Source organism: Toxorhynchites rutilus, chromosome 2, assembly GCF_029784135.1.
Source record: "Toxorhynchites rutilus septentrionalis strain SRP chromosome 2, ASM2978413v1, whole genome shotgun sequence".
Taxonomy (NCBI): domain Eukaryota; kingdom Metazoa; phylum Arthropoda; class Insecta; order Diptera; family Culicidae; genus Toxorhynchites; species Toxorhynchites rutilus.
This window is the reverse complement of record NC_073745.1, coordinates 2,350,561-2,472,981: the sequence shown is the minus strand read 5'-3', so window position 1 is coordinate 2,472,981 and position 122,421 is coordinate 2,350,561. Positions and strand designations below refer to the sequence as shown.

Sequence of the window (122,421 nt, the reverse complement as noted above, 5' to 3'; positions counted from 1 at the left end):
TTGATTGCCTGGTTGCAAACGTGATGCACCAGATAATCGTATGCCTAATTAGAAGATCGTCTCCTATGTTTCAAACTAATCGGACAATCGGTGGAACACAGGTTCGCTTGCGAGAGGCCTTGATGCCGCCTTGGTTCCTTGTCCTCGTTAGATGGAAATTTCGACTCCATTACAGTGATCTCAGAATTAATTTCGTAGCTAAGAAATAATTTCATAATCAAAATTGCACTTCAGGGCCGTAATACGTATGTACCAAAATTGGCAGCTCTCTTTGAAGTAAACGGGCTGCGTCATCCATATGAATGGTCAAACTTCTTATTACGTTATGCGTTACGTTTAACTGCATTCTTTCACTTTTCATTATTTCAAAAGGATTTTATTCAACGCCACTACTTCTCAAACTGCACTACCCACGAAAAATACTTTTTGAATGGAGATGAACGTACGAGACAAATATGATCTTTATATAACACTGATCAGAAATAAATACACAAATACTTCCTAATAATACAATTTGCGCATTCGGGTAGATGTTACATTCGGATAATTGTTAAATTCGAGTAATCGTCGCATTCGGGTAAATGTTACATTCGGTAACTGTCACATTCGGGCAACTGATGCATTCGGGTAAATGTCGCATTCGGGTAAGTGTTAGTTCTGGTAGATGTTACATTCGGGTAGCTGTCGCATTCGGGTATTTGTTACATTCGGGTGAGTGGCTTTTGGGTACACTGGAGAAATAGTTTAGTAAAAGCAGCTACCAAATCTTTAGTAGCAAAAACATTGGTAAAATATACACATTTTTTGTAAATATTACTAAAATTGCGTAAAAAAGATGTCAGACGCAATGAATGTTTCTACCAGGAATTCGTATATTTTACTTCATACCATTAGTAAGTTTGTTTTTATTGTCATACCTAACAACTGTGATGTGCGCACTTCGCAATCGCCATTTGTCTTTTGGAGACGAAGCGATTTGGAGGTAAGCACTTTGTTTTTATTGAATTCAATTATGTATTCATCCCCCCGAGAATTTGTTTTCATATTTTCGGCGGGGAAAATATCACAAGAAATTTTGATTCATATTAACATAATTGACCTAATACCATATTTTGTTTTTTTAGTTGGCCTTAAAATTATATGCAGTACAATCATTCATCATAAACAAATCGGAGATAAGTATTCGTTTTTTTACATCATTACATCAGTCACCTCGATCGGGAAACTGTTTTTATATTCCCGCCAAGGATAAACATCAGTTATATTCTATACATTACAACACTATTAACCTTTTTCCTTGTCTTTACAGCTGGCATGATCCCAGACTCGTAATACTTGTTTACCAAAAACCATCCAAGCTATGGGACTGAAGGTAACGGCGAGTTGGAATCTTTCTTCAACACATCATCGACGGTAAAAAAATTAAGGTGAACATACATAATTTATTGCATATTTAATATCATTAACATATGTATTTCTTTTCTTCATAGGGACACGAGAGAACAAAATACGGATGAAACGTGCTAATTCTACCGCCACTCTGCTAATCAGCTGCTAATCAGCTAATGCAAATCAGAGCGATGCAGCAGGAAGAGGAACGGGAACTTGCTCGGGAACTTGCTTTGGAAATGCTCATGAAATTGAGGTGGTTGAGGCTGCGATTAAAATTTGCCTCTTGTACGCAGTTTATAGAATGATTTCAACGAGAATTATTGGTGTTGTTTATAGAATAAGTTATTAGTATAATGTATTCTAAGTATGTAGAATTAAACGCAATCAAATACAATTTTTTAAATTAAAAATAATTATTAAAAAATATTGTCATTATCCCTGATGATTACCTCTCACAAATATGAAGCAAAATTTTCACTGTTATTGCACCAATGTTGGACCAACAATTTGTAGTTTGTTTGACATATGTGCCTACCATTCTTTTTTTGTAACATGTACCAATGATTAGTAGGGTAGAAAATGACTAGAGAATTGGTAACATGTACCAAAAAATTCGTCATATTTACTAAATTTTCCTCTCAGTGTAGATGTGACACAATCATAGCCCACACGTCATTCAAGTACCACATCTATCGAGATGAAAAATAGAAGGTGGGAAGATTCACGGGTTTTGCTTGTAATAAACTTTGATTGTAGTAGTAGCCAGGAAGATAAGAAGTTCACATATCAGGCATAACAGTCAGTTACTCAAATGGTACAAAATTGAATGTGTCAACGAATAACGTTGAAAGAGGATATACAGAAAATAATTACATATTTCCAAAAAATATTTTTCGCGTTACATTCATCATTTGAAAAATAAACAGAACATGTCACGAACCAAAATGTTTCATTTTTGTTATTTCTTCTTATATCAGAATTAGTATTCTAATTTTTACTATGTTTGGATTTTAGAGCATCTTCATGGCAGTTTATCTCTTGTTAGCAATTGTAATTCCTTTTCCCACAATTAGGGTGCTGAACACTTAATTCGTCTAAAACTAGGACGGAAGCAGAAAACTTTTCGTCTCAATTTAGGTCATATGGAGTCTATTCAATTTATTTTTCAAGTGCATTTTACGCGGAAAAAACTTGCTACTTTTTTCTCATGCGCTGTAAAATGTTTTCCGCCAAAGGAAAAAACGATTTTGTAACTCTGACTTTGTTCATTTACGTTTTTGGTCGATGTAACGAGAAGTAAAATAAGATTGAAATAAAGTTTAGAACACCTCAACAGTTTCAGTTTCTGCTAAAATTTCAGTTGGGCCCCTATGATTTTGAACGCTAGTGATTTAAGAAAAAATACTAATTTGTTCATTTCATCTGCTTATTTTTACTTTTAATAACAACACTTTTCCTATGTAGTGGACTATTATAAGAAAAGTAACATACATAAACAAAATCTGTGACGTGACAGATTTAAAAATCTTCCCACCTTTCATTTTCCATCTCGCACATCTATCACGGTGGCGGCAAGGCAGCGGAACAAGGCGTCGGTTTCGTAGTGCTAAGAAAGCAGAAGAATGAAGTTATCCAGTCTCATTTGTACTTCTACAAAAAAAGGCCATCAACTGTAGCCAACTGTAGCAAGTATCAAAAGAACACGTTGCTCAATTCTGCATACAAAGTGGAATACAACCTGCAGACTTATCATCTGTTTGTGGTGTCGTACGACAAAGTACTAGAGATGTGCCATCCGCTCATGAGCTGTTCCGAAGAATCGACTCTTTGAAGTGAGTTGACGCGGAACAGCTCGCAAAAAAAATCAAACAGCTCTTCAGCTCACTTTGATGATGATGAAGGAGAGAAAAGAGCTGTAGAATTGAAGAGAGTGTGTGAGCTGTAAGATTCAAATGAACTGACCGTCTCTCGCTCTTCGTGTTAAGACATCAGTTTAGTTTCATTTGTCCCTCGTCTTTTCAACTGTTATATTCGCGTTGACGGCATTGAGCTTTGTTTACCAGTTTAGGGGGCGCCAAAAATAATAATTGGCTCTCAGGCAGAATGAACACGTTTTTAAAATTCAAATTATTAATGAAAATTAACTGCTGTGTATCAAATGAGTATTCTATTTCAATGAAAAACACTTTGTTTGCAGGCGGTGCAAAAATCTCATAAGATTTTTTTTGACGTAGGACTACGTCTAACCGGAAGATATAGGGGGTGAAATGGAAATCTAGGCACTGAACAAGTAGGAAAAAAATGCAAGATTTGGAACGCTTATAACTCGAGCATTTCTCAATAGATCGCAAAGGTTTTTGCATCAATTGATAGGAAATATATCTACGCATCCATCATAACGAATAACATTAAATTTTTCTTGAGATAAATAATTGAATAATTGTGAAATATCAAGCATTGTCAAAATGCACTATGTGCCCATTTTTGATTGGTCCATTTTGTGCTCCACAAATCGTACCGACCAAAACGGGCAACCAGAGCAGCAGCGAAATAGAATGAAGCACGATTGGGAAGGAAAAAGAAAAAAAATGAACGAAACATTGGTCGCAGTCTCACACATGCGTAACTCTCGAGTCAGCCAGTCAGCTTAAAAATCCCCGCTCCGCTGCCGTAACGATCATTCTTTGTGTGGACACCGACTGGACAACATCGTTGCTGGACGAGCTGGACGGCGAGGGATCGAGTGCCTTTCTCAAGGCAAGAGGGCGGAGGTGGTAGCGCTGTAGTAGAGTAATAGAGTAGAGTAGAGTTTTCAAAGGGCCTTTCTCAAGGCTAGAGACGAATGAACTGCAAAAGTTTAAAGTCTCTATAATACAATACCTTCCTTCCTTCCGTAACGATCATTCTCATTCAAACCGTACACCACATCAGTTCGCATCACAACACATCAACAAACCAACCCAAGCAGCCATGTCTGGACATGGATAAGGAGGAAAAGTGAAGGGAAAGGCAAAATCCCGCTCGAACCGTGTTGGTCTGGAGTTTCCCGCAAGGGTAGCTAGGCCGAGCGCGTTAGTACCAGTGCACCAGTCCACCTAGCCGGCGTTATATAGTTTCGGCCGCCGAAGTGATCGAGTTAGCTGGCAAAGCTGCTCGCGACGATAAGAAAACCCGCATTCGGAACAGAACACATTCGGTTCGGTGGACATCAAGACAACAACAGGCAGTTGCAGCGAGTGGCGAGTGGCAAACGCAATCGCAAAACGGCATCAGGTAGCAGAAGAAAAAAGTTTGTTCTTTATACAAACTGCTTTGGTGGCAAATCCAGAACAAGGCGGCATCGAGGGCGTTCGAAATGGTTTTTTTTCAAAACCACGAGTACTAAGTTTTCTAAATTGGAACCATTCCATAAAACAAGGCGCTTTTCAGGGCCATTAAACCTTCCAAAAAAGTGTTTAGGAAATACAGTTCAATGCTTTCTAAAACAATATCCAAAATAATAATAAAACTCAAATTGATTTTTTCATAATTTGAATTTGCCAGTTGTTATGAGCTTTTTGATTTTCACCAATTCTTAAATTGCTTCTAGATTGAAAGTACAGTAATTTACACTTATCTCGACATTTAGCTAATTGGACGGACATGTAATGCGACATATTTAGTTGGAAATTTTTGTAAACATAGAGTTCGGGGTCCAAATTATGACCCCACATTGAAAGTCGACACTGTACCACTGTCATCGCAAATGTTCAATTACAGGTTAAAATTACCTCCAATCCGATACTGAGTGGTGGTAATGCTACGTGCCATTGAATGTAATTTACTGTAAAATATGTCACAAGCTGGATGGGAAGAAATTTTCCAACTGTGAAAGCTGTGGCGAGTGGCAAATGCAATCGCTAAACATAAAGGTTTTTACCGAACAAGATGGGGATATCGAGTGATAACAAAACAATAAACTCTTTAGATTGAAGATAATTTTGTGATCCTGAAAAGGACCCTTTTTAGCCTGCATGTGAATCCAACGAGCGAACAAATCGTAATGAATGTATTTTTTTGCCATCGCACACTTTTAACGCTCATTCGTTCGTCTCGTTGGACTCGCCCCTCTGGCTGAGTCTGCCGATTTTTCTCTATCCTGTGAGTGTGTACCGCTAAAGTATAAAACACGCGGACCCCAAAAAAATATCTTATTTTCTTTCAAACCGTAAACCCGTGTGGTGGTACGGCATCGGTATCGTGGACGTAAAAAGGAGGACAAGTTAAGGGAAAGGCAAAGTCTCACTCGAACCGTGCAGGTCTCCAGTTCCCTGTTGGTCGCATTCACTGATTGCTCCGCAAGGGTAACTAGACCGAACGGATTGGTGCCGGAGCACCAGTATACCTAACAGCGATTATAGAGTTTCGGCCGTCGGAGTGCTCGAGTTGGCTTGCAAAGCTGCTCACGACAATCAGAAAACCCGCATCAAGAACAAAGCAGCTTCGGTTCGGCGCTCATCAAGGCAACAATTAGTTTCAGTGAGTGGCAAAGTGTTTCTCCGGCACATCGCATTAAATGTAATTTACTGAACAACATGTCACAAGCTGGATGGGAAGAAATTTTCCAACTGTGAAAGCTGTGGCGAGTGGCAAACGCAATAGCTAAACAGGAAGGTTTAACCGAAAAAGATGGAAATATCGAGTGATAACAAAAACACAACACCAAAGGTTCTTTTCAGAACCATCAACATATTCATAAAGAGTAAACAGTAAACTAATCCATTTTTCAGGTAGATAGGTAGGTATTCACGTAGGAGAAGAAAATAAAACAATATATTTAAAATATATATTTAACAAAAGCTGTCCCCTTTGTATAGTCCTACGTCACTCCGGTTATGTCCCCGACATTACCCACCCGTCTTTTTTTTGAAGAAAACTTTCTATTGTAATGTAAAGCCTCAGTAAAAATGTCGGAAATGTTGTACTCGCCGAGTCTGTTGTAAATAATAGTCTGGAATACGTGTTTCAAGTAATTAATAATATGGTGTGAAAAATTTCATTTGAATTTTAACATTTTCAAACTGGCTTCGTGGCTATCGAGTTTGGGACCCAAATTGAAAGTCGGCACTGACAACTGAGCTGAAGAGCTGTTCATAAAGAACAGCTCATTTAGATGAGCTGATATGATCAGAGCTGTTCATCATGATGAGCTGATTTACACACCTCTACAAAGTACGTAGAATAGAAGGTAAGGGATATTTCCTGTGTATACACACGGAGAGCGCATGTGTTACAAACACAACGAAGTTAGTAATAACAAATCCTCAATTAGTTCGCAGTTCTGAAGTTTTTTTTAAATATTTCTCGATTTTAAAAGTTCCAAAAATTCTGAAAAGAGACAAAATCGCAAGTCGTGCCGAAGGTAAACACGATAATGTACCGCTTTTTCAGTGCAAGTAAGTTTTTATGTGGTTTTTTATCGATTTCATACTGAACAGGTTTTGTTTACTACAGCGAAATGTTGAAGTACCACGTCCCGCGATGCCGGAACAGAATAATTTCGAATGAGATAAACTAATCGGAGATGTTTTCCGCTATCCAATGCATTCGCTCCTTGGATCGGGAACGGGAACGACACTGCTTCGATATAACCTCTCAACACATTTGTTTATCGGATTGCATTATTAATTTTAGTTTTAAATTTTAAAATAATTAAGTAAACTGCTATTTCATCATTTCGAAACATTTTTGGACACAGTTCTTGTATTTGAAAAATTAAAAACTGTTTAAATTTATATGGATTCGATCGATGGTTTATTACTATTTCTTGCTTTTTCCTTTGCCTACCACACTTGAACAAAGCAAGGGAGTAGATTACCTTCTTATTCCACGTACTTTGGTCGTACGATTCAGCCAAGCGCAACGAGCTGTGGCAAATAATGCTAAAACACAGTTTTCCGACGAAACTAATAGCGAATTCGTTTTTGTTCAGTTTCAACCCCAGTGCCGCACTAACTGCTGTCAAAACGTTTTTTTATTCACTCAGTTTCGCACTCAGTGTCGCACTAGTTCGCCCCGAAAGCTGTTAGTTTCGCACTGAGATGTTTCACGGGTTGGCACTCGGGTTCACCAATACAACTATACTGAACTGTCAAGTTCCGAATATTGTTTTGGAAAATGTAAAAATAAAGACTATGAAAATGGAAAACCTGCTGCTTTTGCTTTTGTATTATTGGAATCGTAATCCAATTCGGATTCTGATTTTGAAGAGTAGAGTAGACGGCATTAAGCTACGTGTGCTTTCATTGGGAGGTGAAAATAATGATGGATATTCAGGTGGAATAAATTTCAAAATCAAAATTATGAATGAAAATTTACTTTAACGTATCGAATATTTATTTTATGTGATTAAATAAAAGTTTTTTTCCGATATCGCAGAATATTGAACGAAAACTGTGTCTAATGATGGTTTTATATTATAATAGTAATTATTTGTGGAACAAACAGGAAATGCATCGACAAATGGTTAAGTGAGTGTCAGAACTACATGTGTTAGGTAATCAAACAATATTAAGTAAAAATTTTCATTCAAACTTTTATATGTTTACACTGCACTTGGCCCTTCTGATCTGATGGAGAACAATTTACCTCCCAAGCACTAATATCACCACCAGACGTCGACACTGTACATTTGCCGTCGTAAATATAAACAAATCAGACTATATAACGCACACCAACAAACCACCGCATTCGTGAAACTGAAAACGTTTTTTTATTACAGAGTCAGTATGGCACTGACTCAGTTTTAAAAACGAATTCGCTATAATAAAGCTGATCCGAATGGTGCTGGAGGGATTTAAATAATGCGTATGAATAGCGGGTGAGAGCTCATTTGATTTCGTAACGTTAGATGAACTGAAGCAAGGTGATGCGCTCTCAAAATTATTTTTCAACATTGCATAGTAAGGTGCACTACGAAGAACAGACGTGCATGGAAATGTTACAATCTCCATAAAATCTCACATGCTTCTTGGTTTTGCGGATGACATCGATATCACCGGGATCGATCGTAGGGTTGGAGAAAAGCCTTTAGACCTTTTAAATAGAGAGGGTGGGAGTACCAGTAGTATTGGAGTTGAGATGGAGTAGGATAGGGAACAATTCGAAGTAGTTGAGGAATGGCACACTCGTTACATGTGAGCCTTGATGTCAAAAGACGAATTGCAGCTGTTAGCATATCTCTCCATTGATTACGTAGCCCGCTGGAGTCCCGTAGTCTGCAAATTCGCATGACACTAGCGCTATATAGAACGCTGATCCTCTCGGCTGCCCTTCACGGACATGAAGCATGGAAGCTGAAGGAAGCCGGTCGATGAGCGCTAGGTGTTTTAAATGTAAAGTGCTGCGTTCAATACTAGGCGGTAAACTGAAAGATGGAATGTGGTGTAGACACATGAGTCATGAGCTCTATCAAGTCTATAAATATGCTGATACAGTGTAGGCAATACAACGTAGCAGGTTACAGGGGGCTGGACATGCGGCCATAATGTTGGATGAAAGAGTGGCCGGAACTATTTTCAGCAGAGAGCTAGGACTCCGCACCCAATGGTTATGTACTATAGAGGAATATACAAGGGCCGTCGGTGTTCGAGGTGACAGATTTTGTCCGTTGGATGTGGTCGGCCAAAGCTCAAGGAAAAGAATATGAGTCAATGTGGATGTTTTTGAAGAATATGAGGTAGGTCTATGTAATTATTGCTAGGGCAATGGACATAAATTATGTACAACTTTTTAGTTATAAGCAGCACAATGATAGCTATCTCGATCGTAGTCAAAATCAAAGCATGTTCAGTGGGCATTTTCTTTACTTACAAGAAGATTAATTAGACATGAATTCGTTACCGAAATTATTCGGAACCAATCGATAGTACATTTTTCGTGAACTTGAATGATGCTTAGTTTCAGTGCCGTTGCTTTCGTTGATTGCGCTTGGAATAAAATAGTCGACGTCATGAACAGAGGAAAAAAAGATGAAACATATGTAGGTACATAATTGATATCACACGAAGATTTTTGAAACGATTAAAATATAGTTTGTTCGAATTTTTATTAAAACGTCACACTGTACAAAAAAAAATGTAAATATGAAACTGAATTCGAGTTGTTAGATTGCATTATAATCTCGGTTGCTCAGGAATGCCAAAGTACGGGCAAATTTACCTTTATGTCGAAAACAGAGCATTTTAGTGCAAATTACAAATACCAATAGGCAAACTCCGTACACTACATTTCGGAAGAGCATTTTTCTGGTAAGCCAGGCTTTATAGTCATCGTAATACTGGAATCTATTACGATAGTTGTGGGTCAGCTCGAACTGGCTGCTTACCGGGAACAGGGACAAATAGAAATCTTCCAACAGGGCTGAGATCAATAGGTTTTCTTCGGGATTATTCTCCACAAGGTTATCGTTGATGCAATTGAATTTCTTAGGATTCTTTCGCAACTCATCCAGAGCATCTACTACGTGGGTGATGTTTGAGGTGAGCATTTTGAAGTTACTGTACATTCCCGTTTTCTGATTGATGTGAAATTTATACAGAGGCACCTGGCCAAAGTTTGTTCGCATCATGTCGGTCAATTCGTGACACTCATTAACCAACTTTTTAGTCACCGTGGGCTTAAAGTATTAATATTAAGTATTAACATTAGTATGATAGTATAACAATATGTGCTTTTACTTACGATTGTTGAATCTTCGTATCGTTCATATACCAAGGTAGGATAAATCATTTTCTGTTCCGGCTGATGCTCCAGGGGCAGGAAATTGTTTTGTTGTAGAGAGCAGTTTGTAACAACTTCCTCAAAATATCGTACAGCTGACCAATCAAGAGGAAGATTGTAGATTTTCGCCAGAAGCGTCCGAATTTCTCGATCCGACCAAGTACTTGAAGAGATCCAAAATTTATAAGCAATCTATTTCAACACATCAATTACATACCCGGATTTGTCTGTATCAAAATCGTCAAAAATTTCGGAAATGGTTTTGTTTCTGCTCTCACCCATCAAAAAATGATAATAAGTGAAAGCATACTGCATGTCATTTTTCTCTCTAAAACGGTGCCTTTTAGTAAGTGCAAATTCCTGACGAAATTTACTTAACATGGACTCTATGATATCGATGTTCAGTAGAAATCCAACATGTGCTAGAACTTTTCTATTTTTGAATCCATATGCGCTGTTGAAAATCCTATTAGTATGGATGAGCGAGCGGGCAAAAATATCCTGTGAGTTACTCATAGTCTTTTCACCTTCAGAGTAACGTTCTTTGTTACTTCCAAAAGTATTTTTCTGTTTAGTGCTTTTTAATTTATCTTGATTGAATTTATCCACAATTTGTTTGGTAGAACGGTTCGATCGATGGAATATTTCATAGATGCTTCGAACGTTTTCGGTTTTCATCGCCCCTTTGGTGACAGTCCTTGGCACCTCAATGAAAGTATCCTCACCTTCTGTCGACATGCTGTAATCCACAAGCTCATGTGAATGATCCCTGTAATCGGGATGGTCACAATCGCCTCCGTCGAACTGACACTCTTCTACGTAACAATGACTATCACAGGATCCATCTCCAACAAACATCCACGGGCAATCTTTGGCACAATCAGGTACCAACCACGCAGTGAAAACTTTTACTCCCTCGGACAGGGTTATCAAATCATCAGGATACAACGGTGCACCCAGGAAGATGTCATCATTGAGATAGAGGAAATTTTTCGAAAGTCCTGGTATTCGATGAATAAACGTTTCGATTGCTGTACTGGAAAAGGTCGGAAGTATTGCTTCCTCGTCTGCGATATCTGAATGTTGAATCAATTGTATTTTTGGGCAATCCAGATTAAGCCAGAAGGGGATTTGTCCGTTGGTTACGATATACACTTTCCTTACCCACGGGGCGTATTTTTCCAGGGATCTTAGCGAGTATTTGAGTTCATTCTTATCGTCATAACGTGCTTTATCTCTTGAATCGGAGTACAGTTTCAGCCTTTCCAGAAAGAGCTGATCGCTACCATTCACCCACGTATAGACAACATCCAAGGTATCGTAACACTTCACGCACTGTTCCGTTGCTGTGTTCTGTAAGGAAAAATTGATGAGTGTTATTGAATACATGAATAACGTACCATTACTACCAGATTCGTCAAAAGATACAAGAACGTAACCACAGCGAGTACTATGAAGAAACAACATCGGATTCGAAAAGTTCTCCAAAGCCCGGATATGAAGCAGGATTTCATTGCTATAGAACTGATTGGAAGCATTTTTCAGCCGCAATCAAATTTGGCTCATATGCTGTCGCAGGAGTATTGCATTTCGCCAACATTATCACCTAAACTAGTGCTGCAATTTATTATTGATGGAAAGGGTCAGAAGTTCTATAAACAACTCTAAACAAGACTGTATTTTAGGAATAAATGCATTTCATTTGTCGGACGATGTTTATCACAGTTTATATCAGTTTATTCAGCTATCAGTATCTGATACATCAATACAACAGCAACTAAATAAATGAAATGTAAACAAAAGTCCCGGTACGTTGCTATCACCATTGAATGGGTCTTTTCCACACTGAGAAAATATTCATACTAATGCTAAATGTATACATTACCCTTAGAAAAATCCTCGGTCGAAAACTACTAAATACATTTGGTACTGAAAAATTAGTAGAATGTACAAATTTTTTGTACATATTGTCAACAAACCCGCATCCCTACCAGATATTAGTATATTTTACTCGATAACATTAGTAAGCTTGGATATTGTCATATCTGAAAATTGGTGAGAAAAGCGCGTATTAACCATTTTCATTGTTCCTATAAGGCAATACGGAGGTATAATAAGGATATAATTCTGATACGTGCATTTTCGGCGAGAAAATGTAGCCGATATTGGGCTTCCGAATCATTGTTCTGCTTGACATATGTGTTTATTAGTACGGTCGAAAATGACTATAGATTGGTAGTATTTACCAAAAAATTCGTTATATTTACTAATTATTTCTCTCAGTGTAGGGTGCCAATGAATGTATCGACCCCAAGGCGTTATACTATAGGTGGACCGCAATGTCAAAATTGCTGTTCGGCCATTGCTCGTGAAAAAACAAATTTGTTTACAAAGCAAATCATATCTTTTGGTGACAAATGCATTCGTTGGCAAAATAGCTGCTCGCGCTTCACTGTAGGCAGGTAATTTTCTGGATTTTTTTGTATAACAATTTCTCATAATTGCTTCTACTTTTTCAGATATCTACAATCAGCGGTCGAATTAAAAACAGTGCAGAAGGATGTTTTGAGTATATTTTACCTTCTAGCCGCGCAATCAAGGAAAGGCTTCTTTCCAAGCAAGCAGCGTTTTTCGTATGTGGTTTTATTGAGCATTTAAAAGAGAGTGTTATTTTTTTTTTGTTTTATCACCAGGGCAAAAGCATGAAATAGAATCGTACGTGGTACGAATTTATCGGCACAATCTGATCAAGGACGGAGGCATCATCAAACGGAAACTACGCGAAAAACTTTTCGAAGAGATAAAACTGCGCCGCAACACTCGTGTGAAAATGGACGTGTTGGGCTGGGTGCTGATGAACCACAATTTGATAACACGTAATGAGCCAATCCAACAGCATGCCAATGGCAATCGACCAAATCATTTTAAATTGAACATGGAGCGGTTGTGAAACCTACTGGAGCAGCAAGAACAGAACAATCACGCTGGTAGGTCGGTTTGATATATTTATTACGCTAAAGAATGATTATATTTGTTGATTTTTCAGAGTTGACTTCCAAAAAGCAAAACAAATTCCTGCGTATGCTGGATGCGATTTTACAAAACGACATAGTTTTGAAGGAAATTAAAGAGATGGTAGCGGCGAATCGACTTCTATCGGAAATTCGTTATGTGACTACGGTGGAACGTATGCTGAAACACAATTTGGACCCCTCTTTGCGCTGCTGCTTTGTATGCCGAGAGTATTTCCGCACTGCCGATGAGTATACCAGTCATTTCGAAAAATTGCACGGTGAGAAATTTCTTATTGTTGCGGCGGTGGATCGATTTCAGACTAGTCAAAAGTTCAACGTTCTACATCACTACAATGCCCTTAATCCGGTGACAATATTCACGATTTGCAACGTATACCACACAGCCCTAATAAAAAAAAACAAGAAAAGACGGGTCTAATATTTTACAATAACGTCTACAATCTACCACTTTCCACGAAAATCGGAGAACCACTATATCGGTTAGACATGGAATGGCTGATACATATAAGGCAGAAAAAATGTTTAACTTTGGAATTCAACATCCTATATTTCCTCGTACCATTAAGTTCATGGCGCATTTGATGTCGGTCATCGTAACTGCTTCTATGGAAATGACGTGAGCATATGATTTGATTTTTGATTTTTATCTCCATCTCGGAGAAAAGTGTGGTAAACAATGTCCGGGTTATTTTTCGTTATGAGAACCTTGTTTCCACATCCTTTTACTGCACAATAATACGGCATCTGAAGTAAATAAAATATTCACAATATAATTTTGGCATGATAGAGAACCGCGAGATGAACGATTATCTGTGGAGGAGTTGGACAACAGATTTCTTAGACTTATAGCACTTTTATCACACTTACAAGCTAATCAAATCCTCACTGTCCCCCAAAAATATTGAATAATATATAATTTTTTTACCAAAATATATATTTTATTAAGGCACGTAGCTTGACGGGGCCGTGAGTCCAATATTTTAACAATTTTTGTCTTACAACTATGTTAGTAATATGTAACCGATTACTCGCGGTTGGCTCGAGGTTAGTATTACAAAGATCTCATAATTGGGATGTTGCAGTCTCCAGTACTATGTATGTGTGGCCAACACGGGATACTTCCTATTGGAGTATAACTGACCATTGATCAGCGACGCCCCCCTAGTCTGTACCTCATATCAATCGTGGTGCGTCTCTCTTGACTCGAGGAATCCAGGGTAGAATGGTCACTGGACGGTACAATCTTCAGCTCGTGTAGAGTTGCCATGAGCGGTACAACCTTTGGCTCTTGTTGAATGATCAGTGGCCTCCGACCTGTGTATCTGTAAAGAGTATGTGTATGTTTAATTACATTACATGGAGCGGTTATAATATATAATATAAATACCTTATTGCAGCTATAGTACACTATTTTTCACGAATATATATTTGTTTATTTCTTCCTTCAGTTGTTTTCCTCAGCGAGTTGATATGAAACCATAACCACACAACCAAACAAAAAGTAAATAATTCAGAAAGCTACGTCTCGCTACTCGTCTCAGGTATTGTCATGAAAGTGTCAAGAACGAAACACCTATAGTTGAGCATCTTGATCGACCCTAAAAAAACAGAGCGATTCCCCGTGCTCATCATAATCACACACTCTCCCAAAAAGTTAGTATATATGACGAGTTTTTTGGTAAATATTACCAATGATTAATAATTTTTGAATCTACTTGAATCTATTTTTCTAGTGCATTTTGGTTGAAAAAAAATTCTTACAGCTTTTTTTCCCCATGCTGTCAAACGTTTCTCATATAGTAAGAGCGAACGTTTTCATCCATTCGTCTTCGTGAAGTCGAGGCCGCCGGGTGTATTTTCTCCCGTCTGGTGATACCGTTATCTTGTGATACTGTTGTGATACCGTTACTTTCGCTGCTGGTGAAATAATTGTTTCACCCAAACGGGATTTTTGGACTGCAATAGTGTGAAGCAAACAAAGCGGAAGGAAGAAGACCTGCATCGCGGGCGCTGTGTGCTGGCGTGTTTATCGCCATATCATCGTCATCGAAATCATCATTGCAGCTGTGCTGTACGATCGACACGCGGTTCGCTGGGAACCGTTCTAATTCAACCACACGGGTGTGCGATATAAGTATATTTTTTATTAGATTAAGGTTTTTAATTTAAGAAATAATCAGAAAAAAAGATTGAGAAATCACTGAAAAACTGTACATCTGCCACTTTATATGGCAGAATGCGGAGAACCCGTTGACATGGAGATTGAATCCACTGTCTATCCCTCCACATCTACGGGAGGTGGGAAGTCGCTGAAACGCGTTCCCCCTTCAGAAGAAGTCTTTTCGGGGGAGGAATTAACCCACCTAAACAAACCCCCCTCAAGAAAATTTGCAAACCTCTCCTCTTCACCCCTTCAATCTCCTGCTCCCGTTCCTCCTCTCGCTCCCGTTCTCGCTCCCCCTCACGCTCCCGCTCCCGCTGAACTCCCGATCACGCCACCCAACCCTGCTGTTTCCGCTTCCGCTCAACAATCGACCCCGCTTTCCTCTCCTGTTGTGTCCCCACCCCGTGTCAAGGTTTATCCAGAAAATGCAACTGGAACTGGCCCATGGGTTGTTTTCTTCCGACCTAAACCTAAAGGAAAATCTCTGAATGTCATTCAGATCATGAAAGATTTGACAAAAAATTATTCCTCCGTGGTCGAAATTTCCAAGGTTCGCCCGAACAAACTGCGTGTTGTCGTGGCTGATCGGAAGCAAGCTAACGCTATTGTTGTCGACAAGCGGTTCATTTTAGAATATCGCGCATACGTGCCCTGCCATAACGTAGAAATTGCGGGAGTGATTACAGAAACGGGTCTGACGTGTGAATTTATTAAAAAAGGAAATGGAAAGTTCAAGAAGCTCCCCTCGATGGAAGTCGAGATCTTGGACTGTCGCCAATTAGGCAAAGTCTCCCAGGAAGGGGGAGAAACTAAATTCACGCCGTCCGACTCGTTTCGAGTAACTTTTGCTGGTTCCGCTCTCCCTGACTACGTTATGGTGGACAAATTGAGACTGCCGGTGCGACTCTTTGTGCCAAAACCCATGACTTGCAACAAATGCAAGTCAGTTGGTCACACTTCATATTATTGTGCCAACAAGGAGCGCTGTGCAACTTGCGGAGAGCAACATGTGGGGGAATCCTGCAGTGCGACTGAGCATAAATGTCCATATTGCGGGGGAACTCCACACGCGCTCTCAGCTTGTGAAACTTACAAGAGTCGCTGGGAGAAACAGAAGCGCTCTTTAAAGGAACGCTCGAAGCGCACATTTGCGGAAATTTTAAAGGGCGCTTCTCCACTGACCCAACAACAACAACAACCAATCTCAACACACAATACTTTTTCCTCGTTGCCAGTTGATGAAATGGAAGCGGACACAGCTAGCGGGGACACACCGTTTATTTCCAAAGGGAATCCCCGGCGCAAGAATGTGACCACTCCCAAAGTTCAAGAACAAGTTCCCCCGGTGATACCCCCTGTTAGCTTGCCTAAAAAATCGAGTGCCGCGGACAAGCAAAATCAGGTTCCTCCTGGCTTCCGTGGGAATAGTTCACCTTCGAACGACCCAGCACTCGAGGGGACATCAAAAACCCCAACTGTCCCTATTTTTTCGTCCAGTTCAACTTCCCAATCGGGATTTATAAAGTTGTCTGACCTTCTGGATCAAATCTTCAAGTGTTTTAATGTTTCCGACTCCATCAGAACCATTGTCATCTCAATGCTTCCAGTATTAAAGACAATTTTGCAACAATTGATGCAAACATGGCCCCTCCTTGCAATGATTATCTCTCTTGATGTCTAATTTAAATTGAGAGGTCGGAGATATCACTGTTTTACAGTGGAATTGTCGTAGTCTCATCCCTTAATTGGATACATTCAAATTTTTAATTCATAAATTCAATTGTGATGTTTTTGCTCTGTCCGAAACTTGGCTTTCTTCGCGAGATGATCTCTCTTTCCATGATTTCAATATTATACGCTTGGACCGTGATGACAGATACGGAGGGGTGTTATTGGGCATCAATAAGTGCCACTCATTTTTTCGAATTGACCTTCCACCTATTGGAGGGATTGAAGCTGTTGCTTGTCATGCAAACATCAGAGGAAAAGACCTCTGTATTGTCAGCTTGTATTGGCCTCCGAGAGCTGCGGTTAGCCGCAAGCAACTTGTTGACATGTGCTCACTTCTTCCTGAGCCACGATTGATCTTGGGAGACTTCAACTCTCACGGAACTGCCTGGGGGGAACAGTACGACGACTATCGTTCATCGTTGATATATGACCTTTGTAACAGCTTCAATATGACCGTTTTGAATACTGGGGAAACAACACGTGTTCCTAAACCTCCTGCTAACCCAAGTGCTCTTGACCTCTCGCTTTGCTCGAATTCACTATCGCTAGATTGCAAGTGGAATGTAATCCAGGACCCCAACGGTAGTGATCACTTGCCAATCAAAATTTCCATCACCATTGGGTCGAATTCTTCTGAATCTATAAACATGGCATATGACCTCACAAGACACATTGACTGGAAAAAGTATGCGGACGCGATTGCTCTAGCCATCAATTCCAGAGATGGTTTACCTCCATTGGAGGAGTATAACTTCCTTTCTCGTTTGATCTATGACAGCGCAGTTCGCGCTCAAACGAAACCCATTCCAGGTTCCACCATTTCCCGAAGGCCTCCCAATCTATGGTGGGATAGCCAATGTTCCAAGCTCGAAAAAAATCGAATGCATTTAAAGCTTTTCGGAAACGTGGAACTCCTGAAAATTTTCAAACGTATTTAGCCCTTGAGAATCAGTTCAAAAATTTGATCAAAGGGAAAAAACGTGCTTATTGGCGAAATTTCGTGGGAGGTTTGTCACGAGAAACGTCAATGAAAAAATTATGGAAAGTGGCTCGAAACATGAGAAATCGCTCTTCAACGAATGAAAGCGAAGAATATTCACATCGATGGATTTTTAATTTTGCACGAAAGGTTTGTCCCGATTCCGCTCCCGTGCAAAAAATTGTTCGAAATATACCACAAGATAGGTGCGATCTTGATTATGAGTTTTCGATGGTAGAATTCTCTCTTGCTCTCCTTTCATGTAACAATTCTGCTCCGGGATCGGATCGAATTATGTTCAACTTGTTGAAAAACCTCCCTGATGTGGCGAAACATCGCTTGTTGAATTTATTCAATCGGTTTCTGGAACATAATATTGTTCCAGATGATTGGAGACAAGTACGAGTTTTAGCTATTCAAAAACCCGGAAAACCCGCGTCCGACTTCAATTCGTACCGCCCAATAGCAATGCTGTCTTGTATACGGAAATTGTTGGAGAAAATGATCTTGTTTCGCCTTGATCGATGGGTTGAAACGAATGGCCTACTCTCAGATACACAATATGGGTTCCGCAGGGGCAAGGGGACAAATGATTGTCTTGCGTTGCTTTCTTCAGAAATTCAAATGGCTTACGCCGAAAAAAAAACAAATGGCTTCAGTATTCTTGGACATAAAGGGGGCCTTTGATTCAGTTTCAATAGAGGTCCTGTCAGACAAATTACACTCTCGGGGTCTGCCGCCTCTATTGAATAATATGTTATATAACTTGCTTTGTGAGAAACATTTGAATTTTTCTCACGGGGATTCGACAGTAAGTCGGGTCTCCTACATGGGACTCCCCCAGGGCTCATGTTTAAGCCCCCTTTTGTACAACTTCTATGTAAGCGACATCGACAATTGCCTTACACAAAATTGCAGCCTAAGACAACTTGCAGATGATGGAGTGGTGTCTGTCGTAGGATCAAACGAATCCGACCTGCAAGGACCCTTACAAGATACTTTGAACAATTTTTCAACCTGGGCCATTGGCCTAGGGATCGAATTCTCCACGGAGAAAACAGAGATGGTGGTTTTTTCTAGGAAGCATAGACCAGCAAAACCAAAGCTTCAACTTTTTGGTAAACCGATCACTCATGCTATGTCATTCAAGTATCTTGGGGTCTGGTTCGACTCCAAATGTACTTGGGGGGCCCATATTAGGTATCTGAGTAAAAAATGCCAACAAAGAATAAACTTTCTCCGTACAATTACCGGCACCTGGTGGGGAGCCCACCCAGAAGATCTTATAATGTTGTATCGAACAACTATTCTCTCAGTGATGGAGTATGGCAGTTTCTGTTTTCAATCTGCTGCCAAAACACATCTCATTAAACTCGAGCGAATTCAGTATCTTTGTCTCCGTATCGCGTTGGGATGTATGCCCTCAACGCATACCATGAGTCTCGAGGTTTTGGCAGACGTACTCCCACTAAAAGATCGCTTCAATTTATTATCTCTTCGGTTCCTCATCCGGTGTAAGGTTATGAACCCATTGGTGATCGGAAATTTTGAGCAGCTGATCGAGCTAAATTTTCATTCTGGATTCATGAGCTCATATCATGAATTCGTCTCCATGCAGGTTGATCCTTCTTCGTATATTCCCAACCGTGTTTGTTTTCCTGACTACATCAATTCCTCTGTGCATTTTGATCTGTCCATGAAGCAGGATATCCATGGAATTCCAGATTATCATCGATCGGGGATCGTTCCTACGATTTTCGAAGCAAAGTATGGGCGTGTCAATTGTGATAATATGTACTTTACTGATGGGTCCTCTATGAATGAGTCCACAGGATTTGGAGTGTATAACAATTTTTTTAGCACCTCACACAGTCTTCAGTATCCTTGCTCAGTGTATATTGCTGAATTGGCAGCAATACACTGGGCGCTGGACAGCGTCGCCTCACGACCTGTTGAACACTATTACATTGTAACGGATAGTCTTAGCTCTGTCGAAGCTATCCGTTCAGTGAGGCCGGAAAAGCACTCGCCGTACTTCCTTGAGAGAATACGAGAAATTTTGAGTGCTTTATCCAGACGCTGTTATGTCACCTTTGTCTGGGTCCCTTCACATTGCTCAATTCCGGGTAATGAGATGGCTGACTCATTACCAAAGGTAGGTGCAATTGAAGGCGAAATTTATCAGCGTCAAATCGTCTTCAATGAATTTTATTCTTTAGTTCGTAAAAATACCATCGTTAACTGGCAACGCAAATGGAACGAAGATGAATTGGGCCGGTGGCTCTACTCAATTATCCCTAAGGTTAGCCTCAATCCGTGGTTCAAAAGTCTGGACTTGAGTCGGGACTTTATTCGCACCTTCTCCCGACTCATGTCCAATCACTGTTCGTTAGACGCGCTGCTTTTTCGTTTTAATCTTGCCGACAGCAATCTCTGCGGTTGTGGCCATGGTTACCACGACATCGAACACGTTGTTTGGTCGTGCGAGTTGTATCTTGTCGCCAGATCGAATTTAGAGAACTCCCTTCGGGCTGGAGGAAAGCAGTCCAATGTGCCGGTGAGAGATGTGTTGGCTCGGTTAGACCTTGATTACATGTCCCAAATATATGTTTTCCTTAAAGCTATCGATCTTCGAGTGTGATTGTTCATACATCCTTTTCCCCTCCTTTTCGTCCTTCGCGAGCTATCGGTTCTCTTCCTACTAACATTAGAAATAGTTAAATTGTAAACACATATTAAATGTAAGGATAGTTTTAAGAATTGAGTGTGAAGTGTCAGTGTGAATGAGAATGTGAATGTGAATGTGAATGCGAGTGTAAACACACATCTCCTTACATCCCATCCTTTTCCTAATGAAAATGTGTCACCCTTCTAAACTCGAGTCGACCGCGAGTAATCGGTTTCCTATTTCATTAACCATAGAATTAAGGAAACAACATGTTGATATATGCTAGTTGAAATATAGTTAAGAGTTTGGCTCCATTAAACTTATGTAACTGAGCCTGTAAAAATAATCGGATTAATAAAAAAAAACGTTTTCATCACTCGGGCTTTGTTTATTAACCTTTTGTGACCGAAATAGAATTGAAATAAAGGTTGTAACTTGGGTAATTCGTATTTTTAGAAAGGAAAAAGTTCAAAAAATACAACTCTAGTGTTCGAAATAATTAAAACCTAACATTTGGCGAGAAGTAAAATTTAATTACAATTAAGTTTAGAGGAGTTTTGAAGTCAATAAGACTGAAATTTCTGAATATACCAAAACTAATTTCTGCAAATCTACCGAATTTCCAGTTGTGCTTTCATGATTTCAAACGCTAGCATTAATTGATGAAAAAATGTAGTTCTTTCATTTAATTTAATTAGATTATTATTGTCTTTCATAACGATACTTTCTCTATGTGGTTTTTTTTTAAAAAAAGAATATTTTCCTTCCTGATTATTGACATTTCAATTGGTTTCTTTTTGACTACTAATTTGATTCTATTCGCATGACCCAGATTCGTACATATCACGCGATAAGAATGGTAAACAAATGTTAAATCGGCCAGTATAACCCAGTAGAATCAGTCGGTCCAACGTTGATTTAACATACACCCTAAACATGTTATGTTAACCCAACCTTGATGCATATATTGTATTTATTTTTGGATCTTTTGTATGCATATTTGTTCATTTATTGAACTAACTAACTTTTTTAAATTATTCATTGAACTATCTAAACTATAGACATCTGATCCTGCATCGATTGGGTCTGATCCACGGCTACAAATTAGGAAAAAATACACAATCATTACTACAAATAGCAACGCCAGACTACTCAATTCTCACCATTATCCTTTCCCAGGACCAGCGTGTAATTACTTCTCAGCCAAACACAATCGGGAAATATCACGAAGCTGACGAAACCCTGGCGGCATTAGGTGAGGCCTGCTCTACGCCCCGTTGCAATATTGACTTGACGCGCCGCGTCAGTGGATACGGAACCTCTGTCGTGACGAATCCGGAAAACATCCAATTGATCGAACCACGGATCACAATCTGCAAAGCGTTTATGAAGTTGTCCTTGACCAAATCCAATAGCATAAAGATGAATCTAGGACTCGACAGGGTTCGTTTTTGTGTTTCGAAGTACCCAGATTCCTTATTATTGAAGTAATGTCTTCAAATTCTCCCGCAGCAGACGAGGACGAATTAATTAAAGAACATAAATTGAATTGATTTTCAAGAATATTACTTACCTGTCCCGAATTCGGGTTAATTCGACCTTCTTCTGTGAAGAAATCAATATCGGAAAGTAGTGCCGTTCAACTCAATTATCAACTCGGTAATTAGACTAATAATGTTACATTTACATTTTCTTCGCGGTTGCCAGTAATGACAATTGTAAATGTTACTAACACCGCGAAGTAAAATGAATCAATCGTTGGTAGGGATGTGTATTGCATCTGACATTCATTTTACAAACGATTGGTAATATTTACAGAAGATATGTACATTCTACTAATGTTTGAATTACAAAAGATTTGGAAGCTTTTTTTAAATCCATTTTCTGGGTGTATCGACACAACTCGAGGATAAACAAAACAAAATACAACTGACGTTTCTCTTAGAAACGACATTGGAAATGAACACACGGTCATTTTGGTATCCACTCCACTTAATACACGAAGTTCATTTTTACACTTCACGAAACGGAAATAAGTACAACAAAGTGAAGTGAGATGTAAGCGTAGTGGGAACGTAAGTGTTCGTGGATACGGGAATAAGGCCCAAACTCTCCGCGTCTCCGGTTAGATCTTATCTGTAACTTTGTTACTTTATTGGAAATCACAAGGGTTTATAAATTCTCGTCGTTTACATTGTCGGTTGCTTATCCTATGTTATTAAAGAAAATAAACATAAACATAACGTTTGGTTTGTTTGGCGCGCGCTGTTGTGTTTATTTCGAGTATACGCGCACGGTCGTAATTGTTATTGGCACCCAAAACTATGCATTTGGCATCAAATTTTTTTTTCGAAAACCCCGATTTTCTTTACACCCCCTTTGGGTGATTTTTCGATTTTCGAAAAACTCAAACTTTGATCGCTTTGCGCCACACTCCCTTAAGCCTAATTGAGCTGATATTTAGCATAGGGTGCCTTTTCGAGATGGTGAATATTTTTCATGGGGTAACTTTTTGAAATTCGAGATGGCCATATTCATTGGCACCCTAGAATACATTGATGGATTACGTCGTAAGACAGTACCAGCCCTTTATTGTTTGCAGAGACAAAATATTTAAAAACGTTTAAAATTGAAGAATTTTTGGTTGTTGAAAAGTATTAAATATCTAAAAAAAGCAAATGACTCTTGAATTACAAACGAATGGCGTTGAAAACGAGTGTTCAAGCAAAAATCAAATAACTAAATTATTGAATCATAGCTGTGGCTGAGGAATATACCAAATAACTTCTATGTGGGTTGTGAAAACTCAGTTTGTGTTGTTCATCCAAAAACTTGATAATAATTGCAGTTTTGTAGGTCTGTCGTAATCGAACTTTTAATTTTTAAATGAACTTTTTACACTACATCGAATTGAAATATTTGATCTGCGGAAACTTACTGGTACTTCCTAGTCTATAGACCTGATCAATAAACAAGTCTGCGATATAACTTAAACAGCATTTTGTTCATACCGACATGTTTAATTCTATTGCAATAATCCAAAATGTCAAAACACAATTCTCGCGTAACTTTTGAAAAGGTACAATGTAACATTTACGTCAACTCGAGAACAACGAAGCTGTATACCGGAACATAGTTCCGCGAATTGTTCAAAAAGGAATCGATTAATAGTTATGAAAACCCAATGGTAACTGTTGTTCCGCTATCGGAGGAGCGAGAAATGTTACATTGGACATTTGATTAACCGCCTTTGTGATTGGACAAAATACGTGGCACGATAAGAATTTTAAAATAAGAATTGAACAACAATACAACTACCAGCAACACATTTGAATTAACGGACCAACATTTCCAGGGGAGTTTTTCGTCTAAACGTAGTATGATTTATGTAATTTTTATTAGTACATAGTTTAGATTTCTATGCCAAATAGGTTAGAATGGGGATCGAGCTCAAAGCTTCTGGCATGATATATGTGACACTCCACGCCTCCACGGGAACCACGAGCATAAAGACCGAATCTATCAAAGCAACAGTAAAATGATTCACATTGAAGAAGTGACGAACATTGAATCGAATTGTAATTGCTTTGAAATGTCTAGAATACTCAGATATTTTCCAATGTGGGCAGAAGCTAAGGGAAAAAGAAATTTCAGTGATACCTCAGGTTCATCTGGAATTTATTGAGCCACATACTTTGTAAGACTTTGTAAGAGCTGTTGATCTGAAGGAGATTGCGGAGTTTCCGATGTGTTGCTGTTGTGTTTGTCTAGGGATTCGATAACCGAGTCCCCACCGTGGACATCAAACATCTTAATAGGGTAAATTCTAGTTGACCCTTTGAATTTCTGTTTCAAATAAAATTTTAACCTTTCTTTCAAAATTAAGAACTTTGTCCAGAGGCCTATTCATTCCTTTAGACTAATCTGTATTCTTCTTTGCGTGATTTTTTACGCGACTTTTGCGCGCAAGCATCAATCACATTGAAAAAGAAATTCAGTGTATTATAATTATCGATTTGTGATTGTTGTAAAATGCTTCGCGAACGATATTTGTTTTCTTTAATTTGAATTTCTACTAAGCCACTTTTTAAGACCATATTCTATTTCGATTTTGTTAAAAAAATAGCGATGGAACACATGACAAATTCAAGTATTTTAGGAGATGATTCTTCTATCCGTACTAATTAAATGAGTTTTATCTAAAACGAGACATAAAACGGTACTTACGTATTAACGCTACTGGATCCCAAATGCAATAGATAATAATTTTATTGTTCGCTCTGGCACTCATTTGACCATTTTTAGTGCTACTAAAATGCGTATTTGGGACTTGCGGTATTTATGTATGAACGCCACCGAAGCGAAATTTCCATTATGAATTTATTTTTTCCTAATAAAATTTATTTTTTCCTAATAAAATTTATTCTGAGGTCAATGTAATGGAGACGGAAACCCCATCTAAAGGTTGGTTTAGAGTTCCCATGAACGTGAACTTGAACAGGTGGTGGAATAGGACAATCATTTCACGGTGAACTACATTGCGAACAAACAACTCAAAAAATAGTTGTGAATAGAATGATTTTGTTCACGTTCACGTTCATATTAAAAGTTCGACAGTGAACGTGAAGTAAATAAACATCGATCTTCGATAAAGTGATTCGGATAAAATATACAGTTGTTCACGAATCAACCCAAACCAACGAAGTTTTTTAACCCGCGCAGAGATCCGATTGATTGAAATTGCATCCATATCAAAATTTTCATCGAAAACTTGAGAATTGCTAAACATATCCTTTTACAGTTCAAGGTAGGTTTAGAGTTCCCGTGAACGTGAACGCGGACAAACCCTTTTTTGTTAATAATTATTCAGTCTATATATAAAACGCGAGGAAAACATCTTGAAACGATAGGAAGAAACATTTTCTAGTTGAAAAACATGTTTAAACACAATTCATATTGATAAAAATGAGATAATTCAATATTTCACAACAATTCTGAATTTCCACCGTGGAATCGAGATGTTGGTGAACTCACCATAGTTCACCGACTTCGGTGAACGTGAACGTGAAAATAGTGGTGAATACAGACGTCAAAATATTTCCACGTTCATGTTCACGTTCGAATGTCCCAAGGCATTCTGAAAATTATTTCACCGTGAACTTAAAAGGATATGTTTAGCAACATATCCTTTTAAGTTCACGTAGTGGTGGGAAGATTTTTTAAATCTGTGACATCACAGATTTTGTTTATGTATGTTACTTTTCTTATAATAGTCCACTACTTAGGAAAAGTGTTGTTATTGAAAGTAAAAATAAGCAAATAATTTTTTTTTCCTAAATCAATGCTAGCGTTCAAAATCATAAGGGCCCGACATTTTAACAGAAACTGAAATTTCAGGATTGTTGAAGTGTTCTAAACTTAATTTCAATTCAATTTTATTTCTCGTTACGTCGATCAAAAACGTATACGAACAAAGTCAGAGTCACGCAATCTATTGTTCCTTTGACGGATAAACATTTGACAGTGCATGGGATAAAAAGGTTGCAAGTTTTTTCATGTAAAATGAACTTGAAAAATAAATTTAATTGACTCCGTATGACTTAGATTGAGATGAAAAGTTTTCCGCTTGCGTCTTAGTTCTAGACGACTGAAGTTTTCAGCACCCTAATTGTGACAAAAGTAAATAAAGTTGCTGACAAAAGTCAAACTTCCATGAAGTTGCTCTAGAATCCAAACATAGTAGACATTAGAATACTATTTCTGAAATCAAAGAAAAAATTAAACATTTTAGTTCGTGATATGTTCTGTTTTTTTTTCATTATGCGAAAAATATACATAATTTGGAAATCTGTAATTAGCTTCCGTATATCCTCTTTCAACGTTATTCGTTGACGCATTCAATTTTGTACCATTCAAGTAACTGACTGGTACAGTCGAATTTCACTCGTTGCACTAAGCTCTTAGCCCAATTTGTGAAAGACTTTCACTCGTTGGGCTGAACTGTCAAAGTCGAAAAATCGATCGAGGGTCACACCGATTGTTTGTTGTTATGGGAAACGCAGAAAAGTTTTCACACCACTGACGTTTATTTCATTCGTGGTTGAGTTTCGTTCTAGGTTGGATTAATTGGTAAGTTCTTAATGAAGTTTGATATTAAAATTAGCGTAGATTTAATATACGTTCATTTCGATCGCCAGGCTCAAAATGGATGGTTTGCAAGGATCCAGTACGAACGTTAACCGGAAACGGAGGAGCAATTTCCTGACGCTGGTGGAGAAGGTTCGTATAATTGAAGATTTTGAAGCAGGAGGTGGTACGCATGACTTTCTTGGGAAGAAGTACGGCGTAGGATCTTCTACGGTCACGAGAATAATCCAAAAGAAAGAAGCAATTCGTGAGGCGGTGGACAAGTTCAAGGAATATGGTGTAAATAATCGAAAAACATTGAAAGAGCAGACGTTCCCTTTGCTGGAAGAAGCTCTTTACATCTGGATTTTACAGCAGCGGCAGTCCAACATTTTGTTGACAGTGGATATTCTTAAAGCAAAGGCGGAGCTGCTGTTTAAGATGTTCCAGGACCGGGGGCTCTATGCGGTGCACGGTTTTTCTGCTTCGGATGGCTGGATGCATCGTTTTAAGCAGCGGTTTGGATTGCGCGTGAAAGCCGTAACAGGAGAAAAGGCATCGGTAAACGTTGAAGCGTACCTAAATTTCAAGAAGGTTCTACAGAAGAAGATTCAGGAAATGCAGCTATCACTATCCCAAGTCTTTAATGCAGATGAATCTGCCTTGTTCATCAAGCTCCTAGCCACACGCTCTGTCGTTACCTGTGATGAGACCGTGGCAAGCGGACGGAAGCAAAACAAGACAAGGTATACCTTTATGCCTTGCTCCAACATAGATGGTTCCCTAAAGCTTCCGTTGTATTTCATTTGCACTGCTGCAAAACCACGAGGAATCAACATCGAAGAACTTCCCGTTTCATATAATCATTCCAAAAAGGCTTGGATGACCAGACTGTTGTTCCGTCAATGGTTCCACGAAGAGTTTGTCCCCGCTGTTCGAAAATTTTCGGCCGAGAGAGGATTGGAGCCAAAGGCATTGCTGGTTCTTGATAATTGCACCAGTCATTATGACGTTGACGAATCTCTACAGAGTGACGATGGACTGATTCAAGTGATCTACTTCCCACCAAATGTAACTGCTGAATGCCAGCCGATGGACCAAGCGGTCATCAATGCAATCAAGCGAAAGTATAAAAGAAAACTGATGCTCGCATTAATTCTGGAAAACGAACACTTAAGGTAAATTTCCAAATATTAAACATTAATTTTTTGTAATTAATTCCAAATATAAACACAAAACTATGCGCACGATAGTTTTTCGTCTGTGCTTTTTCAAAATTTAAATTCAAATTCTATTTGAGGTTTTATTTATGTACTTTCCTCTTTAGTTTCGAAGAACGATTGAAGAAGATTAATCTTCAACAGTGTATTTCGTGGTTGGCAACCTCTTGGGAGGAGATATCTGACAAAACTATACGTAATTCGTGGAAGAAATTGATCGATGGTTTGCCGGAGGATGCTGTTAATGTAGAGTCGAAAGTGGCCGATGATGACTTCAAAGCGCTTGTGTCCAGGATTGACAGTTTGGCAGGAACAAAAACATCTGAGCAAGATATTGATCTGTGGATCAAAGATCAGGTGTATGATGCTGATCATAATCCAGATTGGGTAACCAGTGAAGCGTTCTCTGATGACGAGATTTTGTCATCAGTTCTCAAGAAAGATCAACCTGAAATGCAAGAAGAATGGTTGGTAGACACAGAAGATGGAAGTAATTCGTTTGATACTTCCATTACTAGTACCGGAGATCCTGATTTTGGCGATGCAATCAAGTCAATTGATTGCCTAGTTCGCTATATGAAGCATGATGTTGCAGAAGTATGCCGTTTGAACGCGCTACGTTCGAAAATCACTGAAGTTGAATGGCTAAAACGAGCATGTTGAAGAACTCTACCATTTTGTTGAAAATGAATTTACGTGGTTTGTTTAATTTTGTTTGAAACGTTTAAAATAAATATTGTTTTTGTTGAATAATATTCGATTTTATTTATTTAAATGATTCATTTAAAATTTATTTTAAACCTAAAAACACCATCCACGAGCCCCTCGAAAAAAATTTTACGTTGTCAGAATTGACGTTTGTCTTCGATTTAGTTGGGCTATAGCCCAACGAACGGGAGCCCAACTAAATCGAAGCCCAACTAAAGATAGCCCAACGAGTGAAATTCAACTGTATGCCTGGTATGTGAACTTCCTATCTTCCTGGCTACTAACATAATCAAAGTTCAACGCAACCGAAACCCGTGAATCTTCCCACCTTCTATTCATCTCGGTTAATACCTTATTACTAACTGAAACTTCTAACATAGATGGATTTTAAAATCACTACTACAATAAGAAGTTCACAGAAAAAAACGCACTTATTGATACTCCGCTCAATGATATATTTTTCAGTGAAATCGACTTTAACAATGACGATATTTAGCGCTTTAAATGATCATGTTCTATTTACAGTGTTTTTATTTACAATCAGGTATTACGAACCAGTACCAACTGTACGAAACCACAGTTACCAATCACCTCTCCAAGAGATGCCTTGGTCACGAGCAAGGAGAGAGTCGACAACCATCATGTCATGAATGGTGGATGTAAAAGTGTTTCGGGCTTGTTTGTCTCCGGCTTGCAAGTGAGTTTTGCACTTCAAAGTATCCAAAATGTGTTCCTAAATATCGGCAATCGGGACTCGCTTGCTTAAATCGTTCGGTTGAGTATTTTCAGCCTCCTCTGCGCTGGATATTGGTGAGTTGAAGCAGACAAAGTGACAACCAAATTGTGTCGTTCGAATGAAAATTTTCCCCTTACTGAGTTATGTGCTAGGCAGAGTAAACTCTTCAGAAGATGGTATGGTGGTAGTGGTGCAGTTGAGGCGTTTTACTTTTCGTTTGTGTTAGCTCTCGCATATTTCGTTAATGCTCTCGGTTCCCTCTCACCTCATTTGCCACACAGTCGCCTCTTCCGATCATAAGTGTCATTCCCATGCCTCGTTCAGGCCGTTGCTTCGCCTCGTTGAAGATTGAAGGGATTTTCGAATTTTCTCAAATGAAAGCCTAGTATTACAATATTTTAAAATATTGCAGTTATCTGTTCATTGCGCAGGTGAGCCTGACAGAGGCAGGAAAAACATGTCATCGATGGCAGCTGGCAATTTGGGTTCTACCCTGCCGTCGATGATAATGACTAATGGGAAGCAGCCTAAATTGGAATCCAAAGCTGGCATTTTGGCAAACACCAAAGGAATGGGTACCACAGGTGATTCAGGAACCAGTACGAGTGCTGCAGCCTCTGGTACCGCAGACAAGCACGAATTCTGGCAGATGGAACTGCTAATGGAACGACTGCGAGGCAAAGCGAAATCATCACAGTACAAATCGTTTCAGGATATGTCGAAATCTGTTAGAATGTCTTTATTGGTAAATATATTTGTGGTTGTATAATCAGTTCGCTTCACTATGATGTTTTTGCTTTAGGAAAAACGGTATGCCTTAGATGCTGTGGAGAAATCAAATTTGCAGAAAACATTAGATAATATGCAGTACTGCATAAAAGTAACGTCCCGACAAGGACTGGTGGAACGTCTAGATTGTCTCACTCGGCAGCTGGGGTAAGTTTAATTGAACTAATTCACGTTTCAATTTCACTTTGATGCAATTGAAAATTTTAGGTTGAAACTGAGTGAAGACACTTCAGGTCTGTTTATTTCGTCGGATATGTTTTATTTGGAGATAATCCTTGACGCGAATGGAACGGTCCAGGATGTCAAAGTGCACCATGAGTGCAAAATGAAACAGCAGAGTTGTAGTGAACTTGTGTCCTGTTTGCAGAGGGGAGATTTTGCCGATTTTACCACCCAACTGGAGGGACTTGCCTCAATATATCAACTCAATGCAGAGAAAAAGATAAAAGTGAATGCATTTGTAGCACTGCAAGCTCTCGAAACTGATTTGTATAACCTGTACAGCCTCTCGACGCAACATTTTGATGATATATGCTCGATCCTGTCAACGAATCCACTTGGTATTGTGCAGAAACGACGTGGTGGACACGCTATGAGACTGACTTATTTTGTATCGCCATATGATTTGCTAGATTTGAAAGCAAGAAAAATGAGACCTTTGAGTACGGAGCTCATTTCGGTGGAAAAGGTCGGTTGCAGTGTAGGGGTGCATTTGGAAGCATCCACGGCGAATAAGCTGCAGATTCAGTCTCTGTTAGTGCAACAAGGAGATTCCCCTGTATACAGCCCAATCGAAAAGCACAACTCAACTTCACTCCCGGCCACATTCGTGTTGAGATTTAATAAGCCGATGGTGCTTAATGTGGTCATGTTGAAGCAAATAAAAATAATCACAGGGGATAATACCGTTGGCACGGTCGATACGGCGGAATCTTCTGGCTTAATCAGTTCGATTGTTCGACATGCTTCTAATGGGGCTGTCAAAAACATATCCAAGGGACTATTTGTGACTTTGCCCGATCAATATCATTGTTATTACATGACTGAGAATACGAATTTGAAGGTGATTTCAAATTATGGTATGTTTGTAATTAATCACATTTAATATTTCACTTTTCAGGGCGTCGTCGTCAATAGCATTCCATTCACCGAACCCCAGCATGTGCCCAAGATTCTGGTTTTTCTGCGGCAACAAGCTCTGTTCAATCAGCTGCTGTCTAGTTGTATACGAAATAATGGTTCCAGTAATACGCGAATTACCGATCACGAGCATCTGTTAGTGTTTGAAATATCTGCCTTTTCCTGCCAGTATATCAATGTTTCGATGGAACATCCGTACGATGAGTCAGTCGCAATGGTGCAATTCGATTTGCGATTGGTCAACAATGTACAGGCTCGTGTCTTTTGCAATACACACCCGTGTGAGGACTGGATATCGAACAGGATCTCATTGATTATTCAGAATACTCTGTCGATTCCGGTGACTTTGAGGGAACTGAATAAAATCTGGGAAGAAGAGTATGAAGCCAAGTTCAAGAGAAAATTGGGGACGGGCGGAAACAATGGGGGTATTGATGAGGGAAATTTTAGCTTGCCTATGGGACCAGACGACGGTGGTGGGAGTTGTTCTGGTGGTGCCACCGAAAATGGCAACGGAGGCGGAAGTGTAGGGCCTGGGATGAATGGTCAGCACAATGGAAACTCGAATGGAGCCGGTATAGTGCACCAGGAGTTTTGTGATAATAAAACCGTCAAACTGGAACCGGTTGAATCTGGAAAAAGACGTCGCGTAGGGGAGGATTTTTGTAGCAGCCCAAAGAGTAGCAAGATAGAGAATGAGTGTGAAAATTCAGAAGAGGTAGACGAGGAAGATGATGATGAATTTGACGAATCAAACTTGAGCAGTGGCGATTCGAACAACTCTTTGGGTGAAATTGTAAACGTAGCAAATCAAATGTCATCATCCTCGTCAACGGGAATATCCGGTTCTGCCACAACCATGGGACCAACAGGGGCAACTACAGGAATGGTAGACGAAAGCTCTACGCTGGGTTGTTTGGATTTTTCCAATCTCAATTCCGGCTTGATGCGTTCATCTGGCAGCACGACAATCGACAACGCTGCTTCTGGAATGGCCGAGTCTGATATGGGGTCTTTGAATCATCTACCTAAATCGGTAGAAGAAAAACCTTCATTTACATCATCGGTAAGCATAACTCCGGTCGCTGTGGGAAAACAAAATGCAATGTCCAACAACATGTTTAACAACATCAGCCTGGATAAAAGATCAGGAATTGAAATCATTCCTTTAGCTAACGCTTCGTCCAATGTGACCTCATCTATTACCATTACGCCAATTCCAGTGGGATCATCGAGCTCCACAAAATCAACTAGCAGTAGCAGTAGCGAGAAAAAGCTGAGTGGAAGTAGCAGTAGTAGTGGTCTGAAGAAAAGTAGTAGTGGTAGCAGCGAAAACGATCGCCATAAGCTGGAAAAGAGAAAGAAGCGGAAACACGACGAACAACTGTCTCAATTACAGATGGGACCACCTCATAAAATACCATCGAAAAGTTCATCCGATGGTCCATCTTCTCCTTCGGGAAGTAGCAGAAAATTCTCAGCTTCTCCAGTTCCATCCAAAAGTTCTAGCTCGGCAAATTCGTTGATTCTGTCGAGCGGAAGTCCCGTTGCGGCAAAATCAAGTCCAAAGCATTCACCTGTCCATCATAGTAGTCCGAAGCATCAGAGTAACTACGGAACGTCTTCACCGAAGCATCTTTCCGGAGGAAGTTCTGGTGGGGGAAAACCAAGTATGTCGGCACTCAAATCTGCTGCAAGCAGCAGTTCGCCTAATTCAAAATCGTCTTCCAGCAGCGTTAGTGGAAAAGAGGAATCCAGTAGTTCGCTATCGGGCGGTGGAAGCAAATGTAGTGGGAGCAGTGGATCATCTTCCTCTAAGGACCGGGAACGCGATCGCGATCGGGAGCGGGATCGTGAGCGCGACCGAGAAAAAAAATCAGGATATTCTTCGTCGTCTAGTTCATCTAGCCCAAAGTTGAAGACACCTGCTATCAAACTGAAACAATTGGACTTGGCTAATTGTGGTGCTTCGTTTAATGCGGGTGTCCATTTGGAACTGATGAATAGCAATAGCAGTGGAGGAAGCAGCGCCGGAAGTGGAAGTATTGATCTTACCGATAGCAGTATATTCGGGGCTGGTGCGGCTGATTTGTCCAAAAATTCGTCAGCATCGGCCGCTTCCGCCGCGGGAATGCTCCTGCTTCAGCATGCAATGAAAAACAGAAAAGGTTCTCTCAGTGCTGTGATCGATAAACTTAAATCTGCTCAAAGTGGCGACGAAGGTTCACTTGTGATGCTTCCAGAGCTCGTTCAGCAAGCTGGTTTTGCTTCCGGTAAAGCTGCTTCCTCTTCTATGACGCCATCCTCAGCGACATCGGTTTCAAGTGAGTTTTAAACCAAATTAAAGTCATTTAATACAAAAAAAAGTTCACTTATCTTCTGCCCATATCACCCACAAGCAGTAGACAATGATTGCAATATATTTAAGGTCTACTAACACCAACGTAAATGTAATATCCCTCTTATGTGCTTCCACAGACTTTTCTGGAACGTCTTTATCGGGTTCGACGATGACATTACCCACAGCAACTGTTTCGACGCAAGGAAAAAGCTCTGAATATATGGTCAAACCAAGTTCCGACGGTATCAAACTCACAATTCAGAACAGAAAGGGCTCAAAAAGCGGCAGCAACAGCAATCCTCCTTCCTCATCAAGCTCGAAAAGTAGTTCCAAATCCGGACTCAAACCAGGTGTTTCCAGTGGGCCTGTCTCGAGAAAACTGCAAAGCTCACAAAGCTTCAGCGGGAGTTTCCCTTCTAGCAATAGTGGTAATGGAAAGTCACCCAACAGTACACAATCTTCCAAAGCACCGATACAAAAATCAAGCTCATCCGGTTCATTGCTCAGCGGTAGTTCGGGTAGTTCAATAAAATCCTCTAAATCTAGTTCAAGTTCAAGTTCATCTAAGGAAAAGTCACGCAGTAGCTCAAAATCGTCATCATCGTCGTCTTCACTGATGGCAACAAACACTGCGCTTGCAGTTGCTGCTGCCCAAGCTGCTGCCAACGCAAACGCCCTTAATGTTATGAAAATGCTTGGTTTCACTTCGTCTATTCAGAACATGGAAGGATTCGTAAAAACATTGGACACAAAATTTCAAATTCCCAAACTATCTGCGAGATCTAGTGGTATTGACGCTGATAAATGGAAAGATTGTCGACCAACGTCGTCATCTGCACCGAATACGCCGCTGTCAAACGTCACTCAATCGCCAACAGGAAACAATGATTTCTCGCTTCCTTACAATAAATTGCCTGGCGAACTGTCGCCTCTTCATTCCGCCATGCTGCCAAATGTGATGCAAAAAATGTTCTCAAACCATGACAGTTCGATGCTTCTGAGAAGATCTCCGAATCTAGACCACCAGGCCTCGAGCAATAGTCGAGACGGTTTTGCTTCGATTTATGGAAAAGGATCAACGACACCGACCACACCAACAGGTACCATCCCGCCTCCTTTCCCGTCCCCGGTTGGCTTTCAGAGTCATGCGATGGATTTTTCCAACAGTAGCGATTCCGTTGATGCCTCCAGTCTGATGCGACCACCTTCAAGACCAAGCAGTACAATGTCCAATCACAGCACGAGCGATAAACTGATCGATGCCACGGCTAACAGTAACTCGATGGACGGATTATCAAACTCATCTTCAGCACAAGCACTGGCTGCGGCGGCTGCACAACTTATGAACAAGTTCGACAATACTCAACAATTGGTGGCGGCATTCAAAAACCACCACCATCACCTTAACGCTTTGAGTAGCGCAGCTGCGGTGGCTGCTGCCGCAGCAGCAGCTTCCGGTTCTGGTGGGGTTGGACCGGTCACCTCACCGGCTTCTGTTTCGGTGCACATAGTGAAGTCACCCGCACCAAGCCCGTTACCACTGCACGGAGGTCCTGGTGGACCTGTCGATGATGAATTGATGGAAGAAGCTTTGGTTGGAATTGGCGGAAAATGACAATACCGCCTCTAGAAGGTGTTTCCTGGTTCTACGCTCTCAGTGTCTACGTGTCCGTGTGTTTGTAAATAGTGGATTTTTTTTTTGCTTGTAGGGTACACTAACCAAACTAAGAATAAAAGGGAACGAAAGGGAGATCGCATGTCGATCGTTCTGTGTATCACGACTAAATTATTACTATTCAATTGGGCGAATTGGGTTCTATTCGTTCAGAAATAAAAAATAATCCTCATTAATTAAGACAAAAGACAATTCGATTTTTTACTTTTCAAGTTTCCTTTTTATTTTTATCGGGTGGTTTCGGTCGCTGCTAACCGCTCCCAAATCAAATAGAAGCGAGCAATATCAATATTGTAAAGAGAACGATAATAGATAAAATGAGATTAGCGAAGAAAAATAATAACAAGAGAAATCGACCAGATTTTAGGCAAAGTAATTAAAAGATAATTTTATATTCACGCGGCGGAAACGAGGGAAATAATGATTAGTTTTATGAAAGTAGATAAAATGATCGATCAAGAGTTTTCAATAGCTTTAGGTAAAACGTGAAATGAGCAAAGTTATTATTTAGTGCGTATACATTAACGATAAAAACAGAAAAAGGTTACTGTAATATATATCGAAAATCGTTTTCCTAATGTTTGCTATCACAATCCGAACGCAACTTCCGCCATAATTTACTGGGAGCATTTGTGAACAGATGAGAATCTTATGTCTGAGTCTTTTATGCATATGAGATGATTAATTTTTCAATTGGATAACAGCTACCGAATATCTTAGAAGTTAAATTGCTCCGACTTTTCGGAGTCATAATGAACGCCTTCCAAAATCCAGATGGATTTATTTTATCCCTTTTGTTTATTTCGGCCTTATTCTGCGTGGCGTGTGAGGTGAGATGACAATTGTCACTTATGTCACGCGATTCCACCAGGCGTATGCCGTGAGAAATCTCACTTGAATGAACTCTCACTTTATTCCCGCTCTCAAATATACGTGACGATTGTCACATGAACTGGGATTTCTAGGTGACAATCGTCGACATGTCTTGAGGTGTCGACAGTGCATGAAAACAAATGAAAAAAGGAAGAGGAATAATAAGTGTTTTTTTGGGTCGTATAGAATCGATAGTAATGGTATTATATGTATCAATAAATTCAATTTATCTTCAATTTTCACAGTACGAACGACAAATTGCAAGTAGTTTTTTTTTTTGTGAAAGCGGTAGTGAGTCTGTTATTCCTCAATTGGACGAATAAGCACACCGAAATTATTTTCATTTCATGAAATCTATTTATTTTCTCTAAAATATATCTATCACATGGATCTTGTGTTTCATCTATCTATCCGCGAGTCATCGTCACCGAACTGCATATCCATTTCAGAAGCCGTGGTATATGCCCGAGCCGGAGCCAGAGCAACAATTTAACACTGAGAGTGCAGAGAGCAGCAGCAACTACGACCAAAACAAACAAAAATGCTAAACTTTACAGGATGCAATCAACTGTTTCACCAAATCTAAATCAAATACCTGCAAATTCGGCAGAATGTCCTGATACACTAACAACAGGCCAGGTTAAATCAGATCTATAGATACGGTACTGACTGCAGCAAAACAAATATCTGACCTCTCTGAGCGAAACAAATAAAATTCTGGGATGCAAGATGTTTTTTCTCAAATATATGCGATAAAAATCTGAAATATTTGTAAATATGTGCTAATGTCTGACATACTGACCAGCTTCGTTTATCATATGGAATCAATAATGTTTTGTCACTATTTTAAATAGCCTGCAGCAGGAATAAAAGGTTGTGATAAAAGTTAAATGTCTGCAAATTCGTGAACACATGTGCGAATGTGGCATCTCTGATCAGATTTGGCAACCAGCAGAATGAACGCCTTGTCACTTGCTGTTCATCCTCTCACATACATCAAATGAACCTCTCACGGCATCCGAAACGACTGTAGGAATAGAGTGAGGAGAGTTGCGTGATGGTGATGTGACAATTGTCATCTCACCTCACACGCCGCGTAGAATCAGGCCGTTTGACTTATGCTCATTAGCATATTTCAGCTCTTACGAAGCAATTGTGAAGGATTATGTATAGGCAGACTAGAACGGGAACTCAGGAGTACACGCAATCTGTAAAACACCATGGGCCTGATCACGAACGTCATTACACGGTGAAAACTGACTGAATTGTATGCAAGGGTATATACGCTTCATTTCGTTTTCACCGTGAAGTGGCGTTCATGATCAGGCTTCATATCTGCATTATTTCGATTATTAATGATGGAGATGTTATCCACCCATAGGCCCCCATCAAACGGAACCTCCAGGCTCAGAAACTGTTTCCCTCAGCAGATAAAAAGACAAAGTATTGAAATAATAAGAATGAAAAAACACATAACGAAGAAGACTACAGTGAAGCTTTTGATGATGACGATGATGGTCCCGCCTCCTTCCCTACAGGGGTTTGAGCAAGACGAGTTATCTAAAAGATAATTTATTTATTTTTCTCAACTTTGAAATCAGTTTAGTAAACACGATAAACGCACTGATTTTATATACAGATATAAGTTGTAAAAAATTGCAATGTCAAAAGACAAGCCAATACTCAGTCATGTCCGCCACAGAGCCGATACGGTCCCGACGGGGCCCTTGCAGCCAAGTGGTCCACCAGAGCAAAAGTCCAACCGTTAGCCTTGTTTTGGATTGACTATGAACATCCTCATTCAGAGAAATCGAGAAAATTTCGTTTACGAAAAATTCCTAGACTGGCACTTAAAAAACTTTCAATTTCATATCCTTTATACAGTTTTGTCTCATATTCCGAACAGTCTCAAATTCTGAACACTTCATTTTTTAATGTAAATTTACTGAATTAAAGTTCAGTAAATTTACATCACAATAATTGAATAATAAAAACATTGACATTCTTTGTGGTATAGGCTTCATTTAAACATCATTTACAGGTATCGATGCAGCGTATAACTTATAACATCAAGCATTTTCAAAATAAAGGGTGTGTCACATCAAATTGCATCACGGAAAAAACGCTGTAGAAATTTAATTTTTAGGAATTATATCTTCAGCTTTCGCTTATAATCAGATACGAGTGTATAGATCACGTTGGCCATGCTTCACTGTCAATTTTTCGTAAATTTGGAAAAATGTCGTCGAACGAAAAAGAGCGTCGTGAATTAATCCTGTGCACTCATTTCGAGAATCCGGAGTTGTCACATCGGGACATCGGTAAGATGCTGGGAATCGTCCAATCCACGGTCAGCAGAGTACTAAAACGATACTTCGAGAACCCAACCATCGACCGGAAGGTGAAGAACGGCAAAAATGGATGCTCCGTCAGTGAAAAAGATCACAAGCGCGTAGTTAAGCAGTTTAGACGTGATCCGAGAAGTTCGGTCCGGGATGTCGCCAACAAGTTCATTCGTCCAGCGGACCAAGCAGCGGGAGGGCCTGCGTACATACAAGGTTCAGAAGGCTCCTAACCGCGACGAAAGGCAAAACATGGTGAGGAAGACGCGAGCCCGGAAGATGTACACCGAAATGCTGACGAAGCCGCTTTGCCTGGTAATGGACGACGAAACCTACGTCAAGGCGGACTTTCGTCAGCTGCCGGGCCTGTTGTTCTTCTCCGCAGAGGACAAATTCAGCGTTCCGGAGGAGATTCGCAAGCAGAAACTATCCAAGTTTGCCAAAAAGCACATGGTGTGGCAAGCGATCTGCTCTTGCGGAAAGCGGAGCGCCCCCTTCGTGATGACCGGCACGGCAAACGGGCAGGTTTACCTTAAGGAGTGCCTACAGAAGCGCTTACTACCACTATTGAAGCAGCACGAGGGCCCGACCATCTTCTGGCCGGATCTCGCTTCGTGCCACTATTCAAAGGACGTGTTGGAGTGGTACGAAGCCAACGGGGTCACCTTCGTGCCAAAGGAAATGAACCCGCCCAACGCGCCGGAACTTCGCCCAATAGAGAAATATTGGGCGATTATGAAGCAGGCCCTCCGAAAGAACCCAAAAATTGTCAAATCGGAGGCGGACTTCAAGAGAAAATGGATTTCTGTTCAAAAAAAAAACTACAACCTGACGTTGTACAGAACCTTATGGACGGGGTAAAGAGGAAGGTGCGAGCATACGGGCTTGGGCTCGAAGTATGAATAAAAAGAAAATGCCAAAAGTTGTTTAATAGTTTTTATTTTACTGTCTAAAATTTTCAAAAGGATCGGTCTACTGGGCGAATTTCTACAGCGTTTTTTCCGTGATGCAATTTGATGTGACACACCCTTTAGTGACAATCAAAACCAACGATAAGATATTTGCATTAGCAAATTTCGTAAAAAACAAGCATGGTTACATTTTCAGTTTTTTTTTAGTTTTTTTCAACAATTTTGTTTGTTGTTTCCATGTTATGTGCTAGAAACGGTAAGAATCTACAATAAATGGATGAATTGAAATAATATTTTATATAGGAATGTTCATTAAAATTGGTGTTCGGAATATGAATCAAGTTTTTATGCATGATTCAAATTGCGAACACTTCATTTTTAAATGTGAATTTACTGGACTATAATGTTATAAATAATTTAATATTCAAAACCCTGACATTTTTTGGGTTTATACTTCATTTTAGTATCGCCGATATAGCGCACTTGGTCCAGAAACCATGTAAACTATGAGAAGCAAATACAATCAATAATTACAAAAGCAAAAACCAATTTTTTTTGTGAGCATAATATTTTTCCAAAAAAGACTAGCTAATCGACTCTAATTTGATATATCGATCATATGAATCGGTCCAGTAGTTTAAAAGTTATGATTTTTTTTAAATTTTATTTTTGCTGTTCGGAATTTGAGACAAAAGTGTTCGGAATATGAGTCAGTGACAAAAATTGTGTTCGGAATTTGAGACAAAAACGATTAAACATATTTTTAGTTTTTTACCATGAATATGTATTTGTAAATAAATTTTATGGTGGAAAAATGAAAAAAAAAGGCTCTATTTTATCCAAAAACATTTTTTTACATTAATTTCGCGAAAAGTGCCATTTTGAGAAATGAGACAATTTTAATGGCCAACAAAGCTTAAGCATTCGTTCGAGAACTCGCGAGCTGATCGGACAAGTTTGAGAATCGATCCGATAACGGTGTTTTTTTTTTCACGCAGATCTATATTGTGCTTTTTTTCATCAGTGCTTGCGAGTGAAGCGAGCTCAATTAAAAGTGGTGCACGATCGAGACGCTGAGGATCCAGTTCAGATCAACACACATTCATCACACACTACACAGCAGCGGCAAGTAGAAGTTTATTTTTCTATTGTTCCATATATCATTCCTTCAACCTCCTGTGTACGATTTACACCATTGTCCAACATTGTATTTACCAAATCGGCAAGCGTTGGCATTAGGGGTGTACATCTTTCTTACATTACCGTTGAACTTTTGTTGAAACTTTTTTTCATTTTTGAATTTTATACAATAAAAAATTGAAATAAATATATACCTTGAATACAAATATAATTTATTTACTCATTTATTTTTTATTATTATTCTACACTGTTCACATCGAACAGGTGACTAATTCATTATTATGGCTGAGGGTGGGGAGGATCCCCCATCCACGTCATTGAATGTTTCTGATGCTGACCCACCTCCTGAAGAGCAGGAGGATGAAGCAGACGTTGAGGAGGAAAATTCTGTGTATGAAGTAGAAAGTTCTGAAGATGAGGAAATTGATGAAAAACATGATTTTCGTCTAAAGGAATACCCGGAGGGATTCAAAGGTCCATTCATTGTATACTTTAGACGAAAATCAAAACCTCTTAATGTCATTCGCATCTCAAAAGAACTAACGCAGAAATTTTCCAAAGTTACTGAAATTACTCGGATGGAGCCAGACAAATTACGAGTTGTCGTCTCTTGCAGGACCCAAGCGAATGCAATAACGCGCTGTGATCTCTTTGCGATTGGGTATCGCGTATACGTACCCTGTTGCAACGTTGAAATAGACGGTGTAATAAACGAAAAGGGTTTGACTCGAAAAGAGATACTCGATGGTGTCGGTCGCTTCAAGAATTCCTCACTTAAAAGTGTGAAGATTCTTGAATGCGATCGACTGAAGTCTGTGTCACTTAAAAATGACAAACGAGTTCTCAATCGGACAAACTCTTTTCGAGTGACATTTGAGGGTTCCGCTCTTCCAAACTACGTTGCAATTGGTGCTCTTCGTTTACCTGTTCGGTTGTTTGTACCCCGGGTAATGAAATGCAACAAATGTATGCAACTCTGTCACACGGCCGCCTATTGTTGCAATAAACAACGTTGCGCAGATTGTGGAGAGAGTCATGATGGGACTTCTTGCGCGAAAGAGCGCAAGTGTCTTCATTGCGACGGGGCCCCCCATGATCTTTCTCAATGCCCGGTGTACATACAACGAGGGGAAAAACTCAAGCGTTCCTTAAAGGAACGTTCCAAGCGGACTTATGCAGAAATGCTTAAGAGTTCCGCCTCAACGACTCAGGACAATCCCTACTCCATTCTGCAGAACGACGAGCCTGTTGCAGACGCTCCCAATGCAGGAAGCTCCGGTACATCGCAGGGTGCCATCAGGAAAAGAAAAATTACTTCTTTTCCATCACTCCCCAGAAAGAAAACCGAAACTTCCCAAGTTGGAATGAAAACTCGAATCGAACGTGCTGGGAATAGACCGAAGCAAGTACCTCCTTGTTTAAGCGGTTCTACGCACCAGGGGTCCTCAGCACTTCCCGGAGCAGAGCCCAACACGTTTGTTCCTTTTTCGCGGTCGAGGCAACAACCACAATCTGGTTTGCTTGCGCTTTCTGACCTGGTGGACAACATTTAAATGCTTTAAATATAAATGATCCTCTTAAAAGCATAGTATTATGTTTGCTTCCGGTTGTGAGAACATTTTTGAATGAAAAATGTGGCTTTTTAGCAGCGTTCATTTCCCTCGATGCCTAATTCAGCGCAAGAGGTCAAGGATTTGACAACTGTAATACAGTGGAATTGCAGGAGCATCATCCCTAAACTAGATCAATTTAAATTTTTAATTCATAGTTCTAACTGTGATGTATTTTCCCTCTGTGAAACATGGCTTTCTTCAGCCGACGAACTGAATTTCCACGATTTCAACATTATTCGCCTCGATCGAAATGACTCGTTTGGTGGCGTACTATTGGGGATCAAAAAATGCCACTCCTTCTATAGAGTCACTCTCCCATCGATGACAGGCATTGAAGTTGTCGCTTGCCAGATACAAATCAATGGCAAAGAACTCTGCATTGCTTCGATATATATTCCTCCCAGGACTACGGTAGGCCGCCATCAGTTTTTTGATATTATCGAGGCATTGCCGGAGCCGCGATTAATCTTAGGTGACTTCAACTCCCATGGAACAGCATGGGGGTCACTCTACGATGACAACCGTGCCACGTTGATTTATGATCTGTGCGACTACTTCAACATGACAGTTTTAAATACTGGGGAAGCAACTAGAATAGCCAACCCTCCTGCACGGGCAAGCATGCTAGACATATCACTTTGCTCTTCTTCGTTATCCCTGGATTGCACGTGGAAGGTAATCCAAGATCCCCACGGTAGTGACCACCTGCCAATAATTTTATCGATCGCCAATGAATCAGGTTCTGGTGAGTCAGTCGATATTGCGTATGACCTCACGAAAAATATTGACTGGAGAAAATTAGCAGAAATAATATCTGAAGCACTTGTTGCAATGCATGAACTTCTTCCACTCGAAGAGTATAACTTTATATCGAGTTTGATTTACGAAAGCGCACTTCAAGTTCAAAAGAAACGTGTACCGGCTACCACTTTCCGACGTCGTCCTCCATCACTTTGGTGGGACAAGGAGTGTTCAAAGGTCTACCTTGAAAAATCATCCGCTTTCAAAAAATTCCGGAAAACTGGACTAGTGGAATGGTTTCGAAAGCACCAAGCTCTAGAAGCCAAACTAAAAGGTCTGATTAAAGCAAAAAAGCGTGGATATTGGCGGAAGTTCGTCAATGGTTTGTCAAGGGAGACCGCTATGAGCAGTCTTTGGAATACGGCTAGGAAAATGCGTGGCTAGAACCATATAAACGAAAGTGAGGAATACTCTGACCGTTGGATTTTTAACTTTGCAAGGAAGGTTTGCCCCGACACCGTTCCTGCACAAAACGTTGTACGCGACATTCCACTTCAAAGCGATTATGAGAATTTTTCGATGGTGGAATTCTCAATTGCCCTTCTCTCATGTAACAATTCAGCTCCGGGGTCGGACAAGATTAAATTCAACTTGTTGAAGAATCTTCCCGACTTGGCAAAACAGCGTTTGCTGAACTTGTTCAACAAGTTTCTGGAGCTGAATATTGTCCCGCATGACTGGAGACAAGTGAGAGTGATAGCCATACGGAAACCCAACAAGCCGGCTTGCGATCACAACTCGTATAGGCCGATTGCAATGTTATCCTGTATTCGTAAATTGTTAGAGAAAATGATTCTACTTCGTTTGGACAAGTGGGTTGAAGCGAACAATTTGCTGTCAAATACGCAGTTTGGCTTCCGCCGAGGTAAAGGGACGAATGATTGTCTCGCGCTGCTATCTTCTGAAATCCAAATCGCATTTGCTCGCAAAGAACAAATGGCTTCCGTTTTTCTCGATATCAAAGGGGTATTTGATTCAGTTTCCATGGAAATTCTCTCAGAGAAGCTTCATAATCGTGGACTTTCACCAATTCTGAATAATTTCCTGTACAATTTACTGTCAGAAAAGCACATGAATTTCTCTCATGGCAACTCAAAGTCTTCTCGTTACAGTTTTATGGGCCTACCGCAAGGCTCCTGCCTAAGCCCCCTCTTGTACAGTTTTTACGTCAATGATATGGATGATTGTCTAACTAGAGACTGCACGCTGAGACAACTTGCAGACGATGGAGTTATTTCCATCACGGGTACTAATCCCGTCGTTCTGCAAAAGTCGTTGCAAGATACCCTGAACAATCTGTTCACGTGGGCCCTCAAGCTGGGTATCGAATTCTCTACGGAGAAAACTGAAATGGTCGTTTTTTCTAGGAAGCACGAACCCGCCCAATTCCAGCTTCACCTATCCGGCAAAACGATCCAACACTCTATGTTTTTCAAATACCTGGGTGTATATTTTGATTCTAAATGTACCTGGGGGAGACACATTGCGTATTTGAAACAGAAATGCCAGCAAAGAATCAATTTTCTCCAAACAATAACCGGAACATGGTGGAGTGCCCATCCAGGAGACCTCATTCAGTTGTACAAAACAACGATATTATCAGTGTTAGAATATGGCAGTTTTTGCTTCCGATCAGCTGCCAGGATTCATATTCTCAAGCTGGAGAGAATACAATATCGTTGCTTGCGTATAGCCATGGGGTGTTTGCATTCGACACATACGATGAGTCTCGAAGTTTTGGCAGGAGTAGCCCCGCTTACTCTTCGGTTCACAGAACTATCCTGCAGATTTCTCATCCGTTGCAAGATCATGAATCCATTGGTGATTGATAACTTCGAAAATCTATTCCAACTGACTCCTCAGTCAAGTTTTATGTCTTTATACCATGAGTACCTTACCCACGACGTGCACCCTTCACCAGACATCTCCAACCAAGTTTGCTTCCCTCACTTCTGCAATTCCTCTGTCATTTTTGATCTGTCCATGCGACAAAAAATCCATGGAATCCCAGATCACCTACGCTCCGATTCTATTCCGCCGATATTTTCGGCAGAATATGGGAAAGTTAGATCTGATAAAATGTTCTTTACTGACGGTTCATGTATAAACGGGTCCACTGGCTTCGGCATCTTCAATGAAAATTCCAGTGCCTCTTTCAAACTCAAAGATCCTTGTTCCGTGTATGTTGCTGAACTGGGTGCGATATACTATGCACTGGGGACCATTGAAACATTGCCCATCGACCACTATTTTATTTTTTCAGACAGTCTCAGCTCAATAGAGGCAATCCGCTCAATGAAGGTTGATAAACGCTCATCTTATTTCCTAACAAGAATAAGACAACTATTGAGTGTTTTGGTCGAAAAATTATTCAAGATTACCTTAGCATGGGTTCCCTCTCATTGCTCGATTCCGGGGAATGAGAAAGCGGACTCGCTAGCTAAGGTGGGCGCTTTAGAAGGCACTCTTTTTGAAAGGCAAATTGCTTATGATGAATTTTTCCACATTCCTCGTCAGTATACGCTCGTAAGTTGGCAGCGCATGTGGAGAGGAGATGAGTTCGGTCGTTCGTTACACACGATTATCCCTAAGGTCTCGACGAGGGCATGGTTCAAGGGATTGAATGTAGGTCGTGATTACATTCGCGTGATATCTCGGCTTATGTTCAATCACTACAACCTAAACGCGCATCTCTATCGCATTGGGCTCGCAGCAAACAATCTTTGTGATTGTGGCGTTGGCTACCACGACATCGAGCATATTGTCTGGTCGTGTATCCGGTTCCATGCTGCTCGCTCTCAGCTCTCTAGAGCACTGAGAGCAAAAGGCAGACAATCGGATATCCCCGTCCGGGATATCTTAGGTAGCCGTGATCCTGATCTTCTGCTTCATCTATACCTGTTCCTCAGAAACGCCGATGTCAACGTTTAATGATGTTTCCTACTACTGTGTCCCTGTTTCATATCCCTTCTATCCGATCTATAAACTTTTACTTAGTCGCGGCAATACATACACACACTCTTTACAGATACACGGGCCAAAGGTTGTGCAGTCCACTGATGATTCAACAAGAGCCAAAGATTGTACCGCTCATGACAACTCTACACGAGCTGATGATTGCGCCGGCTAGTGACCATTCTATCCTGGATTCCTCGAGTCGAGAAAGACGCACCACGCTAGATATGAGGTACAGACTAGGGGGCGTTGCTGATTAATGGTCAGCTGCATCCCAATAGGAAGTATCCCGTGTCGGGCACACGTACAGAGCATTGGAGACAGCAACATCCCAATTACGAAAACACTTGTAATACTAACCTCGAGCCAACCGCGAGTAATCGGTTACATATTACTAACATAGATAATAAGAAAAATTGTATTGAACTCCCGGCCCCGTGAGGCTAACGCCATATGAGCCTTTATAAAAATATATATTTTGGAAAAAAAAAAGCTTAAGCGCTCAGCATTTGAGACAAAACGGTATCTGTGTCATACACGTGACGACGCTCAAACTTTTGTAGACTACATTTTTTTTTCTCAACTAATACAACAAACGACTAATACGGCAAAATGGAAATAGTCCATCATCACCAAGATCATGACAGACATAATAGAGACCATTACAAATAAAAAAAAAAGATAATTTAAAAAATTTAAATAGTCTACATAACATAATCCGTTCAAAATACTTCGTCGGGTCAATTGAAAATGTTAAAACAAACTACAAAAAATTGTCCAAAAAAAAAAATTGTTAATTATCTGTTTGTTAAAACTTCGTCATAAAAATTATAAAATATATCGTTCGGCTGTTAATAAAACATAGCTTTCAGGTGTGAATTACATTGCCTCCTCAATTCTGTAAGTGTTGTTGCTCATTTGATATGTCTTGGTATCGAGTTGAAAACATTTATTCCTTTGAAGTACAACGAATTTTGTGAAGCACATAGGTGCTCTTAATTCATTCGCGTCTCTAGTGTTATATCTATGAAAGTCACTTCCTCTTTCATCTCGATCACACAAACATAGAGGCTGCAAACCGTTAACTACTTTAAAAATGAACACCATAGTCAAATAAACAGTTCTTTGTTTCACGGAAAACCATTTTAAAACGTCCAGCATTAAAGATGAGGAAGTGAATCTATTACATTTTAGAATCAACCGCATTGCATTTTGTTCTGCAAACGCTGTAATCTGCAAAAAGGTTAATATCACAAAATCATAAAGGGTGACCATGGAACGGAAACGGTGAAACGGTTTTTTTTGCTTTAACTTTTATATTTCAAATTCTACACAAAAACTGTCTTCGTACGACTTTTAAAGCTAATCAATTCCAACATTTTGCGATGAAGAACTTGTCAGTGTCTCAATCCTACTTAAAGTTATTGATGTTTATTTACCCAAAAACTCATGATTTCAATTTTAATTTACTCAAACACAAAAAATAACATAGTGTTGAAAATCACACATCATGTAGAGTGCCCAACGATATGCCCTTTCAAATGCCGTCAATAAACTTTGTTTATGTTTGCCCCAGAAAGAATGGCACACAATTGAAAAGAGCGTATTTTTTGGGAAGAAATATCAATAACTTCGAGTGCAGTTGAGATATTGACAAGTTCTGCTTCGCAAAATATTCGTATTAGTAAGCTGTAAAAGTTTTTCTAAGACAGTTTGTAAGAAGAATTTGAAACAAAAAAGTGAGAGCAAAAAAAACAGTTTTTTAATGGTGACCCTAACGTAACTTTCAAGAAAGTGCTATATTGGTTATTTCAAGAGATAGAAAAAGACTTTGTTCTACAAAGATGTCTCAAATAACTGGGACCACAACATTGTCGAGCTATGTTTACCTCTATCTACAAAGATAATAAAGTTATATTTTTATTTCATCGACAATTTTGGTCACCCTATTTTTGGTAACATAAAAATGAGCGCTCTATTGTATGTAACTAAGACAAGACCAGACAACTGGCTTCTTACTCTTCTTCGTCGTCCAAAAACGAAGCCATGACATGAAGATGCCAGAGCTGCCAAATATTATAAAATATCGGATTTTTCAAATTTCTATTTTAATGAATCGTAACATTTGGTTGGTGCGAATTCAATGATTATTGCATATTTTCAAATAGACAATCTCAAAAATATGCTTTAAAAGGATAAAATAAGTCTTTTAAATACCCATATCTATAATATAATCGTTTCCAAAACAAATTTGGGATTTTTTTTAGCAAATAAATCTAATCTGACAACCGTTACAGCGTTATGCAGATTCTCATTGTCTGAACCAAAACATTCTATCTTATTATATGAGCAGGAATACAACCAAAACAACGTTAGGAAGCCATTTTATTCATACAAAACGTAATTCAAAAATAAAAATGAAGTGTAAAGCCTTAAATTGTGAGCGAAGGACGGATACTCATCCTGAGTATAAATTTTATCGGTTCCCTCAAGACAAAAATATTCGGAAAGAATGGATTCGATTTTGCGTGAACAGTGAATTAGAAGTTCCATTCTTTGAAATCAAATCAAGCACAAGAATATGTAGCGTAAGTATTAAAAACTAATTCTAAAACATATCCTAATACTAGTATATATACAGGCTCATTTTGTTGATGGGAAATACAATGAAAATGGAGTTACGAAAATTCCGACCTTAGCTGCATCCGCGAATGAGGAATGGGAAGAGATACAAAGTATTGAGAACAATTATGATTTGGTTGACGTATATGAAGGAGATAAACAACTACAGGAAGAAATATTTCGTTTGAAACATCAAATTTCCAAGCTGAAAAGGTAGTGTGTCAAAAAATATGTTATTTTCTAATATTTTATATTGATGTAACCGTTAATAGAATTGTAAAACAATGGAAGAAAAAATGCGGATATCTGACCTCGAGAATTCGTGGAAAACAACCCTTGAAGAAGCTTTTCAGAGAAGATCAAATTAAGCTATTAACAGGAGAGGTTAAAAAAGTGAAACTTTGGTCCAATGAAACGATTACGGAAAATTTACAAATTCGGTTTGCATGTCAAGGTGGATACGACAAGCTTATTCAAAAAGGCTTCCCGTTCCCATCCACGAGGACTCTACTACGCCAAATTGAAGGAGTTCGTTTCAGTCCTGGTATGTAATTATAATCATATGTCTCATCGCATGTTAATATATGAAATGATATTTTGTAGGTATTCTTGAAGATATATTCGAGCTGCTACAACATAAAGTCTCCACAATGTCGGTTGAAGAAAAGGACTGCGGATTGGTTCTAGACGAAATGAGCATAGACGAGGCAAATGAGTTTTGCCAAAATACGAAGCAGTTTGTTGGAACAACAACGCTTCCTATGTCCCAAACTTTAGCCTGTAAAGCTTTGGTATTCATGCTAGTTGGAATCGCAGCGCGCTGGAAACAGGTGGTTGCTTTCGAGTACACCGGCAACTCTATACAAAAAGAGTTTTTGAAGAATGCTGTATTGTCTGCAGTTTCAAGAGCAGAGGGAATCAGTTTGCGTGTCCATTTTATAACAACAGATTCCGGGTCCGAAAACCAGCGCATGTGGAAGGATTTGGGGATCGATATTCGTCGCAAAAATGAGACATTAAATGCTGCGATACCTCATCCAAACGCTGAGAACAGAATGCTAGAGATCATACCCGATCCCGTACACGTATTTAAAAATACAGTACATGGCTGGTTGAACAATGTCTACCTGAAAGTTCCGGATTGGTATGTTCGTGAAAAAAAGCTAACATCCAATATTGTTCATCGAGACCATTTAACCACAATCGTGAACTCCGAAATAAACAACACGTTGCGGCTTTGTCACAGACTAACGGCCTCGGATGTGTGCTTTGACAACAGAACATCTTCAATAGATAAAATGAAAGTATGCAACGCAACAAAATATTGCAACAGGACGGTGGCTGCAGCATTGAAGTTTCATGCGGAAATACGAGAATTACCGGAGCTTCTTACTACCGCATGCTTCATAGAAGACTTTGCTCGATGGTTCGAGCTTATCAATAATAGGGCAGAAGAAAAAGTATTTTGTTTGAATGATCCTATGAAATATGACGAGGATATCGCTCATCTGAAGACCATGGTGCGGTTAATGTATGATCTCCAAGTAGGACACGGACATTGGAAACCATGGCAAACAAGTGTAATCGTTTGCACGAATGCAATTGTGAGGTTGACAGATCGGCTTTTGCATGAAGGACACCCACAAATATTTACATCGCGGTTCGTCCAAGATTGTCTGGAGAGTCTTTTCTCATTGATTCGTGCAAAGCAACGACGCCCAACTCCATTGCAATTCAGCAATAACTTGAAAATTGTGACTCTTTCGCAATACATGACCGTAGTACCGAATGCTTCGTATACAGCCGATACACAACAACATCTTATTGGATTGATAGATTTGCTATCAAAGCGGCGTGAAGAATGTTCAGCCCAGAAATTGATGGACAATGAAGCAGCATCGACATCATATCGAATTTCAGCTTCATCTAATTCTAGTGATAATGTGGATGATATGAATATTGAATTCGACTATGAGTACACCGTCGATGAAGCGAAAACTTTTCTCGACAGAACAGAACAAAATTCGTTGTTCTATATAGCTGGTTTTATCATCAAAAAAATTATTCAGCGGGAAAGAACATGTCAGCAGTGTAACAAGAGATTGGTAGTCAGCAAAACACAACCTAGATTGTATCAACCGTCTCTTTTTTCATATTTGCGAGCTACAGCTTCTAACTCTCCCATCTGCATAGTGAATGATGAGACTTTTAATATCTTCTTAGCAATGGAAATTCTATTCCGAAATATGAAATCGCATTTGGAACCTAACGAAGCTGATTTGCCGAAGAAAATGGCAGGAGAAATGTATGTTTTGCCATCCACTTTATTACATTGTGAAAAAACAAGGAATGACATTATAATAAAATTTATATCTTTTCGTTTAAAAAGCGGAGAAAACAAAAAAACAAGGAAACGAAAATTTGATAGCAGGAGCATGGCATGGTAGAAATAAAATATATTAGTATCAGAAACCAAATAGATTATTATTAAACTAAACTTATGTCCATTTCCATTTTAGTGTTGTCCGAAAACTCATTTTTTCCACTTTTTCCCAAAAATGACTTTTTCAAAAAATCATAACTTTTGAACCTCTGAACCGATTCAGATGATCAATAAATCTAATTGAAGCCAATGAGGTAGATTTTTAATAGAAAAAATATTGAAAAAAGTATTGAACTTGGAAAGAGGGTTCTAGAGAGGTGTTTTTTTCGTTTTAGAGTCATTATTTTGTAAATTTAACATGTTTTAAGTCTTCGTTCAATATTCTTATGTGACTAGACTAGACCTATGCGACTAGAATCCTATCTTTCCGGTAAGTGTGATATTTTTTCAAAAAAGATTGGCTTATTGGCTTCAATTTAATATGTCGATCATCTCAATCAGTTCAGTAGTTCAAATGTAATAAATTTTTGCAAAAAATTATTTTTGGATAAGAGTGGAAAAATGATTTTACGGACGACCGGTTAACTTTGAAAAGTCACTCAAAAACACAAAAAAGCCTATCTGATATCGAGATATGTTATGTAATAAATCCTCAGCTTTCAAGAAAAAACATAAAATATAAAACATAAAAACAAAAAACATAAAAATAACAAAAAACAACTACAATCAATAGTTACGAAAACAAAATTCGATTTCTTGGCAAGCCTAATATTTTTCCAAAAAAGATTAATTGGCTTCAATTTGATATATCGATCATCTAAATCGGTTCAGTGATTCAAAAGTTATGAATTTTTAAAAAAGGCACTTTTAGGAAAAAGTTGAAAAAAATGATTTTTCGGACCACCCTAAAATAAGAAAAGGCACCCTAACGAAAAAATAAAAAATACGGGTCTAATATTTTGCAATATATAAAGAAACTACCACTTTTCATGGAAATCTGAGGAGCACTATATCGGTTTGACATGAAATGGATGTATATATATATATATATATATATATATATATATATATATATATATATATATATATATATATATATATATATATATATATATATATATATATATATATATATATATATATATATATATATATATATATATATATATATATATATATATATATATATATATAAATTTTTCAATTCAATCAAAATATAGTAACAAAATAATTAGGTAAAACGTGTATACAATTCCTTCACATTTCCTCTAAACTAAGTATCGTAATATCAATTAAATTCATTTTTTTTCTAAATTCAATACAAACCCAACGTAATTTATTTTTATTGGCAACACTGGAAAAATCGACTTTGTTTACAAAATTTATCGAAATCGACCAATCAGAAATCAGAACGACTGACAGAAATTTGGTCCGTATCTGACAGAAATTTGGTCCGTAAAAGACCCCCTATTGTCTGATCTTATCTTAGGTATGTAACAACTTTGTCGAAAACAGTTTTTGTCTAGAGAATAACTGTCGAGCTCTAAATGCTAATTTCCACTTGAAAGCATCTCCTGGAGCATTGTGCAGTGGAGAAGATTGCAGCTTGGAAGCAAAAGGCAATGCATGGTGCCCACCTCCATCAACTGGAGCGGCCGCGCGTCGACAAGGCCGCATCTAATCTGTGACTATCGCGTGGTGAACTCTCTTCAGTAGTAGCATCGAGACGTTGATGACAATTGCCGGATGTGCCATCAACCAGGAGCAAATATAGAGCACATTATGGGATGCTGTCTCGTATTGACCAACGCAGCCTACACCGAGCGCCACAACAACGTGGCCCGCATTGTCCATCGACAACTAGCGCTCCAATGCGATCTATTGAAAGACAACGTACCAAACTGCCGGTACCTGCATCTGCACCTGTTCTGGAAAATGATCGTTTCAAGCTGTACTGAGATCGCACTGTTCCGACCGGCCTCTCGATCCACCACAACCGTCCAGATATTATGTTGTATGACAGGAACTGGACCACTACTGGATCAAAATCTGGAAAACACCCACGGTCGCATAATTTGTAAGTACCGACCAACTCAAATAATCGTGGGGGCTATGGCAGGTCCCAAGAATTTTTTCAGTCGTTCTCTCTGGAACTCGAACTGTCCCGAAAACTTTTGGAGAAGGAGGTGCAATCGGCTGGCTTCCAAAAGTTGGTCATCCCAAGCACCTGCGTAACTGTTCGACAATTCCTCGGTCAGAACTAAACGCACGAGCATACAGATACGTGCCTTCCTTTGGCATTCAGAAGCCCGGGGGCAGGTGAAGGTTCTGATTAGGTTAGTCTATTCAAGAAGTGAGATAAGTCTTCCAAAAAAGACAAATATGGTGGCCGACAAAGTAAAAAGTTTTGAATGGACGAAGGAAGAACATAACAATTTTTGTTTATTTGCAGTGTTTATGGTTGAACAATATATATTTCACCGTAAATGTTTGGATTCATCCGAGGATTATTATAATTATTGTAACGATAAAAGGTTTCCATTGTAATTATTTTTTTTAATGTCAAATTTCTTCTGTCGATTTGGTATCAAACTCTCACAATATTTCCAGGAACGCTGACATTCTATTTTGAAACAATTGTTACATCGCATTTTTTTAGGGACCATGCTAAATTCTTTGTAATCATTCCTCGATTCACAACGATTTTCGGTTTCGAAATTAAACCTTTCAAATTTATATCTATTTTGTTTCATTTATTGCGATCGACACTGGTTGCTTTAACTTCTCTCCTTTCAAATATTTCTTACAACTGGACTTTGTTTTGGACAGGATTGTTCCATTTTTGGATTCATACAAAGTGTTCTGTATTTCATTGTAATACTTCGATCATTGGTCATCCATCTTCCGATCATTCTACTGAGAGTACTCATTGATGATACCCATCTCATCCGACAAACTGCTACCATAGCCACCAAAGTCTTCTACCTCGTGGAAGGGACGTTTGTTGAACTTGCCGTACCGATCGATCTCATCGAAGTTGCGCTTCACATAGTCGATCATATTTCGGTCGTGATTTAGCCGAGAGTTGAATCCTGTGAAGGATTTGAAAAATTCAACGGCGAACAATAGGACAACAGAGCCAACACTCACCAGCCCAACGATCGATTTCGTCAAAGTTCCGCTTGACGAGTCCCATTTCGGCGGTGTGATCTGCCAGCTCGAAATTGCGTTTACCGCTGAACTTGGAGTACCGGTCAATCTCGTCGAAATTACGCTTGTTGTACATCGGGGCCAATCCGCGGGCGTAGTAGTTGTAGAGCAATGTTCGACGGTCCGAGTTATTTAGCGAGCGTTTAGTTTTCTGCGAATCGGGCGAAGAATCGTGGGGGTCGGTTGTCATCAGATGGCTGTAAAAAGAATCGTGCAGCGGAATGGTAAAACACATTATTGTTTAGTTCAGGGACATGATTTCAAAAAAACCAAAATGCCGATCTTTCAGGTGGAAAACTATCATTCCTCTATATCAAATTCGCATGAATCACAGTAGGTTTACAATTCGTTTGCTATCCTAAGATCTCAATCAGCTTAAACATCCTAATCGGCGCGCTGGAAACTGGAAACAGCCGTGACGAATAGAATAAGTTGTTCTCATAATACATTATATTTAAATCGTAAAATGTTAACATGATGCTCAATGTATCGCTTCGACTTCAATCATTGTTTGCAATCAATCGCAGTTTTAATGGAATGAAAATGAAAACGATCAACGGCTGTTATTGACTGTCACTTTACCTCGTTTATTTTGTTTTTACCTTAATATCTTAGACTTATCATAACCCAAAAAAAAAATAAAATCAAATAGTGGTCAGTAATTGTGAGGTGCGTGAAACACACAACGTCCTATCCCTCGCAGTTGACAGTATAACAGTGATGTTGATATTATATACTGCCAACACTAGTTAGCCATACATTGGGCATCATTTTCTCTCACAACAGACAACTGTCGAGCCGGTAAGTCATACTCAATATTTATTCCCTGTGTCGGGTGATTTCACTATAGGTTTATACCGACTACATTGAGGAACCAGTACAGTAAATATATGAATGCTTCACATTGGCGATCCTGCCGGGTATTTAAATATGCAGTGAAATTACCCGACATAGAGAAAAGAAATTCTAAAAATATGGCGTGTTGGGACAACCGTCTGTGAAAATAAATGGCGCGTCGGGACAACCGCCAGAGGTACTGCGTGTTGGAATTACCGCTTGGAAGAGACGTGTCGGGACAACCGTCTAAGAAAGCTGCGTGTTGGGACAACCGCTTCAGCAAAAGAATGGTGGCGGAGCAGCCACCCAATGTCGGCGAGTTGGAATGGCTGCAGAAGTGATAATGCGAGTTGGGTTGGTAGCATATTAGCTTCCAACTCAATCATCAGGGTATTTATAATTTGACTCTGTGGAAATTTAGATGATACAGGAACAAGAAAAGAATAAAAAAACACAAGCAATGAACAATTTTGACAGTTGCGTGTTATTGAGTGCGTACAGTACTTGCTTATACCTATTGAGTGCGTGCAGTACTTACTTAGATCTAGCCCATGATTATATATACAAGTGAAGCAACATCATTACTTCAATAGGAAGAGGATTACGGTTTGTCGAGCGGGAGTTGTTTGTTTTGTTATTGCTAGGGTATGCCATTTTCGCATTTTCACATGCGAGAGCGAGATACGAGAGATGAACTGTGTGAGAATGAAATTCTATAAAATCCTTCCTTCTCTTTCACATAAATTCGAGAATGCCACATGATTGCTTCATCTGGTATATATAGGCACTAGCCAAAGTATACAAAACAAGGCAGTCCATTTCCGCAAGTAGACATCCAATTTGGATGTAAACATATTACGTCAGCATTATCGAACTGCATTTATGGATATCACCCAGAGAATTTGCCGCCATTTTTCGTTCCTTTAAAAAATCATGCTAGTTACAAAAAAACCTTTCTGAATTATAAACCGTTTTACAAGTGTTACGCAAATGGTAAGAATAGATAGAGTATGCAGATCAGTATAGACCGTTGGGATTGTAATCAGACAAAATGCACGCAGCAGTACATTTTTTTAATCCGTTCACACTATTTCAAGTATTCTATAGCGTTGATTGAAGAAATTAAAATAAATTGAAATGACAAATCATGACACAAAAAAAGTAAAATAACATAAAAAGAATAAGGGAGAACTGCCAACACTAGTTAGCCATACATTGGGCATCATTTCCTCTCACAACAGACAACTGTCGAGCCGGTAAGTCATACTCAATATTTATTCCCTGTGTCGGGTGATTTCACTATAGGTTTATACCGACTACATTGAGGAACCTGTACAGTAAATATATGAATGCTTCACAGTAATACGATCTCGGTGCCTGGTTGTGAGGGCTGTTAAATGGGTCGAGTCATTTAATATTTGGACGCCCTGTTTAGTTTACTGCAGCGCTTCTAACGGTCGGATTTGGAATGTTTTGACAGAAGTTTGTTCTGAAATGTTTCCTTTTTCAATGTTGAAAAGTTCTTTACGATTAATTTTGTTTCAAAAAACTGTCAGCCAACAGGCAGCAGAATCAGATGGCCAAAAGGCGTGCCCAGACACGGGCTTAGGATGGGCTCTTTCTCTTTTTTTCGTGAAATATTGAGAGGTGTTCAGACTTAGGGGAAGTCCGGGTAAGACGCCCCTGTTAAGCAAAACAGGATGAAACATGTATTTTTACTACATATTTCAACGTTTTTTCACATCCACAATGTAGCCACGTTTGTTTTCTTTGTAATGAAATGAGCAATAACGATTACGAGTAGGCAAACCAACAGAAATAACGAGAATTCCAAACGCATTCATATTACACCTTTCTTAAAAAAGCGAGGTAAAATGCCCACATGCGTGTCCAAAACGCACCACAACAAAGAGTCAAAATGTCAAACGATATCGAAGCGTTTATTTTATAGCGAATTCGTTTTTAAAACTGAGTCAGTGCCACACTGACTCTGTAATAAAAAAAACGTTTTCAGTTTCACGAATGCGGTGGTTTGTTGGTGTGCGTTGTATAGTTTGATTTGTTTATATTTGCGACGACAAATGTACAGTGTCGACGTCTGGTGGAGATATTAGTGCTTGGGAGGTAAAGTATTCTCTATAAGATGAGAAGGGCCAAGTGCAGTGTAAAAATATAAAAGTTTGAATGAAAATTTTTACTTCATATAGTTTGATTACCTAACACATGTAGTCCTGACACTCACTTAACCATTTGTCGATACATTTCCTGTTTGTTCCACAAATAATTACTATTATAATATAAAATCATCATTAGACACAGTTTTCGTTCAATGTTTCTGCGATATCGGAAAAAAACCCTCTTATTTCATCACATAAAATAAATATTCGATACGTTAAAGTAAATTTTCATTCCTAATTTTGATTTTGAGAGCATGTTTATTCCTCCTGAATATCCATAATAATTTTCGCCTCCCAATGAAAGCACACGGAGCTTAATGCCGTCTACTCAAATATACTCTTCAAAATCAGAATCCGAATTGGATTACGATTCAAATAATACAAAAGCAAGAGCAGCATGTTTTCCATTTTCATAGTCTTTATTCTTAGATTTTCCAAAACAATACTCGGAACTTGACAGTTCAGTATAGTTGTATTGGTGAACCCGAGTGCCAACCCGTGAAACATCTCAGTGCGAAACTAACAGCTTTCGGGGCGAACTAGTGCGACACTGAGTGCGAAACTGAGAGAATAAAAAAACGTTTTGACAGCAGTTAGTGCGGCACTGGGGTTGAAACTGAACAAAAACGAATTCGCTATTAGATAACTCTTGATTCGCTGCTTATACCCTCCGCTTCCGTTACGTTTCTACCAGTTAGAATCATCATATGATCTCGAATTCTCGAGGCAGTTTTGTTATCAAACGCCGAAAACGCTGAAGAATTTTGAATCCAATATTTTTGTTCACAAGTGTATCAATATGTACCGCTGTTCAAAAATATTAGGCTGTCAAAAAAGTCCTGCGGTATTTTTTTTGAATTTTCATTTGTTCATAAAATTAGTTACAATCATCTGTTTTAAGTCAAATATGCGCCGTTTTGTTCGATGACTTGTTCCCAACGAGATGCCAACTTCATAATACCCCTATTATAGAAGCTCGCTTCCTTATTGGCAGAAAACTCGGATAGCCAATTTTCACAGGCCTCTTTTGTGGCTAACTTCTGACTACCTAGCTCGTTCGCCATGGACAAAAACAGGTGGTAGTCACTTGGTGCAAGGTCCGGACTATACGGCGGATGCAAAAGAACCTCCCATCCGAGCTCCTGGAGCTTCTGGCGCGTCACCAAAGAAGTGTGTGGCCTAGCGTTGTGCTGATGGAAGACAATGCGTCCTTTGTTTATCAAACATGGCCTCTTCTTCATGAGTGCTACCTTCAAGCGGTCCAGTTGTTGGCAGTACAGGTCCGAATTGAGCGTTTGGCCATAGGGAAGCAGCTCATAATAGATTATTCCTTGACAATCCCACCAAACACAGAGCAGAACCTTCCTGGCCGTTCATGAGGGCTTGGCCACCGTCTGAGCCGCTTCAGCGGGCTTCGACCACGACCGTTTGCGCTTCACGTTGTCGTAAGTGACCCACTTTTCATCGCCAGTCACCATCCGCTTCAGAAACGGGTCGATTTTGTTGCGATTCAGCAGCGATTCACATGCGTCGATACGGTCAAAGATGTTTTTTTTTGCGTCAACGTGTGTGGCACCCATACATCGAGCTTCTTTGTGAATCCAAGCTTCTTCAAATGGTTAATAACGGTTTGATGACTTATCCCCAGCTCTTGGCCGATGCTACGGCTGCTACTATGCCGGTCTTTCTCGGCTAATTCAGCGATTTTGTCGCAATTTTCGACGACAGGCCTTCCGGAGCGTGCGCATCTTCGACGACCTCTACACCAGAACGAAAACGTTGAAACCATCGTTGTGCGGTGGAAATGGAAACTGTATCGGGTCCATAAACTGCACAAATATTATTGGCAGCTTGAGATGCATTTTTGCCTTTGTCATAGTAGTACTGTAAAATATGTCGGATTTTCTCTTTATTTTGCTCCATATTTGCGACACTATAACTCACGAACGACTTAACCAAACAAAACACTGTCAAGGACTATATTATAGCGCGCAAAAATACCTTTCCAACAAGCTATAGTATGACTCGATACAATAAATACAACTAGAACTACGCGCTTACAACGACACCTCGCGGAAATACCGCAGGACTTTTTTGACAGCCTAATATATTGCTACGTGCCGCTGTTCACAAATGTGCTGCCAGACTTTTGGCTTTTATATTTATGAGTTTTCATTTTGATTCTACGGTTTGCATTATTCTTAATCATGGATGGATTTTAGTAGTCAGAAACATTGAAACAATTTTGTTCGTTCTGGTTCTTATCACATAATACAAGAAAAGATATCTGAAAATGGTTTTATGCTTTTCAGAAACCATCTGAGTATGAAACAATTGCAGAAAATATGTGAGTGAATTGGTAACACTGGAACTGACTCTGACTCTTTATTAATTTCCATACTGGAGCGATGTACCCCATTATGAGATGGATTATAAAATTGCGTTTTGATATGATGATTTTTCAACATTTTTTTATGCTACTTCATTGATAGCTCTGGTAACATTTGAGAGTGTATTGGAGTTTGCAAAATTTTAATAAGTTTTTTAATGCTTCAAAAGTTTTATAGAAGAAGCGGTCAAAGTTGCATGAAATCATGCAGTTTTAAACATATTATTATTTTATGAAGATAGACGTGGTTTGTGGTGCTACAAAACATTTAATTGCATTTATAATCAAAAAAAGGAAGTTATAAGCACAGACAAATCCTGCCGATTACTGCGTTTTCCATGATTTTTCATGGTGGTGCGTTTTACCGACACGGTGCGTCTTACCCAAAGTTCCCCTACTGTGCGCGCGCTTTAATTTCGAGAGGCGAGTATTGATTTTCTCCTCCTCACAACCACTTCATGTGCAAGCGATGAGACCGGGCTTTAGCACACGAGCCTGGATTCGGCTCCTTCTCTTCTCTTTCGTAAAATATTGAGATGCGTTCAAGAATACCTCGTTGCACCTCAACATGAGCGATGCACATGTGTTGTATGCATGTAAAAGAAGCTCGCGCATTAGTGCTCGCGAGATTTTCCCGTGTACCTGCCTCAAAGTGACATTTGGTGCTGTCGCACTAATGCACGAGCATATCTTCGTGTACACAACACATGTACATCGTTCGCATCAAGGCAACAAGGCACGCGACAAGGCATTCCTGAACGCATCACAAAATGTTACGTAAGAGAAGAGAAAGAGCCAATCCCAAGCTCGCATGCTAAAGCCCGGTCTTATCGCTTACTCATGGAAGAGTTGCGAGGAAAAAAAAATGGATACTCGTCTCTCGAAATTGAGGCGCGCACAGGAAGTCTGCTCGCTCGGCTGCCTTCTGCGCCGCTCGTTTGCTGCAGACAGCTCCCAATGACTTTGTGAGATGTGAGACTGGATAACGCAAAGCACACCGTTTAATGAATCCGATTGAATCTTGTTCCGAGTCACACAATTTTATCGGAAGAAAATAGATTCATCAGCATCAATGTCATCAATTTTTCGAAAAAAGTCAATATTCCATGACAATGCTTGTTTTTTGCGGCGAATGTTTGATCATAAATATTTTCGAAAAAGTACGGCCCGATGAAATCATCTACCAAAATTACACACCAAACCGTGTGTTTTGGAGGGTGTAATTAGTATTCATGTATGGTTGTTATCAGCTTTGACTAACATCAGTATCGCACATTTTGTTTGTCAATTTCGTCGTTTAGTCGGATGTTCGCCTTGCCCTAAAATACAACTTTCGATGAAAGTCTGGATCGCTTTCAGATTTTTCTAAAGTCCAATAAGCCAATTTTCAACGCAATTGAATCATATGGAATGACTGGAAACAAATGACTGCTAATGTCAGATTTATACAATCCCAGAAGGACGCTATGAGCTATCAAAATTCTATCAGTTCTATGCGAAAATAGACTCTGATCATAAAGGGTTTTCCAACTTTAAATTCCGAAAGTAAATTGAAATAAAACACACTTAGAATTCGAACTTCGATGAAACTTCTATTTCAAATTAAAGTTTGGTTTATGATATTATGTGTGAAATACAACATCATTCAAATGTCCACCTAGGGCTTCCTCGCACACCTTGATCCGGAACAGGTAATTTTCGATGACTTTTCGGCACATATGGGGCGGTATCTCGGTCATAACTTCACGAATGTTGTCTTTCAAATGTTCAAGAGTTTGCGGAGAGTTGGCATAGACACGGTCTTTCGCATAACCCCACAAAAAAAAAAGTCTAGCGGGTTCAAATCGCATGATCTGGACGGCCAATTGGCATCACCAAAACGCGAAATTATGCGTCCCTCAAATTTCGTTCGCAATACGGCCATGTTTGGTCGTGTTGTGTGGCACGTGGCGTCGTCCTGCTGAAACCACATGTCATCCGTATCCATATCTTCAATTTGTGGCAAAAAAAATCGGTTAACATGCGGCCATAGCGCTCACCATTCACAGTTACCGTCTCGCCGTCCTCATTTTCAAAGAAATACGGCCCGAGGACTCCACCAGACCATAATGCGCACCAAACAGTGACTTTTGGCGGATGCAATGGCCTCTCAACAATCACGTGTGGATTTTCTGAGCCCCATATACGGAAATTTTGGGTGTTCACATAGCCACCGAGCTCCAAATGTGCCTCATCGCTGAAGAAAATTTGATGCGAAAATTCAGCATTTTGCTGCTGTTGTTCGTTCACCCAATCGACGTATGCCCGACGCATTCCATGGTCACCAGGCTCTAATTTTTGTACCAGTTGGACTTTATATGGATGTAGGTGCAAGTCCAAATGCAAAATTCGTCACAATGATGTGTTTGACAAGCCCAATTGCTGAGCACGCCGTGGAATCGAAACATTCGGGTCATCCTCCACACTGGCAGCAACAGCAGCAATATTTTCGGCCGAACGCACATTACGATGATGCACAGGTTTCACAATATCCGCTACGGATCCAGTTTGTTCGAATTTACGCATTACATTAGCGATTGTGTGCTCTGTAGGCCGTCCATGACAACCAAAATCCGTCCGTAATACTCGAAAAACATTTGCCGGTTTTTCATCATTTTTATTGTATAATTTAACTTTCGGAAGCCCGAAATAGAAAACCTTGTACATACATTCTATCCACTACGAATCAATATGAACAACCAGATTTATTCAGGGAACAACGAATGGTAGGCGGATCACTGGCAATCTGTCGGAACCGTTTGAGACTTCGACAAGGCAGGGAACTTCGACAAGGCGAAGGACTCTTCCATTTAGCAACGGTGTAATCGAATTGGTAGTGTTTACTCAAAAGTGGTTTCCAACCCAATTGCAACTGAAGCTTTTGGGCTGAAACATCACTCAATCATTGACCTTAAAATACCTTGGAGTCTTGTTTGATTCAAAATGCACTTGGAATGCCCACGTATTTGAAGTAAGAATGGCAAAAGAGGGTCAACTTTCCCCGTTCGATTTAAGGCACGTGGTGGGGAGCTCATCCGGTAGATCTCATAACGCTCCATGAAACTATTCTGTCTATTCTAGAGTATAGCTCTTTTTGCTTTCTTTCAGCAGCTAAAGGTCACATTCCAAAATTGGAACGATTTCAATATCATGGTCTGTGTATAGTTCTCGGCTGTATACACTCATCACATAACATGAGCCTTTAGATTCTAGCAAGAGTACCACCTCTACGGAACCGATTCTGGTAACTTTCTCTCAGAATACTGGTGAAATGCGGAGCCACAAATTTCGAAGATTTCGAGAAAATTCTTTAGAGAATACAATATCGGTTTATGAGAACTTATCACCACTGTATATCGTCAGATATATGTCTTCAATCGATTACCCGATTACCCGACCGTGCTCACTTTACCATCAGCAGTTCCTTTATTGAATATGATATGTCGATGAAACAAGCAACTCTGTGGATTCTAGATCAGCTAGCTCTATTATCATTCCGCATATTTTTAACCCATTAACGACCAAGCTGTAAAAATATTTTTTTTAACGAGAGCCATTGGTGTAATTTTGATTATTGACGTTACAGAAACCCCAATCTTCAAGAATTATTTTTTTCCGTTCTTCCGTTTTCCGGAAAAAGACAAAAAAATCAAAAAAGGGCCAAACAAAAACCTACGTTTTTGTTCTTGTATGAGGTTCAATCCAATACTTTTATTCCTACATCACAATGTGTGATCTTTTATCAAAGTAATATTCTAGCAAAGTTTACATATTTTCATATTTGGTAAGGCTTTGTTTTTTTTGTTAGGTTATGTGAGGTTATGTACTTTCCGCACATAGTTGCTTTGAATCGATTTTTATGTGATACAAATTTGAATAAAATTGATAGAAAGTGGTAGCTAATAGATTAAGCTATCATTTGATGCCAAAGCCTTACCATAGAGTTGCTTTCCAAAGCCATGAAAAATTATCGAAGTTACTGTTCGATTTTTCAAACACTTGGCATAAAACGGGTTAATGGAAAGTGCCAACAAGTCAATTGCATAAAAAGATACTTCACTGATGGGTTTCGTCTCAATGGATTCACTAGGTTCGGTGTCTTCAATGATGACTCTTGTGTCTTCTGTAAACGGTAAACCTGTAAACCATCTTATTGCTTGTCAAAATGTGGCAGCAGATGAGTGCACTGATCGAAAGGTCAGATAAGACCCTTGTATTGGCCCCTCTCATTGCTTAATTCCTGGGAATGAGAAGGCGGACATTATCGCAAAGGTGGGTGTCCAGGAAGGCGAATTGTTTGATAGACAGGTTTCGTACGATGATTTGTTCCAATTACTGCGTCAGAGTTGCCCCTTGAGTTGGCAAACCGATTGGGACACTGGAAGTCTTGAGCGGTAGCTACATTCAATTATACCAAATGTTTCTTCGAGAGCATAGTTCAAAGGCTTGGATGGAAGTCGTGTTCACACTTAACTCGTGTATTGAGTAGACTTGTCCAATAACTACTACAGTAAACATTCACTAACTGGGCGAAAAGGGAAGACCACTTATCGACATTCGCGTTTTAGCTGGTCCGGCATGTTAAACGTCAAATAAAATCGAGGGAAACTTCAATGAATTGTTTGATTCGCATTGTTCCTGTAATTGGATAAACAAAAAGATTCCAATGGAAGTTTCGCATTGAGTGCAACAACAGGTATGACATATTTGTGTTCTTCTTTTTCGTTATTAGTTTGTTTGTCTTGTCCTCTCATCGCACCGTCGCCCACCTTCGAAAATTTTTCTCAGTATATTTGTAGAGAAAGAGTTTGCTGCAAATTGGTTGCCTTTCACCAAAAATTGTTTAGTGATCTTTCAAACATTTATTGCTCTTTTTAAAAAATTGCTGTTAATTTGGATTATTGTATTAGAACTCTACAACCTAAAATGAGATGCAAACTGTTCTCAAAAGTGACAAAGATTGAAGGAATAATTAAAGGGATAAGAGGGAGGAATAAATTTTTAGAAATTTATTGGGTATAATGAAATCATTGACTAAAATTTGTGTCTGCCAAATAGTACCGCACCACTTGAAAGGATTTTTTTTCCTACGATGATAACGATGATGATCTACGATTCCTACAATGTGGATAACGGAAAAGTCACGACTCAATGTTGAAACCATTGAAGCTATGATAATTATCCAACACAACACAACTTTGATCTGGAATGTGACAAATTTTATGATGAATTTTCCAAAAACAATAATCTTCTTCCCAAAGTGGCTTCATCATCTAAATATCACTTCATTGCTGAGCGTTGTAGATGTTTGATTGTTGACGACGTCACTTCTAACCATTGTTTCCTGCACAAATTCGTAGAAAATTCAAGATCGATCGGAATCGGATCACCATCTATTGGTGGATGGTGGAGCTCAAAAACACTTCCAAAGGCACACTAGTTCTCCCCAAGTAAACCAGAATCAGTTTCCTTTTTTATTATTTCGAATATCACTTTAGAATGCATCGAACTGTTGCATTGAATTCAATTGTAATAACTCTTTTGTGAATAGTTTGGTAGCCATGAAAAGCGCCGATCAAACTAGCATATGTCGCAATATGTGTCCTTATTTTGGCACTGGGTGATGGTTGTCCGTTGGATGGCAGAAAATTAAAACTCTTTGGCCGTTGCAACCGCTACACACTGCTGATAATGATATTCGTGGCTATGCTGGAAAGGTAGCCTTAGCGTATGAGCTCTGTTTCGTGGTTAGAAAATGAATGATGTTTTCAGAAGGCAACTGCCAAATTTATTTGATTTGACTGACGGTACAATCACTAACAGAGGGACTTACGATTCCGCTTGTATTCAAATTATATTCCGCTGTTACTTTGGTTGCTTCTTTTGGTCGGAACCATTTGAGGAACACAAATTGGACCGTTAAAAACATGGCAAATGGCACGTTTGGATAATGCTTGACACTTCACAATTACTCAACCGTTTATCTCAAGAAAAACCAAATGTTAGTCAATGCGATAGATGCGTAGCAGTATTTCCTATCAAATGATGCAAACACCTTTGCGATCTATTAATAAATACTCGAGTTATAAGCATTCGAAATCTTTTATTTTATTTCGTCGATCTATGTAGACCAATGCATTCTGTCCCGTTTCCCGTGTCCCGTTTTTAGACCTGATCTATTTGGCCAGCCTAACTATAGTCTATTTCTATATCTTTCTATATCACAACACGTCCAGTCCCACAAAAATGGTTGCCTTCTTAACCTCGAGTAAACCGCGAATAATCGGTTGAATCCAATGTCCTGGAAAAAAGGTAATGAAGATGGTCGAGTTTTGAGCGACATAGCATGCGCTGCAATAACTATTTCGCAAATAGTGACGTCAGTCGTTGTGTTTATCTTTGATTGCCCACCGCATCCATGTAAAAATGCTATTTTCAGGAATGCTATTCTTCAATTAAAAACGTACATTTTTGAAGAGCTCCCGCTGAATATGAGGCTAATGTGATAGCGTGGAGTGAATATTTGTGAAATCACATCGAAGAAGACGGATAAAAGTGATATTTTCATGTACTATTTTCACTCCCCCACGTTCATAGAAACAAACGAAGTTTAATTATTTTACCGTTATGAAGTTGATGTTTCGAAGGCTCTCAGTGTCGGTGTGTTTTTTGTGAGATAATAGTCGCCAATTAATCAAAATTTCATCGAAAATATTACTGCTTTCGAGAACTAAGCATACGACTGCTCTCTGGACCTTTCTACCACATGAATAATCGAAATAAGCCACGATATAATTGTCATCTGTTAAAAACAACCAGTTGAATGATTTCATGAGAATTTTGGCTCAAATTATCATGCAACCGTGAGTACTTTCAACATTGTTTTGTTTCTTCCATATACATTCCATATTGAACCCAATAATTACGACACGATATTTTGCTTGCCAATACAGATACACTTCGCCTACTGCTCCTCCTCTATATGTACCTCATTGGGTCGATTCCTTCTAAACGTAAATTGAAGAAGAAATAGTGTAAACAAACATTGAATTAGCGACTCTGCAAGGCTTCTGCGATTGAGACTTACAAATAAACGGTTTGAGAAAATAAACTTTCGAAACTCCACGCTTTGTATAAGAAAAACTATTAAAATAGTAAAATTATACAACATTCCACTGAGAAATTTTTCAAATTTAGTGATTTTTGAACACTGGTTATTTATTCCGAACAATAATAAAGAATTTGATTATTTTAATCAACGAAAAAATCATTCAAACTGTTATCTTTTTCACCTTTGTCACAATCTTATTTTAAGAATCTTCAAAAAGCATGGTTTTTACAACACTGTATTCATGCCGACAATCGAAGATCCAACATGATGTGTGTATTCATCGAGTTATAGATAACTAATCTAATTTAGTACGGCTTTGACACACAACTTCAAACGCCTTTTCCACGAAACTCGAGTTTTTTGCGAGCTGGTGTACACGATATCTCAATTTCTACGGAACCGATTTATTTCAAATTCGGTGTGAATAAATCTTTATCCTTTGTAATCTCTCTATCATATGAATCAATAAAAAAAAAGTAAAATTTTGAAATATAAACATTCAAAAAATTTTAAATCGTCATAAAAATTTGTTTGAAATTTTTGTTTTACTTGTTCATATCATAGCGGCATCTTTACTGATTCAGAATTTGTTCGATTTTGTTTTTGGTTCGGATAACCAGACGGGCTGGAATCGTGTACGCCACGGCATAACTTTTATTTGAACCCCCTCATTTCGTTAGCTTTTAACTATTCTAATACAGATTGTTTTTTGTTTTAATTGTTGTTGCGTTGTTAAGGGATAAAGAAACAAATATTGAAATAATGGACGGTAAAATTATTCCTTGTTTTATTTGTTCAAAGCTCAACAAAAAAAAGTCCGAAATTCGTGCTTTTACACTAGAATATATAATATTTTCAATAACTTCAAAAGTCGTTCTAAGCAGCGTATTTTTCCAATAAAAGCCAGTTTAAGGCAAACAAAGGCCAAGAAGAGGTAAGTTCAATAATTCTATCATAGCTGAGGTTTGACCATATGCGTGAAAGGAATTTTCTTCAAGTATGATATACAGGGTCTTTCAGATTAAACGCTCATGCAACAAATTTTAATAACTTCTATAAAAGTGAACCGATTTTTATTTAAAAAAAAAAACGAAAATAAACCACCCCTTTTTTCGATAACGCGTTTTAAACGGTGAACAAAATTCTTCATGCACAACTCTAACATTACGACTTTGAATCTTTGGAAAATCCGAGTTATTTCTTCTTTGAGTTCCTCCAAATTTTGTGGTTTATTAATATAGCAAGGGTCCTTCACGTACCCCCAGAGGAAGTAATCGACGACGAGAAATGTTGAAATTCTTACCATAAGAGGACAAAGTTTCATTAGGGCTTCGGTTGCTCGAGTAATACGATTTCACTAAAAATACACGTTCTTGTAAATTGTATATCTTGACCAGTGCTGAAAACATTCACGTTCGCGACATTCAAATTCGGCGAATTTCTGCCTTCCATGTATTGATAACGTACTGCTCAAGCGAGAGTCAATAAATATGAAACAACACTGTCAATGAACCCCGGTGGAATGAACATCAACATCAGCTTGCCATGAAGTTTATTTTTCATTTGCACCTTCTGTTTCGTCATGGTATTCGTAAGATCGAAAATGAAGATCATTGCGTGTTAGTGAAAATCAAAACATAAAATTCAACGTCACCAATTGAGAGTAAAATTGATTAGTGGTAAAGGATGGCGATTCATCACACAAAATTCTTGTTTTTGGCGAGTTCGGCAATGGAATGTATAGAATAACTCTTGCTACGTTTTATGAATCTACTCACGATTGCCCGGAAATGGCATACACCACCATTTATATGTGCAATGGGTGACACGTTTTCAATGAAAATTCACTGCAAGCGATGAAGATCAACTTAACGTTCGTGATAATCATCTGAAATTATTGACAGTAATGGAAGTGCCTGAATGCAGGCTTTTCGAAATTCGTTCATGCTGTTTTCGATCAATATACCAGACAAAGCTTATGCGTCTCGACTCTCGTGTTATACTCATTATGACAGATATGGTGTTGAGTTTCAACAGAAGAGAACTCATCCAATACTGGGAAAAATCTAACTTCTTCATTCGTGAATAAATTTTGATAATTTGTGGCACTGATCTTGACCATCCATCCGATCAGACTGAACGAGTAGACGAATATTATCGTCCCGAAGTGGGGAATGCAGTGTTACCATCGACGGAGCGAAAAAAAAATTATAAGGAGCTATTCGATGTTTTTTTTATGTAAGCGTTGAATCTAAAAGACCCTGTACATCATATCATTATGTATAACAATATATCAAATAATCTTACCTTCGTTCCTTCTCGCCCATGTCCTTCACACCTGTCTTTGCTGGCTGTGAAGCTACGTGTATGAAATTAGAGATTAGTCCAAATTATTGAATTTAAAACATATCATCAGTGAATAAAACAACTATATTCATAAATAATCATCTTTATTGTTAACTAGTTATATGAGAAAAGTTAAGTGACGCGTTCATTAAACATCGTTGCCCTTGATTTCGTTTATGATGTGCACTGAATTTTCACAGGCCGACGATCGTCAATTTCCAGCTGATTAGTACGATTATTACATAATGGCAATTTCGTTTGGTGTTTTCTACACCGAACAGGCAACCGCCATTCACAACCTTTCAAATCCTTAGAAAAAAATTAAGAATGAATAAAACACAAAACAAAACCGGTGGGAAGCATCATTCCACAAGGGTACGCGTATTATTCCGGGGAGCTTGATGTTGACACGCAATCTGAAGATTCCCCAAAACATTGGAAAATTGACTGGAGCAGGGGGCCAATTTATTTTCTCAGCAAATTTCCCCCGCCGATGGAATCCAGTGAGCGCTTCAGCAGATTGCCACCCCCAATCGAGTCCAGTGCGCGTTGATCCCGGCGGAATAGGCTCTGACGGGAGGTCGCTCCCACCTCCAGCGGGGAGCCTCCTCCACTGAGCAGCACGCGATTGAAGTACAGGTACTCTGCGAGATGCGAGATGAGGCAACAAATTGTGGTATTGATTAGTAGACACGGTGAACTTTGGCGATATCACAGTGAGTGGCAGCCCTAATGAAGCGAATACCTGAGAAAACGACACACGCACATGGCACATTAAATATTCACGACGAACACAGAAAAGCGAACACAAATTTTTGTTTTGCATTTTTTTTCCTTCTTCTGAGAAGTATCACTTTCACTGCATCTGGGGACAGGGGACGGGTCACATGTGATTGATTATGATGTCGGGATTAAGATGACGGGAAAGGGTTGACGAAAGGGAGAACGTTCAGCTAATGCTGGTAATGCATTCATCGGAGGGCAATCCAAGTCGGTGGTATCCATTCTGCAAACCAGCTCCGTCTCCATCGCATGCACAGGCACAGTAGGCGACGGGAGAGCGCATGGTGTTTTGTTTTTTTGTTTAAACTGGAATGGCGTCGTTCGAGGCGTTCGATGCTTCTGTTGAATAACCAACACTCATAATTGGTAAGTATCTTCACTGCATTCGTAAAAACAGTGAACTGCATACACCGAAGGAATTGATACATGGAAACAGCATCAAACTACGCAGCTTGATCCGTTCGGCTCCCAGGAAAGCTACATTCAAACAACAAACGAGGAGCAGAGTGTAAACGATGGCGTTAAAAAGCGAACAGACGGCGGCAACAACCAATGCGTTGCATAACCATTTGGTTCTCTTGCTTGGATCCCCACATTCGCTATGGTCTCGTTATCAATCAAATGGAGAACGGTTTCCACCCACCTCTTTCAGGATGCTCTGACTTATTGCAGGGAAAATGGTTTTAAAAACAAGAAAATATGAGTGTTATAAATTCCCTTAGGCCATCTTCACTAGGAGGGATATTCAGCCATGCCTTAAATAGGGTTATCTCCACTGGACCCCAACGGTGAGAATATGAAAAAGTTATGAATGCTGCTCGGCAGTCAGCGATGTTCACGAGCAGCGAATTGCAACAAATGAAGTCGTAAATTGATATGTAACTTTTTCGCTATGTCCCAAAGTGTGGGAAGCGGAATGATACATTCACGTGCTATTAAATTTAATGAGTCGAGTGCATGTTTCTTGTTTGTTTTTCCTGGGCAAGTGATTTCCAGTGTGCTCAACGGTTGAATTCCTTCTACATAGCGCATAAGAGAAACATTCGAAGCTTCTCATTTGAAGCCATTAACCGCTCATGACGTCTTTGATAGACAGGAATTGATTGTAATTTGATCAACTGAGATCGTATCGGTTGCAGTAATTTGAATTGGTAACGGTGAGTATATAATCGTTCCATGGCTTGGTAATATTAGGCTGTCAAAAAAGTCCTGCGGTATTTTTTTTTGAATTTTCATTTGTTCATAAAATTAGTCACAATCATCTGTTTTAAGTCAAATATGCGCCGTTTTGTTCGATGACTTGTTCCCAACGAGATGCCAACTTCATAATACCCCTGTTATAGAAGCTCGCTTCCTTATTGGCAAAAAACTCGGATAGCCAATTTTCACAGGCCTCTTTTGTGGCTAACTTCTGACTACCTAGCTCGTTCGCCATGGACAAAAACAGGTGGTAGTCACTTGGTGCAAGGTCCGGACTATACGGCGGATGCAAAAGAACCTCCCATCCGAGCTCCCGGAGCTTCTGGCGCGTCACCAAAGAAGTGTGTGGCCTGGCGTTGTCCTGATGGAAGACAATGCGGCCTCTGTTTATCAAAGATGGCCTCTTCTTCATGAGTGCTACCTTCAAGCGGTCCAGTTGTTGGCAGTACAGGTCCGAATTGAGCGTTTGGCCATAGAGAAGCAGCTCATAATAGATTATTCCTTGACAATCCCACCAACCACACAGCAGAACCTTCCTGGCCGTTAATGAGGGCTTGGCCACCGTCTGAGCCGCTTCAGCGGGCTTCGACCACGACCGTTTGCGCTTCACGTTGTCGTAAGTGACCCACTTTTCATCGCCAGTCACCATCCGCTTCAGAAACGGGTCGATTTTGTTGCGATTCAGCAGCGATTCACATGCGTCGATACGGTCAAAGATGTTTTTTTTTGCGTCAACGTGTGTGGCACCCATACATCGAGCTTCTTTGTGAATCCAAGCTTCTTCAAATGGTTAACAACGGTTTGATGACTTATCCCCAGCTCTTGGCCGATGCTACGGCTGCTACTATGCCGGTCTTTCTCGGCTAATTCAGCGATTTTGTCGCAATTTTCGACGACAGGCCTTCCGGAGCGTGGCGCATCTTCGACGACTTCTACACCAGAACGAAAACGTTGAAACCATCGTTGTGCGGTGGAAATGGAAGCTGTATCGGGTCCATAAACTGCACAAATTTTATTGGCAGCTTGAGATGCATTTTGGCCTTTGTCATAGTAGTACTGTAAAATATGTCGGATTTTCTCTTTATTTTGCTCCATATTTGCGACACTATAACTCACGAACGACTTAACCAAACAAAACACTGTCAAAAATTCCATTTCCAACAAGCTATAGTATGACTCGATACAATGTATACAACTAGAACTACGCGCTTATAACGACACCTCGCGGAAATACCGCAGGACTTTTTTGACAGCCTAATATTTTCAGGTTCAACGTCCGATATAAGTGATAAGTTTCACAACAAACGAAAAGTTAGTCTGTAGCATCGCTCTTGAAATAATTCTTCATTTATTTTATGAATGTTTTAGCACCCATCATTTTCTAATCAAAAGTGCTTGAAATTATCCCTACACTCAGGGATTATGTCATGAGAAACTAAAAACGAAAGCAAAAAATACCATAAAAAAGTTCATCCACACGAATACATTCAAATATGCTTAGTACCAGTTTGTTGTGACAATTTCCCGAGTTGACTATCGTATCGAAAGTTAATCCATGCTTGGTTCATCTGCTATCATAAATTCAAAATAAGTAGAGTGTAAGTTTCCCATCCATGTGACAAATCAAACAGCGCGACATTGACTTCATTCTAACCTAGCTTTTCAAGGGTGGAGTGGCTCTATGCAATCATGGTTATCATAGAAAAATATTAAAAGAACCACTGAAGTGGATATAAGATCATATTAAATTGAAGCTAAAATAATGTTATAACACGCAAATGGTGACGAATCGGCGGAAGCCCAAGAAGGAGTGTTGACAGTCAACAGTTGAACATTGACGAGGTGAATTTTTACAACATCATAATTTGCCAAGTTAACTTTCACTTTGACTTTTGCTGGCCAATTTGACTTGTCTATTATTTAACTTTACAGGATATTTTTTATCTGTACAGGATAGGTAGTGTCATGGTTTATGGCTCGGTGGCTTCAAGTGGCGTCGGATAACTCGATTTGACAAAAGAGGCTTATATGGACATTTTGAAGCGAAAGTTCCAGCAAGTTCGCAAAAACTGAAGCTTGGTCGTCGTTTCACATTCCAGCGAGTTGGAGATCCGAAGCCTACCTCGAAACTGGTATCGCAATGCATCGAAATTCGAACATTTAAGGTGAAGGTGGAAGCTAGCCATTGTAGTAGTATAGGTAAACCCACGTGTAGAAATGGGGTAATAGTGTTTGTGAGAGAAGAGCGAAGCACATGTAAATAGATCAATTCACTTATCAGACTGTGTGGCGCTTCATTGACACTGACAATACTGATTATACGCGAGCGTAACATGAGCAAATTTATAACACATGCGAATTGGGCCTCTTTTGATATTAACAAGTTCTTCCGCATGCTGATAATTCCTTCATATTTTCCTTCGTTGGTCGTATTGTTTTCACATATTCACGTTGGAGAGCCTTAACTCTTCTCTTCCTTGGCCGAGACATTTTGATTGACTGTAGTACTTTTCCGTTTATTGTTTTTGAAAGCATAGGCAGCCGTGGCAGTGTTCCGAGCTCTGCAATACAATTTTCTTACCCAATGTTGAAGTTGCTAAAACTTACATTATATACCCATTAAACGTAAAAATAATGATTGTATTGATATCAACACAATTTTATTCTATTGATTTTCATGATATGAAACGCTATGACTCAGGAATAACATTTTATTGAGTGGTTTTGATAGATGTTTCGATGATGTTGTCTGGCATCAGTGTCGAAAAAATAACGATGCTCTCATCAATACAAACAAAACCATTGTCGAAGATTGAAAAATGAAAATTTAACTTTCAGAGCACTTGCTCGAGTTTTCCGACGTTGTTCACTATACAGTGCGACAGCAGATGAAAATTTAATATCTTGTGAGTAATCGATTAGAGTTTGGCTGATATTACTTCATGGGAAGTGTGCGAAAATGATCATTTTCTCCACACTGTTTCGCAAAATTATTGATTTTCGGGCGAAGGGTGAGGGAGGGAGATGAAAGAAATGAGCGCCATTGTGGCAGCCATTTGTGGCTAGCTTCCACCTTCACCTTAAGCGCATATGATGATAACTTCTACTAATAAAAAATATTGACATATCATAGCATGAAAAATCACCGTTCCTATAAAACAAGAAGGTTTTCATGTAAGTTGTGAATCACAGAATTTCACAAACCATGTAATATTTGTTTCAAATTTGTAATTTTTTTCATTGATTTCAAATCCGGACATTTTTTTATTCATGATTAGCTGACCCGGCGAACTTCGTCCCGCCGATAATTTTTATATATGAATTCTTTCGAACATTCACGTTTTCTTACTAAGCTAACTTTTATCATGATGTATATGTAGAAAATATGGGAATTCAATTTTCGAATTTTACGACCTTCCTTCAAAGTTTTTCGAAAAAAAAATCGATTTTTCTCTTCGCTATTTTGAACTACGGGAAGAGAGAAATACATCAAAATAAAGACGGCTCAAATCGGACTCATCCCTTCCTCGGGTTTTTCGCTTAGCAACACATTTGGCCTTCCATTTTTATTAATATAGATGAAGATATAGGAAAGCGTTATTTCGTCCGAAAATCTATTTCCACCTTCGAACAAAGATCAATGTCGTTAGGGCAAACTTCAAATGTACTAACACCTTTTATCATGATGTAATTGTAGACGATATGGGAATTCAGTTTTCCGAATTTTCCGACCTTCCTTCAGAGTTTTCTGAAAATTTTCCGAATTTCCTCTCCGCTATATTGAACTACGTAATGGGACGAATACAACAAAATAAAGACTGCTCAAATCGAACCATCCCTTCCTCGGGTTTTCCGCTTTGCAACACTTCTGGCCTTCCATTTTTATTTATATACTAGCTGACCCGACGAACTTCGTCCCGCCCAAAATAGATTTTTGATTTGAATACTTTCAAACATCCACATTTTCTTACTAAGTGAACGTTAGTGAGTCCAATCACTGAACTCTTCGTTGATTGATTACCCTTTGACCCTTTACAATTTTCTTTTACTATAAATTGTCTAGAACTTCTACAAAAATTCGTCCTTATAATATAAAATTATTTTCAGACACAATTCTCGTTCAAGATTCTTCAAGCATTTGGAAATAACATGTTTTCCCGTTGCATGGAATACATGTTTGATACAGAGAACATTACAAAATAAAGACAGCTCAAATCGGACCGTTCCTTCCTCGGGTTTAGGGCACACCAACACATTTGGCCTTTCATTTTTGTTTATATAGATAGAAGATATAGGAATTCGTTATTCTGTCTGAAAATCCTTTTCCACTTTTGAACAAAAATCAATTTCGTTAGCGCAAACATCATATGGACTAACAACGCTTAGCTAATTGTAGAACATATGGGAATTCCGAATTTTCCGAATTTTCCGATTTTTCTCTCCGCTGTATTGATTTACGGGAAGAGACGAATACAACGAAATATGAATGACTCAAATTGAACCATTCCTTCCTCGGATTTTGCGCTTACCGACACATTTGGCCTTCCATTTTTATTTATAGATATAAGATAAGGAAATGCGTTATTTCGCCTGAAAATCCATTTCCATTTACGAACAAAGATTAATTTCGATAGCACAACCATCGGATGGACTAACAACGCTTATTATGATGTAATCTTCGAACATGTGGGAACTCAATTTGCCGACCTTCCTTCAGGATCTTCCGAAAATTTTTCAATTTTTCTCTCCACTATATTGATCTACGGGAAGAGACGAATACAACAAAATACAGGAGGCTGAAATCGGAGCATCCCTTTTTCGGATTTTCCGCTTACCAAAATCTGTTGGTAAGCGGAAAATCCGAAAAAGGGATGCTTCGATTTAAGCCTCCTGTATTTTGCCTTACATTTTTATTTATATAGATAAAAGATATGGAAATGCGTTATTTCACCTGAAAATCCATTTCCACTTACGAACAAAGATCAATTTCGATTGCGTAACCATCGGATGGACTAACAACGCTTAGCTAATTGTAGAACATATGGGAATTAAATTTTCCAAATTTTCTGATTTTGCTCTCCGCTATATTGATCTACGGGAAGAAAAATTGCTATATTATCCTCTATATTGATCTACGGGAAGACTCAAATTGAACCATTCCTTCCTCGGATTTTGCGCTTACCAACACATTTGGCCTTACATTTTTATTTATAGATATAAGATATGGAAATGCGTTATTTCGCCAGAAAATCCATTTCCACTTACGAACAAAGATTAATTTCGATAGCACAACCATCGGATGGACTAACAACGCTTATTATGATGTAATCTTCGAACATGTGGGAATTCAATTTGCCTACCTTCCTTTAGGATCTTCCGAAAATTTTCCAATTTTTCTCTCCACTATATTGATCTACGGGAAGAGACGAACACAACAAAATGCAGGAGGCTAAATCGGAGCATCCCTTCTTCGGATTTTCCTCTTACCAACAGATTTTGCCTTACATTTTTATTTATATAGATATATGATATGGAAATGCGTTATTTCGACTGAATATCTATTTCCATTTACGAACGAAGATCAATTTCGATAGCGCAAACATGGACTAACAACGCTTATTATAATGTAATTTTCGAACATGTGGGAATTCAATTTTCCTAATTTTTCGACCTTCCTTCAGAGTTTTCCGAAAATTTTCCGATTTTTCTCTCCAATACATTGAGCTACGGGAAGAGACGAATACAACAAAATAAAGAAGGCTAAAATCGGACCATCCCTTCTTCGGGTTTTCCGCTTACCAACAGAGTTTGCCTTACATTTTTATTTATATAGATATTTGAATTCCGGTCACTTTTGGTTTCAATTTCGCACAATCTTATGCAACTCCTTCAATACGATGTTTCATCGCTTGCTTTGATCCGCTGTCCGTATTCAAAATCATCTTCTGAATGTATTTCTTATTCCGGATATGGGTTTGTGAAACACCAATATTTGTTTGATTTTTGTATTTTTATTGCCAACAGCTAGGTACAATGCTTGACATTACACCTAAATGATACAATAGTAACTATCAGTCACAATAATTCAACACACAAAAAATGTTATGGTTTTGGTATGACATTGAATGTAATAAAAAAGTGTACGGATTCAAAAGCATTGCTATATCTAATTGGAAATAAAATTCAAAGTTTTTGAGCGGTCAGTATAATCTCCTGTCCTTGAAACAATTGACATATGTGGAATATATTGGAAATTAAGGTTCAAAAAACTAACCCTACAAGCCTTCAACAACTATGGTAGGTAATTGAGTGGAACAAAATAGCGTTTACAGCTTAGCTGGTTGAATCAATACCACGGCATTGTCAAGGTTTCACTCATGCCAAGGACGGTAAAACAAAATATGAGGGTGACACCAGTCTTGCTAATTGTCACAATCGCACGATTATTTATAGAGACGTGTGTGCTGTGTCCAGGGCTGCCAACTATAATTTTAAAAAATCAGGAAGAGTGAAAATAAAAATCAGGATAAATCAGGATAGTTCAAAATGGGTTGTCCGAAAAGTTAATGTCGATTTTTGGGAAAACACAAACCTAATTTTCAATCAAAGCTTTATAATTTAATTTTATATCCATAGTGCTGTTTCACAATCATTCGCCATCTTTCACGCAGCTTAAATATTCTATCCTCCCAGACCATGTTTACTTCCTCGTCGAAAACTGCTGCGAGCTATACACGTGAGTAGTAGCTCATAACACAGAATCCATTCCAAATCCCACCAGAAACAGGGTGTATCTTTCTTCGAGCGAAGACCGGATATGTAAAAGAATTAATAAGCATGGTAAAAATCCTTGCATAAGCGGAAATGCTAGTGTTTCACCTAACCTTTTGATCGTTTATATTTTTTCCGAAAAACCTACAGGATCACTACAGTCAATTGCAGAGAAATCAATATTCAAATTTTTCACTGAATTCGTCGTCCATGCTTTGGAATAAATCATTACTCAACAAATCAGGAAAGCAAATCAGCAGTGGAAGACTTGTTGAATTTTTCCTAATTTTTATGATACTAATAACGGTTATAGATATATTTACCATAGTCCCATCATTAAAGTTGACTCTACTTTGAATCAGACGAACAAATTACATATAAAATCTTTTTATATTGACTTGTAAAATGTTACACTCCGAAACGTATTCCTACATTAGTAACTCTGGGAATACATCTACATTAGGGTAGCAATAGATGTATGGAAAAAATTTCATCATTGAATTTCAAAAACCGACCATGTACATCTTGTTTATTGGCCCAAAAAAATGACCTGTGTAAAATTTCAGCTCAATCCCCCCTTGGAAGATTTTTTGGACCAATAAACAAAATGTACATGGTCGGTTTGTGAAATTTGACACGACCATTTTCGCTGCCACCCTAATCTACATACACATTCTACTCAATAAGGCAATGTTGTTCTTCAAACTTAATCTCGTTGTAATTTCATGAATTCCTCAGACAATCTGGCTTCATGAAATTTTCTAGCACTGTTTTGGAAAGCCATGAAACAATTGAGGGTAGAGATAAAAAATATAAATACAGCTTTGCGTCTAGAGAATTTAACTTAGAGCCCCCGCATACTACAGACTTTCTGTCAAACAACAGTTTGGTCGGGTCGGCCTTCTGGTGCAAACACCGACCCAACTGAATCGGCGTAATGTGCGCACATGCATACCTTTCCGTACTGATTAGGAAGTCGACCAAACTATCGGCCGACAAATCAGTCTGCAGTCTGCGGGGGCTCTTAATGTTAGATATATTCAAGTGTGAACCGGAGAACTCTCATGACAGAAAACATTGACATGGAAACCAGTATATTAATTACGAATAATGTAAAGAGTACAAAAATCAGGATAAATTGAGTGTTCGTCAGGATATCAGGGAACGCGCAAAAAGGAAGGTTGGCATCTTTGGCTGTGTCATTGATGAACATCATAAAATGAACAGTCAAACGACCGATAGACCGATAGGGGAGAGTTTGACGGTTGCCTTGATATGAGCCATCCGTCTAAATACCATCCATCGTGAATGGATGTGTGAGTGAGAAGGTGGATGTATGTGTGCAGCTACGCTTGAATGCAGAATAAAGAGAGAAAAAAATGCATACCACTGCAGTTTTAATGTCAAATGACATTAAAACTGCAGTCAAAGTAGCCGGAATTAAAGGATGGTTATGATCAAGGCGCCTCTATATATACCAGGTGAAACAATCATATGAAATGCACTTTCAGCCATATTGGAATTGCTGTCGGTATTGTTTACAAACAGCATCAGAACGCTCCCGGCGACTCTCTACAAACTGCTGCGACGCTTATTCGAACGATGCCTACTTTGTTCGGCTTTCGCAAATTTATGTGAAAAAGACGGGATGATTTTGTAGAATTTCATTCTCATCTAGTTCATCCACTACTCTCGCATGTGAAAATGCAAAAATGGCGTATCCTAACAATAACAAAACAAAGAACCCCCGCTCCACAAACCGCAATCCCCTTCTCGTTGAAGTGATGATGTTGCTTCACCTGTTATACATTTATACAAGCGCCTTGGTTATGACCACGAATGGTAGAATGAAAATAGCACATTTTCACCGCTTTTCTGTGTACGTTCGCCAAAAAGAGAGAACATATAAACGTTCAACTGATGGTCGTGGTTTCGTCTGTGCATTTATTTTTGATGTGACTGTGCATTCTTGGTAACATTCACATTACGAAATGAGCCGTAACTGTCGTGCAAGGACAGTATGTGATGGTTAAGAAAAATGTCGACCATTCACAACACTGGGTGATACACCTATTTTGCCTTATTTTTTACTGTTTTTTCAATCATCTGATCTCAAAACTTGACCGAGGCTACTTCCGTGTCACATGAATATGATTTGAATTAATATTTACCGATAGGAAATGGAACATTCTTTTGATAAAGTGTATTGTACATCCACCAAAACAGAATTATTTGAAGTAAATTTGAAAATTGATCAGGGGTGAAAAAAACTGTATCCATATGCACAGACCTCCGAATCAGTCTAGAGTCATTTTGACATTCATATGTAGTGTGTAATACTACTTTCTCATGTTCAATCTGAGGTGAAAAGATGCAAAAGCCTGCATCATCGGCTAGCTTTACAATAAATAAATAACATTGTTCTACTTTTCTTTTTTTTTCTACTGAAGCACAGTGAATGCGATTTTTTACGTAGATACAAACAGCAACGTCAAATTCATAATAACTAATGATACTAAAGCTAAAAGTATGCTTCCAAATTGAACTTATAATTTCAGCCTTTTGCGGTCGCATTAAATTTCGACTTGTGTGTCGTACTGGTCGCGATTATTTTTACTTGAAAATCAGTTATGTATATCTTCGTGTGCGAATCAAAGATGACCAAAATTCCTTCATTTCATGTAAACTTCTGATAAGTATTTACTAAACAATGTTTTTATGTTTATGTCTAGAAAATTTTTGCTACAATTCTTCTTCGCGTGAAATCTTTCGCATTGATCACAAAAATAATTAATTTGTCATCTTTCGCTATTTGTCTTTCTGTTTGAACATTCACCGAACTGCTCTTTACATCTACACAGTGCCTCAATACATGAATTTTTCCATTAAACCTTCCCTAAAGCACGAATGACAAATTTTGTTCTTACTTAGTACCGGTTATGAATTATTGTAGTACCGTTTTTGTTTGTGAATATGTTCATCATCTTTATCTTTTAACACATTAAAATTCGTTCGGATCATAATATTAGTATACTTACAGACAGTTAATACAGATTTTCTGAAGAAAAACTCAGATAAAAAGATTTTTTGAGACGAAAAACACAGATTTTATTATGGCAACTCTGTTCAGCGGTAGCACTCCGACGGAGCACACTGCCATAGTGAGAGGGTTTATTAGATAGGGAATAAGTTTTATTTTAAGGCGAAATTCGATTCTGTAAACGATAGATAATAAGTAATTGAGTCTGATTATTGGAGTTACAATAGAATTTATATTTGATTGAGATGGCAATCGTGAATTGCATCTGGTTCGTATTTTTCCTGGCAAATCAAGTTTGGAAAATATGTTTTTGAATGTTATGTCATCTGTTAGGAGAGGTTGACTACATGAAAGCCTCGTTATATTGAATGTTAGGCCTCTACACCATGTTTGCGGGAATGCTTGACGCGGATACAACATATCACTTGCAGCAATCTTCAGTAGAGGTTATATACCAAGATGTTTGTTTCATTCAGATTGATTTTCTATTGTTTCATTTCCCCCTCATTGTCTCCTTCAGGATTGAGTAACTGCATTGGCGATGCATTAGACATCTGACGATCGATATTGACGGCTTCTCGGTCGCATTGAATCATCGAGTAGACATCAATTGATTATTACATTTGTAAAGAATAATTAAAGAACCCTATTTGAATTCCTGGTTCATTTTCATTTTGATCCCTTTTATAGATACTCAAGCTTATATATGATAGTGGTTAGTGGATAAAGAGTGATCCAAGAGAATACACGTCTTTTATTTAAAGGGTGTGTCACATCAAATTGCATCACGGAAAAAACGCTGTAGAAATTTAATTTTTAGGAATTATATCTTCAGCTTTCGCTTATAATCAGATAAGAGTGTACAGATCACGTTGGCCATGCTTTACTGTCAATTTTTCGTAAATTTGGAAAAATGTCGTCGAACGAAAAAGAGCGTCGTGAATTAATCCTGTGCACTCATTTCGAGAATCCGGAGTTGTCACATCGGGACATCGGTAAGATGCTGGGAATCGTCCAATCCACGGTCAGCAGATTACTAAAACGATACTTCGAGAACCTAACCATCGACCGGAAGGTGAAGAACGGCAAAAATGGATGCTCCGTCAGTGAAAAAGATCACAAGCGCGTAGTTAAGCAGTTTAGACGTGATCCGAGAAGTTCGGTCCGGGATAATAAGCTGAATTTGTCAAGTTCATTCGTCCAGCGGACCAAGCAGCGGGAGGGCCTGTCGTACATACAAGGTTCAGAAGGCTCCTAACCGCGACGAAAGGCAAAATATGGTGGGGAAGACGCGAGCCCGGAAGCTGTACACCGAAATGCTGACGAAGCCGCATTGCCTGGTAATGGACGACGAAACCTACGTCAAAGCGGACTGTCGACAGCTGCCGGGCCTGTTGTTCTTCTCCGCAGAAGACAAATTCAGCGTTCCGGAGGAGATTCTCAAGCAGAAACTATCCAAGTTTGCCAAAAAGTACATGGTGTGGCAAGCGATCTGCTCTTGCGGAAAGCGGAGCGCCCCCTTCGTGATGACCGGCACGGTAAACGGGCAGGTTTACCTTAAGGAGTGCCTACAGAAGCGCTTACTACCACTATTGAAGCAGCACGAGGGCCCGACCATCTTCTGGCCGGATCTCGCTTCGTGCCAGAAGCGAGCTTCGCCCAATAGAGAAATACTGGGCGATTATGAAGCAGGCCCTCCGGAAGAACCCAAAGGTTGTCAAATCGGAGGCGGACTACAAGAGAAAATGGATTTCTGTTCAAAAAAAACTACAACCTGACGTTGTACAGAACCTTATGGACAGGGTAAAGAGGAAGATGCGAGCATACGGGCTTGGGCTCGAAGTATGAATAAAAAGAAAATGCCAAAAGTTGTTTAATAGTTTTTATTTTACTGTCTAAAATTTTCAAAAGGATCGGTCTACTGGGCGAATTTCTACAGAGTTTTTTCCGTGATGCAATTTGATGTGACACACCCTTTATTCGTTACGCTAAATCTATCCTATCGAGGTTACATCTCTGTAGACAGGATATCGCGGACGGGGAACCGGAGTTTTCATGGTATAACGGATTTGACGTGGAATTCACCGAGTTTCGGGAATACGTTACCGGGTAAAATTGAAAACGAGAAGGTACGGCAAGTAACCGCGTGGCCAGAGATCGATAGTGACCGGATGGTGGCTTGGAAGAGCGCGTACACTGAAAAGTTCGGATCAGTTCGAGAAGAGATTATTTGTTCTTGTTGAGGGAACAATAGACCACTCATCTGACCGTGTATATTCACTACTACACCTTTTAGTTTGGTCAATTACCTCTGTGTAATGAGTGATTCGGAAGATAAGGACAGTATATCGAACGTTACCCAACGGAGCAAAAGTAAGGTCGAAAAAATGAGTGACACCGAAAAATTGCAACAGGAAAATGATCGAACTGTTGCAAACACAACGGCAGCTTCAAGAGGCGCTCACCCAGCTACAGACACGATCTAAAATGCCAGAGCCAAGGGAGATGGAGAGCCTTGTGAGCAAATTTGATCCGAAAGACCCAACTAGTTTAACCGCAGAAGAATGGGTCAAATCGATCAATAGTGTCGCTCGGTCGTACAATTGGACTGATGATGCGAAGCTGTATTGTGCTCGGCTTCAACTACAGGGTGCGGCGCGACTGTGGTTTGAAGGGGTAAGAGACGAAGTGGCGGATTGGAGTACGTTTACTACGGCGATCAAAGGAGGTTTCCCATCGTCCAAGAGTTCCATCCACTACCACAATCTCATGCAAAGCCGACGTCGGCTACCGACTGAAACCATAGAAGAGTTCGTGTACTGTATGAACGCGATGGGAAAACGTGGGGGTTTCGATGAGCAGACCATCGTAACGTACATAATAAATGGTCTGACAGCATTTTTATCTCGATCTAAGGTCAGTGTAACTAACACCAATACAGTACAAGATCTATTGACGCAGCTGAAGTGGATTGAACAAATGCAAGGTTTAGGCAATGCAAACGTAGAATCGCAAAGAGTTGGTACATCGAAGCCTGCTGTTTCAGATGTGGCTGGTACTTCTGGTATAACAGATACACGAGGAAAGATGAAAGAGTGTTTTCGTTGCCATCAAGAGGGCCACTGGAAGCGTGATTGCCCACTAGCTAACCAAAAATATCCGTTAGTCGGGCAAAGAGCGGATAACAGTTCGATAAAGATGATACAGCGGAAAAGCGCCTTCGTGAAGCCAGTGGTGATCGGTGATCTGAACTTAACGGCGTTGGTAGATACAGGGGCGAAAGTGTCTACCATACAACAGCACTATGCTTCGCGATGTGGCGAATTGCAGCCTTGTGGAAAAGTAAAGGGTGTGTCACATCAAATTGCATCACGGAAAAAACGCTGTAGAAATTCGCCCAGTAGACCGATCCTTTTGAAAATTTTAGACAGTAAAATAAAAACTATTAAACAACTTTTGGCATTTTCTTTTTATTCATACTTCGAGCCCAAACCCGTATGCTCGCACCTTCCTCTTTACCCCGTCCATAAGGTTCTGTACAACGTCAGGTTGTAGTTTTTTTTGAACAGAAATCCATTTTCTCTTTAAGTCCGCCTCCGATTTGACAACTTTTGGGTTCTTCCGGAGGGCCTGCTTTATAATCGCCCAATATTTCTCTATTGGGCGAAGCTCCGGCGCGTTGGGCGGGTTCATTTCCTTTGGCACGAAGGTGACCCCGTTGGCTTCGTACCACTCCAACACGTCCTTTGAATAGTGCACGAAGCGAGATCCGGCCAGAAGATGGTCGGGCCCTCGTGCTGCTTCAATAGTGTTAATAAGCGCTTCTGTAGGCACTCCTTAAGGTAAACCTGCCCGTTTACCGTGCCGGTCATCACGAAGGGGGCGCTCCGCTTTCCGCAAGAGCAGATCGCTTGCCACACCATGTACTTTTTGGCAAACTTGGATAGTTTCTGCTTGCGAATCTCCTCCGGAACGCTGAATTTGTCCTCTGCGGAGAAGAACAACAGGCCCGGCAGCTGACGAAAGTCCGCTTTGACGTAGGTTTCGTCGTCCATTACCAGGCAATGCGGCTTCGTCAGCATTTCGGTGTACAGCTTCCGGGCTCGCGTCTTCCCCACCATGTTTTGCTTTTCGTCGCGGTTAGGAGCCTTCTGAACCTTGTATGTACGCAGGCCCTCCCGCTGCTTGGTCCGCTGGACGAATGAACTTGACAAATTCAGCTTATTGGCGACATCCCGGACCGAACTTCTCGGATCACGTCTAAACTGCTTAACTACGCGCTTGTGATCTTTTTCACTGACAGAGCATCCATTTTTGCCGTTCTTCACCTTCCGGTCGATGGTTAGGTTCTCGAAGTATCGTTTTAGTACTCTGCTGACCGTGGATTGGACGATTCCCAGCATCTTACCGATGTTCCGATGTGACAACTCCGGATTCTCGAAATGAGTGCACAGGATTAATTCACGACGCTCTTTTTCGATCGACGACATTTTTCCAAATTTACGAAAAATTTACAGTGAAGCATGGCCAACGTGATCTATACACTCTTATCTGATTATAAGCGAGAGCTGAAGATATAATTCCTAAAAATTAAATTTCTACAGCGTTTTTTCCGTGATGCAATTTGATGTGACACACCCTTTACTGCAAGGATTCGGTTTGAAGCAGGTGGCTGTAAGATCGTTGTGTGTAGCTAACATTATAATGGATCAGGTGAAACTGTCTGCGAAATTTCATGTGGTACCGGATTACGTACAAGAGATGCCAATAATTATTGGTGAAGATATCATCGATCAGGATAATTTGGTGATGATAAAGCGAGGATCTGAAGTGAAATTTAAGTTGGAATCCGAAGAAAGGACCAACGGAAGCGTCGAAAATCGACGTATCAGAAGAAAAGGGTGTCATTGTGGCAAATGATATTAAGTGTGGTGGCTCGTTGACTGCCCAAAGCCAATTGCTGGAAATGATGAACAATTATCGCCAGTGTTTTTCTAAGACGATGAAAGAGCTAGGGGTAGCGAATGATGCCGAAATGAAGATAGTGCTTAAAGACACGGAACCAGTGTACGTAAAACCGAGAAAGCTGGAATATACTCGGGAGGCTGCATTGAGTGAAATCGTGGCTGATCTCGTTGAGGCTGGAATCATTGAAGAGACTGAGTCACCATACAACAGTCCAGTGGTGTTGGTGCCGAAGAAGGACAATCAATTCCGGATGGCGGTGGATTATAGACAACTGAATGCTAAAACCGTAAAAGATCGGTTCCCCATGCCGGACATAGAAATCTGTCTCAACAAGCTGGCAGGCGGGAAGATCTTCATCTCCGTGGACCTGTATAGCGGCTACTACCAAATACCGCTTTCCTCAGATTCCCAAGATTATACAGCGTTTTCCACAAAAGATGTCCATCTCGTTTTCTTTCGTTTTCTCCGGATGCCTTTTGGTCTTGTTATCGGGTGTGCCGTATTTCAACGAACGATAAACAAGGTGTTAAGCTTAGTGAAGGACGATGGTGTTGTTGGTTACATGGACGACCTGATTATCGCCGGATCGTCGGAAGCGGAGGTGCTGGAGAAATTTCGAAGACTATTGGAAGTGCTGAAGAAGTTTGGATTAACGATCAACCTGAAGAAGAGTCAATTTTTCGAAGAAACTGTACTCTTTCTGGGCTTCGAGGTCAATCAAGAGGGGGTCAAACCGGGTCATCTGAAGACGGATGCCGTTCGAAGATTCCCAACCCCCACCTAGGTTGGACAAGTCCAGCAGTTCATCGGTCTTTCAGGATTCTTTCGGAGGTTTGTAAAGGGCTACAGCATAATTGCAGCGCCACTTTTCAAGCTTGTTAAGAAGGACGCAGTATTCGAGTGGAAGCTTGAGCAGCAACAGGCGTTTGAAACGATCAAGTCTATACTGTGCAGCAGACCACTTTTAGTGTTATTCGATCCAAAGTGCGACCTGGAATTGCATACCGATGCGTCGTCAATCGGGCTGGCTGCAGTATTGTTGATGAAGGTGGACGGAGGACTGAAACCGTTGAGCTATTTTAGCAGAAAAACAAACGACAACGAATGTCGCTACCATAGCTACGAGCTGGAAATGTTGGCCGTCGTAGCTGGGGTGGAACGTTTTCGGTATTATTTGCTGGGAAGGAGGTTTGTCATCAAGACGGATTGCAGTGCGGTGAGGGATGCGCATAAAAAGAAGGATATCAATCATCGTATTGCCCGATATTTTCTCAAGCTATTGGAATACGATTTTGATATCGAATACCGGCCGGGTGCAGCCATGGCCCATGTCGATTCACTGAGCCGAAATCCGGTGGAACCCCCAGAAGAAGTTCAATCGGTGGGTGAGAGCATACTGATCCTCGGAATCAGCAATGGTGACGCGCTGGTGTCCATGCAGCGTCGAGATCCAAAGCTAGTCAATATCATCGCACATATGGAGGGTGTTCCGGAGAACGATGAACAGAGGCAGATTCAGGAGAACTACTTGTTGGAGAACCATCGGCTGTACCGGAAAGTCGATGGCAGAAAATGTTGGGTGGTGCCAGCCAATATTCGTTGGAGGTTGCTTAAACATTATCATGACGATTTTGGCCACTTCGGAGAGGTTTTGGTTTCCCGGATGCGCAAGTATACGCAGAGCTACATCAAATCCTGTCCAAGATGTGCGTTTGCGAAAGAGAAAGGAGGACGTCCGGAGGGCTTATTACATCCAATCCCTAAGTATCCTGTACCATTCCAAACCATCCATTTGGATCATCTGGGGCCTTTTCCGCGCTCCTCCAAAGGCAACGTGCACTTATTAGTACTGATATGTGGATTTACGAAGTTCATCTTGGCGAAACCGGTCAAATCAACGAAATCAGTAACGGTTATTTGCATGCTGCGGGACGTGGTGGCAGTTTTTGGCTCACCGGGAAGGATAATAACCGACAGAGGAAAAGCCTTCACAAGCCGCGCGTTTGCCGCAGTGTGCTCTGAAATGGGCATCCGACACATAAAAGTCGCTGTTGGTGCTCCTAGAGGTAACGGTCAAGTAGAGCGCTCTAATCGGACCATTCTGAATTCGCTTCGAGCTTTGGTCGAACCAGACGACCGAAAATGGGATGAAAAGATTAATGGTATTCAGTGGGTCATCAACAATAGTCCAAATTCTACTACCGGGTGTAGTCCATCGTCGCTTCTACTGAGCTACCAGCCTCGTGATATTCATCGTAATGAAGTTGTGCTTGCCATACATGATGAAGACGACAACAGGGTTGCAGATCCCGTGCAACTGAAGGCTTTGGCGGTACAACGGATGCAGCTGAAACAGCGTACGCAAAAGCGATACTTCGACCAGCGACGTAGAGGAGCCAGGACTCTCCAAGTCGGTGACCTTGTTTTGGTGGAAAAGGACCAGTTTCAACCAGGAGGCAGTCACAAGCTGGAGCCGAGATATAAAGGATCATATGTTATCGTGAAAATATTGGGGAACAATCGCTATCAAATTGAAAGCCTCCCAGAGCAAAGCGAACGACGTTTTTCAACGGTCTATTCGGCTGATCGCATCAAAGCATGGTGCGAGTTACCAGATCTCGAACTGATGGAAGATATGCTGATGGAAAGCGATGATGAACAGTCTGGCTATTCAACGGAGGATGCAGAGACCAGCGAGTAAATCAACGATGAGGACATCGTATTAAGAATGGTGTCCGAGTGTAAAGAATAATTAAAGAACCCTATTTGAATTCCTGGTTCATTTTCATTTTGATCCCTTTTATAGATACTCAAGCTTATATATGATAGTGGTTAGTGGATAAAGAGCGATCCAAGAGAATACACGTCTTTTATTTATTCGTTACGCTAAATCTATCCTATCGAGGTTACACATTTCAATGCAAGATTTCGTTAGATAACGTTTTAATAGGCCAGATTGAGATAAATTTGATCTGCTACACCCTTGCAGCGTTGATACGTTAAATCAATAGATCAGGAATCTAGTGCCGAACTGCAGTAACCGAGCAACATTTTAATTTTTTTTTGTTATGGATAACCGAAAATAATCATAAAACTGCATCAATAACTATTCAGCGGTATGAAACAATTCTTTACGTCTCCACCATTTCCCAAACGTTTATAGAAAGCACTTCAAAGAGCATTCACAGCGAGCCCTGACTGAATCCTTGGCGTTCACAACTGGTAATCAACCCTTGAGAATGAAACAGTTTGTGGCGAAAAATCGAATTGACAGATGTTAATATTGTAGTATGTATCGTATCGTAATGTCCGTTGTTATCTGCTTTGGTTTCGCTGTTCTCACATATGTAGAGCATTTTCGATTACAGACAAAGGAAAATATCTGATGAAACAGACCACTAATGCCAGGTGATTAAGGAATTTTGTGCCGAGTGGCTAATACTACTGGACCAATGCCCTGCCAGAAAGATCCGATTCGGTGATGACCTCAGCAACTACTTCCCCTGGAAGAACCTTCTCAAATTTGGAAACAAATAATAAGCGCTGAGGGCAAAACCTCCAAGTGGCACATCAAGTCTTAGCCCAATTCATTCAATTATCCCCGTCGCTTTCACTGAATGATTGTGCCTTGGTGTAACAATGAAAATCAGCGACTCAGAATGATTAGGTAAACAAACGAATTTACCGCGAGTTTCCCAATCATCAGTCTTTGGTTCAACAAATCAACAGACGAATGTTGTATCTAGGAAATGATTCTACTTTACCAATTGAAGAACCGTTTTCATTTCTCTCTGAAGGCATTTCGAATTGCGACATCGAATGTAATGAGCTTCGCTGTCACTCGCAAATAAATATGCATTATTTATGCGAACGGAATTGGTAATGATGATGATGATGATGATGCTGGGGGAGGCAAAACAGCAATGTGGTTAGATCAAACACGAGCGCAACAGGTGGCATTTTTTCTTCCGAAGAAAATCTGAAGATAAGCTCGAAGAAAAGCTGTCGTTACCTGACTTCTGCGCTGAAGGAGCTCTGTGGTATTTATTTGGACTATAAGGAAGCCGACCTGTATGAGATGTTTCTTACATCTCAACTGGCGTCAATGCCAGTCTGGGAAAGGAAAAATGACATTAAGATATGAAAAGCACAAGTTCGCACGTTTCTCTCGGAACATGTTTACAGGCGCCTTAATGTCATTAAAATGCAGCTGAGTGTGTTTCATAAGTCTCTAATATACTAATAAACTCGAAAGTGGATTTACGTTATATTACCCCTCTTGTATTTTGATGCCCTCAACCTAATTTCGGATGACGAATTATTGATTGGCTACTAGTGATTATCTCCGATTTCCTATCGGAAAAGTATCGTCGGCAATTGAAAGGGAAAACATTAATTCGATGGATAAATTTGGTTACAACAAAAAGAGATGTTGGGGGTGCATGGATCAGAGGCGTCAATGGTTCGTACATGTGAGACATCGATAAGATATGGTAATCAACCCGGGCGATTTGTCGCCAATTTGGGACATAGCAGGGAGAAGTTTGTTCGCTGTAAAAAGGTGTGTGCAGAGTGTATGAACATGAAATAGATTATTGTGAAATCATTTCACCCTAATTGATGTCGCGATGTCTGCACTTATAGTACTATTGAATAATAAGATTTATTATCATAAATTTTCAATATAAGCCTATCCATTGAAAAGCGGAAGTTTTATCAATTATAATTTTTCTCATTATTTCAATATCGAAATGAAATAATTGAAAACTCGCATGACTCCCAAAGCTATACTACACACCTTCTCGCAGCTATAAGCTATTAAGTTACGGAGATAAATGCACCCGGGGTGTCTGTGAACAGATGTGAACCATGGAACACTGTAAACAGTCATCAAAATAATTCAATCTTCATCATATAATGAGTAATGGAGTTTATGCTGTTGAATTCGAGTGCATTGGAATTCTTGTTATAATTAGCCTGGATACATATCTTGAGGTACGTTTGCGTCAAAAATGATTGCAAAAATTAAACGACTATGATTTTGATCATGTTTCCATGAATTTTAGAAGACATTCCGAATAAGATTATGAGAACTAGGATACTGGAATTGCATTTCTCGTTTGAATTCGAAACATGGAAAGTGTAAATATTGACAGAGAAAGCTTATGTCAATCCAACGGAGATTTCATAGGTTCATTGGAATTTTAATCATCTAGTGTCTAATTTAGGGAAATATTATGTGTAATAGCGCGAACTATGAGCTATTGATTCAGGGATGATCTATTACATACTCAAACAATGAAAATCCGAAGAACCAGATCTAAAGAGAATACTGAGATGAGTGGTTTCTCTTTGAAAAGGAATAGATCGACGCAGTAAAAACGTCCAAGAACAATGTCGTGATTTTGTTAATTCAAAATTCTAAATCAATGAGTGAGATTCCGAACAACTCAAGCTCTTCCTTCACTGGTTGTGACGACAACACCCCTCGTCGCAGCAACGCCATAATGAACTCGGGAGCGTACTGTTATGCGTTGACAGAAAGAAACGTCAAACAGGCGGAACAATAGGGGCAAAAGAGCAGAGTGTATTTTCACCACGCAAAAAAAAAATCATTTAAATAGAATATCTATTTGATACGGAGAAATTAATCAATAATTATCTTTGACTAACTAAACTACTATACGAAGCTCAATGCCGTCAATGCAAATTTATAATAGGTGTACTCTTTTGTCCAGTACAGCGCTCTCGTGGTAGGTTTTGAAATCTTTGACAGAAGTTTATTTCCATAGTCTTTTTCTTGAAATCCCGTGCAAAAAAATTGAAAAAAAAGTTGGTGTTCTCTCAAATTGCCCTGCGTTGGATGAAAAAGGAGAGAATTGATTCTGCACAGAGATTATGAAAATGCGACATGGATTGCAAAGTAGTGAAAAAAGGTCGTGGCTTGACCTTTTTGTGTAGTGCTAAAACATTTCAAGGGACGTTTGCCTGTTTCTCAAAAGATTCAATAAAACGTAGACCGAAAACTGCGCCAAAGAGCCGTGAAGGGTTTCAAATCGAATCCAGAACTTTCGGACATGGATGTGGTCAACAAACTTGGCGCAGCCGAACTCGGCAACTATTGAGCTATCGGCCTTCGCATTCAATTGGAAATGAGTTTTTGCTTCTTCCAGCAGTTTCTCTGTCAACATAAATCAAAAGTCATCCGGGCACTTTCGTCGCTATCTGCTCTATGACGCCCCGTGTTCGTTTAATTTTTCAACGTAAAATGAACTTCACGGCATATTAAAGTGAACAAGCCCCCCCCCAACTGAATTCGTTCCTTTCTCTCATTCGAAAACTGTAGGTGAGTTCAGTGCACCCGTGGCCGAGTGGTTAGCGTCTCACATTATCATGCCGGGTGTTCGGGTTCGATTCCCGTTCTGGCCGGGGGATTTTTCGTCAAAGAAATTTCCTTCGACTTGTACTGTGGTCATGCGTATTCAAGAGCTTGCCCCTCGGAATACATTCAAGACGTGTTATTTGGCTTAAGAAATCTCGACCAAGTATTAATAAATGACGCTAGTTAATGCATACGTTGAGACGGCAAAAGTTCCACAAGGGAACGTTAACGCCATTCAAGAAGAAGAAGGTGAGTTCACAGCCATCCAATAATGGTATAACTACTTTTTTTCATCAGAAATCTAGTTTCCGTTTCATTTTACGAGGGCAGTCCGATAAGTACTTAGCCTACAAGAATAAAAAAAAACAAAAAAATTGGAAAAGTGGCGATTTATTTCTCAACATAGTCTCCTTTTAGCTCGATACACTTAACCCAGCGATGATACAACTACTTTAATCCATCTGAAAAATACGTTCTCTCGAAGTCTGCAAAGTAGGACTTTGTGGCGGCGATAACCTCCTCATTTGACTCAAATTTCTGCCCGGCGAGCGACTTTTTCAAGTTTGGAAACAAATGAAAATCGTACAGGGCCAAATCTGGAGAATACGGTGGATGGGGCAGCAGTTCGTAGTGCAATTAGACCAATTTGGCCGTGACGACGGCGGAATTTCCATTTTTTCCATTTTTCCAAAATCCGCGGACACACCCGCTACCACAGACGGTCAGAACAAAACTACAAGGCCGATTCGGCTGAAATTTTGATAGTAGCGGTTTACGAGAATGTACTACATGATATGTAATATCTCTTGCGATGCTGACACCATCGAGCGATGAGGTTAAATACTTATCGGACCGCCCTCGTATATGGACCTTTACCTAAGATTGCGTACGTGGGCAACGAGGAACATGTCGGGGTGGAGTAGTAGCGGTGGAGTGAAGTCAGGTTGATTGGAGAGACAGATTTGTATTCCATTTGCTTCCATAACCATTTGCTTCAACTAGAATTGAATTGACGAGCGTTAAGATCGAGAATAACTGATGAACAGAAGTTTTATGCAGCCAGGGATCGTGAAGATGTTCGCAAGAAATATAAAATTATTTTTGCGGATAAGTTGTAAGCTGATGTAAGCTGATGATCTGGCAGGGAATCTGTAGCTATGGTTGGAAGACTCCGATTTTTTACCAAAACCATCAATATTAACGAACAGCTATACATCAACGGATGCCTAAAAACGTGTATTGCCGTTCATTATTTCCCACCAGTGTATCGTCAAGTTTTTGCCGGATTTGTAAAATTGCCACTACAGTAAGAATTCACAACAGTGGTATCGCAATTACGTAGTAGACGTAATGTAAGAAAGAGATAACCCCCCAAACTGCCAAGGATTGCGTGCAATTAAAATCTATTGGAATATTATCTAAGCCTCCGCGGCTTCGCGTGAAATTGGTGCTCTGCGAAGTTATATCAAATGAACCCGCCATGAAAAAAACTTCAATTTAATTTCACTGGGCATATATTTAGTAGGGGAACCCGGGGCAAGAGTGCCCATCTGATTATTTTGCCTATTTCCATCTTTTACAATTATTTAACTACAGAACTTTGTTTTATACAGATACTGCATGTATCTCACATATTATCAGTCAGAACCTTAAATATTTTTTATTGGAAAACAGATAAATACTAACTGTGCTTCTTACAACTGCAATCTATATAAGAACGCACAGGGGCATTCTATATGTTTGCATGACTCCACCCATAAATACAAACAGAATAATCATTTTTCTTCAACTTACTTTATGAACTGATTTAAATCGTACGCATTTATTTCAATAAAAAATAAATTTGTTATCTCTCAACTTCCGGGGCAAAAGGAGCCATTATTACCGGGGTAAAAATGCCATAGTCATAACCTCGAATTCGATCTGTCAAACGCAAATAGTGTGATCGTGGTATTTGTTTTATTGATTAAAAAAAGGAAGTTTTTTGTCAAATATTTTTGCTAAGAGAAGTGATCCGCCATAAAAAAAAATATCTGTAAATCCCTGAGCTAAGCTTAGCTGAAGATAGTTGAAAAATGTTTAAAAATGTGATTCAATGGCCAGACAGTGAAAGAAAAGTAGTCGATGTGGTTGATCAGCAGCTTGTGCAGAAATTGATGGCATGTAGTCCAACGCCCAAAGCATCAATTACCATTCGAGAGGATTAGAGATCGCAAAACCAATATTGTATCTTTAAACTACACCGCGTTTCACAACTATAGAACCACTCATTTCTTCTGAGTTTCCAGAGATATGTAAGAAATCGGTTGAATTGAAGTACATAGTTTTTCATTTAAATCACTATAAGTTTCTAATTGGTAGGTCATCTTTAGTTCTCAATCAGATCAAATAACCAACTCGAGGTGGTTTTGACCAAGTTGTGCCATGTTGTAGTGTGTATCTCGTTCTACGCAGAGGATACTGCTCATTTAAGCTCTTCGAATCACTTATACTGCTTGTAAGATGCTTCTACTATTCGTACGATCACTCCTCATAAGTTTTTGATAAGGTTTTTCTGAAATAGTTTAATTTACCATAGGTTGTTAGATTCGATGTTAGTTTTACTATGTGACGATTTTTCTATGTGACGACCTTATGTAGTGTAACATTCATGTTTAGATATAAGTAACATTATTGGGGCCTACTTGGTCAACTTGGTCAAAACCACCCCGTGTGGGTTATTTGATCTGATTAAGAACTAAGATGACCTACCAATTAGAAACTTATTGTGATTTATATGAAAATGACGTTAATTTTGTAAAGGAGTGAGAGTTTTCCATCTGGTTCTATAGTTATGAAACACTGGAATTTTAGTTTTTTGATTGTCTTGCGCCTGAACACAACAATAAAGCTCAAATGGCTGGTCTTTTCAATGAGGCTAGTTATTATATCCTATACTATTTACCTCAATTCAACCAACTTCTTACATATCTCTGGAAACTCAGAAAAAAATGAGTGGTTCTATAGTTGTGAAAAGCAGTGTACAATAAATACCTTTTATTGAAGTTTCACTCGAAATCGGCACAGATTCTTAGATATAGCCGATTGAAAGCGTAACGATTCTAAAATAGCACTGCTTTAGTGTAATAGCAACTGACGAAACATACGAGGAAATAATGATCGGAAATGTGTACTAATATCAACAAGTCGAGCAACAGCAAATGTCACAATTGTGTTAATGATTCGCAAATATTGTTTCGCCTTTCTTGAAAGCCTTCGTTCGGATAAAATAGTCCATACTCAAATGAAGAAGAAAATTAAATAATGTTCCATTTTTTTCACGAAAAAAACGGATCTTCGGCCAGTACGGTAATCAAACCGGAACCCCCCCCGGTATGGTATGGGTGACGCTGACCACTCGGCCATGCGAATCACCTGTCAATTCCAGCATCTCATTTGGTCCCAATCGAGGCAGTGGAGTTGGCAAGTGGTTTGTAATTTACACTATCTAAGCGGGATTAGGGTTGTGATACGATAGGATTCAGATATATTTACTAATATTGTTTTCATATCCTCTGACGTTTCGGTTATCAACTGAAGGTATCTATCGATGCTGGAAGCAGTATATTACTCTTTTCGATTCGAATTAGCTCCAAGAAGCTCTAAATAAACATTATATATAACCCGGAACAAATTGGAAGCCGACATGATAATTCAAATGTGTCCAAGACCGGGCAGCATCGTATCTAAACTCATTATATCCCAGCGTATGAAATTTCGTTCATAAAATCACCGCTTTTTGAAAACATTGAATTTCCTTGAATTTCCGTAGCAAAGCTTCTGTCATTTTGTTTGTATTTTGAATAGTGTAAACTGCCGTTCTACGCATAGTAGTCCCATGTTTCAAAATCAGTAAAATCTAGCACATTTGGTCGGTATTAAGTCCGACCGGACCATGTGACATTTTTATGATTTCGAGAAAAACGAGCCTAAAGCTTGGTGTTACAGGGGGTTTTCGTTGAGCATTCAAAACAATTTCGATACGATATTCCTGCTGCACGCGTGATTTCCCGAATCTGATGAATGTGGTATGTAGCTTAAGAAATGCTTAACCTAATGTAATCAATAACTTGAAATTTTCAATTCACATCGGGTATTTATAAGCAGTAACCTATGACAGGTTCTTGATGACAGGTTCAGGCTTGATGACAGGTTCAAAAATTAATGGTGGGACAGTTATGCCTAGAATATCAACATGGGACAATTGAACTTGATGTTGTTTTTTGGCATACTGGGAACAAACAATAAGATATTTTTGTGTTTCACCGAAAAATTATGCATAAAACATTGTTTGTTGAAGAAGAGAGTAATCTGCAACACTTTTGAAGAATATAAATCTCATTGTTATTAGGCATTCGCTGACAAGGTGTACACGTGTTCTGTTAAACTATATTTTTTTTTGTTTGTGAATTATTTCGTTCTTCCAAACCAGGAATGAGTGTTTTAGCCCTGCTGGAAGCGTGACATAATATTATTGTACTAGCACCGATTCATTTATTATGGATCTACAAAAAATACATGGTGGGACAGTTATGTTTGGAATATCAACATGAAATAGTAGTTGAGCTTGTTTTTTTTTTCTAATTCTAGGAACAAGCGATAACTTTGATTGTTTTTCCGGAAGATTATGCATAAAAACATCGTTTTAAGTAGAAAAGTGAAAATTGTCGAAAAGGAACATGGGACAACTATACGTAGAAGGGCAGTAATGTTGTGACAAATGGAAACCAAAAAGTAAGCATCTCAATTGCGTAAATGTTATTTTTCAGTTGAGTGAAAATTTGTACATCTTGTGATTAAACACTACGTGAAGTATAAAACAGTAATATCTTTCACAAAATGTCTTCAGACATCAGACAAAACTGTCCCATGTGAAGGCACATGTAGCAGATACATATCCGCTAGAAAAGGTGCAATAGCTCAACCCTATCTTTGCAAAATGTATAACAACGGCATTAGGTCAGTTGATCAATTCGATGCTCAACAAATATTATACCGATCTAACATATGTAATACAAAGTTATATTGACCTGATTTCCGATTCATATTGAATGGCGGTGTCGTGAATCGGTGAATCGCTCGATTTCATTAGAACTATCTGCCATCAAACCAACTAGCATTGAACATATGCAGAATAAGCCCAAACACTCAAAGTCATCAGTCCAATCCGAGAAATACACAGCGAAGCTATTGCAATAAGTGATGTACCAAGAAGCTTCGCCAACAGGAGTTCGATTTCCAAAAAATAAATCACCACTGTTTTTGCTGGGTAGATGACAATTTCCTTCAATAGAAATTTGATTGTTAGTTACAAGAAATATTTTTGACATAATTGTCTTACGTTTTAGTGAGTCCTGTTGCCTTTTTTCTCTGGAAGCCACCTCAGGGATATCAAATCTGTCTTCTAGATAAACCTGATTATTTTAAGTCTAATGTTAGAATATTTTTAAGGTAACTAAGTAAGCTAATCTAACCTGGCAATCATTGGAACTTCCCAATTGTATTTAAGTCTTTAATTTTTCCCGAACAGCACACTAGCTTGTTTTTTTTCAACTCTCTCTAGATTTTTATTCTTTAATTATGCCAACTACTTGTTATTTCATTAAAACAATGGTTGCCATGGTTTCCTGTTTCACTCATTTCCATCCATTGAACTCAAACCAGGTCAGAGTCTGAACCAAGGCGTCTCTATATACACCAGGTGAAACAATCATATGAAATGCACTTTCAGCCATATTGGAATTGCTGTCGGTATTGTTTACAAACTGCATCAGAACGCTGCCGGCGGCTCTCTACAAACTGCTACGACGCCTATTAGAACGATGCCTACTATGTTCGGCTTTCGCGTATTATGTGAAAAAGAAGGGGAACTACTCTCGCATGTATAAATGCAAAAATGGCGTATCCTAGCAATAACAAAACAAACAACCCCCGCTCCACAAACCGTAATCCCCTTCTTATTGAAGTGATGATGTTGCTTCACCTGTTATACATTGATATAAGCGCCTTGGTCTGAACGAGGTTTGGGTAGGCATTTAGATGTTAAGGTGGGCTCAGCCTGAAGGGCGTAACAGGTGTACCAAGTATATTTGCTTGAAATGTGCTATAGGTTTACATCCATTTGAATGCTTCTACCGGTACAATATTAACTGACAGTAGCTGTCAAAAAACGAGAATGATTCACCGTGTTTTTATTATTTAAGCTACTTCACAATAATAAAAAATCATACTTTAGATATGTTGACCTTGAAGCCATTTCGAATGACAAGTCTGAGTTTCCCACTACCTTCGAACCAAAATATGATAAATTAGAAAGTTCCACCCCATTCGGTCCAAATTTGTGTACACCTGAATCATAATGGATTAAAATCCAACTTGTTGAAACAAGGGAGTAATTACGCTTTGGGATTAGAAGAAACCAATAGCCGTGAATGACAGGGAGCCTCCATCGAATACAAAAAAAAAACTATAACAAAATATACGGTAGGTTGTTGTTTGGAAGAAAAATGGGTTTTCTAAGGACTAAAATTTGACCATGATAGCCAGAATATTGGAGATGCGGATAGACGGACGGAATCACGTAATAAATTTTCAGCACGTGTGTTGTCAATGTTATCCGTTACTACGGATGCGATAAAAGCCGACACATTTGGTTGCGTATGCTTCGTCTTGATTCAATTTGTTGTCGGGGTGCTATTTACTAAAATTTAGTCCTGAGACCATACGATGAAGGATTCGGCTTTGACGAACAATTATTCCGTCAACTCGCCGAAGAAGTTCAAAAATCCAAGTCAAGAAAATAAAAATTTTTGAAAACGTTTTAATTATCAGTATTTTTTTTTCTGTTTATTCGACATCCAGGTATCCCACTTTTTGTGTAATTTTTTATCTGCAATGTTTTGCATATTTGAAAATCAAAGTTTCTCCAGGATACAGATAACGTTATGCATTTTACTCCCATTTCATTTTTGGTACTCAAGATATATGTGCAAGAAAAAGAACAAGTCGGAATAAACTGGTGAAAATATTTAGAAACCAAATTTGTTACGATGTTGAGATTATCGGAGAACGATTCGGTGCAGTTATCATTTGAATGGAATAATATCCCGAGATAAATCGAGTTCATTTTGAGTATTGATAAAAATCGGAAAGAGATATAATAAAGATGTTCATATTCTGAAGTGGCATAGATTTAAAACAGGTAACAATAAATACAAAAGATTTTAAATACTCCTTGTTATTGATTGCTAATTATCCCCATCTCTAAATTTTTCATTTTATAATATTCTAAACAACTCAGGGAAGTTGTGGATGCACATTTCAGCGAACAATCTTTGGCCTCAGGGAATCAAACGAATAGAACCGTATCTGCGTTATTAGTTCGTCTCGAGGCGAGTAACACACACGAGCTCAGTTTTTGAAGTTGTAAAAAAAAGAACCAACCATCACACATCCCATTCAACCATGCTGAACGTGACGGTTGATTGTGGGTTTTTCTTCTTCTTCTGTTGGCAAAAATTAGCATCACTTTTCCCGCTTTTCTGTCCTTCAGCCAGCAGCCTCTTGCGGGGGATGCAAAACCAACTGTCCAAGAAACAAAAAAACCCAGCGGAAAGGTTTGCGGAAGCCGAGGCCTGGGCAATGAGTCGGAAATTAAAAAGCGAGATTTTGTCGGAATGGGATTTGGTTTGGAGGAAAGGAAAACGGTGGTATGGTTATGATTACTTTCCATTGTTTACGTTGACACGTTACGTTCACATGGGTACACTTACGAGGATGATTGCGGTCACTCAGTTAGATGTCACATTTTGTCCAGAACTTCACAAAAACACTAAACACACTTCAACATTTGACCAGGACACGGACGATTCGTTTTGACAAGGGACAACACATATGTAATTTATTTCCGTTATCAGGACATGTTCACACGCTTTTTTTCTGTTGCTTTCGGACGGAACAAAAATCCTCAAATTTTCCATCAAAATAATTTACCATCATTGAGTTGCTTCAGCTGCTGCAGTTTGTAGATTAAATCCTCAACTTCCTGATCCTTGACGGGAAGTGCGTGGGTCCAGTGGAGTAGGACACACAGGAAGACGGCACAAATCACGTGAAATTTAAACATCTTGTCACGGCGGGTTTAATTGTTTCAGAATCCGTACGCAAACACTTCGGTAGGAATGGAATTGAACGGAATGTGCCGATGCTTATCGGTCGACGGATGTTGTGTGATTGTTGGCGTATCATCATAACGGGATCCTTTTTATACGCTGTCGGGTGAACAGATTGACGGAAGCGGTAAGGTAGCGATGACGATGACGGTGGTTTTCCTGCCGCCCGACCGCTCGATCCTAGGTGACGATTCGGGAATCGGCAGCCGTCTTCGCTTGCTCAGTTGTCGGCATTGGTCGGCTAACGGGAAAATTAAGCGGCCGCGTGTCCGGTTTGCCACCCTCAATCAGCTGGGGGGTGAAGGAATTTAGATAAAAAAATCACACTTTGTGATCGTTTCATCAGTGGTCTCTTATCAGTGAGGAAGCATCCTGATTGAGTGTTCGGATAATAGATTAATTGAATAAATGAATGCCATAAAGCATCGATAATCACGGCGGAAGAGTGTACAAGTTGGCGTCGGTTAGTTAGTGGGTGGGTGGGTGTAATGGTTTTGGATGAGAAAATCAAACACTTTTCCATAAAGTAAGCAGCATTCATTGGACGTCATTAATTTTTCAATTAGAGGCCGCAGAAATGTTACAGATCGGGGTAGAGGTGACAACATATTGTGAATAATAGCTCCCGGCAATAAAAAAAAACCTAATAACATGTGTTGCTCGGTTTGTTTTAGCGATCATATAATAGAGTGGTAATTTTCTGTTCGAAACTAACTCAATTTTATATGGTTATTATGCTTGAGTTGTTTTACTTGCAATCAATCATCAATAGGTGCAAGGTACATCTGGATAACTTTTTCAGCTCGCGAAGCAATGGAATCTTTCAGTGTGCGTCGCACCATCTGCACATATTTTAGATATATTATTCGACAATATACTATTGTACCTATCAAAATCCAATGTCCGGATTGTAACTATTCTGTTTTTGTTTTATTTCTTTATCCCTTTGTGATTCCTGAGACTAGTGTACAGGGTTTTTTTTTCCAATTCATTTATTTGTAAGGCTCAATCGCATGAGCTTTGCGGAGCCACTAATTCATGATTTGTTTTTACAGAATTTCAACTTAAATCTATGTTTAGTAGGTTTCGACCGATTACTCGCGGTTTACTCGAGGTTAAAAGGGCAACATTTTTGTGGGACGGGTCAGGTTGGGGATATGGATATGAGGTATCGTTGTCTCAACCGAGGGTTGCCGCACGCACTGTAGCATTGTGCATAATGACCAGGGATAGCATCTGGTGTTCGACTAGCTGTCGAGGGTGGGCGACGGTGAGATGGGGGGACAAGACAAACAAACTAATAACGAAAAAGAAAAACACAAAAGCATTAAATACTTATACTAGACCGTTTCACAAACATATAGATCAACTGCATATAGCAGATGTCGCGAGTTCCCAACACGTCTCTAACAGGAACATAGGGTTGTCTTCCTTGGACCTCAAGGGCATTCAAAAGGTACTCTCTGGCTGCGTAATTATCCGTACATTGCCAAACTGCGTGATCGATGTCATCGTAACCGTTTCCACACCGACAGACATTGTTTTGAACAAGATTTATTCTGTGGAGGTGCACATCTAGCGAGTAGTGGTTGGACATAAGTCTACTCATTACACGAATTAAGTCACGACTTACGTCCAAACCTTTGAACCACGCTCTCGAAGAAACCTTTGGAATAATTGAATATAACCACCGCCCAAGAATTCCAGTGTCCCAATCGGTTTGCCAACTCAAGAGGGAACTCTGACGCAGTAATTGGAAAAATTCATCGTATGAAATCTGTCTATCAAACAATTCGCCTTCCTGGGCACCCACCTTTGCGAGAGTGTCCGCCTTCTCATTGCCAGGAATTGAGCAATGAGAGGGGACCCAAACAAAGGTTAACTTATAAGATCTTTCGATCAGTGCACTCATCTGCTGTCTCACTTTTGTGAGGAAATAAGATGGGTGCCTACTAGTTTTCATCGACTGGAGAGCCTCAAGCGAACTGAGACTATCCGAGAAAATGAAGTAATGGTCTGCAGGCTTGTTGGAGATCATCCCCAATGCGAAGTCGATTGCTGCCAGCTCAGCAACATAAACGGAACAAGGTTCCTGCAGTTTACGGAAGGCGCTTGAATTTTCATTGAAAACACCGAAGCCAGTGGATCCATTGAGGCGAGACCCATCAGTGAAGTATCTTTTCATGCAATTGACTTTTTGGTACTTTCGGTTTAAAATACGGGGAATGAAAGTTGGTCGAAGCTGATCTGAAATCCCAAGTATTGCTTGTTTCATCGACAGATCGTATTCAATTGAGGAACTGCTGATGGTGAAGTGAGCACGGTCTGGAGTAAACGATGGAAGACAAATATCTGACGAAATATAGTGGTAATAAATTCTCATAAACCGAGATTGTATATTTAGATGAAAATTTTTTTCAAAGTTTTCATTAAAAGTGTGTTCGTGACTCCGCATTTCACCAGTATTCTGAGAGAAAGTTCCCAGAATCGGTTCTGTAGAGGAATTACTCCTGCCAGAACCTCGAGACTCATGTTATGCGTTGAGTGCATACAGCCAAGGGCTATACGCAAACAATGATATTGAATTCGTTCCAATTTTAGAAGGTGACTTTTAGCTGCTGAGAGAAAGCAGAAAGAGCCATACTCCAGAATAGATAGAATAGTTGTTTTATAAAGCGTTATGAGATCTCCCGGATGAGCTCCCCACCACGTGCTGCAAATCGAGCGGAGAAAGTTGACTCTTTTTTGACATTTTTGCTTCAAATACGTAATGTGGGTATTCCAAGTGCATTTTGAATCAAACCAGACACCAAGGTACTTGAAGGTCAATGATTGGGTAATGCTTCTGCCCAAAAGCTTGAGTTGCAGTTGGGCTGGGAACCGCTTTCGAGTAAACACTACCAGTTCTGTTTTCTGCGGCGAGAATTCGATCCCTAAGTTCCTTGCCCAGGAAGACAAGTTACCTAGGGAATGTTGCAATGGTCTTTGCAAGTTTTCGGCATGGGGACCTCTGACGGAAACCACACCATCATCTGCAAGTTGTCTTAGCGTGCATTGTTCTGCCAAACAACTGTCAATATCTTTCACATAAAAATTATAAAGAAGGGGGCTGAGACATGAGCCTTGGGGTAGACCCATATAACTATTTCTGGAAGTTGTCAGTTGTCCAAGGGTAAAGTTCATTCGCTTTTCTAACAACAAATTGTACAAGAAGTTATTCAAAATTCCAGGAAGTCCACATCTGTCCAGATTGTCTGACAGAATTTCTATGGAAACCGAATCAAAAGCTCCCTTAATATCCAAGAATACTGAAGCCAGTTGCTCCTTGTGCGCAAAGGCCAGTTGAATATCCGTAGAAAGCAACGCTAGACAATCGTTTGTTCCTTTGCTCTTACGAAACCCAAATTGTGTACTTGATAGCAAATTATTTGTCTCGATCCATTGATCGAGTCTTCGAAGGATCATTTTCTCCAGCAATTTTCTAATGCACGAGAGCATAGCAATCGGACGGTATGAGTTATGGTCAGACGCTGGTTTGCCAGGCTTTTGAATTGCTATCACTTTGACCTGTCTCCATTCGGGTGGCACAATATTGTTTTCTAGTAGAGTATTGAATAAGTCTAGCAAGCGTCTTTTCGCGATATGGGGAAGATTTTTTAGAAGAACGAATTTAATCATATCGCTTCCGGGTGAAGAGTTGTTCGATGAAAGAGGAGCCATAGAAAATTCCAGCATTGAGAATGGTCTGTCCAGAGGTCCACCGCTTAGAGACGTTTCTCGAAGAATATGTTGGGCTGGAACTGAGTCTGGACAGACCTTTTTAGCGAAATCGAATATCCATCGGTTGGAGTATTCTTCACTCTCGTTGGTAGATGAGCGGTTACGCATGTTGCGAGCTACCCTCCACAAGGTGCGTATTGAGGTTTGACGAGAAAGACCTTCGATGAAATTGCGCCAGTAACCGCGTTTTTTTGCTTTAATTAATTGTTTCAGCTGTATTTCAAGCTTTGAATATTCCTCGAAGTGTGTGGATGTTCCATGTCTACGAAAAGCTTTGAAAGCATCAGATTTTTTCAAATACAATTTTGTGCATTCGTCGTCCCAGCCAGGAGTGGCTGGTTTTCTTTTAAACGGAGCACTTGGAACTTTTCTTTTTTGTGCTTCCAATGAGCTTTTATACTTCAAATCTACAAAAAATCGATATTCTTCCAATGGTGGAAGTATATCTATTGATTCGACACCGATTGTTACCGCCGTTGCAAATTTTTGCCAGTCGATGTTCCTTGTTAGATCAAATGGAACTCGAGATGGTTCAGTGGATTGCGGGCTACACTTGATTAATATATTGATTGGCAAGTGATCGCTACCATGGGGATCATTGATGACCTTCCACTGACAATCTAATGATAGCGAGCTTGAGCAAAAAGATAGGTCGAGTCGACTTTCTCGAGCCGGAGGTTTTGGAATTCGTGTCGCTTAACCAGTGTTCAAGATAGTCAAATTGAAATCGTCACATAAATCGTAAAAAATAGCCGCTCTAGCGTCATCATAAGGATCACCCCACCCAGTACCATGGGAGTTCATGTCACCCAGTATTAGAACTGGGGATGAGAGAATCGAGACTAGATTCCAAAGTTGACTACGGCTAATGTTAGTATTTGGAGGAACGTATACTGAAGCTATGCAAAGTTCTTTATTCTTTGCCGTTATTTGACACGCGACAATTTCGACGTCTGATAGAGCTGGGAGAGGAATTTTCCCCAAAAGTACTCCTCCATAAGAATCATTTCTATCCAGGCGAATAATGTTAAAATCGTGGAAGTTGAGTTCTGTATCAGAAGAAAGCCATGTTTCAGAAAGGGCGAATATATCACAGTCATAATTTTGAAGTAAAAATTTGAACGAGTCTAGTTTAGGCACTAGACTACGGCAGTTCCATTGTAGCACATTGATCATATCTCCTACTACGTTAGGTGAATTATCCATCGAAAGATATGATTGATGCAAGGAGGGGCCATGAAACAGTCAATTGCTTAAGATAAGACTTTAAAGATGGAAGCAAGGCAGAAATAAGGCTTCTGAGGGGGTCTTGAATATTGAGGGTGTTTAATATAAAGTCCACAATGTCCGAAAAAGCTATCAATCCTCGATTGGACGCGAATTTTCTATGAGAAGATCGAGGGGCAGCGTTTTTGTTTCTCTCTCTTCTGGGTAACGGCGTATAATCCTTACTGCAACCAGGAATTGGCTGAGAAGGAGTCTTCGGATTAGTTTTTTTGCCATTATCCTTGGAATTAGACAATCTTCTGAGGATCATTTTAGCTTTCTTACGGTGCATCATTGGTGAAGAGAGTTTTCTTTTTTGAGAATCATCCTTTGTCGAAGATTCTGGTGCAGCCGTAGTGTGATCCTCATCAGAATCAGAGTCCAATTCTTGAGTTGACAAAACCGAAAATTGGTTTTCATCATGAGCGACTGATGCGGCCTTGAGCATTTCAGCATAAGTCCGCTTGGAGCGTCCTGTGATAGAACGCTTCACTTTATCAGAGTGCTGTTTGTACCTTGGGCACTCCTGTAGTGCGTGAGGATTCTCGCCACAGTGGATACATTTTTCCACTGTTTGTGTACAAGAATCCTCACTGTGTTTTTCACCACATTTACCGCAGCGGAACTTGTTGCCGCAATGGCTGGAAGAATGTCCCAAATTTTTACAGATGGTGCAATTATAGACCCGCGGTACAAACAAGCGCACCGGAAAAAAAAACACTATCTACTTTCACATAGTTCGGGAGAACACAACCAGCGAAAGTCACCCGAAACGAGTGTGAAGGCTTATAGACTTTTTGGTTGTCTTCCAAAGATGCTGCATGTAGTTGCCTAACATCCAGAATCTTCACAAGCTCACCAATTAGGGAGTTTTTAAAACAACCCGATGCTTTTTTCAATTCTTCAACACTCAGACTCGCATCGGAGACTACGCCTTCTATCTCCACATCTCGAGAAGGGATGCAAATGTGTTACTCCCTGTTGAAAATCTCGTGGTCAACAATCTTGTTCGCCACATCAAAAGTCGGTGCTTCTACACGCAGTTTGTCCGGTCTCTCTTTACGTATCAAGACATCCGGATACTTACGCAGCAAATCTCTTGAAATGTCAAGAGTTCTCAACGATTTCTCCTTGGGCCGAAAGAAAACAACCCATGGTGCCTTTGAGGACTGTTTGTAATAGCGCGTCCGCGCAACAATAGCATCAGCAGACGCCATAACGGTTGCGCAAACGGTGCGCAACCGTCTATGAAAAACAAAAAAAACTTTCTCACACACACGCACACACACACACACGCGCGCGCGCAAAAACTCAAATTAAAACTAACTTAGACTTAAAATTAACGTAAACTAAAAAAATATTTCAAAACTAAAATTACTTTCCAAAAAAAAAAAATTCTTCAAAAAAAAAATATTAATTTTAAGTGTCCGAACAACCTTGAACACCCCTATTCAGAGAGCGATACAAAGCCGCGCGCTACAAGGTAAACACTATAGCGCGACGGCAAAATCTATTGTTGTACTTCTCTGTTTTGTTGACGGCGTTCGGTGGAACGAATGAACAGGCCACCGATCCGGGCTTGCCAGAGAGGCGCTTCCTGTTGCTTTTGGTGCACTTCACTTGCGACGAAAGCAGAAAAAAACCAACTAAAAACCACTTTAGAAAAAGGAAAAAAACAGCTTCGATTTATTGCTAACAGGTAGCGTACAGGGTTATAAACCGTTGTACCATTCACAGGACCTTGACGAGCCAGCTTGTTTAAATCGTGCTACATGGTTATGATCCGTGCGATCGCAGGGAATCGTTTGGTCTAAATTTAGTGTCAGTCAAAAATATTGGCTTGCCATTGTCACATGAAACATTGCACTTCTATCATCCCAAAAAAATTATACTATTAGCTTGGAGACATCACTTAGAAAATGATTACGGATTTGATTATTTTAAATTTCGCTTAAGAAGGAACCCCTGTCTTGACGAATATTCGTGATTTTTTTTGGATGTCAGGAATAAAGTGACGTGTTCAGGTATTTTGGTTATTGTTTAAGGTATATTTTAAGATGTATTTTCCATTTTTTAAGTGCACAAAAAATTATTATTACGCTGTTGACAACTTGATGCGTAGATGCTGTCTGAAAATAGATACCTTGCTGGTAGTATCGGTTTTGAAGCAACGGGGTGTCGCAGAACGAATTCCAATGAATATTTCGAAACTTTAGAACAATACCTAAAGCGTTTCATAGGGGTTTTAAAAAAAAAATCGAAAAAATGCCAAAATGGCGGCCGTTTTAGTTAGAAATGAATTATTTTTCATGAAAAATCGCTGTTTAGAAGCTCAGAAAAATCGAAAAAATGAGATATCATTAAACGACTATGTAACGCTTTAGATAATCCATTATTTCATGCTGATGAAAAATTTCAGCCAAATCGGTCAAGTAGATCCTGAGACATCGATACCACCAGTTAGAAAACACGGTTTCGAGAAAAACGCGGCTAAAAACTCGTACAGCAATACTACATCCCTTGAGGTGACTTCATACTTTTGGCTGAAACTTCCCAACGAAATAAAAAATCGAAAAATCCTATTAGGACAACTTTTCTGAGGGTTGAGGCTTCGCAAAAATGCAAAAAACAAAAATTAATTTTTTTCAATTTTCCAGACTTTTTTTTTCGACGCAAATTGAATAGGATTTTTAGAAAGAATTTGATAGAATAGGCACCTAAATGTAACTATAGGATATGAAGAAAAATAATGAAATCATAACCATAATATTATACTGTTTATACTATACTTTTTATTAATTTATAGTACGGATGGTTTGTACTGCAGTTTTTTGCAAGACCCCTTTCTTTCCATATTGACGTAGAACTACGTCTTTCATCAAGGATGCCAAATCAGAAAACAGGTCACGTTTTTATGAAAAAAAGTTAACGGTAATAACTGTTTTTGCCGTGAACGGATTCTGGCGATTTACATACCAAACGAATCGGAAAATCCCTTAAAATCTCTTCATTTGATATGCTATACATTACAATCCCATAGACTGTATATGGTTTAAATTGATGAGAATTGGGAGCATTTCCCATTTCCTCATACATTTGTTCTGTTCATTTATGGGCTTTCCCGAACAGAGCTGTCAATAAGGAGCAACTTATCGACGAGCAACGAAGGGGAATTCGTAAGATATAAAGTCTCCGTGAACAATGGAAAAGAAAAAGAGTGAAGGGGAATATTTGCCTAGAGTAAAAACAGTGGATCTTGCTGAGGCAAACTTCATTCTTCGTGAGGGCACAGACTGGACAACACCGTTGCTGGGCGAGCTGGACGGCGAGGGATCGAATGGTTTTCTCAAGGCAATGGGGGTGGAGGAGTAATATGAGGAAAGAGTAGTTTTCCAAGGGCTTTTTTGAAGGCTAGAGACGAATGAACTGAAGAAGAAGTCTGTTCAATTCATCAAGGTAAGGAAAGAAAGGCAAATTTTCAGTATCGTTCTAGATACGAAACAATGAACATCGCTTGTTCTTCCTTGTTTTGCGCCATAACATGTCTTCGTTTCAGACTGAGTTGTGGACGCGACCAAATTTCTCACTCGCATTGCATCAAACTGACGCCATTGCATTGATGTTCTGAGCTACACAATTGTGTAGGGAATCATCAAGCTTTGCTATCGTCAGCTCACCAAGAAGTTTGGTGCTCCCTTGGCCGAGTGGTTAGTGTCATAACTAACATGCCGGGTGTTCGGGTTCGATTCCCGTTCTGGTCGGGGGAATTTTTCGTCAAAAAAAATTTCCTCCGACTTGCACTGTGATCACGTGTATTCTAGAGCTTGCCACTCAGAATGCATTCAAGGCGTGTTATTTGGCATAGAAATCTCAACTAAGTACTAATAAAAATGACGCAAGTAATACTACGTTGAGACGGCGAAGTTCCTCTAGGAACGTTAGTGCCATTGAAGAAGAAGAAGAAGAAGAAGCTCACCAAGAAAATAAATTTTCTGGAATTTTGTCAGTGATTTGGTTTCGTATAACGGTAGGAAAACTCTCTCCACAAAGGATGACAGCTAAGCTAATCTAGACTGGCAATATTAACAAAAAGGGCTTCTGTTGAGAAGAGCGCAAAACAGAGATAAGTGTGTGTATATTTAGTTGTTTCAAGCCATCGATATATGGATATTTGTGCGTGTGTGCGTACGTAACGTGTGTGCTTCATAACCCGTACGAAAACATAGTGCATCTACGCTACGCTGAAACCCCATTTGTAATGATAAATATAAACAAGGAGGGGAGATAGCGGGAGGGAATTATTTACGCTAGGGTATTAGTAATGAATCTCTGTTGAGCCAAATATTCAGTCTTTTTACAAGCAGTTAACATTGTTTGTGTTCTGTCATCATAAAGGCTTCGTTGGTGCCTTTGACATTGCATCAAAGCATTGAACTGACGCTATGCTGAAGCAGGTGTTAAGGTTGTGCGCCAAAAAATATTTGGGGAATACCAAGTTGTTCAATAAGTTATAATAAGTCATTAATTTATTTGGGTTCGCGTGCAGACAAAGTTTATTTCGCTTATTTAGTCACCAAGAAAATAAATGTCGTTCTGGAATTTTGTATGTGATTTGGTTTCGCTTGCCAGTAGCAAAACTTTCTCCACTAAGGATGACAGCTGCGCATATATTGTTCTGCGAGCACAAGAATGAATCATCAAACAACTATCGTCAAATGATTCTACAATAAAAAAATTCAGGGCGACCAAACTGGTGGAATGGTTATTTCAAAATTTTCGTAGCATTATAAAATAATATCCGCAGTTATAACCAAGCGACTTGAACTAAACTGCAGTGTAGTTCTATGTCAACAATGCGGTCGTGTCTTGAACACAACCTTCTATAATTTGTTGTCCCTGGAAATATATTTAATCAGCTATATTCATCTTCAGACAGATTTCCATGAAATGGAAAATATGCGAAATAAAGGCAATTCATCTTTTCTATTTCTGCATGATTTAAATTTAGAGATCAGCAGCAAATAATTTATTTCTTTGTCCTGATCTACCGTACCGTATACTAAGTAGTGTGATTTTTAGCTCGCGTACTATATTACCATTATCTAACGGTTATTGTGGCCGAACTCCTCCGAGACAGCTAGACCGATTTTAATGAAATTATACACAGAAAATTTAGTAGGCATGAGAATAAGTTTTAAACTATATAACATACCGCTAGGATACCGATACCGCTCTCTGCATTTTTCTAAATATTTTTCTTGTATTTTTTCATTTTTTGGCTTCAAAATATACATACAACCTCAAGGTTTACCCTCTTATCGCCATTCCCAACTTTTATTCCAATAACTATAGCCGTTTTCCAATCAATCCAAAGTGTCGCAATAATTATCGACTCACCCTTTAATTCTGAGGCAAATTGCTTGCTTTGAATGAGTATATACTCTTGTATATCTCTTTCGTTAGTTATAGGGTTTTGTAAATAATTAGGTGTTAAACCGTTATGTTCAACACGCTGACCGACTTACATCGATTGTAGACATCCTAGGGGAAAACTTTGCGAAGTTCGAGTAGGGGAGAGGGAGGCAAGTTGGCGAGGGAGGCAAGATGACGAATCGATAATTTGACCCGTTGTAATGAAGGTAGCGCCACCTACTTTTTACTGAAGATGCATCATAACAAGGCCAAACTTTGCACTCGGTAACTCTGCCGAAAACGTTATCACAAAAAAGGGAAAAATAAAAATGAGAAAAATCGTGATTTTGTTATTTTTTTTTTCGTTTTTTCAAGTTTTATTATCCACTTTATGAGAAAAGTTAAAATTTGAAAATAATTTTATACATGATAAAGGTACTCTATTGTACATAATATGTTTGTTTCCGGCGAGTTTCAAACATGAATTTTTTTCAGCTAAATAAAAAAGTCACTTGGGGGCAAGTTGGCGAACTTCAACATTATGTTAATTTTTGGTTTTTTTATTGCAGATGGTTAGTACTTATAAGCGAAAAAGAGACCAATATTGGTTGGACACCAGTTTGGAGAATGTTATGAAAGCTGTAGAAGAAGATTTGTCTGTTCTGGGTGCTTCAAAACAGTTCGGTGTGCCAGAACCAACTTTGAGACGCTATCGACGAAAATATCCATATCCATCGAATGTTCTTCGAAAGTTTTTCATAAACAGTTAGGCGAGAGGGTTGCATCCTCGTTCAGCCGAAGCGGTAACACCATTCAATCACTTAATATGTTAATTTTATAATTTCATAAGTTAAATAGATGCTATTACATGCCATTCTCGTCAGTATTTGATTTTGGGTGTTTGCTTTTAAAGCTGTTCTTTTGAATGTAGAAATTCAAACGCCTCAATCGAACAACAACAAACACGACGGAGGCATCAACTATGGCAATGTTTGCTGTGGGGATAACATCCGTGCGGACTACACTCACAAATCATCAAATATATAAGTTCCGTTTCGACGTGGGCCGGGCTCATCTGGTGCACAAGTTCGATGGTTATCAAAACCATACCGCCGGTTGTCATCACTACAAATTGGCGATTAAAAGCATGCACAGTATTAATGACCGAACAAAACAGCCCAGTCTATAAGTGTGATTAATGGGGTTTTTCTTCTGAAATCAAGGAAACGGCTTCGACATTTATCTTCGTTTCGTGAAATCGGAACCGATTCGAAACCACTCTGCCACGTTAGAGCAAATCTCTGCGTTTTAGAGGTGTGAATTCTAAAACAGAAAATGTCAACTTTACGGACAGATCTCCGGGTTTTAGCGCTGAACACGCGCGCCACTAGCAGTTAGAAAATAGGAAATGAAATTAAATATCTAACACTTGCAGAGCCATTTCCGTTCTGTTTGGATTGATACGGCTATTTATCTCGGGTTCGTGCTGGAGTAGCACAGGAAGTGGAAATTTTATAAGCGTTGACATGTTATATTTATGACTTTTGAACTTTTTCTAATTTTCGTAAATAAATATACAGCTTCTCAAGCAGTGATCCCTGAACTATTTGGATGTTAATACACTCTGTCCAACTTCTATAAGACCAGGTGATGATCTTGCTGCTTTGTGTCATTGCACAATGGTCCAGGAGATGCATTTAAGTGAAAATTAGCATTTAGAGCTCGACAGTTATTCTCTAGAAAAAAACTGTCTTAGACAAAGTCGTTACTCATGATAGAGCGCTCGCTTTTAATCTAACTTTCTTATCTATATAGATAGGGGTAAATATAGTTCGACAATGTTGTAGCTCCAATTATTTGAGATATCTTTGTACAACAAAGTTTTTCTCTATCTCTTGAAATAACTGATATAGCGCCTTTTTTTCTAAGCTACGTTAGGGTCACCATGAAAAAACTGTTTTTTGCTCTAACTTTTATATTTTAAATTTTACATGCAATCTGTCTTCGAAAGACTTTTAGAGCTTACTAATACAAACATTTTTCGATGCAGAACTTGTCAATATCTCAACTTTACTCAAAGTTATTGATATTTCTGCCCAAAAATCATGCTCTTTTCATTTGTTTGTCATTCTTTCTGGGGCAAACGTAAACGAAGTTTATTGGCGACATTTGAAAGAGCATATTTCACTCTACATAATGTGTGATTTTCAACACTATGTTATTTTTCGTATTTGAGTAAATTAAAATTGAAATCATGAGTTTTTGGGTGGGAAGCCATCAATAACATTGAGTAGGATTAAGATATAGACATGTTCTGCATCGCAAGATGTTGGTATCGATAAGCTCTAAAAGTCTTCCGAAGACAGTTTGTATGTAGAATTCGAAATATAAAAGTTAGAGCAAAAAAAAACAGTTTTTTTTTCATGGTCACCCTAATGCAACTTAGAAAAAAGCGATAAATCGATCATTTTAAAAGGTAGAAAGAACATTGTTCTACAAAGTTGTTTAAAATAACTGGGGCTATAACATTGTTGAACTATGTTTATCTTCATCTATAAAGATAAGAAAGTTAGATTTTTCATTTCATCGACAATTTTGGTCACCCTATTTTTGATAACATAAAAATGAGCGCTCTATCATATGTAACAACTTTGTTTAAGACAGTTTGTGTCTAAACAATAAATGTCTCCCACAAATTTGTCTTTAGCGCCTTCTATCTGAGTTGCATTAGGGTAACTATGAAAAAACGGGTTTTTTTGCTCTAACTTTTATATTTAAAATATATATCAAAATGGTTTTTTGTACGACTTTTAGAGCTTATCAATACCAACATTTTTCGATGCAGAACATGTCAATATCTTAATCGTGCTCAAAGTTATTGATGGGTTTCATCCATAAACTCATGATTTCAATTTTAATTTACTCAAACTCAAAAAATAACATAGTTTTGAAAATTACGTATTATATATAGTGAAATCTGTTCTTTCAAATTCCGTCAACAAACTTTTTTTAATGTTTGCCCCAGAAAGAATGATAAACAAATGAAAAGAGCATGTTTTTTGGGAAGAAATATCAATAGCTTTGAGTAAAGTTGAGATATTGACAAGTTCTGCATCGAAAAATGTTTGTATTAGTAAGCTCTAAAAGTCTTTCGAAGACAGATTGCATGTAAAATTTAAAATATAAAAGTTAGAGCAAAAAACAGTTTTTTCATGGTGACCCTAACGTAGCGTAGAAAAAACGGCGCTATATCAGTTATTTTAAGAGATAGAGAAAAACTTTGATGTCTTAAATAATTGGAGCTACAACATTGTCGAACTATGTTTACCTCTATCTATAAAGATAAGAAAGTTATATTTTTTATTTCATCGACAATTTTGGTCACCCTATTTTTGACAACATAAAAACGAGCGCTCTATCATGAGTAACAACTTTGTATAAGACAGTTTTTGTCTAGAGAATAACTGTCAAGCTCTAAATGCTAATTTCCACTTAAATCCATCTCCTGGACCATTGTGCATTGGAAATAAACAATGCTTCAATTTATATTCTCTTGTGTAGGTATTGGTGTCTACCATACACTGCATGATTTCCATATGTGTGTGTGCAAGCGCCGAGCGTAAACTAATGTTTTCCTATTTTCAACTGTTAAGTTTCTACAAGACCAGTTACATTTTCCGTTGTTTTAGTTGTTTTGATCAATTGAATCTGGCAAATGCCGAAGGGAAAAGTCCTCACGGAGAGAGAAGAAAGACAAATCGATGCATTTCACCAAGAAAATGTTGGTATCAGAGAAATTTCTCGACGATTCCATCAAGTAGTGCTCAATTATTTGGCGAATCCTCAAGGATACGGTAAGAAGGAGAGAGCTCCACGTAAATCGAAGCTCTCTGACAGGGATAAGCGAGAAATAGCTAGAACAGGTTCGAATACCTCAAAATCGCATGTGCAAATAAAGGGTGTGTCACATCAAATTGCATCACGGAAAAAACGCTGTAGAAAATTAATTTTTAGGAATTATATCTTCAGCTTTCGCTTATAATCAGATAAGAGTGTATAGATCACGTTGGCCATGCTTCACTGTCAATTTTTCGTAAATTTGGAAAAATGTCGTCGAACGAAAAAGAACGTCGTGAATTAATCCTGTGCACTCATTTCGAGAATCCGGAGTTGTCACATCGGGACATCGGTGAGATGCTGGGAATCGCCCAATCCACGGTCAGCAGAGTACTAAAACGATACTTCGAGAACCTAACCATCGACCGGAAGGTGAAGAACGGCAAAAATGGATGCTCCGTCAGTGAAAAAGATCACAAGCGCGTAGTTAAGTAGTTTAGACGTGATCCGAGAAGTTCGGTCCGGGATGTCGCCAATAAGCTGAATTTGTCAAGTTCATTCGTCCAGCGGACCAAGCAGCGGGAGGGCCTGCGTACATACAAGGTTCAGAAGGCTCCTAACCGCGACGAAAGGCAAAACATGGTGAGGAAGACGCGAGCCCGGGAGCTGTACACCGAAATGCTGACGAAGCCGCATTGCCTGGTAATGGACGACGAAACCTACGTCAAAGCGGACTTTCGTCAGCTGCCGGGCCTGTTGTTCTTCTCCGCAAAGGACAAATTCATCGTTCCGGAGGAGATTCGCAAGCAGAAACTATCCAAGTTTGCCAAAAAGTACATGGTGTGGCAAGCGATCTGCTCTTGCGGAAAGCGGAGCGCCCCCTTCGTGATGACCGGCACGGTAAACGGGCAGGTTTACCTTAAGGAGTGCCTACAGAAGCGCTTACTACCACTATCGAAGCAGCACGAGGGCCCGACCATCTTCTGGCCGGATCTCGCTTCGTGCCACTATTCAAAGGACGTGTTGGAGTGGTACGAAGCCAACGGGGTCACCTTCGTGCCAAAGGAAATGAACCCGCCCTACGCGCCGGAGCTTCGCCCAATTGAGAAATATTGGGCGATTATGAAGCAGGCCCACCGGAAGAACCCAAAAGTTGTCAAATCGGAGGCGGACTTCAAGAGAAAATGGATTTCTGTTCAAAAAAAACTACAACCTGACGTTGTACAGAACCATATGGACGGGGTAAAGAGGAAGGTGCGAGCATACGGGCTTGGCCTCGAAGTATGAATAAAAATAAAATGCCAAAAGTTGTTTAATAGTTTTTATTTTACTGTCTAAAATTTTCAAAAGGATCGGTCTACTGGGCGAATTTCTACAGCGTTTTTTCCGTGATGCAATTTGATGTGACACACCCTTTAAAGCAATATTTCAACTACTCAACTGCTCGGGTGACAGTTCGTCAAATTGTGGTAAAAAATCCTCACATAAAGAGGGCTTAAAGGTTAAAACTCCTTATTTCACATCGGAAGACGTCTGATTTTTGCCAAAGCTCACATGGCCCGACACTGGGACATGGTACAAACAAAGAATTTTTCCAAAAGAATACATTTTTCTATACACCATAACGAAAATTTCTTCAATGTATAGGTTATCTTCACTGACGAAAAATAGTTCAATTTGGATGGTCCGCATGGTTTCAATGGGTCTGATTTACGGAAGGAGGAACAGTATTTTTCAACCAAGAATTTTGGTGAAGACTCGTGCATGGTTTGGGCGGGATTCTGTTCAACCGCAAAGCTCAAGATGGTTCGTGCATGGTATGGGTGGGATTCTGTTCAACCGCAAAGCTCAAGATAGCTTTCACATTATTCAAGGATAACACACATGTTCTGGATTCCTCTCTCCTACCTTTTTTGCGTGGATATCGTCAAAAAAAACATTCCAGCAAAACAATGCTACTATTCATACCAGTAAGTAAACTAAGCAGGACCAAAAACTTATTTTTTTGGACTGGCTCGCTCTCCAGACTTGAATTCTGTTGAAAATCATGGGGGGGGGGATCCTTGTACGCAGAATCTACACTGAGGGAAAACGGTACACCACGATTGAAGAGCTCAAGGTCAATTCCGGAAAATGGAAAAATATCGAGAAATCCGTTCAGCAGAATTTGGTAAATAGTATTCCAACACGAATTTTCAATTTTTTTAGTCAAAATGATATGGTTACCAATTATTAACATGTAATTCAGTCGATCGTTTTGAATTTTTTATTGATAATACTTATGAATTCTGAAGTGGTCTTATAGAAACTGGACAGCTGAAATTATCATATTCAAGTACAATATGTTTATTTATTTACTACTCTTTTGAACAAAATTGAAGTTAAATATACTAAATTCCACGCATTCAACAACGTATGAATGTATATTGTTGAAATTCTAACTGTTTGTGTTGCAATGAAATAGAATCAGGGTGGTCTTATAGAAGTTGGACAGAGTGTATTGCAAACCCTTCATTTTGTAATATCCAGTCTTTTTTGGATATAACATTTGTAGTAATCTAGACATTGTTTTTTTTCTATCCTCATAAGTGTAACCCGCGTTAACAGCTTTGAACCTCGTGTGTTTGATGTGTTAAGCGATAATGATCATGGAATTTCAGGTGTAATAACCGTATTTTCAAAATAAAAATTATGAATGAGAATCATTTCATCATTTTGTTTTATCAAATATGTGCTTCTTTGGCACGTTTTTTTGCAAGTGGTGAAAACCCATTCACGAAAATTTTGTTCATTCAATTAAAATCTGATAGAGATAAATTTGCCTCCCTAAATTGATATCGCCGCCAGACGTCGTTGCTGTAAATTCTTCCTCAGGGATCAATATCAAATTCAATCTACATCATAATTACCAATTACTAAGTTGCTTTGGTAAAAATATCTTGGTAATTTGGATATGTATTTTATCGCTTCATTGGCGTTAATCAGGTACTCGAATGTGACAAATACCCGAATGTAAGACATTATCCTATTTAAAATGTGTGTTTGGGGAATAAGCTACTAGTCTTTTGATTCATGGAGTATGTTTGAATATGTTTGTTTAGGGTTGTTCGCACGATCACAGCACCGGCAACCCGGCCCACAGCGCCTTCACTGTAACCGACTTATCGAAGATTGGTTCGCTCCATCAACGGTAGGTTCGCTATCGTTGATGAAGCGAACCAATGCAACAACAATAGAGCAATACATCAATTGATCATCTGCCCACGGGAAAAATATATTGTTTTTGATAGACATATTATGCAAATTTGAAATTGTGCCTTAATTTACCTTAAATCTATACTTGTAAGTAGCTTATGTGACTATGTGAATTAAATTAAGTAACTACTTATATCCTATTCTTAAACTACAGCTTAAATTAAATTATATCTAGCTAAAACAGTGAATTGAACTCCGAATAAGGAATTTGAACTTCGGGTAGGTTAGAAAACCATTGAAATAATTCCTACAATTGGATAACCTAAATTAAAATAACTGAATTTCTACAGAACAGGATTCTAATTAAAACTAGATGCTAAAGCATACAGGATTGATCGATCGATTAATCGACGGATAAAAAAGCTGTCTAATTGCACTATAAAATGTAAGTGAATCAAGTGAATTTACCGCAACCAATATTTATGTTTCAAATAATTTTAGCTTTAAGCAATTACAAATAAAATTGCTCTAAAGAGTAGTGCTTGTTTGTTGATCGCAACAAGGGTTAAACTTCATAACTTTCATTGGGCTCTCGGTGCACAATAATAATTGCAACGGAACTATTCCATTAAGATAATGATGATTCATTGTCGGTCCCCTAGTTCGGTTTTGGTTCAAAATGTTAATTTAAAAAATATGAAAATTTTAAAATATATACAGACAGAAATCTAACCGACAAACTCCGAGGAAGCCTCTATGATAACGTTGCACAATAAATCTGTAATTGATTTACAAGCACTATAGAACTTGTTGTAGGCGCTTGCATTAGAATTAGTTTCCTTGAAATTAGAAGTTTTCAGGGTGAAACACCGGGGAAGGCCAAAAGTTAGGCTGGATGACTCCTGTCCTCCGCTGATTACTATGTGCGTGGTGGCCGAAAGCGAAGGACAACTGTTCTTGAGCTGCGAAATGTTGAGTAAGATGAAATAAGCTCGTTGACGAATAACTTTTTGCTTTGTCCATTATTGAAATACGCTGCATATGAAATAAAGGGTGTGTCACATCAAATTGCATCACGGAAAAAACGCTGTAGAAATTTAATTTTTAGGAATTATATCTTCAGCTTTCGCTTATAATCAGATAAGAGTGTATAGATCACGTTGGCCATGCTTCACTGTCAATTTTTCGTAAATTTGGAAAAATGTCGTCGAACGAAAAAGAGCGTCGTGAATTAATCCTGCGCACTCATTTCGAGAATCCGGAGTTGTCACATCGGGACATCGGTAAGATGCTGGGAATCGTCCAATCCACGGTCAGCAGAGTACTAAAACGATTCTTCGAGAACCTAACCATCGACCGGAAGGTGAAGAATGGCAAAAATGGATGCTCCGTCAGTGAAAAAGATCACAAGCGCGTAGTTAAGCAGTTTAGACGTGATCCAAGAAGTTCGGTCCGGGATGTCGCCAATAAGCTGAATTTGTCAAGTTCATTCGTTCAGCGGACCAAGCAGCGGGAGGGCCTGCGTACATACAAGGTTCAGAAGGCTCCTAACCGCGACGAAAGGCAAAACATGGTGGGGAAGACGCGAGCCCGGAAGCTGTACACCGAAATGCTGACGAAGCCGCATTGCCTGGTAATGGACGACGAAACCTACGTCAAAGCGGACTTTCGTCAGCTGCCGGGCCTGTTGTTCTTCTCCGCAGAAGACAAATTCAGCGTTCCGGAGGAGATTCGCAAGCAGAAACTATCCAAGTTTGCCAAAAAGTATATGGTGTGGCAAGCGATCTGCTCTTGCGGAAAGCGGAGCGCCCCCTTCGTGATGACCGGCACGGTAAACGGGCAGGTTTACCTTAAGGAGTGCCTACAGAAGCGCTTACTACCACTATTGAATCAGCACGAGGGCCCGACCATCTTCTGGCCGGATCTCGCTTCGTGCCACTATTCAAAGGACGTGTTGGAGTGGTACGAAGCCAACGGGGTCACCTTCGTGCCAAAGGAAATGAACCCGCCCAACGCGCCGGAGCTTCGCCCAATAGAGAAATATTGGGAGATTATGAAGCAGGCCCTCCGGAAGAACCCAAAAGTTGTCAAATCGGAGGCGGACTTCAAGAGAAAATGGATTTCTGTTCAAAAAAAGACGGGTGGGTAATGTCGGGGACATAACCGGAGTGACGTAGGACTATACAAAGGGGACAGCTTTTGTTAAATATATATTTTAAATATATTGTTTTATTTTCTTCTCCTACGTGAATACCTACCTATCTACCTGAAAAATGGATTAGTTTACTGTTTAGTCTTTATGAATATGTTGATGGTTCTGAAAAGAACCTTTGGTGTTGTGTTTTTGTTATCACTCGATATTCCCATCTTGTTCGGTTAAACCTTCCTGTTTAGCTATTGCGTTTGCCACTCGCCACAGCTTTCACAGTTGGAAAATTTCTTCCCATCCAGCTTGTGACATATTTTACAGTAAATTACATTCAATGGCACGTCGCATTACCACCACTCAGTATCGGATTGGAGGTAATTTTAACCTGTAATTGAACATTTGCGATGACAGTGGTACAGTGTCGACCTTCAATGTGGGGTCATAATTTGGACCCCGAGCTCTATGTTTACAAAAATGTCCAACTAAATATGTCGTATTACTGGTCCGTCCAATTAGCTAAATGTCGAGATAAGTGTAAATTACTGTACTTTAAATCTAGAAGCAATTCAAGAATTGGTGAAAATCAATAAGCTCAGAACAACTGCCAAATTCACATACTCATCATATCCTGGCAAACAAATTATGAAAAAATCAATTTGTGTTTTATTATTATTTTGGATATTGTTTTAGAAAGCATTGAACTGTATTTCTTAAACTCTTTTTTGGAAGGTTTAATGGCTCTGAAAAGCGCCTTGTTTTATGGAATGGTTCCAATTTAGAAAACTTAGTACTCGTGGTTTTGAAAAATACCATTTCAAACGCCCTCGATGCCGCCTTGTTCTGGATTTGCCACCAAAGCAGTGTATATAAACAACAAACTTTTTACTTCTGCTACCTGATACCGTTTTGCGATTGCGTTTGCCACTCGCCACTCGCTGCAACTGCCTGTTGTCTTGATGTCCACCGAACCGAATGTGTTCTGTTCCGAATGCGGGTTTTCTTATAGTCGCGAGCAGCTTTGCCAGCTAACTCGATCACTTCGGCGGCCGAAACTATATAACGCCGGCTAGGTGGACTGGTGCACTGGTACTAACGCGCTCGGCCTAGCTACCCTTGCGGGGAACTCCAGATCAACACGGTTCGAGCGAGATTTTGCCTTTCCCTTCACTTTTCCTCCTTTACCATGTCCAGACATGGCTGCTTGGGTTGGTTTGTTGATGTGTTGTGATGCGAACCGATGTGGTGTACGGTTTGAACGAGAATGATCGTTACGGCAGCGGAGCGGGGATTTTTAAGCTGACTGGCTGGCTCGAGAATTACGCATGTGTGAGACTGCGACCAATGTTTCGTTCATTTTTTTCTTTTTCCTTTCCAATCGTGGTTCATTCTATTTCGCTGCTGCTCTGGTTGCCCGTTTTGGTCGGTTCGATTTGAGGAGCACAAAATGGACCAATCAAAAATGGGCACATAGTGCATTTTGACAATGCTTGATATTTCACAATTATTCAATTATTTATCTCAAGAAAAATGAAATGTTATTCGTTATGATAGATGCGTAGATATATTTCCTATCAATTGATGCAAAAACCTTTGCGATCTATTGAGAAATGCTCAAGTTATAAGCGTTCCAAATCTTGCATTTTTTCCTACTTGTTCAGTGCCTAGATTTCCATTTCACCCCCTGTATCTTCCGGTTAGACGTAGTCCTACGTCAAAAACTACAACCTGACGTTGTACAGAACCTTATGGACGAGGTAAAGAGGAAGGTGCGAGCATACGGGCTTGGGCTCGAAGTATGAATAAAAAGAAAATGCCAAAAGTTTTTTAATAGTTTTTATTTTACTGTCTAAAATTTCCGGGTCTACTGGGCGAATTTCTACAGCGTTTTTTCCGTGATGCAATTTGATGTGACACACCCTTTATATTCCCTACAGTGTTTGTTGTGTGTGTTTCAATTATTTTTCAATTGACAAATTTCACCGTTTTATGTTTCAAATCACACCAAAATTTTCAAAAGAAATTCTACTTCAAGATAGTCACAATTCACACGCTGATCGCTGGTCGGCGTTTTCAATTAGCGTTGCTTCATTGGGAGACCCATAACGCGACGGGCGTTCGCCCGCATTTTCCCAACCCAACAGATGAGATTGATAAAAGATTAATCTTCAATGATGATGATTTTCGTTTTCGGTAACGCAGTATATTAGTATACAAC

General features: G+C 39.4%; 4 protein-coding genes and 1 long non-coding RNA gene across 9 annotated transcripts; 2 read left to right on the top strand and 3 right to left on the bottom strand.

Moving 5' to 3' along the window:
• Positions 1-9,459: 9,459 nt before the first annotated feature.
• On the bottom strand, positions 9,460-11,945 carry LOC129767623 (N-acetylglucosamine-1-phosphotransferase subunits alpha/beta). Its single transcript, XM_055768688.1, has 4 exons — positions 11,562-11,945; positions 10,370-11,505; positions 10,114-10,315; positions 9,460-10,048 (listed from the first exon to the last, which is right to left on the bottom strand). Exons 1-4 carry the CDS (start codon positions 11,688-11,690, stop codon positions 9,536-9,538), a joined length of 1,980 nt encoding a protein of 659 aa, XP_055624663.1. The 5' UTR covers positions 11,691-11,945; the 3' UTR covers positions 9,460-9,535.
• A 9,192-nt stretch (positions 11,946-21,137) lies between these two features.
• Positions 21,138-22,585, bottom strand: LOC129769188 (uncharacterized). Of its 3 annotated transcripts, none has more exons than XR_008741833.1 (3): positions 22,303-22,585; positions 21,893-22,223; positions 21,138-21,826 (listed from the first exon to the last, which is right to left on the bottom strand). It is a non-coding gene; the product is annotated as an uncharacterized LOC129769188 (long non-coding RNA). The 3 variants fall into 3 exon arrangements; XR_008741832.1 differs by having other exon boundaries at positions 21,893-22,232; positions 22,303-22,583; XR_008741831.1 differs by having other exon boundaries at positions 21,893-22,102; positions 22,303-22,570.
• A 4,348-nt stretch (positions 22,586-26,933) lies between these two features.
• On the top strand, positions 26,934-28,828 carry LOC129771957 (jerky protein homolog-like). The gene is made up of 2 exons (XM_055776121.1): positions 26,934-28,033; positions 28,183-28,828. Exons 1-2 carry the CDS (start codon positions 26,934-26,936, stop codon positions 28,736-28,738), a joined length of 1,656 nt encoding a protein of 551 aa, XP_055632096.1. The 3' UTR covers positions 28,739-28,828.
• Positions 28,829-29,369: 541 nt separating this feature from the next.
• Positions 29,370-36,003, top strand: LOC129769197 (mediator of RNA polymerase II transcription subunit 1). 2 transcript variants are annotated; one of them, XM_055771299.1, is made up of 6 exons: positions 29,370-29,593; positions 29,951-30,264; positions 30,322-30,455; positions 30,516-31,371; positions 31,429-33,772; positions 33,927-36,003. In XM_055771299.1, exons 2-6 carry the CDS (start codon positions 29,977-29,979, stop codon positions 35,402-35,404), a joined length of 5,100 nt encoding a protein of 1,699 aa, XP_055627274.1. In that variant the 5' UTR covers positions 29,370-29,593; positions 29,951-29,976; the 3' UTR covers positions 35,405-36,003. The 2 variants fall into 2 exon arrangements, with proteins under 2 accessions (XP_055627274.1, XP_055627273.1); XM_055771298.1 differs by having other exon boundaries at positions 29,932-30,264.
• Positions 36,004-53,533: 17,530 nt separating this feature from the next.
• On the bottom strand, positions 53,534-100,619 carry LOC129768075 (orcokinin peptides type A-like). Of its 2 annotated transcripts, XM_055769493.1 has the most exons (6): positions 97,871-97,981; positions 97,738-97,810; positions 97,427-97,680; positions 69,175-69,226; positions 54,255-54,511; positions 53,534-54,196 (listed from the first exon to the last, which is right to left on the bottom strand). In XM_055769493.1, exons 3-6 carry the CDS (start codon positions 97,440-97,442, stop codon positions 54,018-54,020), a joined length of 504 nt encoding a protein of 167 aa, XP_055625468.1. In that variant the 5' UTR covers positions 97,443-97,680; positions 97,738-97,810; positions 97,871-97,981; the 3' UTR covers positions 53,534-54,017. The 2 variants fall into 2 exon arrangements, with proteins under 2 accessions (XP_055625468.1, XP_055625467.1); XM_055769492.1 differs by lacking the exons at positions 97,427-97,680; positions 97,738-97,810; positions 97,871-97,981 and adding an exon at positions 100,389-100,619 and having other exon boundaries at positions 53,535-54,196.
• Positions 100,620-122,421: the final 21,802 nt, after the last annotated feature.

Coding starts and splice junctions, on each gene's coding strand:
- LOC129767623 (XM_055768688.1), bottom strand. CDS start 11,690: ATGCTTCCAATCAGTTCTATAGCAATGAAATCCTGCTTCATATCCGGG. Junction 11,506..11,561: donor TGTATCTTTTGACGAATCTG/GTAGTAATGGTA, acceptor TTTTCCTTACAG/AACACAGCAACGGAACAGTG. Junction 10,316..10,369: donor TTTGATACAGACAAATCCGG/GTATGTAATTGA, acceptor GATCTCTTCAAG/TACTTGGTCGGATCGAGAAA.
- LOC129768075 (XM_055769492.1), bottom strand. CDS start 100,521: ATGTTTAAATTTCACGTGATTTGTGCCGTCTTCCTGTGTGTCCTACTC. Junction 54,512..69,174: donor ATGGGCGAGAAGGAACGAAG/GTAAGATTATTT, acceptor TTCTTTTTACAG/CCATCTGATGACAACCGACC. Junction 54,197..54,254: donor CGAAATCGATCGTTGGGCTG/GTGAGTGTTGGC, acceptor AATCCTTCACAG/GATTCAACTCTCGGCTAAAT.
- LOC129769197 (XM_055771299.1), top strand. CDS start 29,977: ATGTCATCGATGGCAGCTGGCAATTTGGGTTCTACCCTGCCGTCGATG. Junction 30,265..30,321: donor CTGTTAGAATGTCTTTATTG/GTAAATATATTT, acceptor TTTTTGCTTTAG/GAAAAACGGTATGCCTTAGA. Junction 31,372..31,428: donor CTGAGAATACGAATTTGAAG/GTGATTTCAAAT, acceptor TTCACTTTTCAG/GGCGTCGTCGTCAATAGCAT.
- LOC129771957 (XM_055776121.1), top strand. CDS start 26,934: ATGGATGGTTTGCAAGGATCCAGTACGAACGTTAACCGGAAACGGAGG. Junction 28,034..28,182: donor CTGGAAAACGAACACTTAAG/GTAAATTTCCAA, acceptor TTTCCTCTTTAG/TTTCGAAGAACGATTGAAGA.